Source organism: Tenrec ecaudatus, chromosome 13, assembly GCF_050624435.1.
Source record: "Tenrec ecaudatus isolate mTenEca1 chromosome 13, mTenEca1.hap1, whole genome shotgun sequence".
NCBI lineage: Eukaryota > Metazoa > Chordata > Mammalia > Afrosoricida > Tenrecidae > Tenrec > Tenrec ecaudatus.
In genome coordinates this window covers 14,406,246-14,550,424 of record NC_134542.1, presented here as the reverse complement: position 1 = coordinate 14,550,424, position 144,179 = coordinate 14,406,246, and the positions used below count along the sequence as shown (strand labels likewise).

General features: G+C 46.1%; 2 protein-coding genes across 3 annotated transcripts in view; both read right to left on the bottom strand.

Moving 5' to 3' along the window:
- The window catches only part of AP1S3 (adaptor related protein complex 1 subunit sigma 3), an 80,598-nt gene extending 36,465 nt beyond the window's left edge, over nt 1–44,133 (bottom strand). Inside the window, exon 1 of the mRNA XM_075529434.1 lies at nt 44,022–44,133. Coding sequence (XP_075385549.1) covers nt 44,022–44,024 — 3 coding nt within the window. The 5' untranslated portion in view covers nt 44,025–44,133. The remainder of the gene's footprint in view (nt 1–44,021) is intronic.
- A 44,352-nt stretch (nt 44,134–88,485) lies between these two features.
- Nucleotides 88,486–143,332, bottom strand: WDFY1 (WD repeat and FYVE domain containing 1). 2 transcript variants are annotated; one of them, XM_075529739.1, is made up of 12 exons: nt 143,105–143,332; nt 124,376–124,443; nt 118,591–118,664; nt 114,321–114,375; nt 110,807–110,957; nt 109,174–109,286; nt 106,827–106,953; nt 102,183–102,288; nt 98,167–98,268; nt 95,747–95,877; nt 92,643–92,751; nt 88,486–91,716 (listed from the first exon to the last, which is right to left on the bottom strand). In XM_075529739.1, exons 1-12 carry the CDS (start codon nt 143,239–143,241, stop codon nt 91,657–91,659), a joined length of 1,233 nt encoding a protein of 410 aa, XP_075385854.1. In that variant the 5' UTR covers nt 143,242–143,332; the 3' UTR covers nt 88,486–91,656. The 2 variants fall into 2 exon arrangements, with proteins under 2 accessions (XP_075385854.1, XP_075385856.1); XM_075529741.1 differs by lacking the exon at nt 143,105–143,332 and adding an exon at nt 136,704–136,862.
- Between the last annotated feature and the right edge of the window lie 847 nt (nt 143,333–144,179).

Sequence of the window (144,179 nt, the reverse complement as noted above, 5' to 3'; positions counted from 1 at the left end):
GTTTGTTGTTGTTTTGTTGTATATTGTTGCTTGGTTTTGCTCTGTCTTGTTTTGTGCATGTTATTATCTCTGCAGGGCTGTCTAAATAAGACAGGCTGGATGAACAATCTGGAGGAGAAAACAACAGGATGGACAGTTCTGGGGGGACATGGGAAAGAGGGAGGTGGGGAGAAAGGGAGTGGTGTTAACAAACCCAGGGACAAGGGAACAACAAGTGATCCAAATCAGTGGTGAGGAGGGTATGGAAGGCCTGGTAGGGCGTGACCAAGGGTAATGTAACTGAGAAGAATTACTAAAACCCTAATGAAGACTAAGCATGATAGTGGGACAAGAGGAAAGTCAAAGGAAATAGAGGAAACAGCTAGGAGGCAAAGGGTATTTATAGATGTCTAAATAAAAGCATGCACATATGTAAATATATTTATATATGAGGATGGAGAAATAGATCTATGTGCATATATGCATAGGTTTAGTATTAAGGTAGCAGATGGACATTGGGCCTCCACCCAAGTACTCCCTCAATGCAAGAATACTTTGTTCTATTAAACTGGCATTGTATGATGCTCACCTTCCCGACACAATCGCTGAAGACAAAGCGGGTGAATAAGTAAATGTGGTGAAGAAAGCTGATGGTGCTCGGCTATCAAAAGATGTAGTGTCTGGGGTCTTAAAGGCTCGAAGGTAAACAAGTGGCCATTTAGCTCAGAAGTAACAAAGCCTACATGGAAGAAGCACTCCAGCCTGCGTGATCATGAGGTGCCGAAGAGATAAGTTATCAGACATCAAAGAACAAAAAATCATATCACTGTGTGCTCACCTCCCTGATACGATCGCTGAAGACAAATGGGTACATAAGCAAAAGTGGCAAAGAAAGCTGATGGTGCCCAGCTATCAAAAGATATAGCATCTGAGGTCTTAAAGGCTTGAAGGTAAACAAGCGTACATCTAGCTCAGAAGCATCAAAGCCCACATGGAAGAAGCACACTATCCTGTGCGATCACAAGGTGTCGAAGGAATCAGATATCAGGCACCATCAGAACAAAAAGTCATATCATTGTGAATGAAGTGGGGAGTGCGGAATGGAGACCCAAAGCCCATTTGTAGGTCACTGGACACCCCCTTACGGAAGAGTCTCGGGGAGGAGACAAGCCAGTCAGGGCGTGATGTTGCAATGATGAAACATACAACTTTCCTCTAGTTCTTGCATGCTTTTGCCCCCCACCCCATAACCCCACCCCAGTATCAGGATCCCAATTCTACCTTACAGATCTGGCTAGACCAGAGGATGTACACTGGTACAGATAGGAATGGGAAACACAGGTAATCAGGGCGAATGATCCCTTCAAGACCAGTGGTGATACTGGGAGGGTGGGTTGGTAAGGGGGAACTGATTACAAGGATCTACCTATAACCTCCTCCCTGGGCGGACAGACAACAGAAAAGTGGGTGAAGAGAGACGTGGGGACAGAGCAAGATATGACAAAATAATAATTTATAAATTATCAAAAGTTCATGAGGGAGGGGGGAACGGGGAGGGAGGAGAATAAATGAGGAGCTGATGCCAGGGGCTTAAGTGGAGAGCAAATGTTTTGAGAATGATGAGGGCAATAAATGTACAAATGTGCTTTACACAATTGATGTATGTATGGGATTGAGATAAGAGTTGTATGAGCCCCTAATAAAATGATTTTTTTAAAAAACAGAAAACGTTCTAGCAAAGTGTACAATAATTAACATTTAATGTAACCTTTTTTACACCCAGATGGCCATGACCACCATCAATCAAAGGAACACTTCCATCTCTCCCTCAAAATGTCCTCAGGCCTCTGTGTGCCCCCTCTCCTCCTCCCGCTGCTGCCCTCCAGCAACCAATAGCTACCCTCAATTCCTTTGCATTTTCCCGCCTTTCGCTGCACTTAAACAAGACAGTGTGGATGGGCATGTGTCTGTGTTCATTCAACATAATTCAACATAGTTATTGTGAGATTTATTTACGCTGTTGTGAATACTGATCTCTAATACCCTTTTATTGTTAAATACTGTTTCATTGTATGAACATCTCCATTTATTTGTTGATAGATATGTGAGTTACTTATAAGCCTAGACTATTACTTTAAAAGCTATTGAGACACTTTGGTAATAAAAAACAACATGATGGACTGTATTACCCACATCCTGGTCTCAAGTGTTTAATTTAAAAGATAAGGGGTAAATCCTTTTGTGTATTTCCCCAACAGTTCAGCACACGTTGGGCTGCTAACAGCAGTTCAGCAGTTCAAAACCTCCAAGCTGCTCCACCAGGGAAATCGAAGCTTTCTCCTCCCGTCAATATCCACAGCATCAGAATCCCACGGGGCCCTTCTACTCTGTCGCGCAGGGTTGATGAGCGTTGGAATCGACTTTACCCGCTGTGAGCTATCACTTAGTTTTGATAGTTTTGTTTCCCAACCGCACGAGTTGATGGAAAGAAGCCCTGGTTGAGTAGCGGTTCCACGTGAGCGGCCAACCACAAGGTCAACAACTGGAAACCAACAGCTGCTCCAAGGGAGAAAGATGAGGCTTCCTACTCCCCTACGAGTCGGTCTTGGAAACCCCCGGGGGCTCTTCTGCTCTCCTGCAGGGTCATTTTGAGTTGGAATCAAGTCGATGGCAGTGGAGTTGGGGGTTGAGTTCACGGGTTCATGACAAGTGACTAGTATACCTCCGCACGCGCCTAGATGGAGCAGTCCTTTTAAAACTGTCGTGAATACAGAGCTGGCGAGACACTGGCCATCTCAATGCTTTTCACATGCACAATTCAGTAGCCTTCGTATGTTTACATGTATGTCCTGGTTGTACTTTAAGACATACAGGGTTCCCCCAGAATTTGAATGTTCCTAGTATAATATTTAAGGAGAAGGGAATGATTGAAGTATGGACTGGTTCTGTGTGAACCCTTCATGATTTACCGTATTTACTCATGTAAATGCCGAGTTTTCAGCACATTTTTAATGCAGTTTTTGTGGTAAAATTAGGTGCCTCGGCTGATTTTCGAGTCGGCTTATACTCGAGTATATACAGTTGCAGGATCTCCCGTGTTAGTCTGGTTTGACTAGAGAAACAAATCCAGGACATTCACATATGTGTATATATATGTGTGTGTGTGTATATATATATATATGTGTGTGTGTGTGTGTGTGTGTGTGTGTGTGTGTGTGTGTGTGTATGAAAGAGCTTTATATGAAAGAGTAATTGTATATTTAAAAAAATCCCTTAAGGAACCCTGGTGGCATAGTGGTTATATGTTGGGCTGCTAACTGCAAAAACATCCCAGCCCAGTCCAGAACAATTCCTTAAGTCTGTTATTAGCTGATCTGTCCAATATCAGCCTGTAAATTCCCCTTCAGACTAAGGCAACACATGCAATGACGCAGAACACAGGAAGATCACAGCCAGTGGGCAGAAAGTCTTGTGGATCCAGTGGTGGTAGAATCATGTCAGCTCTGGTGTGGATCTGGATGGAGCTCCTCCAATCCAGGGCTCTTTCTCTATCAGTGTAGCTCCATGTGGCTTGTCAACCGAAATGTCTCACAGGGAGCGTGTATCTGGCCTTCAGTGAGCTATTTAGCTCCTTAGTGCCTCCAAAGAAGCTCATCAATCTGTGACCTGGCTGACATGCTAAACTCCATTCCTTCACTCTTAATAGTCTCAAGTTGACACAAGAGTATAAATACCACACTCCCCCTCAGCCTCCACCTTTAGAGTGAAGGAGTCTCCGGTTCTTGACATCTGCCCACACACTCTGGGTTTCTCCCTGACCAGGCCTCCATCCCTTCCATGCCATAGCAAGGACTCAGGAAGAATGGACAGACTGTTAAGTGGTGAGAAATGACAACCAGCCCTAGTATTACTATTTGGATAGAGAATTGTCTTGGGTTTCCTGTGAGGGTTAGTGGATGCTACTATTATCTTGAGGTGGCCTTTCTAATATAAACTCACTGCCAGTGGAGTCAATGCTGACTCATAGCAGCCCTACAGGGCAAGGCTGAACCTCCCTGTGTTAGTTTTTGAGACTGTAACTTTTTACAGGAGTAGAAAGCCTTGTTTTTGGCTTCCGGGGAGTGGCTGGTGTTCCGAACTACTGACCACCACCAGGGCTCCTTGGCCTTCTTAATAGAGCTCTGGGTTTTAGTTGGCATCATAAACTTACAAATGGGACCACTTTTCTCCAGGTGCAACAAGCTTGACTAGCACTTTTTCTATTTCTGAGATCTGACAGCTTGTTCTGCCTGGCTTAACCATCCATGAGTCAGTAGTAAGAGCACAGCAAACCAAGAGATGCAGTCCCCATGTTCTTTCTGCCAGATCAGTTATAAAAATGTTACACACGACTGGTTCTGGCACTTATTTCCAGGCTCCACCTGTAGTACTCTTATCTGGATTCCTTTATGCTTCGCTTCTAGGAAAGCCAACAAGCCATCCTCCCGAGGCTGCTACTCCTCAGAAGGCCCCTGTCAGAAGGACTTCAAAAGGTGGAGGTGTGTCTTTATGGTCCCAATGGTTAAGTGAACGGTTAGAAGTTCAAGTCCACCAAGAGGCACCAGGAAAGAATGTATTTTCAAAAGATCACCTAGTGAAGCAGAGAGTCAGACCGAGATTTGTGCACCAACATTCATGGCAGCCTAAATGTCCACCAGCAGATGAATGCATAAGCAAAATGCAGTGCATGCACCTGACGGAATACTATTCTGCCACGTAGGAGAAACGAAGTCTTCATACCTGTTCAGTAAGAATAGAGCTAGAAGACATTCTGCCGAGTGAAATAAGTCAGTCACAAAAGGGCATACGGTATATGACCGCAGATATATAGAAGGGGCAAGAAGCGGCAAGAGTATACATACCAGTTTATTGGTGGAGACCAAAATGGGAGGGAGGGGGAGCAGTTGGGCTATTGCTTACAGATAAATTCTGGTTTATAGTGATGGGAAAACCACATCAAGGGGAGGATTGCACAATTAATGGCTGCTGTCCATGGTTATATATTTGGAAGAAGTAGAATTGGGCAAAGTTCTCTGAGGGCTATACGTACAACAGTGATTTTAATGAAAACAAGAGTAGCTGCTGAGGCTTTTTATATGCAACCAAAAAGCTCATGGGATTTGGTTCCTCGCTTTAGGGATCAGGGCATGGGTTTTATGAACACCCATGGTTTGTCCTTCTGTTCGACCTCTGAGGTCCTTGTGTAGTGCCTATGGCTTTAAGAGCTTGCAGACAGCCGCATAAGACACAACAACCAGTCTCTATTTGCCCGTAAGAATAAAGAGAGCTAAAACATAGAAGACAGAGAAGGTGCAGCAAGCTGTCTCCATGACAACTGCTCTGTTTGCCATGAGACCAGAACTTGATGGCACCCTGTGAACCTGACCGATGAAAAAAGTCTACAGAAAAATATCCTGGTCACAAAGGGGAAAAGACAAAGTAGGATTTCAAATTCTCATGGACTCCAGACTTTCTGGAGTGAGCCATGCAGGCCAAGTAAATTCCTGAAAGTATAGTTCTGAAATTGCTTTTAAATTTTATGTCAAAAAATATTATCTTGAAACCAAACAACAGCTCACTACGTAATGTCTGCCTCGGCTATCGTGAGCGCCGTCAATGTATCTGGACTGGGGCGTGCTCTTTCAGGATTCATCCAATGATTTAACCACACAAATCCTGAAGTGGTTGAAATCTAAAACATTGTTTCTAGCAATCCATTGTACAGATGTTCTTCACCAACACCATACTTCAAATACATCAATTCTCCCAACCACCTTTTTATCCCCAAAGAAGCCTGAAATCTGGGTGATGAGGTGAACTCTCAGGATTTAAAAAAAAAAAAAAAAAAGGTTTCTGTTCCATTCACAGGAATTCCTATTCATGGCAAACCTATGTATGTCAAAGAATAGCAACGGTTCATCATGCTTTCGGTAGTTTTTTGTTGTTGTTTTTTTAAAATTCATCCTTCTAGACCTTTCTTCCAAGGCTGAGAGTCAAACCTCCACTTTTCGGCTAGCAGTCAAGCACATTAACCATTTGCACCCCACCCCCACTCCCACCCCCCAGCAACTCCTTTTAAGTGTTAGCAGTGAATCATTACATCACCAGCACACCCTGAGGGAACGTGGTCACTGAGCTCCATTTGGGCAGGAAGCAGCCTCTGAGACTGCTCAGTCTGTCCCTTTTTGTACTCTTTCTATAGCTTTACTGGGCTCAAGAGATGTCTTTCATATGGTTTCTGAAACTACCCAGGCCCCGTTGACTGGAGAAACTTACTTGAGCATCTTGGCTAATACAGTGTGGTCAAATCTATTCTGAAATTAACATTCCCATCATTTATAAGGAGTTCTGACGGGTTAGGCATTGGGTGGCTAACGGCAAGATTAGTGGTTCAAACTCACCAGCCGCTCCAGAGGAGAAACATGAGGCTGTTGGCTCCCCTAAGTTTTACAGTCTCGGAAGTCCTTTAAAGCACTTCTAATCTGTCCATTGCCATTGCTCTGAAGTAAAATCGACTCCATGGGGTTTGGGTTTATTAACATTTATTCACCTCATTTTATACCTCGAATTTTCTAGGTCGGGCTCATGTTTCCAAGATGAAGAATGAGGAAAGTTAAATGCATAGTTAAAATCCACACGAATCTCATTGTGGGCCTGCTCTGTCAACCTTTTTCCTGAAATAAAAACCTTGAAAAGGGGCCATGCTGGTCCTGGGTTTTAGTGCCTTTCCCAATCCTTGTGCACCATCTGGTGGCTGAAGAGCTGCCTATAAGGAGTGAAATAACATTCCGTGAAGAGAAGCACTTGAATGACTTTGGGGTGGGGGAAGTTGCCAAGAAGAGCTGACTGTGGGGGGACAGTGATTGGGAAAGGGAAGGAGGCAGAAATAAATGTGACAGCTAATTCTCAAATTAGAAGACTAAGTGCTGAGCATTAGCTATTGGTTCATAGTCTTTGTAAACCTTGAGCTTGTCCTACAAAGAAATGGCCTCCTAAACACAGTCTGTGCTCCATGTGCCTGTTATAACACAGTATTATCCACTGCAAAGCGGAGTAAACATCCTCATCTCTTACTGAGAAAATCAGGGCCCACAGGGCTGTGGCTGGGCCTCAGTGGGTCATGTAGGTCTTAGCAGAGCTAAGCTCTCTCCTGGCTCAGTTTGGCAGGGAGCGGGCCATCCTGTGCACTCTGCATCCCGGATCCCCTTTTCTGGTCCCGCAAAGATAAATCTTTGGTTGCTCTAGGTGTTTCCATTTATGGAAGTCATTTTCAACCAGGCAAGTCTCCGGCTAACACTAGAGGTCCACTTATCAAGGCTGACTTAGGCTACACACGTGCCACTCAGGACCTCAACTAAAGCTCCCCCATCCTCCAAGAGGCGGATACAATCATTATCTCATTTCATTGTGGCAAGGAAGCTGGAGCCCAAAAGGTTAGCAACTTGCTTGGAGCCAAACAGCTGAAAGGTTCATTCCACTGCAGGTCTTTGGTTCCAGGCTCCTTTCTCTGAAACCAGGTGAGCTGGTTTAAACACTGATGACCACGTGTGATAAAGTAAACTGTGCTCCATAAGGTTTCCAATAGCTGCCTTTAAAAAAAGTTATAATTGACATATCCCACATTTCAAGAGTTCCGTCGTACTAAGAAGGGTTGCGCCATCATGGCACTATCAACTTTGGAAGGCGTTCTTGCTTCTTGTGCCCACGTATGTTGACTCTCCAGGTCCCCTCAACTCACCTCACCTTCTCAGCCCTGGGTTAATCCTGGTGCTACTTTCATAGATCCACCCACCCTGACTTCCTCATACAGGAAAGCAGACAAAACAAAAAAAAAGAACCCAACAACAATAACCAAATAAAACAGAGGACAATCTCAGTCGAGTAGAAAGCGGGGGATATTTTTAAACCAGCATGAACTCAACATGAGTCCAAAGGAAGATCTAATGATAAGGTGTGCATTCCAGCGTAACTACAGCTGCTAAAATCCACGCTGCAATACTCGTGGTCTGAAATTAGGGCTGTTTACATTCCTGGACTGTGGTCAGTGGCCATTCGCCAGAGACCCAATCCACAATAGGCACCCTGCAAATGGGTGTTGGACTTCCGCTAGCCATAATGCTCCAAGAACAGGGTGTTCACAGTGTAGGCTTTGGCACCAGTCCCTCCTCCAGTTTTGGAGTTTATTCTTCACAGCCTTCAGATCACACGGTCTGGGGTACTTCTTCCATATGGACTTAGCTGACTCTTCACTCTGATGGCTGCTTGTTTTGAGACAAGCTTTATTATTTTTTCTAATTGGCACCAACTGGTTTCTTAACCACGCTCTGCTAGAGCACCCACAGCTTCATTGGTCTCTGCAAGGGCGAGTCCTCAGCAGGACCATGTCACAGGAACTAATTGTGCTTACATTAGGGCTACAATCGAGTGGGATGAGCTGCCTTTTAAAAAATAGATCGCCAGGCCTTTCTTACGTGGCATCTCTGGGTGAGCTTGAATGGTCCACGTGTGGGTTAGCAATTAAACAAGTGAAAATCATCTATGCCACCCCATGACTATGCAACGGTGCCCCCTTGCAGAGAATCACACACAGTGGCACCAATCGGGCTGAACTCTCTTGTGCTTAACGTTAGTGTTCTACTAAACCACCCTTCAAAGCTTTTCCCACGCACAAAGCCAAAGGTTTTGGTGCCAAATATGAAAACAAACAGCGGGGCCCGAAAGACCTATGTTAATAGATATTAAAACAGAAGAAGTAAGCATTCAAGTAGAAATCGGTTATTCTGAATGAAATCTTCTAGGTTGCGATGGGCCCTTGAATCCATTTTGACTCGGAACAGCGCCACGTGACAGCAGAACTGCCTCATAAGGCTTGCTAGACTCGAAACTTCACAAAGTTTAGAACACCAGGTCTAGCTCTCACAGAGTCACTGGGTGCGTTTGAACCAGCAATCTTTGGGTTAGTGGCCATCAGGGCTCCTTCTGAGTCACTATCTTGATACATATACACGGGATGTATATGTGTAGATATCTGCATACAAACACACACCTGGGGACTTCAAAAGTGTGCCTTAGCAATAAGGATGGCAAGACTTCCTCTCACGTACTGTGGATATGTCAACAGAGAGCTGTCCCTGGAGAAGGGACAAGACATCGTGCTTGGGAAAGCGGAGGGGCAGTGAAAAAGGGGAAGGCCCTCAACAAGATGGACTGATGTAGTGGCTGCAACAACAGGCTCCCACTCACCCATTGGGAGGCTGGCATGGGCCTGGGCGGTGTTTCATTCTGTCGCACACGGGGTCTCACTGAGCAGGAACTGACTCACTCGAGGGCCCCTAACAAGGACAACATGACAAAAGGTTGAACGAGTCCCCACATCATGAGGAGTTGCATGAAAGGGTGGCGGCATGAGGAAGGCGGAGAACCACTGCTATAAATAGTACAGAACAACCTTCAGGTGGTAGCTGAAATGACCGCCGGCTGGAAACTCCAAGGCACATGACTATGAAGTCAACTATGAAAACAACCTGCCTGCGAGAAGACATTACCCGGAAACAGCAAAACAACAAACGTGCCTCTAAGTGGCCAGCAAAGACACAGCCACCATGGATTGGGCAAACGCATTGGAAAGTTGTCAGTGGGCTTAGGAAGAACCAAACGGTGTTGGGTCACTTTAAGACATGCTTCTGGACAACTTCCTGAAACTACTTCTGAAGGGTGTGTTTGCTGCCTCTGTGTTGACAGTGCTGTGCTTTGTTATTGTTTGTCACTCTCTTGATTCTGTTAGGGAAATATTCCATCAGATACTCCAGATGTTTAGCCAACACCATTCTGAATTCCTTTAACAAATGCTGGCTAATGCCTCACTGACTTCAAGAAACTGCATTTAACTTCTGCTTCTGAAACAGTGCATCCTAAAAATAGCAGGCATTCCTCCAGGGCTGATCCACAACCTTGTTTGCTTTGAAGTCATTTCCCTGAGAGCTGAGTCATTTCCTTTTTCTCTTTAGGTGGATTCTTTTAACCTGTAACCTTGTAGAGCAAAACCTGCGTGAGTTGGAATTCAATGGGACCCAAGTGTTTTCCAATCTTGTTAGCTGTCCACCTTTTGACAGGGAGCAGCCTCGGATTTACCTGCGGCTCATTTTAGGGGGAAAGTTTTTGCATTTTCCTTCTTCAACAGCGTTCTGCCTTCCCCAGGTTCATCCTGAACTCTTGCAAATAATTTCATCCTGAACTCTTGCAAATAATGATTCTGAGACTAAATTTGAAAACCAGATCCCTCGCTAATTCGGAAGAGATCAGAAAGTTCTATTGCTCGGGGTGGCTGGCCCGGCACTCAAGCAGAATACAAAACATCACAGGAGAACATCTCTCTGTTCTGAATAACATCGTTACCATTTAAAGTTGCTGCAAGTTGCTTTCAAGCCACCAGAGAAAATGGTTGATCTACACCGGAGCTTCCCAAATGAACGTTTGTGCAGAAACCATAAGCCAGGGTAAAGTGTAGGAAAGTGCGGTTGCGGCTTCCTGGGGTCTGCAAAGAAGAAAGAGCATCCAGAAGAAAGGAGTGGCCCACTGTTCGCTTTGCAAAAAAATAGAACTGCCGGCAAGGCTGCAAACTAGGCGAACCGCATACCTCCAGCTTGCCAAATGAGAAAGACACCAGACAGGTTCCAAATGGAACGGGTGATGACATGTGTTCATGACTTAAAGGGACCAAGCCCAAACAGCACCTCCTGGGAACCCTGTCGGTAAGTGCGAAAGGCATGCCATATGTGACATGGAAGGTCACATGCCAGTCCCCAGTGTCAACAAAGAATTCTTCTCTCATTTCACCTGCACGCACAATAGAATTTGAGCCTCCTTCTGATTTGCTGAATATACTAGGATCTTTTTTCCTAAGTTGCTTTTGTACTTTCAGCGAGCATTTTGAATGTATTTACATACCTATAGCTACATGATCGGGAATATAATCTTTCTCTGGGAGAGCTCCAGTAATCTGGGGGTGCTGCTCATGCTTACTTTTGAAAGCCTATGAAGACAATAAAGTCGTAAGAGAGCCGACATTGCAATGTTTACCTCCGGATGGAATGTTCTTATTGTCCCCTGCCTGTTGTTGGCTGCAGTCGGTCGATGTGGCTCACACACAACCAGATGACTGTGAGCAGGAAGTTTTCACTGGCTGATTTTCAATAGGGGAGAGAGTACCAGGTCTTTTTTCCCTAGTCGGTCTTAGTCTGTAAGCTCCATGGGAAACTGTTCTATGTATGACTGGGACGCTTAGAGTGATAAGGTAATACATGTGACCGAGAGGAGACAATCCCTGGGAAAGGATACCATCCTTGTGAGGGAAAAGAGGCAGACCCCCATTCAGTGGCCACAACACTGAGTTCTAGCATGGCAAGTATGAGGGCTGTGCAGGGAGGGGAAGCCTTGCATTCTGCGGCCCAAAGGGTTACTAAGAGGTGCAACTGAAACCATGGCACCAGGCAACAAGGTAATAGAGGTGTCGAAGCTCTCCCAGGGGAGCCAGGCTTTCTGGCATTCTCAGAAGCTAGAGGCCACGGTGTTACTATGACTCTCCCCTCACCTTGTATTCTATGTCCCCAACACAGACTACCCAAGAAAATACGACTTGCTGAAGTTGAATTTGGTTCAAGAAAAGAACCCAGGTTTCATAAGCATTCTCTTAAATTGAAAGTGAATAAATTTTAACATAATAATCTCCCAAATGGCAGTCACCCCAGCACACAAGGGCAAGGTGTCAGATAGATGGGCTACAAGCCAGCATCCTCTCCAATGCCCAGGAAAGTCAGGGTACAGCCAGTGTTACTATTGGCTTCCTTCCCGAGTTTTAAAACCCTGTAAAGAAGGCGACTTGGTGGTGTCGTGGTTACACATTGGGTCAGCAGTTCAAACCCACCAGTGGCTCCATGGGAGAAAAACTGGACTTTCCACTCCCATTACCAGTTATGGTCTTGGAAACCCACAGGGAGTCGCTGAGTCAGCAATGACTCGATGGCAGTGAGTGTGGGGTTGGCTTTTTTTAGTAGTGAGAGACTCCAATGCTACTTGAGGTGTGAGAGGATGTTTGTCAATACATAAGCTACCTGATATGCTGAATTAGGACAGCTATGCCTCAATGATTTTTATATTAGGAATTATGTATATTTTCTGGTTTTATGATGCATCTTTTCATTAAGGCAGACCTAAGCAAGGGCCTGCCCCACCGTGCATCTGTCATATTGTCATGGCTTGTGTGGTCCTGTGATGTTGGAAGCTATGTTGCCAGGATTTCAAATACCAGCAGGACCACCCAAGGTGACAGGTTTCAGCAGAACTTCCAAGATGAACAGGAAGGAAATGAGATCGATGGGAAGAGATGTTGGAGAAGAGCAATATCATCAGCCAAAACTTTCAACAGACTAGGAAGAAAGAATAAGCAGGCCACTTCTGATGGATTTACCATCGGAAACGGTATGAGTAGCAGCAGAATTTTATCACATTTAGTGCCAGAAGATGACCCTCGTCTTGGAAGGCATTCAAAATGTGACTAGGGAAATGGTGACTCTTCAAAGAAGCGTCAACCATAATGACATGGAAGGAGCAAAGCTTTGGGGACCTCATTTGCTGATGGGATGAGTCAAAATGAGAAGAAACCACTACAGGCGTACATTAATAATCAGAACAGGGAATGTACAAAGTATGAATCTAGAAAACTTGGAAATCACCAAACATGACAGTAAATGCATACAGACAGATATCCTAAGCCTTACTACACTAGAATGAACTGGTGTTGGCAGTTTTGAATTAGACAATCATAAGGTTAATCACGATTTGGAATTGCAAATTAAAGAGGAATGGCATCACATTCCTTGTCAAAAGGAACACTCGAGATCTATCTTAAAGTAGAATCCCGTCAGTGACAGAATATCGACACACCTACAAGGAATTCCTAGTATTCAAAGTCATCCAGCAATGACCAAAGATAATCATGACAAAATTGAATTCTGCTAACTTAATATGCAATAGAGAAGCATTAATAATTATTAGTGATTGGAATGTGAAAACTGAGACCAAAGAGGAAGGAAGAATAGTTGGAAAATATGACTTTGATGATAAAAAATATAAAGCTGGAGATCCCATGACAGATCCCAAGACCAAACATTTCTTCATTGCAAATACCCTTTTTTCCCAACAACATTAACCAGATGGAACACACAGTATCAAATGAACTAGGTCCATGGAAAGAGAGACAATGGAGACGCTCAGTGTCATCAGCCAAAATAAGGCCAGGGGCCAACTGTGGAATAGATCACCAGTTGTCCATCTGCAAGTTCAGATTGAAGCCTATGGGGTAAAAAAAAAGACCTGAGTATATCAATTCTGAGACCATCTCAAGAACAGATTTGGTACATTAAACACTAATCTCAGAAGACCTTCTGAGGCGCAGGATAACATCAAGAACATCACACATGAAGGAAGCAAAGGTCATTAAAAAGAGATACAGAAAATAAAAGACCCAAATGGGTGTCAGAAGAGATTCTGAAACTTGTTTCGGAACATAGAAAACCTAAACAAATCGGGGGGAATGGGGAATAAAGGAGCTGAAGGGAAAATTTCAAAGCGAGCTCAAGAAGACAAAGTAGAGTATTCTACTGAAACGTGCAAAGAGCTGGAGTTAGGAAACCAGACAGGACGAACCTGCTCTGCAGATCTCAAGCTGGGAGAACTGAAGGGAAAATTCAATCCCTGGATGACAGCATTGGAGAATTCTATGAACAAATCTTGAACAATGCAGGAAACAGCCAAAGAAATGGAAGGAATACACAGACACTGTCCCAAAAGTCTGGGTTGGCCGCCAACACGTAAAGAGGTGGCGTATGACAAATGCCAGCGGGATTGAAGGAAGGAGTTCAAGCCACACTGATGGCATTAGCAAAAAAGAGGGTTCCAGGGATTGACAGAATGCCTACCAATTAAACTCCTGCCTGTGCAGCCAAGAAGGTAAGTCATTTTCTTTTCTCAGAGAACAGCTGGCATACTCTCAGCGTGCAAGTGTATGTGACGTCAGTGGGGGGTACCTGCCTCTGCAAACAGTATGCTGAAGCAGCAACAGGAGGACACCATGTGTTTGTCTTCCTATTCATGTTTTTAAAAATAGAGTAGCAAAGGAAAAGTCAGCAGTTACCACTGAAAATCATTGCGCTAGAGCTCTGGACCAGTTCTTCCCAGGTGACTCACTGAGAGTGAAGCGAAATGCCCATGCGAGAGAACCTGGAAAATAACCAGAAGAGGAAAACGTGCCCGTTGGTGTCCTACTGGCAATGGAATCCCCCTGGAGACGCAAGGGTAATGTATGCATTGCCAACAACCAAATGTCTTTCCGGGTACGGTCAGAAACAACCCTGCCCTGCTCAAGGGGGATGGCCAACCGTGACACCTGGAATGTGTGTGGCTCTCCACAGTCCCAGCAATAACCTCATGTTCCACACTGGATTCCTGAAAGGGCTCACGGGAGCTCCTCCACGTCTCCCATTCCAAGGCTTTGATCCGTGATGTTGCTCATTCCTCTGGACGCCCTTCACCCAAAATTTAAAATTCCGGGTCTGTTCCAACTTCGCTTGGTTGGCTGAGTGGACCCGTTCCAGCTGGTTCAAGCCCTGGTTTCAGAGAAGAACTGATCCATAGGGTTTTCGTGGAGAAGTAAAACTACTTTCTAGAAGTGAATCAGCAGGTGTTTCCTCTGAAAGGACTCTGGGGTCGATTCCATCTGCCAGTCTTGTGGTGAGCAGCCAAGCATCTGTATCACCTAAGGACTCCATCAGTGTTACGTGTGGTTTGGTTTTGTAATGATATGTCCATACATACCATAGCAAAACAAAACAAAAACCTCTCTTATGTATAACACTGCCAGCCACGAATAATTGCTACAGAGACTTCACATTTCGTTGAATTGCAAGTCAAGAAACCAACGTGTGATTTTCAGCTCGTGGTCAGATCCATCTTCTCCCAACAAACTCAATGCACCTCCTGTCTCCAGGGAGCACAGGTCATCTCCCTAGATGCAGAGTTTGCATTTCCTTAAAATCATTCATTTACAATGGTGCTATAAAATAACCATTCTACTTTTTTGTTTTGAAAAAACAGTCAACAGATTCAAAAGGGGAAACCAAGACTTGAGCTCCTAGAGGCACAATCTGGTGGCACACTGCTTAAGCACTTGGCTGCTGAAAGGTAAACAGTTCAAACCCACCAGTAATTCCAGAGATGATGACTTGGTCATCTCCTCCCATAAACATTTCCATCTACCGTATTTCCCCGAAAGTAAGACATACACAGAAAATAAGACCTACTTAGAGTTATTCCTCTTGTGGAAATATAAGCCATCCCCCCAAAGTAAGACCTCCCCAAACATAAGGCCTCCCCGATAATAAGCCCCCCCGAAGCTACCGTAGCTCTGGACTCTGGACCGTAGTGGTGCGTGCCGCTGCGCAGCTCACTGTTGGCCGCAGCAGGAGCAGACAGGAAGTGAGAGTAAATGTACCACAGATTGTTGTACATGGAAATAATAGTAGTAACAAGAAATTCTTGATATTGTAGGATTCAGTTTGTCTGGTTATGCTGGTTTGTGATGACAACTACTACCGTACCGTGTACAGGTAATAAATTTCGTTTTTTGTTGTTCAACAATAAATGTGAGCCATATTCTTCTTCATGGAAAAATAAAATATCCCCTGAAAATAAGACCTAGCGCATCTTTGGGAGCAAAAATTAATATAAGACACTGTCTTATTTTGGGGGGAAACATGGTATGAAACCCTATAAGGTAATTCTACTCTGTACTATAGGGTCACTTCATGTTAAAACTGATGCCAGAGCACATGTACACACGACAAAGAAACAAACCCACTGCCGCCAGGTTGATTCAGACTCATAGGGGCCCTGTACAGTTTCTGAGACTGTAGTGGTCCAATCTTGACCTGAGGGCTCCAAAACAAATTCCCCTTGTGGTTTTTCTGGGACCCATTCAAGGGCCAGCACAGAATGCATCCACCAGCTACAGAATCCTACAGAGAAGTCATAACTGGCCCATCGCCACTGGCGTCAGGGCCTTGCTGGAATTTTTATAATATTTCTTCTATACACAATGCTGGCAAAGATGTGGCAAAACACTAACATCAAATGCCTTTACCACTTCCCCTGCTTCTTCAAGGCAGGCTCTAAAGTAAGTCAGGTAACCTACCTAGTAACCTACCGTACTGGGCTTTCTACATTTCACTCAGACTCAGTTCTGCAGGGGGTTTTGTTTGGGTTTTGAGACGAGCGAGTAGAGGTGTATAGATTGCTGAGCACATCAAGGACCATGAAGACAGTGTAAGAGTGGGCAACATCTCCCTCTCTTGGCCATAGGATGGTACATGAGACTCACTCCACAGCAACTAACTACTCGGGAAGAAACATACTCATAGACTCTGCTAATGCCATAAAGAATGTCAATGTAACAGACCAGAAAGTTCATAAAATGCCAAAGCTGAGCTTGGTGGGATCTAGTGGACGTGCGCTTCTAGAAGAAAAACTTCAATTCAAGTTGGCATGACTAGAAAGCTACCGAGTCATGGCTACAGCCTGGGGATCCCAACTTCACATCATCTTTTGACCAAAGCTGGGAAAGTGAAAAACTGTACTATGACTAATGACTGCAAGACAGGACAGAGATAAAAGGATGCCTAATCATACTCTAATACACCACCACCACCATGTATTTTCTAAATATACAACTGCCACATGCTCTTTGTTTGCGTCTGGTCCAAAGAAATATAACCCTTTCTTTTCCTGAAACAGTGTATGAAGCAATGTTTACTAGGCCAGATGCTAAGATGGGCTGTCTCACATGTTAAAAATTTTTTAAGATTTACAAAGGAAGACAATATCCAACAAGAGGATGGGGTTGGGGGGCGGGGTACGGGAATTCTGGTAACAGGGCAAGACAATGGGAAGCTCATTGCATCAAAGAGTGCAAAACTGATTGTCTGCTCCATAAACCTTCACCTAGTTCACAATAAAATGTGAAAAGAAAACAAAGAAGAAAATGCTTAATGAATCCTATCTAGCAAAGACCCAATAGCTAGTCATTGTTGGCACTGAAACATAAAGTCTTAGAGGAGTATTTCCTTCATTCACCCTTTATTCTTTTTAAAAGTCCCTTCTCTTTAACATGGATTACAATATGGCTTAATGTTTTTAAGCCTTTCATCTGTATACGACCATATATTGGGGACATTCTGATTGGATCTGGAACTTGGGGGGAGGTCTCGCTGTCTTTGTCTGGGGTCTCAATATGAAACTTGTTTTGTTCAAAGGTGACCTGGAAGAACTGGCATTTCGGACCTGCTCATTCTCCACCTGTGTGGCATTAACCCAGTAAAATAATAGCCTTGGGCACAATAGGGCAGAGTGGCCTAAAAGGTAGGTAAAGTCCTGATTTTGCCAAGAATATGTTCCATGTGGTTATACAAGTCAGCCAGCAACCCAGGGCTGCTGCCCTGAGATGATTCCCAAGGTTTGCTTCCGGCTCTCACAGTCTGGCATGAAAATCTTTCTCACAGACAGTAACTGCTGTGTGTTAGTCGAGTACACTAGAGAAACAAATCCATAGAAACTCATATGTATATAAGAGAGAGTTTTAGATAAAGGGTATAAGTGTACATTAAAAAAGCATCCCAACCCAGTGCTGTCCAAGCCTCTAAGTCCAACATTAGCCCATATGTCTGACACCAATCCACAAAGTCCTCCTCAACCTCACAAGACACACACAATGACGTGACTGCAGGAGAAAAAACAAATAAGTGAGTGTTTAAGCATATGCTTTCTGGCAGAAATCTCCACACAGCTGCTCCAGCACCCAGGACTGCATTGGGGCTGGTCCATGTGGTTTCTCCTCAGAGATGTCTCACAGGAAGTGAGCCTTGCCAGCTGAAGCAGGGAACTGACTAAAGCAGGGTTCCTCAAACTACGGCCCACAGGCCACATGCAGCCCACCGAGGACATTTATCTGGCCTGCCAGGTGTGTTTGCCCCATTTTGTTTTTTACTTCAAAATAAGATATGTGCAGTGTGTGTAGGAATTGGTTCATAGTTTTTTAAAAAAAAAAACTATAGTCTGGCCCTCCAACGGGTCTGAGGGACAGTGAACTGGCCCCCTGTTTAAAAAGTTTGAGAACCCCTTGACTAAAGCAGCTGCACCTTGATCTATAAGAGAGCAAGAGACCCAAGAACTAGCCATTTATCACCAAGCCATTTATCTCTCCGCCCTTCAATTAATCCCACAGGTGTTTATCAGCCAGGTTGGCACAATACACCGCAACTACCTCATGCTGTCTGGTGTTCTTTAAAATAACGCGCTGCGGGGGACAATTCCCGGGTCAGCGGTCATAGAGAATTTTCCTACTCCTTCTCCTAAGTCAAGTACCCCAGAGCGACACAAGTAGCACATCTGCTGGTGAAAGTCTTCCTCCATTCATGAGGATGTGTAAGCCTTTGCTTACCTCCTGCAAGCTGATGACGAGGAAGGTGGGGGAGTCGATTCCCATGCAGGATGATCCCACGTTGGTCAGAGAGACCTGTGCGCCTGGGGTCTCCAGTAGCTGCCCTCTCGAAGCACAGCCCGTGGCCTTTCTTCTGAGGTGCCTTGGCAGGGCTTCCTACCACCTGTTTGGTTGGTAACTCAATACTTCCCCATCTGGGTTTCCCAAGTGCCAGGTCCATCCAGCTCATTGTCATCCGGTCAATTCCAATCCATACTGACTCGGAAAGCAGCGCAGAACTGCCCCATGACGTTTCTGAAGCTGCAAAGCTTTAAGGGAATAACAGCCTCGCCTTTCTCTTTCAGGTGCAAAGTCACACTCAAAACCAAGCTCACGGTCCTGAATTCCAAATCATAGTGACTCTATAGAACCAGGGTAGAACTACCCCATTCGGTTTTCCAAGACTGTAAATTTTGGCAGGAGTAAACAGCCTCACCTGTCGCTCTCCAGTGCACGTGGGGTAATAAATCTGAGTTCCCTTTACTATTAGCCTACAGAAATGACTCTGTTTTTGTTTCGACACTTCTTCATTTTCTCATAGACCAGCACCTTTAAAAAATCAAAGTGATCTGGACGTCCCGCTCCTCTGAGAGGCCTAGTTCTCCTGTGACACCATCTAGAACAGTGGTTCTCAACCTTCCTCATGCCGCGACCCTTTCATACAGTTCCAACCATAAAATTATTTTTGTTGCTACTTCATTACTGTGATGTTGCTACTGTCATGAATCGGGCGACCCTGTGAAAGGGTTGTTTGACCCCCAAAGGGGTCGTGACCCACAGGTTGAGAACCGCTGGTCTAGAAAGACAACGGCATTGAAGAGAACAGTTGCTGAGAAGCCAACGTGTAAATGGCTGGCGTTTATGCCTCTCTGTGTTCTTTGTTTTCTCTGCCATTAATTTTCGGCTTGGCCCTGACTGGCGTACAGCCTGCAGCCGCAGTGCCGAGACCATGCCCTACTGCTGCTTCATAAAAGAGGCCAAAGGACAAAGAGCCTTTCTCCTGCTCTGACATCGCCTGCGTCCAGACCCAGCCAACTGCATGAGGGGGCTTCGAAATGTTCCTGGGAAAATTCCATTATCATTGGAAAGGCTCCTTCACACCATTCCTGGCCATGCTCCAAGACAAAAGTATCACAGACATATGCGTGGGGATAACTTTCTAATCCTAACAAACCTCACTGACAAAATTCTCACTGGTTATGTGAGCGTCTACCACTGGCAAATTGCCTTCAACTTTCACCTATAGAACCTCTTAGGTACACTTCAACCAAGATGACGCATACATTACACTAAAACATAGGACAACAATTCTAAGACTGTGCTGTTCATCTACAGATTGGCGATGACAATAAAAGGCCAATCTTTATATATATCATTTTATTGGGTGCTCTTACAGCTCTGATAACAATCCATACATCAATTGTGTTAAGCACATTTGTACATATGTTGACATCATAATTTTCAAAACATTTTTTCTACGTGAGCCCTTGGTATCATATCCTCTTTTTTCCCTCTTCCTCCACTCCCACCATCGTGAACCCTTGATAAATTATTATAATTTTCATATCTTACACAGTCTGCTGTCTCCCTTCACCCATGTTTCTGTTACTTATCCCTGGTGGGAGGGGTGTGTGTGTTAATAAGTCAATCCTTTCTATTGGTTCCCCCTGTCCCCCGCTTCCCTCTCCCCTACCTTCCCCCGACCCTCATGGTATCGCTACTCCCATTACTGTTCCTGGAGCGTTCATCTGCCCTGGATTCCATGTGTCTAGAGTCCTTATCTATACCAGTGCACATGCTCCAATCTAATTTGTACCGGTGTACATGCTCCAATCTAGTCAGGTTTGTAAGGTAAAACTGGGGCATGATGGTGGGGGTGGGAGTGGCGTGTGGACGAAGCACTAAAAAAATCTAGAGAGATGTTGTGTTTCCTCAGTGCTACACTGCACTTTGGCTGACTCCTCCCTTCCATATGACCCTTCTTTGAGGGGATGTCCAATTGTCTAGAGATGAGCTTTGGGTTTCTACTCTGACCCCCATTGTTTGTGTTAGTATACTTATTTTGGGGTCTTCTGACACCTATATCTGATCCCATGGACACCTCATGATCACACAGGCTGATGAGCTTCTTCCATGTGAGCTTTGTTGCTTCCCTGCTATATGGTCACTCGGTTAACATCAAGCTTTTAAGACTCCAGATGCTGTCTTTTAGTAGCCAGCACCATCAGCTTTCTTCACCACATTTGCTTATGCACCCATTTTGTCTTCAGCAATCGTGTCAGGAAGGTGAGTATCATGGAATGACAGATTATTAGAACAGTGCTCTTGTGTTGAGGGAGGACTTGAGTAGAGGCCCAATGTCAATCTGCTTCCTTAATATTTAACATAGTAATATATGTACAATATCCCTATCATTATATATGAATACATTTACATATAGGCATGCCTACATTTATACCTCTATAAATGCCTTTTTCCCATAGTTCTTTCCTCTATTTCCTTTTACTTTCCTCCTGTCCCACTATCACATTCGACCTTCATTCAGCTCTCAGTAATTGCTCTCGGCTATATTGCCCTTGATCAAACCCCACCAGGCAGTCATGCCCTCTTTGCCATCGATTTGAGATCTCTTTTTGTTACTTTATCCCTGAGTTTATTGACTCCCCCTCCTTTCCCCCCACCACCCCCCTCTCCCCTGCCCCACCCCCAGAACCATCAGTCCTGTTGTTTTCTCCTTGGGATTGTTTATCTTGCCTATCTTATATAAATATACATGGGGGGAGACATTAAAAAGGGGGGGTTATAACTAGGTCCAGATTTGTCTGTGGACCCTTATGTATGTTTTCTGATTGAGTCTGATGCAGTGCCAATCCCTCTAAAAGGATTTGTCTTACTCCTCTAAGATGGAATTCTTTTCAGCTTTAAATTTTTTATTGTGACCCTGTGTTTTCCAAACTGGGAAACATTTTTGAATGATTTTGTTTTTAATCAAAGTAAAAATGCTTATGATCCAAGTAATGGGACACATTTGCCCTGAGGGGGTGGGGGTGGGGGGTCTTGGTTGGTGGGCTTGCAGAAATTCTTCAGATTTATGCAGCTTTACAGGCTCCCAACAGGTAGCAGCACACACTCCAAGTGGGATCAGAACTCCCCATTAACCCTAAGAGATGGAAAATGTGCACAATAGGCCCCAGGTTTTAATCCACATATTGGGATAAAACAGGGTTGGTGAGTGTCCCACCCACAGGCTGTGTATGGCCCATGAAATCATCAATAGCAGCTAGCATCACACACCTCGCCAAACAAGCAGCAGCTCCAACCATCACATTAGGGGTGAGTGAATTAAATGTTTTAGCAGTATGACCCGGGAATGATTTTATACATATCCGAGTGGTTCTTGGCAGGAAAAAAAAAACAACACAAAAAAAAAACATTCCCCACTCCTGCAGTAAATAAATGTTACTCAGTTTTTGACATGGGTTTTAATTTCATTTGATTTATAGGATTTAGAAGGCATGTTAGTGGCACTGTTGGTTAGGCAAACTAAGGTCCAAAAACCAAACCAAGCTCCCTGTCATGGGATCATTGCTGACACTTGATTTATCATACCCCTGTGGATTTCTGAGACTATACCTACTTATGGGGCAGAAAGCCCACTCTTTCTCCCTCCAAGCTGCTGGTGGTTTCGAACTGCAGGTCATGAGGATCACAGCCCAATGCATCACCACTATCCCACCAGGGCTCCCTACCTTAAGGTCAGTGGTTCAAACCTACCAGTCCCTCTGTGAGAGAGACATGAGGCTGTGTGTGTGCTCCCATGCAGACTCGTAGGTTGGCTGGGGATGGGGCTGAGAGGCTTTGTTTCCTAGTGCTGCTTTACACCAACACAACAGCTTTAAAGAGCAGGCATTAATTTTCTCAGCGTTCTGGGGGTTGAAAGTCCAAACTGGGGCACCCTGGGGGCCTTGGTGGTCTCCACACGGCACCGATCTTTAGCTTGTGCATGCTGCGCTTCCTGTGACTCAGAGGGATCATTACGCTCAGGACACACCCTAGGCTGGGAAGGCCTCCTGAATGTCACAGAGAACATCTTATTTCGATGCAGAATTGTATTTGCCAGTGTAAGGATCAGGAGTCCAACCCCCACTGGGTGGGGGCACAATTCACTCCTGAAACAGTAAAACAGCATCGCTGACTTGTAAAGGGAACATGAAGTTTATTTAAACTTATAGGAAAGCCAAAGAAGCATCATTTGCTATGAAGGTAAAAACACGTAGTCATCCGTTTTCCTAGGCGTCAGCCTGACTCTCTGACACTTTCTTTAGGAAGAGGGGTTCAGAGGATCTCATTCTGGAAGATGCCTTCCAGGGTTCTGATGCTGAATGCTGTCCCAGAAATGCACTGGACCGAGTTAATTTCAGACACACTCAAGGAATAACTGTTTGGGGTCTGGTCCACTCCCCAGATAGCCACAAATCTCTCTCCGAAGTTTGTGAGCCATCTTGCAGACACGTAAGGTCAAGCGGACTGACACTAACCTTAAACCAATGATGCTGTCAGACCAATGGAATAAGTGAGCCTGGTAAGAACAATGTACATAATCTGATGTCAATTTGGGACTTGAGAGGATTAGAGTGAAGGGGTGGAGTCTAGTCTGTCAGTCGATCATAGTCAATGAAGCCTCTGTGTGGGCCTGGCCTTCTCCTGAGAATTCTGGGAATGCCTTTATTTTCCTCCTTGTAGGCGAAAGACTTTTTCTCTTTCTGCTCACTCCCTTGGAGACAATGCAGCTGACAAGACACACGGAACTGTACAGTGGGCTGAGCTGGAGAAGCCACGTGGGCCTACCCTTTTGCAACCAGACCTCTGAAGCTGGAGAAGTCACGTAAAGACCCCTGCCAGCGCTAAGATGCTTACAATGCCACTGGCTCCAAAGACTTTCTACCCACTGGCCTGTAATTGCCCTGCATCTGACATCATTGCACATGTTTTGTGAGTCTGCAGAGGACTTTATAGATTGGTAACAGACATGTGGGCTAATATCAGATTTATGGGCTTGGACAGGACTTGGTTAGAATGCTTTCTTAATGTACAATTAACCTTTATATGAAACTCTCTCTTATACAGATGAGTGTCTGTGGATTTGCTTCTCTAGTCTACCCAGACTAACACACAATGAAAGCAGTGGCTTCTCATTTCTGGAGAATTTGAAGTTTTTCTTATTTATCCTACTAAATAACCCAAGCACAAAAGCCATACTTACTCATACACTACTGTGCATTTCCAATGAACACAGCAGACCGGAGGAACTGAACATATTTCAATACATAGGGGACCCTTGAACATAGTTGCCATTTTCCAATGTGAATGAGGTGATGGGTTACAAAGTAGACCATCCATTTGATACATTGTTTCCTGCATACTTTGTTTCAACTCATTGATTGCAACACGGTCTATGTTTAGTCCAGAGTCTGTGTTTCCCTTCCTCCTTTGCTAACCCTCTGGACTTGGTCCTTGGTGAAATGCTGTGCCTGTAACCTTAGCTTGTTTTATCACAGGGGTGGGTTCAGTTCCGGACCTGAAGGGTGACTCAATGCAATAGTTTTGGGGAACCTACATGTCTGACCATGAAGCCTTGTCTCTCTTATGATTTTGAGTTTGAACAACACAGGTCTGACCCACGCTGGCCCAAGTACGTGTGGATTTTTCTTTCCCCCCTGCTGCACTGCAGTGGGAACCCTGGTGGCATAATGGGTTACACGTTGGACTGCTAACTGCAAGGTCAGCAGTTCGAACCCACTAGCCATTTCTTGGGAGAAAGATGAGGCTTTCTTCTCCCACAGAGTCACAGTCTCAGAAAACCACAGGGGCAGTTCCACTCTATCCTACAAAGTCCCTCTGAGTCTGAATCAACTTGACAGATGTGAGTTTTTGAGCTATTTCGATGAGGTCAAATATTGTGAATGTCTACTTCAAATGCCAGCTGCCTCTAATCACCTCTGGCAAGAAACAGCACAGAAGGATGGGGGAAGATAGTATGTGGCCAGTCAGCCACTCTCTCTCTGGTTGTCCAGTTGTCACCGAGTCCACCTGAATATTGCGCAGGTGACCTGCAGAGGATGTTTGGGCTTGGCTATGCCCTCTATGGAGTCTGGACCATCCTAGGCACCTGCCGGAACATTTTTTCAAAGTTGTCATTAGTGTGAAATAGCAAAGATCCAGATGAAGCCATCAGTAAGTGAGGTACCAGCAAATTTTAAAATCTAGAGATCAAACCTGATTTTAACAATGTGCAGCCACCGGATTAAAAAAAAACTAACAATGAAACTATGATTCACTGAACTCATAAATACCATATAGACTCTGGTATAAACCAACCCAAATATCAGCGAACGCACTTTATTTTACCACAAACACTGCATTAACAACTGTGCTGACAGGAAAAGAGGGACCAGACTTCAACCCAGTGTTCCGGGATCAAATGCAGCATGCCAACATGGAGAAGGGAGCAAGTGGAGAGGTCTGAGGGCTCAGCCCCAATCCCACTACATGGACACCTGCGCCTCCCCCCAGAAGAATTTACTTCAGAGGACAGCACTGAAGCTGTAGCTTGGGGAGAGGGACATGTCTGATCAGAGCACAATGGAGTAAATGAAGGGGGAGGAAGAGAGAGTGGAGCACATCCTGGCCCAACAGCCAATGCACAGAGAGGGCCACATGGCCGGACCCACTGTGAGACACGACGTCCCTCACTGACCCATGGACCTACAGGGGACAACACTGGAGACGCAGTGTTGGGATTGACCCGGTCTGACCCCACCACACTGGGGCAAAACACTAAGGGCACATAGAGCAGCAGGGAGAGCAGAGCAGGGAGTGCCCGAGGGAGTGCCAAGGACAGAGTTTGGGACCAGGGCGTGGCGCCCCATTGGACTTGACTGGAGGACACACCTAGAGGTCAACAAACGGACCTTGAACTATTTACAGATTTGTTTGTGTGGGTTTGTTTTTTGTTTTTTTATCACTGGTATTTTATTGTTTTATTTTCTTTAGTAGCATTGTTTTGCTTTGTTGTACTTTTTTTGGGGGGGTGTGCATATTATTATCTCTGCAGGTCTATCTAGATAAGATAGGCTGGATAAACAATCTGGAGGAGAAAACAACGTGTCCAATGATTCCAGGGGCACGTGGGAGAGGGGGAGTTGGGGGAAAGGAAGTAGTGTTAACAAGCCCAGGGACAAGGGAAATACAACAAGTGATCCAAAATTGGTGATGAGGAAGGTGTAAAAGGCCTGGTGGGGCTTGATCAAGGGCAATGTAACCGAGACAAATTACTGAAACCCAAATGAAGGCAGAGCATGATTATGAAAATAGAAAGCAAAAGGAAATAGAGGAAAGAACTAGAAGGCAAAGGACATTTATAGAGGTCTAAAGATAGGCATGTACATATGTAAATATATTTATATGATGATGGGAAGATAAATTTATGTACAAATATTTAGAGATTTAGTACTAAGGTAGCAGATGGACATTGGGCCTCTACTCAAGTACGCCTTCAATGCAAGAACACTTTATTCTATTGAGCTGGCATTCCATGAAGACAAATGGGTGCATAATCAAATGTGGTGAAGAAAGCTGAAGGTGCCTGGCTATCAAAAGACATAGCGTCTGGGGTCTTAAAGGTTTGAAGGTAAACAAGTGGCCATCTAGCTCACAAGCAACAAAGCCCACATGGAAAAAGCACACCAACCTGTGTGATCATGAGGTGTCAAAGGGATCAGTTATCAGGCATCAAAGAACAAAAAAATATCATATCATTGTGAATGAGGGGTGTGTGTGGAGTGGGGACCCAAAGCCCATCTACAGGCACTGGACACCCCCTTATAGAAGGGCCACAGGGAGGAGACGAGCCAGTAGGGTATAGTATAGCAATAATAAAACATACAACTTTCCTCTAGTTCCTAAATGCTTCCTCCCTGCCCACCCCCCCCACCCACCACCACCACCACACTATCATGATCCCAATTCTACCTTACAAATCTAGCTATACCAGAGGATGTACACTGGTACAGATAGGAACTGGAAACACAGGGAATCAAGGACAGATGATCCCTTCAGGACTAGTGGTGAGAGTGGCAATACCTGGAGGATGCAGGGAAGGAGGGGGAGAAAGGGAGAACTGATCACAAGGATCTACATATAACCTCTTCCTTGGGGGACAGACCACAGAAAAGTGGGTGAAGGGAGATGTCAGACAGTGTAAGACATGATAAAATAATAATAATTTATAGATTATCAAGGGTTCATGGGTGGGTGAGGAGGGGGGGATGAGGAGCTGATTCCAAGGGCTCAAGTAGAAAGCAAATGTTTTGAGAATGATGAGGGCAACAAATGTACAAATGTGCTTGACATTAAGGATGTATGTATGAATTCTGGTAAGAGTTGTATGAGCCCCCAATAAAATGATTTTTTTAAAAAGAATGGAATCAGATTTGGGAAATATATTAAGTGTAATGGAGAGTACTTCAAAGATGATAAGGTGGTTTTGTTTAAAAAATTAAATATAGAGCTTTGAGAATAAACATCTGTATGCACACCACCGCTTTCCCTCCCACAACTTTTCTGCCTGTGCGTCTGTCCAAGCATCTCACAGTAGATCACTCTGGTTGCAGGCGTGCAGTGTTTGCTGGGCTGAAATCTTCACAGGAGCAGCTCACCAGGACATTCTTCTATGGACCTGCTGGTGGGATTGAACCACTGACCTTTTGTTTGGTCAAGCGTTTAACCACTGCCTTACCAGGGCCCCTAATATTAGCTATAAAAGAGGGCTGGTAACAGACCGGTAAGAGAGTGTGAAGATGTTCTCTCTTAGGTCCATCTCTCCTCACTTGGCAGTTGGGGACAGGTCTAAGGAAGGTCACAACACCTGGCATAGCTTGATAGAGAGCGTGAATGCTCTTATCTTCCAGCACAGCAATCTCTCCAAGCAATACACCCTTCATCTAACTTTTCTAATGTTTTCGCAAAAGCTGCTCTTAGAATAAACCCCCTTTCTCAAAACCCACATTAAAGTGGTAGGGGTACAGGGGAAAAAAGAAAAGAAATGGTAGAGAATGGGGGAACATGAGGGGACTTCAAAATGTAGGTGGAGAAGTGGAATGAAAAGGTGATCCCCATTTTCCAAGAACTTCTTGAAGCTCCCTCACCCAGTGGGGTGGAGGGAGCTAAGGGCAGAGAGCATTTTGAGAAGACAGAAGAACTCTTCCATGTAGAAACAACATGCAGACACAACCAAGTGCACTTGTAATCTCCCCAACACAGCATCTAGTCTGAGGAGTCTTCGGGCGCGGTGGGTTAGATTGTGGGCAGCTAACCACAAGCACAAACTCAGCAGTTCAAATCCTCCATCCCCTTCAAGAGAGAGATGAGGCTCTGTGCTCCCATACAGACTGACAGTCTCTGAAGGCCTGAATACAACAGCTATGAGTTACAATCGATTACTCAATGGCAGTGGGCTTGGTTATGATTTTGGGGGGATTGGGGGGTAGGGTGGACCTTGTCTGATGAGAAGCCAGTGAAGGGAGTCACCTCCTAATTGAATAAGGCACAAGCTGCTTTTGACTGATTTCTCCAAATGCTTAAAAAACAAAAACAAAAAACCTCCTTCATCAAACCGATCCTGAGTCATAGTGGCCCCTGCACCAGAAGTTCTCTGCTGCCACACAGGTTTCCCGGGCTGTTCTCTCTATAGGCATGGATGGCCAGTTGCTCTTCCATGGAACTACTAGTTGGATTTGAACTGCCAACCTCTAGGTTAAGCAGCCAATGGAAAACCATTTGCACCTCAAAGAACAAAATATCATATCATTGTGAATGGGGGGTAGTGTGGAGTGGAGACCCAAAGCCCATCTGCAGGCAACTGGACATCCCCGTACAGAAGGGTCACAGAGAGGAAAGGAGCAGCCAGTCAGGGTGCAGTGTAGTACTGATGAAACCTACAACTTTCCTCTAGTTCCTAAATGTTTCCTCCTCCCCACTATCATAACCCCAGTTCTACCTTACAAATCTGGCTAGACCAGAGGATGTACACTGGTACAGATAAGAACTGGAAACACAGGGAATCCAGGACAGATAAAGCCCTCTGGAGAAATAATGAGAATGGTGATAACAGGAGGGTCAGGGAAAGGTGGGGTAGAAAGGGGGAACTGATCACAAGGATCTACATATAACCCCCTCCCTGGGGGACAGACAACAGAAAAGTGGGTGAAGGGAGATATCAGACAGTGTAAGACATGGCAAAATAATAATAATTTATAAATTATCAAGGGCTCATGGGGGATGGGAAGGAGGGGAAAATGAGGAGCTGATACCAAGGGCTCAAATGGAAAGACGATGTTTTGAGAATGATGAGGGCAACAGATGTACAAGTGTGCTTAACACAATGGATGGATGCATGGATTTTTATAAGAGTTGTATAAGCCCCCCAATAAAATTATTTTTAAAAGAAAAATAAATTAAATGAAATTAAAATTAAATAAAATAAAAACATATGCAGCATCCGAAGGCCATGGAGAGCTAAAAGAGGAGTTTTTTTGCCTCTCATATTAAAAGGGAAAATAGTTTTTACTCTCGGTCATCACAAAAATCCACCTGTGAGAATCTTGCTCCCCAATAACCCTGGATAGCTGACTTCTTAGTTGAGACTGACAGGAGGGGGTGGGGGAGAGGGGCAGGGTGAATGTGAGAATATCAATGGGGAAGAAGTTCCTGGCCCTGAGCATTCACCAGCATTGGCACTGTCTTAACAAGGCCTGCCTCTCTTTAGTCTTCTCCCTCCTCCGAACAGAGGCAGTCACTGCAGTCTTGAGGGGGAGCTGAAGCTGGCTACCCCTGCTCTGGGCTCAGCCCCAGCCCTCCTCCCCCTCCACAGACTTCCTGTGGCAACCAGATAACCAGAACCACGGAGTCAGTTTCATTAACCACTTTCCTTGTTCTGAGCTTCTCACAGGAGGCCTGATGGTGTCGTGGATGATGAGTTGGGCTATTAACCACAAGGTCCAGCAGTTCAAAACCCCTAGCTGCCTCTGGAGAGAAAGCTGAGGCTTTCTGCTCCCATAAAGATTTCCAGCCTCAAAAATCTACAGGGGCAGTGGGGTCACTATGAGCTGGAGTTAATTGGATAGCAATGCATTTGGAGGTTATTTTTTTTTAAGTTAAGAAGTTTCTTAAGGTGTTTGCATGTATAGATAGATAGATAGATAGATAGATAGATAGATAGATAGATAGATAGATAGATATGGTTTTTAAGGAGCCCTGATGGAACAGTAGGTTATGTGTGGGAGCTGCTAACTGCCAGGTCAGCAGTTCAAACCCACCAGCTGCTCCACAGTCTCACAAACCCACGAGGGAAGTTCTATCCAAGGAATCCGAATCAATTCAATGGCTGGGAGAAAGATGGTTACAGAGTTGAAGTGCACTCAATGGTGGAGGGGTAAGAAGTTTCTTGTGACCACATCTTAAACATACTTGCGGGGTTTTGTTTCCTAAGAACCTTCACCATGGAGAACACAAAATTTAACAAGTGGGCAATATGCTGAAAAGTGAGTTATGTGCCTTTTCTCCATTTCTCATTACCATATATAGTCGAGGATAAGCCAACCCGAACATCAGCCGAGGCACCTAATTTTACGGCAAAAACTGCAGGGAAAAATATGCTAAAAAAACTCGACTTATACATGAGTAGATACGGTAAATCAAACTCATGGTCATTAAGTCGCCCTTGATGTACAGCAGCCCCAGAGGACAAAACAGAACTGTCTCTGGGTTCCTGAGACCTTACATCTTCATGGGAGTGGAGAGCTGTGTCATCTTCCTGAGTAGTGGCTGGTGGTTTAAAACTGCTAAACGTAAGTTGGCTGCCCAACTACAACCACTACACCTACCAGAGCTTCACCGGTTCCCTATTCTCGGTTCATGGTTTCTTGTTTGGTTTTTTTCTTCTTCCTCTAGTTCATAGGCCTCTAGTTGGGCTTTCTTCTGGGCTCTTTTGTTCTTTTCACATCTTCCAGGGAGGGCAAAAAAAAAAAAAGAAAGAAAGGTACTGGAGCTGGAAGTTTCAGGCAACTTTCAGTAAGACTTTGAAGCTAAAGAAAGCATTAATAATTTGGGGCCATACTCATATTTCATAGTGATGCTTATTTGATCTTTCTTAATGTGATCCCCACACATACACACATACACGGGTGGTCAAAAGCAACTTTGATCAAGAAGTATATACTTCATACTTGAAACTCAACATCCTGAATGGTAATGCCCACTGACTAGATATAAGAATTTACATTTTCTTCCTGTGCAGTGCACCAGGGTGGCACTGTTGAATACTCATTAGACTGTTAATCTCAAGGTCGGCAGTTCAAATCCACCAGCTGCTTGGTGAGAGAAAGATGAGGCTTGCTGCTCCTGTGAAAATCCATGGTCTTGGAAGTTCTATGTAGGGTCATGAGGAACTGGAACTGACTCAACGGCAGGGTGTTTTGGGGGGCAACCCAAAGACACTCATTGAAATTCTGTCCCCGGGGCCAATTGTGCCATGACAAAGACACCTGCAGTTACCAAAAAAAGCCATCCGGAGGGAGGAAATAGCGTATCTACCATACTCTTGAAAGCTCACCACCAACTGGAGTTCAGACATCTGTCAGAGACGGATCCCATCTTTGTTCCCTGTCAAGATGGTTGACCCCGACTCACTCACAGCAATTGAATCAATTCTGACTCCCAGTGACCCTGTGGGGTTCCCAGGCTGTATCTTTATGGGAATAGAAAGCCTCACCTTTCTGCCTCGGAGCAACAGGTGAATTCAAACTGCTGCACTTGTGGTTAGCAAGCAGCCTAAGGCATCATCCACTAGCCCACCAGGGCTCCTGCCCAGGTTACGTGCGTGCTCGAGGTATCAAAATCATGACGCCAAATGTGTTTTCTCATTGCGTTTAAAATCGCCGTCGTTGTCTTGATGTCCCAGCAGTCAACTTAAGGCGCAAACCTGGAAACTACAAACGTTTCTGCACAGGTGCCGTCTTTTGGGTCACATTTGCTAAAATAGATGTATGTTGCTATGATCTCTTCTTTCCTCCTTAGCATGTGGCTGTTCACCAAACGGCTGGCCTTTTGGGTCCACCGAGGGGCACCTCACACATCTACTTCGGGAGCACCTGCTATTTGAACCCTATGGAGCCGTGGCTCTTGTGAGTTTGTACCTTCCCTCATCTCCCCAGTACGTGTAACTTGCGATAACATTTTTATCTCATGCATCCAAGTCAATTTCTAGAAGGAAAAGACAAAACCTATGGCTCGTATTGAATTTGTTTCCCCACTGGCCTTCTCGCTCTCTCTCTCTCTCTCTTAAAAACAACCCTTCCTAGCCTTGATGGATTGCTTTCCAGTGAAAGGCTGCAGGCGGAGAGCTTGCATTGGAGCTTCTCTCCCAATCCCAGATCCCAGAGCTGCATGCTGGCCCTGCCCCACCCATCCTTATGGAGTGACCATGAGACCTGGGAGACCAGCAGGGCACCCTTTATGCCCTTGGCCCAGGCATCAGGCTGCTGACTGTCTACATGGGAAAGATGACTCTTCTATGGAATTTTGATGCTTACTATTAATTTTATTCCTCTCTCTCTCTCTCTCTCTCTCTCTCTCTCTCTCTCTCTCTCTCTCTCACTCACTCTCTGGTCACTTTGCCTGCATCATGAAGGGGCCCTGAAGTGGGGGGAAAGGACCGGGATATGGAGTAGACAAAGACTGGGTTGTGGGAGGGCCAGAAGCTATGCAGCAGCATCTCAACCGTGGAGCTTCAGCACTCGGCGATCATCTGAATCTGCTATCAGATCTGGCAGGTCCTTCCTGACTTCCTGAGGAACAGGACTTCTTAATCTGGCTGGGATCTTCAACTGCCAGCTGAGCATGCTGTGAGGCCAACCCCCGCCAATCTGACAAGCACCTCAGTCTTCCATGGATCTTTCCTGCGAATCTGCTGGAAGGTGCTTCACCTCATGACGTGCCCTTTCATGGCGGTGAAAATGATAAGAGCACCATTTTCTCCCTCAGCTGTTCTTTCTCACACAAAAGAAAGGTCTGGTCAGTCTCCCAAGTAACCTGGGGGAGAGGCGGCACTGAACAAACGCACAGGTGCATATGCAGATGAGCTTTAAGAGAACCTCTTCTACATCCTTCCCAGTTCTAGACAAGCCAAAGCCTACAAATTAAGAACAGGCCACAAAGGCCACCCTCACGGCCATCAAGTCAACTGGGCCTCACTCCATTCACTGTCATGGAGTCGATTCCAACTCATAGTGACCCAATGAGACAGGGTAGAACTGGCCCTGTGGATTTCCAAGCCTGAAACTCTTTACAGGAGTAGAAAGTCTCCTCTTTCTGGCCAGCTGGTGGTTTCACATTGGTGACCTTGTGGTAAGCAGTCCAACAAGACATCACCCACTGAGCTACCAGGGCTCCTAAAGGGGTCAGAAATGCCACACAAAAAAAGAAAAAAGAAAACCAAAACACTTTTGCTGGAAAAGTCATGCGTTACTTACCTACCTTTTAAAAGTCCTTTTTTCAAATAAATAAATAATGTCTTTTTTCCTGTCGTTAAAAATGTGGCAGGTACTCTGAACCCAGCCCTTGGGGATCCCCCTGCAGACAAACAACAGGCCAATAAAGTGGACAACATAGCCCTGGTAGCATAATTGATTACCTGTCTGCCTGCTGACTAGGAGGTTGGCAGTTTGAAACCCCGAGCCACACCTCGGGAGAAAGATGAGGCTTTCTACTCCCACAACAAAGGACAGTCTCAGAAACCCACAGAGACAGTCCTACCCTGTCCTATAGGGTTGCTTTGAGTTACAGCCAATTCGGTGACAGTGAGAAGAGAGAACATCAGGAGGAATTTGCCCTGGAGAAGAATCAACCAAGGGAGACACCGAGGGCAGTGTTTGCCTCCAAACACGGTTCAGGAAGAAGGGTGAAGACAGGCTGGGACTCGGGGGAAGAAGAGGGAGAGGAAGAGCGCTGCCACATTGCAAGAACTGAGAGTTATGTTGTGTGTACACATTGCTGAATGGAAAGTGAATTTGCTCTGAGCTTTCCAAACCACAACACGCACACACAGTAATGAAGCTCTTTGAAAATAAATAGGAAACCTCGAGGAGTAGAGAATGATACACAACCCAGTTTGCAGCAGGCTAGGGATGTCAGCCCCAAATCCATTCACCAGGCCCCGCAGGGATGGAGTCTCCATTAGGTTTGCTGGACCATAGACCAGGGATGTGAATGGCCTTGCCCTCAGACTGAGTACAGTGGAAAGTGAATTCAAGAAGATACAGTTAGGACATTTAGCATCGGATCACTTAATTTATGGTTTACCCCATTTGAAATTTGTTCGAGTCTTTATTATTGTCAACTTCTTGGGGTGGGGTGGGGCGAATGAGGTGTTTCCTCTTGTGGGGGGAGGGGAGAATGAGGTGTCTCTGTGTTTTGTTCTTGTTGTGGGGGGAGGGCTGTGTCATTTTCTTTCAACAAAGTCCACCATAGGCAAATCTTCAGAGATTGACAAGATGGGTAGTTTCTTAGGGTTGATGGCAGGGGGGGAGGGGGGGCTGGGAGGAAATGAGGAGCTATGACAAGCATGGAAACCAAGAAAATGCTTAAAAGTCTGGTGACACCATCCCCATACATCCAAACTAGTGGCTGTGTGGTATATGAGTTATATGTCAAAAAAGAAGTATTAAAAAAATTTCTTGTAACTGAGAGGAATTACTGTAACCCAAATGAAAGCTGAGCATGATAGTGGAACAAGAGGAAAGTAAAAGGAAATAAAGGAAAGAACTAGAAGGCAAAGGGCATTTACAGAGGTCTCAGCAAAGGCATATACATATGTAAATATATTTATATATGATGATAGCTAGATCTGTGCACATATATTTATAGGTTTAGTATTAAAATAGCAGATGGACAGTGTGCCTCCACTCAAGTACTCCCTCAATGCAAGAATACTTTGTTCTATTAAACTGGTATTCATGATGCTCACCTTCCCGACATGATCGCTGACGAAAAAGCAGGTGCATAAGCAAATGTGGTGAAGAAAGCTGATGGTGCCCAGCTATCAAAAGATATAGTGTCTGGGGTCTTAAAAGCTTAAAGGTAAACAAGCAGCCATCTAGCTCAGAAGCAACAAAACCCACATGGAAGAAGCACACCAACCTGTGTGATCATGAGGAGGCATCAAAGAACAAAAAAATCATATCATCGTGAATGAGGGGGAGTGTGGGGTGGGGACCCAAAGCTCATCAGTAGGCAACTGGACATATCCTTACGGAGGGTTTGTGGGGAGGAGACGAGCCAGTCAGGGTGCAGTGTAGCAATGATAAAACATACAACTTTCCTCTAGTTCCTAAATGTTTCTTCACACCACCACCACTACCCCTCCCCCTGCCACTATATTATCCCAATTCTACATTACAAATCTGGCTAGACCAGAAGATGTACACTGGTACAGATAGGAACTGGGAATACAGGCTGGATGATGCCTTCAGGATCTGTGGTGAGAAGTGGCAATACTACGAGGGTGGAGGGAGGGTGTGGTCGAGAGGGGGAACCTATTACATGGATCTACATATAACCTCCTCTCTAGGGGATGGACAACAGAAAAGTGGGTGTAGGCCCTGTAGAGAGACATTGGACAGTGTAAGATATGACAAAATAATAATTTATAAATTATCAAGAGTTCATGAGGGAGGAGAGAGCAGGAAGGGAGGGGGGAAAATGAGGAGCTGATGCCAAGGGCTTCCACAGAGAACAAATGTTTTGAGAATGGTGAGGGTAACAAATGTACAAATGTGCTTAATACAATTGATGTATATTTGGATTGTGATAAGAGTTGTATGAGCCCTCAATAAAATGTTTTTTAAAATAATTTTTAAAAATAAAAGTAGAAAAAATAATTTTTAATAAGCGAATCTTTCCCACAGCAGGGACCCCTTCCCAGAAACAATTGCTGTTTCTTGTACATTCTTCTGGAAGTTTTCAGTTAATCTGTGGGCATGTGTTCATATTTTACACAAATGGGGAAACAGTGGTTAGGACCTAAGCAGATAGATTAGACAGTTAAGTGGGGAGGGGGCAGGAAGATAGGGGTAAGCCTGAGACATCCCAGGGCCAGACAGAGCTCATCCTGAGGATGCAGAAGATGTGGGCAATGCATGCAGCAGAAGCACTCCTTGGAAACCACACACTGTGAGGTTTGCAGCCGTGCCCCCAAGCTCTAGAGCTGGCAGGCTGAATGGCCCCCCTCCTCAGGCAGTGAGGGCTGCTGTGGTGGGGTCCTGGGCAGGACACTGCACCCTAGCGTGGCTTCCTGCTCTACATGTCATGGCTGGGCCCCCAACCTTCCTGGCTCAGAAGTTCTACAACTTGCCAAGACTTGACATAAAGACAAAAGGATAAAAGCTCTTTCCGAGTCTGCACTTCGATAGTTGAACTTCCTGAGATTGCCGTTGGGGTTGTTAGGGCTGTGCCATTCTTCCTGCTCACAGCAGCCTTACGCACACCAGAAGGAACCTTGAGCCAGTCCTGTGCCATCCTCGCGATGGTGATGTTTGAGCCCCTGGTAGCCATGGAGTCAATCAATCACATCCTCAGCAGTTTACAGTACAATCCTTCTTGGTGCAATCCACGCAGACTATGTTGAAAGCAGAGAGCGCCTCTCACCACACACAAGAGCATGCCCGTTTGGAGGGAACATCCTGGCAGGATTTGAGTTTCTGCTGCATCTCAGCTTGCACCAATGATTCCTCGCTGTGGTTGTTAGTGGTCCTCAGGGCAGCCTCTCACCCCATCAAGCTAGCCACCAACCTGAAGAGACCACATGGACCAGACAGACACTTGGGATCCACATGGTTTTCACTGGGTGACTTTGTGAAGTCAAATGCCAGGCCTTCCTTCCTAGTTTGTCTGCGTTCCTCTGAAACCTGTTCAGCAGCAAAACACCAGGCAAGCCTCCACGGGCGGACAGGTGATTGATGCCTGGGCTTGCGGTGAACTGGCCAGGAGTCAAAGGTGGCTGCCCACAAACCACAGGACCACACGGCTTCCTACTCTCTTCTTTCTTTTTTTTAAAATTATAATTGATTTCTTTATTTTATTAGATTTATCAGTATACATGGCAACTTTCTCAAATCTCAAAGTTCCCAAAGTATGTAAAATTTAAAGATGAAAAAACTCATTTTCCTTTAATGTCATATTCCTAGAACAATATTAAAAGTCGATTTATAAACAAGAATTATTGATAAGCTAACACACTTTAGAAATCAGAATATTTTAAATTTATTCTTCTATCTTCTTATCAAGTCAGAAACCCCTGCTAGAGAAAAGTCGGGTGTGGGAGGAGAGATTGAGGGGGGTAAGAGGGGGACAATATCTAGGAGTCCATGTAGAAAAGGAATGTTTGGAAACTGATTGTGTGTTGTGCTTGATGTGTGTGATTGAAATATGGAATGATATGATATGCATATTAAATCCCAATGAATCATAATAATAATAAAAATCAGTCAAGCTTTTCTCTTGTCCTTATTCAGCAAGAAACCAGCCTCACCCCATTGAGAAGCTAATGGGCTATCATGTGATTTTCCCCTAGGCAGTGTTCAGAAGGGATTGAGAGCTACTTAAAAAAAAAAAAAGCACTGGCAATACAGTGGTGAAAGGACTCAATTGCTTACCAAAAGGTCAGTAGTTCACACCCACAGCCACTCAGTGGGAAAAAGATGTGGGCTCAAGTTCCATCGACTACTTACTGTCTTGGGGACCCCATAGGCAGTTCGACTCCATCCAATTGAGATGGCACCAGTCAGAACCGATTCACCAGCGGTGGGTTCTGAGTGGCTATCTGCTTTCTTTCTTTAAAAGTCATTGTACTGGGGGCTCATACAGCTCTTACTACAACCCATCCACCCACCCCTTGTGTCCAGCACTTCTGTACAGGGCTGTGTGCTTTCTCAGCCGCACCTCAGTGGGTTGAAGGAAGTGACGCAACTTCTCAGAAAGTTTTCAGACTTGAGAACTTTGACGGAGAGAAACTGATTTTCTAAGAGAAACTGAGTTTCCTCTTAATAGCCGATGGCTTTCGGATTCCCTTTCCACTCTCTAGGGTATCACTTCGCCCCACGGTTAGCAAGAAGTACAACGCCCCTGATCCGAGAGGTGACCAATAATGTCAGGGAACCTCTCCAGGATCTCAGGGACCCTGAGATGCCTCCCCCCCCTTTAGGCTCCCCCTTCAGGCCCATCCTGGCTTCTCGCCTGGGGCTGCAGGTCCTGGACTTGGGTCACCCTGAGCTGGCTTTGCACTCCATGCGGGAGACGGCCGACATCCTGGACCGCTGCAGACACTCCCACTCTGCAAGAGCTTCTTTGAGCAATTCCCCTCTCTGAGTCGCAGCCTCCGCATGGACGGAAGCCTCCTGGGAAGGCTTCCTTTCCACCCCTTTGCCCCTGACAGTTTGCCCCTTTTCAGTTCGCAGCTGACTGACATTGGATTCTGAAAGTGGATTATTCATTCACACACAGCATAAAAAATTGCACTGCTCCAGCCAGGGTGGTAGGCCAGGGAGAGGGTCAGGCCACTTGCCTCTAATATCTAGGTACCTTCTCGGAAGAAAAAGAAGGAAACGGCGAGACCGCGAGAGAAGCAAGAAGGAGCCCGGGTGGAAGAAGTGCCGTGGGGTGACGGGAACTCTGGAGAACTGGTTACACTAACACAAAGTTCCACGGAGCCGCTGGTGCAGGAAGAGGTGGAGACAGGCTCACAACTATGGAGACTATGAAAGGGGGGTTATTTCTTTATCTGTGAATGATCTGCTACATCTCAACCCATAGGGAAGCAAATCCGGGACCAAGAGAAGAAATACAATAATCAAACACACTCACCGGCATTGAGTCCATTCTGACTCATGGCAACTGGACAAGACAGGGAGAACCTGCCCCTGTGGAATTCCGAGACGATAACTCTTTTTTTTTTTAATTGGGGTCTTGTACAACTCTCATCACAATCCATACATATATCCATTGTGTCAGGCACATTTGTACATTCGTTGCCCTCATCATTCTCAAAACATTTGCTTAAGCCCTTAGCACTTAAGCCCTTAGCATCCACTTAAGCCCTTAGCATCAGCTCCTCATTTTCCCCCTCCCTTCCTCCCTACCCCCTCTCCCTCATGAACCCTTGATAATTTAGAAATTATTATTTTTGTCATATCTTACACTGTCCGACGTCTCCCTTCACCCACATTTCCGTTGTCCGTCCCCCCAGGGAGGAGGTTATATGTAGATCCCTATAATCCGTTCCCCCTCTCCAACCCACCCTCCCTCCACCCTCTCGGTATCCCCACTCTCACCACTGGTCCTGAAGGGATCATCCGTCCTTGGAGACTATAACTCTTTACAGGAGAAGAAAGCCTCATCTTTCTCCTAAAGAGCAGCAGGTGATTTCAAACTGCTGACCTTTCCTTTAGCAGCGCAACTCATGACCCACTACATCACAGGGCATTCTGATCAACAGGATAGGCCTGGAAAACAGTCTGCTGTTTCCAGCTATTGTAAAAAAAAAAAAACCCATAAAAACATAAGTTGTCAAGTGTTCCCCAGGAAAATGAGTCGTGGTAACTCAGAAACATCTTGTGGTTAGGTGTCCTCCCGCCAATGTTGACACACATTGGGACAGAACAGAACTGCCTCCAGGGGTCTTTCTAGACTTTAATCTTCATGGGGGAGGAGCGCTGGTGGCACTGTAGGCTAGGTATTGATCAGCTAACTGTAGAATCGATGGTTCAGACTCACCTGTCAATAGGCTGGAGAGAGGAGGCTGTCTGCTGCCTTAAAGGTTCCCAGTCTCGGACAATCTAAGCAGAGTCCCTCCGTCAGAATCCCACTCCCTGGCAGTGGGTGTGGTTCTTCATGTTTATGGGAGCAGATCATTAGACCGTCTTCTAGGGTCTGTGGGGTGGGTTCAAACCGCCAAACTCAGTTCACTGCTGAACCTTCGACCCACAGGTACTGCTGAAGCATCGTGGCAGTCTCTCTGCTGTTGTCTCAAGACTGGATGCTCACGTCCACAGGGGGTGAATGCTCTCAAAACAATGAGCCAGCTGATCCTAAGTCCTGTCCCCAAACTCCCAGACCACCCACTCTAAGCCTAGAAAGCAGCACTCAAGCCTCAGAGGGGGAGACAGACTGGGGTGTTAAAAAGTTGGTAAGAAAACTCCATGACCTTTTCATTCCATTTGTTTCCATGAGCTTTTTGAAGCCCCGCTGGACTTCACCCTCCCACTGGAATATAAACTGCCAACTAGAATATAAACACACTTTCTGAAATTCATTTAAATTTCACATAAGAGGAGTGTTCATGTGCTCAGTGGGAACCCCACACTCACCCTCCACAAGTTTAAATGAATCTTCACTTACGGGTGACTTTTTGCCCCTTTCCTATCTCGATGTAATACATAGGAGGGTCCTTTGCAATCAACAGGAGTTAATTAATAGGTGTTCAGGCTCATGTATTCAGGCTGTGTCAACTTAATGCGAATTCTGATACATAAATGCCTTCAGAGTTCACTCTGGCTGGATTCTTTTGAGAGTCAGATGGCAAATGACACCAAATGACACCAAATGACACCAAAAGAGCTTTGACTTTTTCTTCTTTTTTTTTGCATAAGTCCATCCCGCTTTGCGAGGCACATACACTCGGATTTGTCACACAAGAAGATATTTCAGATTATCTGCCAATTTTTTTGTTACGTTCACTTAAAGGTGCTTGGTTTTTATAAAACAACAACAAAAACAAAAGCACTCACTTAAGATGACCTGTTTTAGCTACCTACAATAAACCCAAAAAGGGTTTAAGTTTTTATGGAAAAAGAGCACAAAGTATTTGTTTTACAGCAGACTTCTAAAGAGACCGCGAGTCACCCCAGCAGCAAGAGGCGAACCTGGCACCAAGCTGCCTCCCTGGGGGACTAGACCATACACACAGCACAGTATTTCTACTTTACCTGGGTTTTATATTGGCCCTACCATTCCAGCTGTTACTATATGTTAGCATTACTGTAGGTCTTACGTGTTATTTCATATGGCTGGGTAGGTGATATGGGGTGCGGGCAGGGTTGAGAAACACTTCGTTGTTTTCCCCAGGACTCGCCACTTGAGTTTCTTTCCTAAGGGAAATTTCTCTATTTTGTTCACAATAATAGGTTTAAAAGTCACCTGAAATGTTTCAGACACCCATGGACTGCCCTTTGCAAAGTGGACGTGCATTTTTATCGTGTTCCCAAAGCCTTTCAAAATTCACCTGAACAGCCAAGGAGCCACATGGCTGAGAATCCAAGGGTCAGAGATTGCTTGCTGTGGGGATGGTTAAGAAGCAACTGTCCTCACTGAAGAACTATGATGTGATATTTCTGTTCCCAAATTGTTACTTGTTGACATCTCTAATAAACCCCATAATCATGTGTAAAAAAAAAATTCACCTGAACTGTCCCACCACCATCTTCTTGGGGTAAGAGGGGCTGGGGAGGAAGTCTAACCAGCCTGTTCCATCAACACTGTCAACTTCTCAATCGCAAGTCCGTATTTAAGTGCATTGGGGTCAGAGTTGTAGGCGCTCCTGAGGCACATGGCTTATGACCCATTTGAAGCATTGCTTTCCAAAGCAGAGATTTCTAATGCAAAGGTGGGACCAAGAAGTACAGTTGAGTCAAACTCCCGCCCAGATACAAACACTGCCCCGACATGCATAAGGTCGGAAATCTCAGCGCCAGAGCAGGGGGATGGCAAGGCAATGATTACGCCCTCTGTGTGAGTCCCAAGTAGCATGCTGTGCCCATGTTTCCAGGTTTCTGGATTGAGGGTTAGCAAGAGTGAGGAACAGAGCAGAGCAAAGATAAGGAGGCCCTAACCAGCCCTCTCACCAAAGATCCCTGAGTTGCTAAGCAAGCAAGTGAGCCATGAGTTCTCTCTGCCACAAGGCAGCAATAAAGAGGACACACGGCAATGACTGAGCAGCTAATGATGGGCAAAGGTGCTCTGTGCTCTCATCACATATGGACCCAGTAACTCCCGTGACCTGCCGCAGCTCCCTGACAGTGATTCTCCAGTGCTCTGCACTCCTGGGTTGGCGTGGCATATGCTGTCTAGTCAATTCTGGCTCCGAGTGAGTCTATAGGGTGGGGGAGAACTTTCTATATGCACGCTGCCACTTGTTTCTCCTCCGGAGCAGCTGGGGGGGGGGCTCAAACCACCAACCTGCTGGTTAGCAGCTGGGAGCTTTAACCACTGCACCACCAGGGGTCCTTTAAAGTCCCTTGAATTCTTCAATGTATCAGGGCCTTTGGCTTATGTAATAGGCACGGATACTTCCAAACTCAAACCAAACACACTGCCATTCGGCCCGTTCCCACTCATAGCGACCCTATAGGACAGGGTGGGCCAGCCCTTGTGGGTTTCCGAGATGAACTCTTTACTGGAGGGAGAGCGGCGGGTGGTTCCCAACTGCAGACCTTGACATTAGTAGCCCAACGCATTACCCTCTGCGCTACCAAGGCTCCTTAAGGCATTAAGATTTTAAATGGACAAAAAAATTAAATCTGTACAAATTCATTTGTAAACCATAAAATACATACCTTTTTAAAAACATCTACACATGAGGGACATTTGAATGAGCACGTTTATCCTGACAGGGGATGGGGTGGGAAGGGACAGTGGCCTGGCCTCATCTATTTTGCAAATCTCTTTACAGTGTAGCTTCACAAAAGGCAGCTGGACTCCCCTCTCGGCTTCTGCACTGAATCGGCTGTGCTATCTCAGGTCAGAGAGCAGCCAAGAAAAGCAAGTGCATCCAGAACGCTGAGATGCGAATAAATGATGAGCGCAGGATGTCTTCCTGCCATTCTGAAACTAGACCGTGGGGAACTTTGAGAACCCGAGCCATCAGAGTAAGGAACAATTCTCATTTCCACCCTACAAAGGTGCAATCCCAGGCACAGAGAACTGCACTAACTGCCCAAGGTCACCCTGCTAGGGCGGGTCAGTGGCAGTAACAAGGAGGAGCCAGTGAGACTGGATGGATTTCCTCTGGCTGCAGCAAGAATCCAATGAAATAACGCACACAAGAGAGCTGGACAGTCTTCTGATTTCTCACGGGTTCTGGTCTCGATAACCTGACTACTCCCCTTCAACCAGGCCCAATGAAAAAGCAAAAGAAACCTTGCACACATTCCTGATCGATTCCATAGTCCAGTTTATTACACTAGCAAGAGAAATTGTAACCTGTAAACTCTGTGGCAGGTGTGGTCTAGGGTTTGGTGCCCACAGGTTGGGAGCAGTCTTCCGGGGACCCAAACTCGGGCCATTCCTCAAGACACTGGATTGCTGGGCAGACCGTCACCTGGTTCCTGAGGAAATCTGAGCACGCCCCAGAGCAGGCCCATTATTTACAACTTCCTTTTTGTAGCACGCTGCCCTTCCAAGGAGTCCTCAAGCCCAGGATGTTGTCAGGGCCAAGCCTCACCGAGGCCAAGGCTTTGATGATCTCCTGTCCAGATGTCCACCCACCCCACCCCCACTCCACTCCCTCTCCTCACCCAAAAGGCCCCCCTGCTCCTGCCTAGCGTGGGCCGGGGAGGAGAGTGCAGGTCATTTCTGTTGCTGGGATTTAGGAAGTGAGTCTTGTCTCGTCTTGTGCTTCCACCTGGACTCCGGTGCACCCCACCTCCATCCCAGCCTCCTACAACCCACCAACCACTAAAGGGGTCTTTTCAAAGTGTAGCATTAGCTGAAGTCCTGCTCCGGCTCCACACCGTGTGGCAATAAAAACCAAGTCCTCTCCCCACTGACAGGGCCCTGGCCCTTCTTCATCTACCCCAGCCTGCCTCTCCGAGACCCTCCGAGCTCCACTCTCTGGCCGCCTGGACCCTGCTGCTCCCTCCAACTGCGTGTCAACTCCTCCGAAAAGTCTTCGCGAAGTCCCCAGCCCACCCCCCTTAATCGGCGACTCGGGGGCACTCCGGACTCTCAGGAGTTTTCTCTGCTTCACTTGGGCTGCGCGTCTCCCGCCCTCCCCTCCTAAGGTGCAGCTCCGGGAGGGCAAAGGTTCCCCGGGGCCGCCGCTGCATCCCAGCGCCTGGCCCCGTGCCTGGCACAGCAGACGCGCCGGGCAACCGTGGGCCCCAAGAATGAATGAAGCCGCCGCGCCCGGGGCCCTCCGAGACCCGGGGGCGTCACCGCACCTGCGGCGATCGGCGATCGGCGCTGGGCTGGCCGCGCCCGCAGGTGCCCCGGCCGGCCCGCCCCCCGCGCCCGCGCCCGTGCCCGCACTCACCATGGTGGCCGGCCGCGCCCGCCGGGGAGCGCGCGAGGGCGAGGGCGAGCGCAGGAGCTGGCGCGGTGGACAGGTGAGCGGCAGCCTCACACCATGGCTGCTTCCCACAATGCCTCGGACGGAAAGTTTGCAGACTCCTCCCCGCCGCTCTCTGCCCTCCCGCTCCTCCCCGTCTTCCTCCTCCTCCTCCTCCTCCTCCTCCTCCTCCTCCTCCTCTGTCTCCTCCTCTTGGTCCTCCTCCTCCCCACTCTCCCAGACCCCTCCCTTCTTTTCCCGGTTTATCACCCTCCCTGCCCCTCCTCTCGGGCCTCCCACTGTCCCCCACTCTCCCTCCTCCCCCACTGCCCTCCCCGCCCCCAGGCCCTGCCCGCCCCGCTCGGCGCCCGGGCAGGTGAGTCGCACCTGTGCCTCCTCCTGTACCGGAGCTTGGCCCGCGCCCGCTCCTGAGGCCCAGAGCAGGTGCGGAGCTGGGAAGCCTGAAGGAGGGGCGCCCGAGGGAACTGCCTTGCTGAGTGGGCCCAGAGGGTGTCTTTTCACCTGTGCGACAGACCTGGCCAAGATCCTTGTCCAAACACTGGAGGCCTTTTTAGCCTAAATCTCCGAGGGAAGGAACCGTGGGCCAAACTGGAACCAGAGACGGTATCTCCCCAACCCTTTTACCTCCCTCCTGGAGCTCCCAACAAAATGTGCACAAGGACAAAGGTCATTAAAACAGGGCCCGTTTTCAGAATGTTCTTTTTTCGAAGACCCCCTAAGGAGGCTTCCTGGCTGGAGTTGAATGTGAGGAGGTGGGATGGACAGGAGCCAGAAACTGCCCCCACACGGCACGCCCCGCCTTTTCCTCCTGCCCCGCACCTGTTGATGGTCTGCACACCCTGCCTTTTCCTCCTGCCGGGCACCTGGTGATGGTCTCGGCCTATGACCAGCAATCACTAAGATAGCAGCCCAGCCTATAGCCACTTAGATCCCTTCTTGTGTCCTGGGCCTGTTTGTTGTCATTTTAACAGTTTCATGGATATGCAAGTCACACAGCATACCATGGTGTCCTTGTTAGATGTCATCCTTCACGTGTCTTTATGAAGGCTGAAAGTGAAATTTGTGAATCAGAACCTGTGGAGAGCGTTCTTATTGGGCTTTAACCGCAAGCAGTGGTCGTGGAGGGTTTTCCTGGAGTGAAAAGCTGCTGGTGCTTGAGCGAAGGGGCTTGTGAAGGAGCAGAGCAGGGGTTCGTGCACCTCACAGTGAGGGGAGATTTGCATCCCCTTGGGGGACAAGGTGGGCTTTTCCTAGGCCTGCCTGTGTTGGGCAGCAGTAACAGCTCATGCTGAGCCCTGATTCCTTTTTAGCCCCAGGAAGTCAAGCCCCAATGAATTGCGAATTGAGAGCCCCTTTGTTTCTAAACTCCCAAATGCTCCCCTGGGGTGGGTCCCCATCCCTCCCACCCCTGCCCCACTTTGAGCCTTTTTGTGGTTAGCTCCCTGTTGAGACCCCCTTGTACCACAGAAGAAAACACTGCCACCCTCACAGCCACTGCTGTTGGCGCCCCTTGTTGCTGCCTCGGTGCCCATCCCTCTCAGAGAGTCTTCCTCTTCCTCGCTGAGCCTCTGCTTTGCCAGGCGAGCTGCCTTCTCCTGGAACTGGCCCCTCCTGATAACCTGTCCAAAGTACATGAGACCGACCGGGTCTCAACCTCCATGTCCCTCTTAGCTTTGTCCCCTCAGGTCTGACTTCAAAGCAATCCTAGGCTTGTTCCACCCACCTTGCTGATCCACAGAAAAACTCCTTGGTTTTCTGCTTTGAGGGATTGGTTACTAGTAACAGTGGGAAAGGGACAGAGAATTGCCAGCGGTGAGCTTTAACTCTAAGGCATCCCAGCACTCTGGCCAGATAGTTGAGTGGGTTAAAGACCCAGAAAGTTCCCTTAGTGAGGGACCATCGGGTTGGGAGGCTCTGATTGGCGAGGGAGAAGAAGGTTGGCTTAATGTCTATAAGCACTCTTTACCGTCTCTCTGGCCTTACTGTGGTGGGGTAGGCCTTGAACTGCACCCTCCATGCTGGTAGTTCGAACCCACCAGTTGATCCTTCAGAGACAAACGAAGCTGTCTGTTCCCTTATAGATTTATGGTCTCAGAAACCCTAAGGAGCAGTTCCTCTATGTCCTATGGGGATGCTGTGAATTGGAATTGACTTTGGGGCAGTGGCTTCGGTTGGGCTTGGTCCCTCCTGAGATGGTCACAGAAGCTCTGGGGCTTCGTCCTGCCAGTACCCTTCCCTGCCCCACTCCACCTCTTCTGCGCACATCACCTTGAGGTTGCCTGACTCAAAGCCAGGAGGCTAGCATAACAGGCTAGCATTTCACATAGGTTACGTTACCTGGATCCCCAAGGCCACCTAAGAAAGAGGGGCTTTATTTGGATGGGGTAAATGGGTCACACCTTGAGAAGTAAGCTAGATTTGATGGTAAATGTTACCTTATGTTTTTATCCACACTGTCCAGGGGTGCACGGCCTCTGTGAGCTTCTGTGGCCCTGTTTAGTAGAGTAGAAAGCTCTGTCTCTCTTCCAAGGAGTTACTAGTGGTTTTGAACTGGTAACTCTGCAGATCACAGCCCAACACATAACCACTTAGATCCCTTTTTATACCCTTGGTTTGTTTTGGTTGTGTGTTTGAATTTTAACAGTTTGATTGATATGTAATCCACACATCATATAATGTTATTGTTGTTGTTGTGTGTTGTGAGACAGTTCCAGCTCCTGTGTGCAACAGAATGAAACACTGCTTGGTCCTGGGCCTTCCTCACAATTGTTCCTATGCATAAGCCCATTGTTGGAACCACGGTGCCAACCCTTCTCACGAAAGGTCTTTCTCATTTTCCCTGCCCCTCTACCAAGCAAGATGTCCTTCTCCAGGGACTGGTCTCTCCCAACATGTACAAAGTATATAAGAGGAAGTCTTGCAATCCTTGCTTCTAAGAAGCCCTTTGGCCAGACTTTTTCCAAGACAGAAGGGATCGTCCTTTTAGCAGTCCATGGTACTTTCAATATTCTTCGCCAGCTCCACAATTTAAATGCATTAATTCTTTGGTCTTCCTTATTCAGTGTCCAACTTTCACATGCATATGAGCCAATCGAAAGTCCCATGGCTTGTGTCAGGTGCGACTTAGTTTAAACATATTAAAAAGAGTTGTGCAATCGTCGCCACAATGAATTTGAGAACATTTTCTTCTTCCTCATACTCATTATTATTAGCTTCCCATTTCCCTTTCACCTCCCGTGCCACAATCCTAAAAAACTGTTCATCTAGTTACTGTCTCTGTAGATTTACTGGAAAATGGGGATTTTTCTCCCCTCCATGTGGAAGAACCTTTCCCAATATATTTGTCAAGAATACCTTCAGAAAATTTGACATCACTAAGTATACCGTATATACTCATGTATAAGCTGAGGGTTCGGCTTATACACGGGTCAGTGTTACCCCAGCGAGGTGTAATATCTCGCGGGTGATTACTGTTCCTCTGCTGTTTATTCAAAGCCCCGCTGACACTGCAGGGCTTTGAATGTGTGTTACTCACATCTAACCAATCAGAGCCGTCCTATGACGTGGATGGCTCCAATTCACAGAAGCACCCGTAGTGATTCACTGACGCTGGCAGCTGAACTGGTAAGGATGTGTCTGTGGCTGCGCTCAGTCTCTCCCCTCTGGTCTCTGTGTTAATTCACATCCTGCATTTCCCACCCTAGCCTTATACTTGAGTCAAGCAGTTTTTCTGGTTTCCCAGGTAACAATTAGGTACCTTGGCTTATACTCAGGTCGGCTTATATTCAAGTATATACGGTAGGTTCATCACTGGTGTGTAAAATACAGGAAAGTATATTCTCTTTAAAATCCACTTATAATTCCATCTCCAATAAACAACTAGTGTCGTGTTTGGTGTGCTTGCCTTCTAAGCTTTATTCTATGATGATAGAAAAGGATTCCTTTTTTATGACAAAATTTAGAATCCTAAGGGAACGCCCCCCCCCCATCCCCTTTAGAATCCTATTATATAGACATAGGCATTCCTGGATGGTGCAGATCCACCCAGAAGTGCCTCGCAAGACAGGCCTGGCAATCTGCTTCAGAAAGCTCACCACCGTGGAAACACTACGGAGCAGCACCACACTGTACTCAGCGGCCTCAATTGGTCCTGGAGAAGCATCTCAAAGAAAAGCAACAACTTCATCTACACTTCAAACAGGTTTAGTATCCTGCCGCTTAAGGTGTTTGTGTGCCTACGTAAACATAAGAAAATTCCATCGTATATATTGCTCTGTGCTGGGTTGATCTTCCCCCCACTGAACATAACTATTGAATAAATATGTACTAAGCATCTGCTCAGTGCCAAGAACTCTACTGGGCCTCCTGCATAGGTAGTACAGTGAAGCAAGGAGGAATGGACTCTCTCGAGGTGAGTGTCCGGGGCAGACACGTCTTGGCAGCTGTTGGGTGCTGTGGGCTCCACTCTCGCTCAGACGGACCCTGTGGAGCAGAGTAGGGTTGTCCCATGGGGTTCCTAAGGCTCTCGGCTTCCCAGGAGCAGGTTTCCAGGCCTTCTTTTCTGAAGAACCACTGTTGGATTTGCTGCCACTTTTCACAAGAGGAGACCAAGACATGGGAAGCCACGTAAGGGGCTACAAGGCCGTGCTTTAAGGGTGCTGCAAAGGATATTATTTGCCGCATGTGGAGAACAGGGGCAGAGGTGGGCCAGGCAGATACTGTTCAGAGGCCTTTATGATGTAGCATTGCAAGCAGGAGACGATATGCTTTAGAGAAGCATGAACGTCATGGGGGGGCGGGGGGAGTGGGAAGGTGTCGCTAACTGCTGCATGTTGTGAAGGAGCCTCGGTGGCTTAGTGCTTATGCATTGGGCTTCTCACCTCAAGGTCAATGGTTCGAAACCACCAGCCACTCCGAGGGAGAAAGAAAAGGCTTTCTACTCCCATAAAGAGTAAGTCTTAGAAACTCACAGAGACAGTACTGCCCTGTCCTATAGGGTCACTGTGAGTCAGAATTGACTTGATGGATGTGAGTTTGCTTTGGGAGCTTGGGTTACATTGTGAGAATTGCCAAAAATAAATGAATAATAAACTCATGATCCTTAAAGGATATACCCTTAAGCAGTTTATAATGTAGCACTAACTACCAAACACTAAACCCCCTTCCTGTTGTGTTGCTTCCAGCTCCTAGCCCCCCCCCCCTCCCCAATGAGACAGAATGAGCTGTCCTATAGAGTTTACAAGGTCTCTATGGGAGCAGACTGTCACATCTTTCTGGGTTTGAACCGCCAACGTCAAAGGTAGCAGGCGAGTGCTTTAGCGACTGGGCAACCAGGGCTCCTCTAGGAAAAGACGCCGAGGTGCTATGTCCCTGTAACTAGGCACTGAGCTCATTTCCAGTTGCTACTTACAAAGCTGCAACAGAAACCTTGAGATGAAATCTGTGCCCAACTTTCTGACCACCTCAGGACCCACTCATAAACTTCTCCCAACTGGTTTAAAGAGGGAATCTTTGTAAGGTCCCCACATACCTGCCAGGAAACATCATGTGGGCTTATACCGGAAGGAGAGCATCGCTGTTTGCCCACAGTCTCACACGTAATGAGCAACCGTAGTGCAGTGGGCTGCAATTCCAATGGCGGCCACTTTGAAACTATCGCAGCTCGGTGGGACAAAACTGGACTTTCTACTCTGGTAACCAGTTAGAGTCCAGAGTGAAGAATGCATTTCCGTATAAAAAGTACCCACTGATTGTGATTGGAGAAAAGCCAGTGAGCACTGGCTGACCTCACTTTAATTTCCAGCCACGGACTTCAATGGGCCTTAGGGCTGACGGATAGCACCCCCTTTGCTGACACCTGATTTGGGCTCCTTAGTTCTACAGTAGAACTCTCCGCAGGGTTTTCTTTAGGCAAGCAGATCACCAGGCCTTTCTTTGGCAGGGCTGCGAGGTGAGTTTGAACCACCAGGCTTTCGATGTCTTGGAGCGCAAACCTAGGAACTTGCCATTTCCTGCAGAACTGGGATGCCACCTGGGCATCATCGGACCAGTGTGCGGCTGCCTTGCTTGTTCTGTGCCTCAATTTAAAGGGCACACTACCTGTGGGACGCCTAACCTGTGGACTGTGTCGCTGTAAGTTGAGGTCCCTTTAAGACCACACAATTGGAATTTTTATCTCTGGAACTGGGGACTGGCAGTTGGTGACCTGGCTGACAGTTGGTGACCTGCCTTGCTGTTTGCTGCCTGTGCTGCGATAGTCTAGCTCTCTCTAAGAGGACTACCTGGCGGCCCTCAAGACTTGAAAGACTGCCAGTTTCTCACAACTCTCTCACAAGAGTGAGTTGCACTGAGCCATTTGTACTGCTTTATAATTTAACTGTTCATTTCTTGTATTATATATCTATCTGTATATAATTTAACAGTTCATTTCTTATGTTATATAGCTATCTTTGTAAATATATATATATACAATTATTAGCAATATGGTTTTGTCTCTCTAGAGAACCTGGTCTAACACAAATACATAGCCTTCTATGACAGAGTACAGCTGCTTCCTAAGGTTTCCACTTTCTGAGATCAAATCCATATGGTGAGCAGACGGTCCCATGTGTCTACCACAGAGCAGCTGGTAATTTGAGCTGTTGGTCTTGTGACAATAGCCTTGTGTGTTGAGGTAGTTAGTTTATTGTGCCAACCTGGCCGATAAACACATGTGGGATTAATTGAAGGGCAGAGGGATAAATGGCTTGGTGAGCCTCACCTTTCTAGTTCTTTGGTCTCTTGCTTTCTGATAGTCAGACCGGGGTGCAGCTGCCTTAGCCACTTCCCTGCTTCGGCTGGCAAGGCTCACTTCCTACAAGACATCCCCAAGGAGAAGCCACATGGACCTACCCCGATGTAGCCCTGGGTGCTGGAGCACCCGTGTGGAGACCCCTGCCAGTGCTGAGATGCTTATACATTCACCGATTTGGCTTTCCTCCTGCAGTGGGCATCATTGCGTGTGTTTTGTGAGATGGAGGAGGACTTTGTGGATTGGTGTCGCACATACGGGTTAATGTTGGACTTGTGGGCTTGGGCAGCACTGGGATGGGATGTTTTCTTGATGTGCACTCACCTTGTATATACATACGAGTTTCTGTGGATTTGCTTCGCTAAAATATCCAGACTAACACATGTAAACTTCTATGGCTCCAGGGATCCTTAAGTTAGAGCCCTGCTTGAAAGCAACTACCTTCTTTTGAAAAGGGGTGTAGGCAGAAGTGGGGAGCCCCAATGCCACACCATAGTCGGAGCCAAACAAATCCTTAAAGAGAGCCAGCAAGTCAGGCAGGGCAGGCTGGCATGGACTGCTGAAAGGACAAATAGATCTCTCTGGGGAGTACAGCCAGCCAGTGCGCTTCTTAGAGGCAAGGATGGCAAGACTCCCTCTTACCGACTTTGGCATCTTGTCAGGGGAGACCAGGCCCTGGAGAAGGACATTATGCTTGGTCAGGTGGAGGGGCAACGAAGAAGAGGACAGCTCTCAAGGAAGTGGATTGACCCTGTGGTTCAGGCATAGGAACAACGGTGAAGATGACACAAGACCAGGCCGTGTGTGGCTCTGTCATTCCAGGCAGTGTGTGGCTGTCATTCAGCATTTGGAACCGGCTCGATGACACCTAACAACAACAGTGGTGGATTGCTCGAGTGGGGGCCTCCCACTTCAGGGAAAGGCCCTGACCCCCACCCACCACCGATCTATCCAGGGTTGGTCATGTCCACTGGCTGCATGGGAGACCCCAGGGGTCCGAGTAGAACTGTGCTCCCCCTGTATTTCCAATGGCTCAGTTAGATGTAGGCACCCCGGGCAGACTGGAAACCCCAATCTTTCAGATAGCAGCCACACCGGGTACTTGAGAGCCATCAGTTGGAATCAATCTGTCATTCTCTCAAGCTCTCACTGCTCCTGAGTCCATCCAGGCTCATGATGAACCCACAGGACAGGGTACAACTGCCCCTCTGGGTTTCCTAGATGGTAACTCTTGGCGGGAGTAGAAAGCCCCATCTTTCCTCGGAAGAGTGGCTGTTGGTTTTGAATTGCTGACCTTGTGTTGAGCAGCCCAGTGCATACCCACTGTGCCACCAGGACTCCTGGCATTCTCTGGAGACTACAGATTGACTCAGTAAATATAGCTACATACGAAGGAGATTCAAAAAGCTCGTGGAAAAATTCCATTATCTTTGAATTCCATTTTTCCTTGAACTTTCTGAAGGGCCCCTCACACCTGTCACAAGAGTGTGCTGGTTGCTCTCTCCCCACACCCAACAGCTCATCCTGACCTACTGAAGGACCTGTGCAGACATAGCAGACTCCTGAGACGGTGGCACTATTCAAGAATGAGCCCACTCTCTCTACATTCACCTTTGTCTCGCTCGTTGAACTTGACCAGTATCTTTATCCAGATGGTCTGCCGACCCAAGCAATACTCTTCACAGGTGGTTTTAGCGCACTTTGACGTCCAGATTGTCTTTGGAAAAGAAAAAAGTGCATGTTCAAAGGCAAAGAGCTGAGTCTCCGGTGGAGCTCCCAAGCCCTCTCTGCTGACTATTGAATTCTTCCTGATCATCTTGGATCCGAGTTGTCAGGAAGTAAGCGCGGTCTGTCTTTCCACAGGGAGCTGAGTCAGAAAGGTAACCTGGTCAAAGACTAACTAAGCTGGAGGTCAGTGGCCGGGAGGAGCTCCTGGGCTCCTCATCTTGCTAGTCTTGGCCAACGTTGCTGTACAAAGAGCTACTCCAACAAAGTGTCCTGCTGGGTATCACTGCCTCACCAGGAAGCAAAGACAACACGCAGTTCATGCACACCTTGGCTATGGCTGCCAGCTGCAGGCACAGTTCAAAAGGCAGAGTAATGGGTGCTGAGTAAACTGGGGGGCATTTGAGGTGCCCCAAACACGTTCCCATGTAGGAGTCAGGCTTCACTTTGCTCCTGCAGATCCTGTTTCCGGACACGTGTGCTCAACTTTAAATTAGAGTCACTCAGGCTCTAAGGTCAGTCATGTAAGCCTTGGTTTAAAAGGACGGCGCCCAATTGATGTATGTATATGTATGTATTGTGATAAGAGTTGTATGAGCCCCTAATAAAAAGTTAAAAAAAAAAAGGACGGCACCATTCCTGAATGCTTCCCCATACCCCTCTTTTATCTAGATTTTTGCTACCATGTCCTAATAATCCACATACACTTCGCTCTTTCTTTTTTAAAACATAAATCATTTTATTGGGGGCTCGTACAACTCTTATCACAATCCATACATCCATCCGTTGTGTCAAGCACATTTGTACATTTGTTGCCATCATCATTCTCAAAACATTTTTAAGCTTGAGTTCTTGGTATCAGCTCCTTATTATTCCCCTCCCTCCCTCACCCTTAATAATTTAGAAATTATTATTATATTTCCATGTCTTACACTGTCTGACTTCTCCCTTTACCCACTTTTCTATTGTCCATCCCCCAGGGAGAAGGTTATATGAAGATCACTGTGACCAGTTCCCCTTTTCTCCCCTCATCTTCTCCTTCCCCTCCTGGTATCTCTACTCTCATTATTGGTCCTGAGGGGTTCTGTCCTGGATTCCCTGTGTTTCCATCTTTGATCTGTACCAGTATGCATCCTCTGGTCTAGCCTGATTTGTCAGGTAGAATTGGGATCATAATAGTGGGGGAGAGGAAGCATTTAAGAACTAGAGGCAAGTTGTATGTTTCATCGGTGCTGTGCTTTACCCTGACTGGCTCATCTTCTCCCCTCAACCGTTCTGTAAGGAGATCTCCAGTTGCCTACAGATGGGCTTTGGGTCTCCATTCTGAGCTCCCCCTCATTCACAATGATATGATTTTTGGTTCTTTGATGACTGATACCTGATCCTATCAACACCTCATGATCACAAAGGCTGGTGTGCTTCTTCTATGTGAGCTTTGTTGCTACTCAGTTAGATGGCCACTTGTTTATTTTCAAGCTTTAAGACTCCAGATGCTATATCTTTTGATTGCTGGGCACCATCAGCTTTCTTCACCACATTTGCTTATGCACCAACTTTTTCTTCAGTGATTGTGTCGGGAAGGTGAGCATCATGGAATGCCAGTTTAATAGAGTAGAGGCCCAATGTCCATCTGCTACCTTAGTACTAAACCACTACACATATGCACATAGATCTAGTTCCCCATTGCCATATATAAATATATTTATATATATGTACATTCCTGTATTTAGACCTCTATAAATGCCCTTTGCCTCCTAGTTCTTTCCTCTATTTCCTTTTACTTTCCTCTTGTCCCACTATCATGTTTAGCCTTCATTTGGGTTTCAGAAATTCCTCTCAGTTACATTGCCCTTGATCAAACCCTACCAGGCATCCTACACCCTCCTCGCCATCAATTTTGGATCACTTGTTGTTCCCTTGTCCCTGGATTTGTTAACACCCACTTCCTTTATCCCCCTCCCCCTGTTCCCCAGGAACCATCAGTCCTGTTGTTTTTTCCTCCAGACTGTTTATCCTGCCTATCTTATCTAGATAGACTTGTAGAGATAATAATATGCTCAAAAAACAAGACAGAGTAAACCAAAGCAACACAAGAAAAGAAAACAACAACAAATAATGACAAAAATAAAAAATAAAAGTCTATAAATAGTTCCAGGTATGTTTATTGACCTTTAGGAGTGTTTTCCAGTCGTCTGATGGGGTTCCACGCCCTGGCCCCAAAGTCAATGTTTGGCTTTCCCTGGTAACTCCATTGCTCTGTTCCCCTCACTGTTCTGTTACACACCCTTAGTGTTTTGCCTCAGTGTGGTTTGATCAGATGGAGCACAATTACTACACTGTCTCCAGTGTTGTCCACTGTAGGGCTATGGGTCAGTGAGGGATGTCAAGTCTCATAGTGGGGCTGGCCCTGTGGTCCTCTCTGTGCATTGGCTGCTCTGAGTAGGAATGTCGTCCTCAGGGCTTGGTGGGCCAGGATGTGTTCCACTCCCTTCTCCCCCCTCTTCATTTGCTCTTGTGTGTTCTGATCAGACATATCCCTCTCCCTGAGTTGTAGCTTTAATGCTGTCCTTTGAAGTGAATTCTTCTGCAGGCAGGTCTGGTGGGGGGAGAGGGGGGCGGGGAAGTAGTCCACGTAGTTGGGATTGGGGCTGGCCCCTCAGACTTCTCTATTGGTTCCCTGCGTCATGCCGGTATGTTGTATTCACATCTTAGAGCACCGGGTTAAAATGATTAGTAATAATAATAAATTTTGAAATTAAACTTAAAAAAAAAAACCCACTGAGCAGTTCTACCAGATCCTGAAGGGTCACTATGAGCTAGAATCAACCCAACAGCATCTTAACAGCGTGGGGCAGTGACGTACATGATTTACCTCAACTACTAACCTAACGGAGAGAAAGATGTGCAGTCTCAAACCCACAGGGCCATTTCTGTCCTGAATCAACTCAAAAGTGGTGGGTTACTAACCAGTCGCCACCCCTTCCACCTCCGAGCAACATCACCAAAAAGGCCTGACAATCCACTTCCATGTAGATGAAGCAAACCCAAACCAAACTCACTGCTGTGGAGTCAATGCTGACTTGTGGAGACCCGATAAGACTGCGTAGATGTTCGCCCTGTGAGCTTCCTCCCGAGACTGTAACTTTCTGAGAGTAGAAAGTTCTGTCTTTCTAAGGAGTGGCTGGTGATTTTGAACTGCTGACCTTGCAGCTAGCAGCATAAGGCATAATCACTGTGCATCAGAGCTCCATAAAGACTAGAATCAAGAAAAATACATGTGTATCTTGGGCAAGGAACTGAGCCTCAGGTCAGGGACTCAAAGCTTCAGGCAGGAGACAGAGAGGGAGGTAAAGAGCAATCAGAATCAGCTAGCCTTCAAGTGCGTGGGGCAGAGAGCTGATTGAGAAGTAGCCCCTGCCGTGAGAGAGCCTTGAGTAGCTTGGCTTCGTGCACCCCGAGGAGTGCTGAGTTGACTGGGCTCTCGGGGGGAGAGGAGTGTTGTGTGGAAACACGTGGGCTCTGCAGACACTGGTCCAAGTTTGGGGCAAGATACTGAACCTCACTGTGCCTCCCTTATTAAAGACAGAGGTGATCATTCTTAATGATCCTGGGAGGATTAGTCAGAACTCCTAAATTACAGCTATGATTATGAACACCCAAACCAAACCCGCTGCCATCAAGTCAATGCTAACTCCTAGCGACCCCTTGTGGGTTTCTGTGGCTGGAATTGTTTCCAGGAGTAGAAAGCCCTGTCTTTCTCCTGTGGAGCTCCTGGTGCTTTATAACTGCCGACCACATGGATCCCAGCCCAACTCGTAACCGCTACACCACCAGGGCTCCTTCACTATTATTAAAAGTAAGTATTTATTAGTATTGATCATTAATATTTACCATAAGTTAGTATTGCAGGAAGAAGAGGAGATTTACCGCCTTAGAAACCACAGGGATCTACATATAACCTCCTCCCTGGGGACCGGACAACAGAAAAGTGGGTGAAGGGAGACGTCAGACAGTGTAAGACATGACAAAATAATGATTTATAAATCATCAAGGGTTCATGAGGGAGGGGGAGCAGGGAGGGAGGGAAGAAATGAGGAGCTGATGCCAGGTGCTTAAGTGGAGAGCAAACGTTTTGAGAATGATGAGGGCAATGAATGTACAAATGTGCTTTACACAATTGATGTATGTATGAATTGTGATGAGTTGTATGTGCTTTACACAATTGTATGGATTGTGATAAGAGTTGTATGAGCCCCCAATAAAGTGATTAAAAAAATACAGAGCTAAACCACACAAAAAAAGAAACCCCAGAGGCGAGTCTACTCTGTGCTCCATGATCCTGAGGAGTGGGAATTGACGTGATGGCAGGGCCTTTCGTCCGTTCATTCATTTTTAAATGAATTAGTATTAACTTCACAACAATACTGCCTTGTATACTCACAGGCCTAAATGTCTTTCTCAAGGCATGTGGTAATGTGCCTTTTTAAAAATCATTTTATTAGGGGCTCATACAACTCTTATCACAATACATACATACATCAATCGTGTCAAGCACATCTGTACATTCACTGCCTTCATCATTCTCAAAACATTTGCTCTCCACTTAAGCCCCTGGCATCAGTTCCTCATTTTTCCCCTCCCTCCCTGCTCCCGTCTCGCTCACAAACCCTTGATAATTTATAAATTATTATTTTGTCATATCTTTCCCTGTCTGATGCCTCCCTTCACCCACTTTTCTGTTGTCCATCCCCCAGGTAGAAGGTTATATGTAGATCCTTGTAATCGGTTCCCCCTTTCCAACCCACCCTCTTTCTACCCTCCCAGTATCGCTCTCACCACTGGTCCTGAAGGGATCATCTGCCCTGGGTTTCCTTCCTGTGTTTCCAGTTCCTATCTGTACCAGTGTACATGCTCTGGTCTAGCCAGATTTGTAAAGTAGAATTGGGATTGTGATAGTGGGAGAGGAGGAAGCATTTAGGAATTAGAGGAAAGTTGTATGTTTCATTGTTGCTACATCGCACCCTGACTGGCTCGTTAAAATGTTCCTGATCTTTAACCATAAGAGAAATGCAAATTAAAACAACAATGAGATACCACCTAACACCCTCAAAAATAGCCAAATTCAAAAAATCAGAAAGCAACAAGTGTTAGAGGGGCTGTGGGGAGACAGGAACTCTCATCCACTGCTGGTGGGCCTGTAAGTATGTACAGCCACTATGGAAATCAATCTGGTGATACCTAAAACAGATGGAAATTGAGTTACCATATGACCCAGCAATCCCCCTACTGGGCATATACCCAGAAGAAGCAAGAAACAAACCAAGACCAGACATCTGTGCTCCAATGTTCATTGCGGCACAGTTCACAATTGCAAGGAGTTGGAAACAACCCAAATTTCCATCAACTGATGAGTGGATTAAAAAGCTGTGGTATATACATACAATGGGGTACTACGTGTCCCTAAAATGCAGTGATGAATGTATGACACACATCACTGCAAGGGAAGAACTGGAGGAAATCCTGGTAAGCGAAGTAAGCCAAGCACAAAAGGACAAGTACAACATGAGTCTGCTGAGGTAAGCTTTAAAAATTAAAATGCAAAAGGGGCACAGGGTATTGTGCCTTCTAAGAGCAGAAGAAATGGCGGACACGGGCGATGCCTGGGGCTTCATGGCCCCCCTAGCTGGATTCCAACAGTGCAAGCCACACGCAAAACTGGACACTAAGTAGACTAACAGTCGGCACGCACACGCAGAATTGGGGCCACCTGATGGTTCCAGGTTCTTCGTGGGCATTACGGTCAGTTGCCTTCAAGTTCATTGTGACTCATGCTGATTCCCTGTGTTTCGGAATTGTCTCAATGCATGTGAGTGACCTTTCAGCAGCAGATTGGCAGGTCTGTCTTCCTGGGCTCTCGTCCTGTCCACTACCATTGAGTGATGCCCACTCGCAGTGCCCCTCCAGGACAGGGTAGAACTGCCCCTGTGGGTTTCCCAGACTGAAATCCAAAGCCTCACCGTTGTCCCACAAAGCAGGTGGTGGGCTCAAACTGCAGACGTTGTGATTAGCAGCTCAGTGCTTAGGGCTCTTGGGCTCCTTTGTTGTTGTTGTCGTCGTCGAACTGCCCCTGTGAGTTTCTGACACTGTGACTCTTTCTGGCAGCAGAGAGTCCCATCTTTCTCCTGAGCGGTGGCTGGTGGATTTCAAGTGACCGCAGTCCAACATGTCCGCACTCTGCTACCAGGGTCCCCTTACAAGATTACAGTTGATAGTGTCCTGGGCGTGGGGGGTGAGGGGGTGAGGGGTGGGACAGCAACACAAAGTTGTCATAGTGTGGGAAAACAAGTTTTTACTCAGCGTGTGAGTTGGCATGGACGCGATAGTAGTGAGATGCATGAGCTGACATGTCATCAAAGCCATGTCTGACTGGTCAGAATATTGCTGGATTCACAGTTTATTTATAGAGCTGGTGGTGGTCTGGTTCTTTCAACAGATGAGCTAAAGATGCACAGTAAGTTCAGTAAAGATCTTTGAAAAAGTTCTTGGCATATGGAGTCAGAAGGAGGGGTCTTTTATTGTTCTACTGGGCCGGAACTGGGGAGAACAAAGACAGCTCTCTTGCATTTACATTTCCTAGCCTTAAGGCCCTAAAGTTAAGGGGTACACAGGGGCCACAGTGGGTTTGGGGAGGGAGCACTGGTGTTGTGGTTTTGAGTTGGGCTGCTAACCCCATGGTGAGAAGCCAAAGCACCAGCCACCGCTCAGGAGCAAGACTTTCGACTCCCATGACCGGCAACCCACTGGGCGGTGCTACTCCACACTATGGGGCCACTCTGGGTCTGCGGTGAGTTTGGTTTGTTCATTTGCGTCTTGAGGAAGTCTACCTTCCTTATTCTGTGTGTGTGTTACTGTTCTTTTGTCTGTCTCTCCCGAAGCAACCTGCTCCTCCCTGTCTTCCTTCCTGGCTACTGCCCCTCCCTGTACTTTGTGACTTCACCTTGGAGGTTTGGTGGTCAGAGGGAATGTGGGGTGCTCCGAATGGCGTGGGAAGTCCTTCAGGGCTCAGGGTGAAACCAGGACTGGGGTGCCTTTGCTTTGAAGCCCTAATAGATAATAGGGACTGACTGTGCGTCTTATCTTTACAACAAACCCTCTACCCTTTTAACCCTGCCTTCTTAAGATGTGGGGGAAACAGTTGTCAGGAAATTACTGAGCAGTGTAAGTTTTCATAATGGTCCCTCCTCCCTTTTCTTAATCCCCACCCTCCCTGTTGTTCTTTTTTCCTTCACACACCTTAAACAGCATTCCCTTCTTCTTCCTGGCGTTCTCCTATACTGACGCAGGTTTTGAAGTACTGGGATTGTTGGGGGTGGCCTGCATTCTTCACACTGTTTTATCACTGAGGCTCAGGGTGGGTAAACAATGAATTATAACCATCTCACTAATTAAATGCAGAGCTCCCAGTCAAAGCAGGGTCACCTAGCACCAAAGACCATTATCTTTGTTCTACTATTATCTTGATCTCTTTGTTGTTTCTACTAGTGACCCTGGAATTAGCCCTGACTTCAGGTGACCCCTCCTAGAACTCTCTCCCTGGGTCCCCGCACCATCTTCACAACTGTCTAAATCCGCAAAGACCATGGAGGCACCTCATGTGCATGCGGAGTGCCTTGTAACCTCCGGGCTCATCTTCCAGACTCTATGGGACCATATTGTGCGATCCACAAGGTTCTTTCACTGGCTAATCCCCAGGCCTTCCTTCCTAGTCTGGAAGCTCTGCTGAAAGCTATCCATCATGGGAGACCCTGCTGGTACTTGAAACATGGGTGGCAGGTCCTTCAGCATCATAAAAACACGCAAGCCCCCTCGGTGCGACATGGTGACAGATGGCGGTGGAGCCAGACCTCCTGAGCTTTTGCATGTCCTTGTCCCTTTCGTCCCAGCCTCATTTGCCATGCCCATCTTCATCAGACCTGGCAGGGTTTGAGGGCAGCAATCTGAAGAGGCTCCCAAGCCTTGCACGCAGTGCCCAGCAGTCTAAGCACGGTGCCTTCCCAGCCCCTCCACTGCTCTGGTCTCCTCTGTTGGAAGAGAGAGATCACACACCACTGGGACACCAAGAGAAGTCTGAGTCCTTTTCACCAGAAAGGGGAGGGGGGGGGGGGGTTAAACCTTAGTGGGGACAGAATCACGGCAGGGAATCTAGCAGGTCTATTCAAAAGGGTGTGTGTGGGGAGGTAGCTGCAAGCTCAAACTCTAGGACAAAGGTTCACAAATGTATTTGGCCTACCTCCCCCCTTTCAGAAAAAACAACTACGTTTCTTAGTGCACTGCCCACCCCCACCCCCACCCCAATGAAAAGCTTTTGTACTGGAGCCCATTATCCAGGATAAAGTATAGGTATCTGCTTTTACAGCCCTCCCCACCCCCCACGTCCTCAGCAGAGCATTCCAGTGCCCCAGGAGCCAGAATGGCCCACTCTGGGAAACACTGCTCTAGGATAAGGCTTTGGCTTAGTTCTAGTCTCACCACACACAAGCTAGGCAGCCTTTCAGCTCTTTCCGAATCTGCCTGTGCCTCCACCTCTTCATCTGTAAATGGAGATGATGATAGTACCCCACTCACAGTTTCATAATGAGAATTAACTATGATAACAATACCTGAAAGGTGTTTGGCCTACAGCCTGGTACATAGTCAGCATTTGATAAAAGTAGCTGGTTTTCGTATTGATACCAACATTTATGAACCATGGTTTTAGGGAGAGGCCCCCCTGCAGAATCAATAGAAAGAGTCTAGCTCCCGGGCTCCCTGTCTGCACCAGGCAATGCCATCCTGCAGGCCCTGAAGGCAGATGTCCCTCATTCAGTTCAGACCCAAACACCAATTACCTGGTTTTGCACTTCCTTCTCTGATGAAAAGAGAATCCCCGAGGGCTGCCTAGGTATAGAACCTCAGATTCAGGCAGAGGACACGCCTCACTTTTAACAACAATAACAACAACAACAAAATGGTTAAAGAACGCACAGACTCTCAAGATGCCTAGAGATGCTGTCCTTATCCACAAGTGTCACATCCACTTCGTGATTTATTTCCTTATTAATTATTATTAAGCACAGTTCAATGATTCCGTATGAAGTAGATACTAAATCACACTGCTAAGGAGCCCTGTGACATAGTAAGCTAAGTGTTGGGCTCCTAAGTGCAAGGTCAACAGTTTGAATCCACCAGCTGTTATCTTGGAAACCCATAGGGCCAGTTCTACCCTGTCCTAGAGTCACTATGGATCAGAATAGACTAGATGGAGGTCAATTTGGTTTGGATGTTTTGGAGGTGGCTCGGGAAGCTTTGTTGGTTAAGTGGTGAACTGGAACCCAGAAGGTTGGTGCTTCAAACCTACCAGTCACTCTGAGAGAATGGGCTCAATAGCAGTTGGCTTGAGTTTGGATAGGCAAAGGAAAAGAATCCTGGTCACGTGCTCAACTGCTAACCCAGAGGTCGGTAGTTTGAATACCACAGCCGCTCTACAGTGGAAAGATGTTGCAGTCTGCTCCCGTAAAGATTTTTAAAATTTAGCTTAGTATTGACAGTTTCGAAGACATGAACATTATACATCTTACATTCCAATAGTTCAGGTGCCTTCATGGGAGTTGTGCGACCCTCACCACAATGGAACCCAGGACCTGCCTTCTTCCATGTTCTCACTGTGGTCAGCTCCCCATCTCCTGCCAGCTTCCGTTGCCAGGTCCCTTTGAATCTACTGATCCAGCTGTCTAGAGGTTTACCTAATCTGGGTTTCACATACAGAAAACCACACAAAATCAAGACAGAATGCAAGCCAATGGCCCCACAACAGTGACACGATGAAACAAAGGAAAACCTTGATTGATAACAAAGAAGAATTTATTAACAACCGGAGCAATTATGCATTGGTTCAAGAGGGTGATCGATGACAAGGTGTCACATTTTGACCTAACTCAAATGATGGCAATCCACCCCGAAAAGTGGTCTGCCTGGTAACAAGGCCTTTCCCATCTGTGGTCCAAAGCCAGAGGGGACTCATCAGAGGCTGAATTTGGATCAGGGAACTTGCCAATGAGTTTTGGACTTTCAATGTCATCCAAAGTCTTCTGCAAACCGGTGTTCATAAGTTAAGCTCCAATACTACTCATTTTTCTGGGTTTGGTTTCTTATTATTTACAGTTCCTGATCAAACATGACAGCGTGCTTCTTCCATGTAGATGTAGCTGACACCCTATTTAGCTGGCTACTTAAGACAAACCTTTAAGGCTCTAGACGTTATTCTTTCTGATAGCCGGGCACCATCTACTTTCTTTACCACACTTTGCTACAGCACCCGTATCTGCAGTGATCACGTCATAAGTAGGTATGAAGAAGAGCCATGTCATAAAAACTAGTTCTTAGATTAGGTCTAAGATTGAATGTGAGCATATAATCCATTAGCATAGCTATAGTTTATACATGCCCTTGGTTTACTTTAAAGGCAGAATTACTGTTTTATTGAAGGACATTGTGATTATCCCCATGGGGCATCTCATAGTTTTTTCTTTGTTTTATTAGTTCTATTGATATTACTATTAATTTAGGCACTGGTATAGAATTTAGAACACTGTTAAGATGAAGACAGTATACATGCATAGGACAGTTTTTTAGATCCAAGTACATGGATTGTTGATTTGTACAGATTAGCAATTGAGGTGGCTGGACACTGTTTACACTTACAATGAGGGTTGGAGATGGGGGAAGCGTTCATTGCTGCTCTTTCACAAAGACAAGGCTGGCACTGTACATGTATGGTAGCGTGGAGTTGTCACTTGTTGGGCACCCTCAAGGCTCTCATCTTGAAACGACTGGGATAGTAGTCGTCTGCTTCTTCTCCCAGTGGGGCATGTGATCCTTAGGACGATGGAGGTATTTCAGCTTCCTTAAAGTGCTAGTAATGCGCTTATGATAAAGTCCAGTTCACTTAGTGGGAGTTCCCAATCAAATCCTTCTGGTGTGGTCTATGAGGGATGTTGTGTACTGCCAAAGGACAGCGTCTAAAGTCCTGGTTGTCTATAGTACACGGCCCGGGTCATCAAGGGTTGAATACAAACCAGATCAACGTGTTCAGTTAGGCACATATGATACCAGGCTTCGTCACACTTCGGTGGTCTATATACTTAATGTTGAATGTTTTTCGGAGTTGCATGCTGCCCTGCCCGATGCATCCATCAACAGAAGTGTAGTCATCTTTTCCAGGACAGACATACCCATCACCCCATCGCCTCCTGACTAAGGTTTCCAGTAGGGTTCACTCATCACTCTTGTAGGTGTGACTGTTAATTTGGGGGATGACCATAGAGTAAGGATATGTGGCAAGAACTGACTGGTTTCTGTCCGTATCATTTCATAAAGATGTCTCACTGTTGAAGCCCAGCGGGGCACATCGACTCTGTCCTATAGGACTCAGAATCAATCAACTCCGCAGCAAAGGGGGAGGTGGTATAAATGGCTAGCCCTCAACCACTAACCTACTGCATTGGGGAACAGCTCGCCCTGGTTCTGGGAAGACTGCAGTCAAGAACGCCCCAGGGAGCAATTCTGCTCTGTGACACAGGGCATGCCACAAGTCCTGGAGAGCAAGTGTGCTGGTTTCATAACACTGTCTTGTGGGAGATGCGTAGCCCCGGGTGAAAGAAAGATGGAATCCTGCCCTAGGGGAGTTTCTAATCTACTGGGATGGCCAACAATAAACCAGATACAAATAAAAACAGTGCAGATAATCCTCTCCTTAAGACATATTTGAGTTATGATATATCACACTTAATGACTACTCTTTTTTGGGGGGTACATATGACTAGTAAAATGTCCAACATATAATGTTATACCATGTCGTTTTCCAATGTTATTGTTCTCAGATCTTCACCGTAAGATGCTACGTTTCAGACACTGCCTTATACATTTAGTTTTCTAAACTAAACCAGTTGCCTGAAAATACAGAATCAAAGGTGATCACTTGGCTAAAGTCGAGAGGCAGACGTGGGAAGTGGTGACATGTTCCTGTGAAAATTATAAAAAAAGAAGAGAAGAAGGAGGAGGAGGAGGAAGATGAAAGGACCCTACAGACAACACTCACTAATTTTTGGACTAAAAATGCTATCTTCCCAGGGAAAATCTAGATGATCTAGGACCTTCCATGAGTTGTTACCAAACTGACAAAATATCAATATTATCCAGCTCCGATTCATTGTCAGGTAAATTTTAAGAATATATATATATTATATATATACATATTAGAATACATCTGCAAGTTTATGTGTAATGTTTTCAGTCTTGTAAAAGAAATTAAAATCATGTTTATAGATACTGGTAATAAAAGACAACAATAATAAAACCTGAGGGAAAAAATGGTCAACACACATCCACAAAGTCACTGTTGAAAGGAAATCTCACCATTCGAATAACCAGAAGTGCTCTGAGGAGCAGATGGAAGGAAGGTTTGACCAGATACAATTGGGAGCAAGGAGGATCTTAGAAACAGGGATCCAGGCAGGCCTTATAATAAACAGTTGAAACCTTATTACCAGAATAACCCCTTTTTCTGCTTTCTTTACAAAGTGGCCCCTGACATTTCATTTCAGCCAGTAACCTTCAACTTAACTCCGAGTCATTGTGACCTGGTGTGTCAACTCCAACAGCTGCCGATGGCTGATTTTTTGGAAGTAGATCACTAAGCCTGTCTTCTAAAGTATCCCTAGGAGGATTTGAACCTCCAACCTTTCAGTCAGCAGTTCATCACACTAACCATTTGTACTACCCACAGTCTCCAAATCTCACTACTTCCCTTGATTAGAGAATCCACAAACAGAACCCTTAGTCTGTACTTCTTCCCCAGCCCCCACTTCCCTGTAGATCCTTGTTCCACCCATCACTGACCTTGGCTGAGGGCTATTCAATTACCCAAGTCTCCCAACGCTGCACAGGAAATCACTTTCCTTGGAATGTGGTCCTTGGGAGTGTCTTTCCATCATTTCCATTACTCCTATTTGGAAGTCATTAACATTTGCTTAGTTAGTTCTCTGGCATCAAGCCTATAAATCCAGGCTAAGGACCTGAGAGTTTGGGAGTTCTGATAAACTGGAGTTCCCAGAACAGTGAGCAAACATTTCTAAGCCCCTCCTGTGTCTTAGAAACTAAATCCTCACCGTGTTAGTTCTGGTGTAGCTTGACATTCTAGAAAGAGCTAGGAACCAAAACATGGCAGTGGGGACCCCCTGTGTTCATTCTGAGTAACAGCGACCAATAAGGACCTTGCTATCTAATGAAACTGGGCATTCAGTGGGAAAATGCTCTTTATATATCAAGGACTGTTTTTTTTAGGATCCCTGGGGCATAGTGGGTCACGTGTTAGGCTGCCAACTGCAAGGCGAGCAGTTCAAAACCACCAGCTGATCCAGGGAGAAAGATGAGGCTTTCTACTCCCATAAAGGGTTACAGCCTGGAAACCCCACGGCAACAGTTCTATCTGTCCTGTGGGATGAGGGTGAGTCAGAACCAACTCAATGGCAGAGAATTTGATTGTCTTTTTTTTTTTTTTCAAATGTAGCACTTTAGGAGAAAATGTGCATATCAGATGTAGTTTTCCATTCAGTAGTTCCTATGCAAATTGTTCTATGACATTGTAATCCCCACAATCCATCAGGGCTCTTCCCATGTCCATTCTACTGTTTTCCCTGATGCTTCTGCTCCCTCGTCTTTGTTTTTGGGGTAAATGCTGGGTTTTTGGACCGGTCGAGGTGATTGTCTTAAGGAGCACATCCCTCACAGGTATCATTGTTTACTGAGAGGCTTCGCTGCCACGGTAGAAGGGCGACTTTGAGCAATAGTCTGGGAGGTTCCTCTAGTCCAGTGGTTCCCATCCTTCCTAATGCCGTGATCCTTTAACACAATTCCTCATGTGGTGACCCCCCCCAACCATAAAATTATTTTCGTTGTTACTTCATAACTGTCATTTTGCTACTGTTATAAATCAGGCAACCCCGGCGAAAGGTTCATTCCACCCCCCAAAGGGGTCATGACCCATAGGTTGAGAACCACTGCTCTAGGCTCTATCAGATCAGTACTTTTGGTCCTTTATGAATTCGAGTTTTGTTTTATACCTCCCCCCATTCCCACCAGGATCTTCTATTGTTGGCGATGGTAGCTGGCACCATCTCATCTAATATTCTGGTCTCAGGCGAGAGGAGGCTTAGGTTCCTATGGACCATTAGTCCTTGGGCCGAATGCTTCCTTGAGACTTTGGTTTTCTTCACTCGCCTTTGTTCCTGGCTGGAAGAAGCCAATGGTTGTATCTTAGATAGATGCTCACAGGATTTTAAGACGTCCAGATGTTACTCCCCAAACTGCACTCTGCCCTTTAGCCTTGAAGCCTGGTATCCCAGTCTGACACGTGTATGATTATGTCTAAGAAGTTTCTATCGCTGTACACACTAAATGCTTTATTCTATCTATGAATATAAGTGCATTACATACAAATACCTGGTAAAAAAAACATGCACCCCCATACCTTATATTCATGAGGGTGTAATTCTGTGTGATTCCCACACCTAGTTAGCATAGGTATTCACGTAGGTACCCACTCACAAATTATTTGTTTTATTACTGAGTGAATCTGCTGCACGAGACGTCTTGAAAGTGTTGAAGAGCAAGGATGGCACGTTGTGCTGAGTGGCGTGCTGCCTTCTACTGTAGCATGTGCGGCCTTTCCCTTCCCAGAATGAAGAAGGTCTGCTACCTCGCTAGTGACCTCTCGCCTCCCCCTCTAGGATCTAGCAAAGAAGGTTTCTTTTCATATGTAAATCTATCCTTCATTGTTCTGCTAGCGCTCTTCTCTCATCCAATATTTATACTTTTGTGATTGGCTTACTTCATGTAGCATAATGTCCCCCAGTTACATTCATGCAGTGAGATGTTTTGTGAATTCATCATTTCCTTTTTTATTGTACAGTATTCCAATACAGATATATGTACCATAATTTATCAATTCATCCATTGATGGGCACTTACTTAGGTTGTTTCTATCTTTTTGTTATTGTGAATACTATTACAATGAACATAGTATGCATATGTCCATCTGCATCCTGGCTCTTAATTCTGTAGGATATAAAACTAGGAGTGGGATTGCTAGATCATATGGTATTTCTAGTCACGGCTTTTAAAAGATGTTCCTTACTATTTTCCATAGCAGTTACAGGAATGGGGCCATGATGGGAGAATGCATGTTTTAGTAGACAGAGGAGCCTACAAGATTGGGCCAGGGGCCTTCTAAGGGCAGTCCAGGTAGGATTCATGTCTGTACAGTGTTCTGTGCAGTGATCTCCATCAAGCACAAACTCAGGCAAGCTCTGAGAGGAGACTGCCCTTCCCTGGGCTTATCAGGTTGGTAGAGATAATGCTTTTTCCATTGCACTCTGTCTGAGGGCAAGATTAATCATATCTCTGGATAATGTTCAGAAGGGATTCGATGGAGGCTTTATCCAGGAAGGGACTCTGAAGATGGCTTTTGGGCTTTCACTGTTATCCATATCCTTCTACATACCAGACCTTCAGAATTTAAGCTTTAATATAATTCCCTCCTCTGATCATGGATTTCATGATTTGCAATCCTTGGATCATATAGGCTGATGTGCTTCTTAGCTGACATTTTGCTGAGACAGCTGATTGTTTTAAGACAAGCTTTTAGGAATCAGTCCTATTCTTAAGAACTTGGGAATATAGAGGGTGGGAGAATCCCCACCCACCCCAGCTATATATTTAAATTTTTTCACACAAAAAATTTATCACGTTCAAAGATTTCTCCATTACACTTAATACAGTTGTCAAATCTGCAATTCCATTCTTAGAAACTCATTTGTTTGGATGGCTGACAGCACCTCCCTCATTTTATACTTCACCTCTTCTACTTCATCAAATTGCTGTCCTTTCTGTCCCTCTTCATTCACGGAAACAAAAAGAAGTCACACAGAGCAAGGTCAGGTGAATAAGGTGTGTAGGGCGAGAGAGGCATGCTGGTTTGTTTGGGCTTTCTTTTTTTGCGTGAACAGGTGAATTGTCCCGGTGGCAAAACAAGTCCCGTCTGCCAAAAATCAGGCCTTTTTTGTCACACACCGTTTTTGCGATCTTTTCAGAACCTTTACATTGAACAGTTGCTTAATTAATAGTCTGACCTAGTGGAACGAACTACAAGTCGACATTTTCATGTGTTCAGGAAGTTGACGGACATCCAGAATGAGGTTTGTCATCAAACAACATTTCACCTTATTTGAAACAAGAAAATCACGCATACACTTGATTTTTTCCCATAGTACTTTTCTGGTAAGCTGTGTTCAACATCACAACAATTTCTGTGGCATTTTTCATAGCCAACACTGTTCTCTTAAATCAGCCATCACAAGAAATGAGGTTTGAACAAAACTGCTTTCATGACAAAATTCACTGTGACCAGAGAGAATCTTGCCAGGGGATGTCACTGGTTACACTAACTCAGAGCGAGTTGCTCAACACTCACCTAGCAGGGGGGAAATTGGTACTACTACAAAGCTCTGTTCCGCCCAGCACAATCCCGGATTTTTTGGGTACCCCCATATTTGGTGACTACCTTTCCAAAAGCGACTTAATAAATCAGGAAGTTCACTTAAACTCTATGGAGCTAGGAAATCAAATCACATATTGCTGTAGGCAAATCTGCTGTACAAGACCTCTTTCAAGTGTTAAAGACCAAGGAAGTTATTTTGAAGACCAAAGTGCACCTGACTCAAGCCAAGATATATTCAATGCATGTGAAAATTGTATAGTGAATAAGGAAGACCAATGAATGAACAACTGATGCATTTGAATTATGGTATTGTCAAAGAATTCTGAAAATATCATGGTCCGCCAAATATTGAAAATATCCTGGACTGCCATACACAAATCTGGCTTGGAAAGAGGACAACCAGCATGTTCTAGAGAAGTGAAGATGGCCAGACTTCCTCTTGGGTGCTTTGGACAGATTATCAGAGGAGATCAGCCCTGAAAAGGGTCATCATAATTGAGGAGTGGGTGATAAAGGAAGACTGTTAAGCAGATGGATTGACACATGCCTGAGACAATGGGATCCAAGAAAGCAACAGTTGTAAGAAAGGCACCGGACTGGGCAGCGTTTCATTCTATTGTGCATAGTCCATGAGTAGACTCAACACCAACTAATAACAAAAGGTAAGACCTCAGTTCCTCCTTAAAACTGCCTTCTCTTCCTCTTTATCCACCACTTCCTCCTCTTGCCTTCTTCCTTCTCCTTCTTCCTTCTCCTCTTTCCCTTCCACCCCAGCCTTTGCCTTTAAGCCCCCTCCAACTTGAAATACCATGGGCTGCTATATGGAAAGGACCACGTACTGCTAAAAGGGACAAACAAATCTGTCTCGGAAGAAGTACAGCCAGAGTGCTCCTTAGAGGCAAGGATGGTGAGACTTCATCTGACATACTGTGAACATATTTCCAGGCGAGACAAGTCCCTGGAGAAGGACGTCGTGCTGTTAAGTGGAGGGGCAGGGAAAAAGGAAGACCCACGAGTCGATGGATTGACACAGGGGCTGCAACAATGGCCATGAGGGTGCTGCAGGTCCGTGCAGTGTTTCCTTCTCTTGTGCCTGGGTCACTGTGGGTCAGGACCAACGCGATGGCCCCTAACGACACACACACACAGGGCCTCACGCAAAAGCAGCAAGATCTCCGTGTGCAGCAGGGGAAGCAGCAACAGCATCATGGAACAAGGTGTCTCGTCGTGTACATAGACAGATTGTTACTCACATGTACACAGATTATTACTCACGTGTACACAGATTGTTACTCACGTGTACACAGACATTGTTATTCACATGTAACACAAATTGTTACTGACATGTACACAGACTGTTACTGACATGTACACAGACTGTTACTCACATGTACACAGATTGTTACTCAGATGTACACAGATTGTTTCTTACATGTACACAGATTGTTACGTGTATACAGATTGTTACGAGTACACAGACATTGTTATTCACATGTACACTGATTGTTTCTCACATGTACACAGATTATTACTCACGTGTACACAGATTGTTACTCACGTGTACACAGACATTGTTATTCACATTTAACACAAATTGTTATTCACATGTACACAGACTGTTACTGACATGTACACAGACTGTTACTCACATGTACACAGATTGTTACTCACATGTACACAGATTGTTTCTTACATGTACACAGATTGTTACTCACGTGTACACAGATTGTTACAAGTACACAGACATTGTTATTCACATGTACACTGATTGTTTCTCACATGTACACAGACTGTTACTCACATGTACACAGATTGTTACTCACGTGTACACAGACAGATTGTTGTTCACATGTACACAAATTGTTATTCACATGTACACAGATTGTTACTCACATGTACACAGATTGTTACTCACGTGTACACAGACTGTTACATGTACACAGACACATTATTACTCACCTGTACACAGGCTGTTATTCACATGTACACAGATTATTACTCACCTGTACACAGACAGATTGCTTCTCACATGAGTACAACTTTAAATCATATAAGGTGGCTAAGTGACACCAACTGGTCACACTCAACTACTAAACTACAGGTGGTCGGTTTGAACCCCATAGGGTTCCATAGAAGTACGTCTTTGTGAGCAGCTTCCCTTAAGCTTATAGCCAAGAAAAAGGTAAAATCATACGCTGGCTGCAAATGTTTATTGAATAGGGAGGTTAGTTAAGCTCTAATACGGATTTTTAGATAGACTTCTTAAATCAAGCAGAGAAATAATACAAGTGCAAAGAGGAATCTTTCCGTATACAGACTAGTGAGGGCCTTACGTGTCAAAGCAACTTCAGCTCTTCTTGTGAAGTATAAACATTGGATGGAAACATGAAATACAACAAGAAAATAAAATATATTTTGTGGAATTGCTTCCCCTGTGGCCCCTACCATTCCACCCCTCCGCCAGAACCCTAGTGGCATAGTATTTACCAGTTGGGCTGCTAACCACAAGGTCAGGACTTCAAAACTACCAGTCACTCTATGGGAGCAAGATGAGGCTTTCTATTCCCATAAAGAGTTGCATTCTCAAAAATCCACAGGGACAGTTCTACCTTGCCTTATAGAGTCCCTATGAGCTGGAATCGACTTGATGGCAGGGAGTTGAGTTTGGTGCCCCAGCATCCCAGCACATAATAGGCTATTCTTTGAAGGCAGCCAGCCATTTGCAAGTTCACTTTGGAAAGGAATATTCTCATTATTAAAAGTTTGAGGGAATCAAGATGAGACAGGTTACACATTTCACAGACACTGCTTGTGTGTGTGTGGGGAGGGGGGAGCACTGTATGTTTTATAAACTGAAGGTCCGAGGCAACCTTGAGTTGAGCACGTCTTACCGGCGCCGGTTTCCCGAGAGGAGCCCTTGTGGTTTAGTAGGTTGTGAGTGGACGGCTCACTGCAGGGTCAGCAGTTTGAAACCATCACCCACTGTGTGCGAGAAAGACGAGGCCTTCCCCTGCCAGAAAGATTGTGATCCTGGAGATCCACATGGCTCCTTTGGCCTGAGGGTGAGTGTGAGCCACAAACGAATGGACGGCAGGGAGTTCCACTGCAGCCGTACAGTGAGCTCCATGCACTTGCACGGAGACCCGTGGGTCTTTCAGCCGAATTGGTGATGTAGGCATTCGTTTCCCATTAGTCCCTGTGGAAGCTTTCCCCTACAATTTCAGAAAGGGGATTTAAAAACAAAAACCCTGAGACTTAAACCACAAGTCTTAAAAGCCAAGGAGCGCTGATGTCAGCAACAGCATTTTGGAAGCTGAGAACGCAGCTGGTGAGGACTCTCGGACTTGGCTGACCAGAGAAAGCTGACACTGAAGCTGGCGGAGAGAGAGGGCCGAAAGCTAACCCCATTTGCCTTACGGAGCCTGGACAGGGGGCACCCCAAGGGGGATAGAGACTAGCACGGCTGACCTTGAGTCTGAGGAGCCCTCTCCATCCCCGCACCTCCCCAATCCCCCAACCCCCTGGAGACGTGAGCTTGCTTAGCAGGCAACCCAGGAGGAGGATTCTGGACTGACAGCCCCAGGAGCTCTGTGGGTGAGGTGGGGGCCTGGGGGATGAAGGGAGAGACAGTAGGAGCACAAGCACGCGAGAAATGGAAAGTCACTGAGATTTGAATGTCGTGGAAGGTGACCCCTCTCCAGTTTCTTTACCAGGTGTGCCCTCCTCAGGCGCTCAGTGACCTTAGATGGAACCAAACTACAGGCTGCCCAGGCAACTTCTTAGGCTTTATTCTTAAATATGAGGCAATAACTAAGCACACGCACACACACACACACACACACAATCTCTAACATAAAGAAGAGACGGAAAGAAAAGCTGGAAGAGGGACGGATGGAAAAAGCAGGGTAAATACAGCAGGAGAATGGTTATTAATTTCAGTGGAAAGATAAAAGGATTTTGCATTTATTGAATCAAAACAAAATGCTTTTAAAAAATGAAATGAGTCCTTGGGAATTAGAAATCTGAAGTGAAATATTCAACATAAAAGTTGGGAGATACAATTAAGAGAACCTTTCAGAGAGTGACAAAAAAAATCCATGGGAAATAGGAGAGAAAAGACAAAAGTACTAAAAGATCAATCCAAGACGGCTTACATCTGAACACTAGACTCTCGAGAAAGAAAGAACAGAAAATTAATAGAATCTCCAGAAAATTAAAAACAGACAAAACAACAAGATAGTGACTGGGAGCCAAGTTTAAAGGAGATAACTCAGGAGATTTTTCTAGGAATGAAGTATATCTTTAGCTTTTAGGAGACCATTGAGTGTCTGACAGAATGAAGGAAGACCCACCTTAAGGCACATCATATGGAAATTTGAGAATATAGAAGAAAAGAAAAGTTCTTTCAGAGAAGAAAAATAAAGTTCTTCTACAAACAGTTAGGAATTGAATGCAATTATTACATTAAAGCCCAGAATACTATGCAGAAATACTGTCAGCAATTAAAGGTATATATATTCAGTTCGACTATCTTTGAAGTATTAGGATAAAATAAAGTCATTTTGAGGTGTTTTAAGTAGGAAACTACCCTTTGCCTCTTCAATAGCCATTTCACCACTTTCAAATAGGACCCCAAGAAGCCAAATGTTCAAAGTATTTTATTTTGTATTAACATTCAAGTTTTTACATGCTAAATTAGATTTATTTGTAGAGGCTAACGTCATTGATAATCCAAACACTAATGCTTCTTTCTATCTAATAGTTACAGTTTTCTTAGAAAGTTTCTGGCCAAACTCCTCCTTTGCCTAAGGAACCCTGGTGGTGCTGTCAAGTAAGCATTTGCTAATTGTAAAGTTGGCGGTTCAAACCCACAAGCTGCTCCTTTGGAAAAATATGAGGTTTTCTGTATAAAAATTTACTCTTCCAAACCCAGTGTCACTGAGTAAGAATTGACTTGTTAGCAGTAGGTTTGCTTTTCTTCTATTTATTAATGTTCTTGTAGTTAATTTTAGGCTTTCCAGTTTACACGTCTACCTACTCCTCACCCCTACTCCCATCAGCTTCATGATCATTTACGTTTCATTTTTCACTTCTTTTTTTTGGGGGGGTGGGGGGCAGTATAATACAGTTACAGGTTGAAAATAAGTAAAATGACTTGCCAGACAGTTAAAGCTCTTTCTGGATATATGCATCAATTCAAAATAAAAATAACATTATAAATGATAAAACGGACTTTCATAAATGGGTCAGAGTGACTGAAAATCGCTTCTTTCGTCATTCGGGGTTTTTAGCATTCTATGTCAAGGGAAGAAGTGCAGACTTTGCTTCCTAATACCTTTGTTGTTGTTTTTCCTAATAGCATTGTTTAGTCGCCTTTTGCTTTTGATACAAGCTCACATCAAAAGTTGTTGGGACTTCTGAGTCATACAGTATGATGTGGCACCTCTTGCCTTTTGCTCATACTGGATATTCCTGACTACATTAGGATTGTTAAAAGGTGTAAGTGTAACTTAAGCTCATCAGCCTTTAACCATCAAGCCTGTGGCTTCAAACAATTAATCAAACAACATCAGAACTTCAGAATTCTCCTGAAATTGTCGTCTCCCTTCTACGCCAGCGAACTTACAGCCATTGAGTCAATGCCGAATTATCGCGACTCTGCAGGCACTGGGTAAGACTGACTAGCGGCCCCTGTGAGTTTCCGAGACTAATTCTTAAAGGGAGTAGAAAGCCATCCTTCTCCCGCAAAGCGCCTGGTGGCTTCGAAGAGTTGACTTCGAGGATCTCAGTTGAATGTGTAACCACACGCCACCAAGGCTCACTTACCCCCTGGAAAACTCAGCTAGACCAAAGTGGAGGTCGCAGCACTTAGGTTTCATTCCAATGGGCAAGGCCTTCGCTGTCTTCAGTCAAGATGTTTTGTCTTACCTACTCCCAGAAAACCCCGCTGCTCCAACCTGTCTTCCGTGGGGCGGTGCTGGTGGTTCTGCCTGGCTGAGCCGCAGCCCTCTTGGAACCCAGTGGCTCACAGATCCCGCAGTAGGACCCATTCGCCAGCTACAGGCTGTGAGCGCTCCCACCTGGGCCTGGCCCAAAGTTCAGGAGAGGGAGCGCTCCTCTGAGCGTGAGGAAGTCAAGCTCACCGCCAAAGGCCATTCCAGTCCAGTCCTTACTTTTTGTTGCGTGGGTGAAAACGCTCTGATTTCCAGGAAGGGAGAGCCTCCTAGCCTTCTTGCAGGTCGAGCTAGACACGTGACTCAGCTCTGCTCAGGAAGCCGAGAGCAGAACTCACTTTGGCTTTTGTAAGAAGTGTCTTCTCTCTGGAAAGAACACTCGGGCATATGAAGAAGGAGCCTTTTGTGCCAATCGATTTTCTTTTGCACTGAAATCCCAGGGTGAGGACATGATGCTGGGCACCTAGACAAAATAAAACAAAATCCACCTGCTGGGGACAAGGACAGAAAGAGCCTGGGTCCCCGATTGCACAGCTGAGCTGCTGCATGGCTGGCCTTGAGGTTTCCTGAAATGTAAGAAAAAATGCATCGCTACGTAAGTCACCAGTCGTGATGAATGCAGTCATCTGCAACTAGAACTATTCCTAACTGCGACACCAAGATTACAAACACAGTCACCGTGCATTCCCTCTTAAAGGCGACGGTCTACTCAAAGGAGGAGGGAAACAGAGACGGAGAAGTAAGATAGAGGAATTCACTGGGTATGTGAAGGGAGAAGCTTAGAGAACAAGCAATTCAGAATAGAACCGCGGAACAGGGTCCCGGCAAAGACGGCATCGCATGATTACACGACAGGCTTTAATGCATTGAGAGACGTCTTAAACTCCCATCGCAGAGTTTGGGAATGGATATGCCATCAGTTCGCCAGCATTCTCAGCATGCTGATGTGCCATGAATGGGTTACAGTTAATGGTGAAATATTGATCCCCTTATCCTCACCAAACCTGGGGGCTAATTGGAGTGGCACGGCCAGTTTCCTTTGGTTATAAATGTATGGTCGGATCAATGCCAGTCTGGCTTCTAGCAGCAAGTGACCTCGAATCTCCCACACACACCTACGGAGCTGACCAGAGCTGCCTATGTAACCTGTCAGCAGCTTTGCAAGTTATTTTCTTTCTTTTACTCACGGTCCGTTTTGTTCACGGCCCATTTGGCTCAGTGCCCGCTTTGTTCTTGCCCACCATTCTGCACCCGGCACGAATATACCCAGAACCAGGAAGACATCTTACATTCCAGAAACCCGGACATACCTGTCCATATATAAGCATCACCCCTGTAGCCTGCAGTGCGTCTCCTCCGGCCCAGACACTGTGGACCGTGGGACTTCGCCCAGGCTGGGTCTTTCTCCCCAATAAAGCCTGTTTGCTCTAATTCGACTGATTTGGTCTCTGGCACCTCTCGACTTCCTTCTAATAAATAGTCGCTTTCTCTTTTCTTTTTTTTAGTTTCTAAGTATATATTTCTTTTCAAGGGCATAGAATTTGTTGTTGTTATTAGATGACATAGAGTCAGCTCTAGCTCTTAACGACCTTATATACAACAAAACAAGACACTGCCTGGTCCTGGGCCATCCTCCCAAATGTTCTTATGTTTGAGCCCATTGTTGCAGCTACTGTGTCACTCCATCTCACCTTGGGGCTTCCTCTTTTACTCCGCTCTTCCTCTTGACCAAGCAGGTTGTCTTTTTTCAGGGACTGGTATCTCCTGATAACATGCCCCAAGTATGTGAGATGAAGTCTCACCATTCTTGCTTCCAAGGAGCATCTGGGCTGTACTTCCAGGGAAGATCTTTTTGCTCTTTTGGCAGTGCCTGGTACTTTTTATATTCTTTGCCAGCGCCATATTTCAAATGCATGGATTCTTCTTCAGTCTTCCCTATTCAATGTCCAGCTTTCACATGCAGATGAGGCAGTTGAAAACATCATCTTAAATACTTCAAAGAGGTCTTGGGATGCAGGCTTACCTAATGCACTGCATCATTTGATCTTTGACTACTACTTCCATGAGCAATGATTTGGACAAATTCAATCTTTTCTCCATTTATCATGATGGTACCTATTGGCCCAGTTGTGAGAATTTTTTTCTTTAAGTCACAATCCATATTGAATGCTTCAGTCTTTGATCCTCATCATTATGTGCTTCAAATCCTCCTCTTTTTTAATTAAATACTTTTATTGGGGGCTTTTACATCTCATCACAATCCATACATCCATTGTGTCAAGCACATATGCTGCCATCATCATTTTCAAAGCATTTTTCTTTCCACTTGAGCCTTTGATATCAGCTCATTACGCCCCTCCGTCCCCCACCCTCCCTCCCTCATGAACCCTTGATAAGTTATAGACTATTATTTTCATATCTTACATTGTCCTCTATCACCTTTCACCCACTTTCCCATTGTTCGTCCCCCTGGGAGGGGGTTATATGTTGATCCTTGTGATTGAATCCCCTTTTCTCCCCCCACCTTCCCCTAATCCTCATTAAATAACCTCTTACATTTGTTACAATATTCCCTACAAATACCACTATTTGCAGATACACTGATTGATGAAAGTGGAAGAAGAAACAGAAGAAAACACAAACAAAAAAAGGCGATTATAGTCCCAGGAAAACCACAAGTACAAGGAAGACAGTGCAGGCAAATGACAACAACATAGGCTCAGTCATGTAAATACTCATTCTTGATTTATCTTTATAGTTTTATGAAAAACAGGAGAAAGAAGCCAAGAAAGCTCTCTTCACTCACCAAACCTTTACCCATTTTCACACACCCTATATTGACAAGTTGACAAGTAATTCCACCATTCTTCCTGCTTCTCTTAAATAACCCTTACAAGTACTGATACGACTCCAAAGTAAACCAATTGAACTAGTCTTTTCCACCGATCATCTTCACATTCTACTCAGCACTTCCCACTAGAACCGCACTATGGCATTATCTCTAATTAAGTGACACTTCTCAGGAAGATGGATGGTTTTCCTCTGAAGTCCTATAGAAAATTTAAAAGACCCTGGACTTTGGTATTAAGGCCCACATAAACCATCAGCAATCCTGGGACACCACAGTTTCAGCTAGCCATTTCTCTACTCCATTCCGTTATAGTGGAATGTAGCCTTCACGAAGATGGGGGTTCATCTGTTTTGATCATTGCTGTGTTTAAGTGTTTTGTTTAAACAAGTCTCAGCACTTATCAATGTGAAGAAGATATTTGAATGAATCAGTAATGTGTAAACATTTACCCTCTTTGATACTCTAGCTCTTCCATGTCAAACCTTTTAAATTGACTTGTTGAAATTACCAATTGGCTCTATGGATTGACTCAACTTTCCTTCGTTTCACAAAAAAAAAAAAAATGCCCAGACATATTCTTGAACAAACTTTCCATTGAATTGACTCCTAATAATGCCCCTGCTGACAGACAGCCGGGCTGGGTTCAGGGTGGTGGCGGTGTTGGATCAGCGAGGTTCTAAGTCTTATCCAAGCACCCACACTTTCCTTGCGGTATTTAATCTCTAAGCACAACGTGAAAACAATCAGATACAATCTCATGGTATTTTATTTCATAAGATGTAACGACCCCGTGTCCTGCTGTGACTTGGTTTTGAGACTTGGGCAGTAAGTGTAAATAAAACCAGTATTCCGCCCCTAATTGGTGCCTTCTGCGCATTCATTAGGCTTCAGACAGTTTAAAGAGGGAGATTAAAGAGCAATCGAAATGATTATAGAAACAACTTTGCAACTAGGAAAATATTTTCTACATGTGCAATTGCGTTTTCAACATAATTAGACACTTAATTGTGTACTATCTTGATTTAATACATTTTAACACATGCGCTCACGCATGCAGATAGAAGGCTTTAAAAGCTGCTTTGTCTATCGGAGCCCTGGTGGCAAGGGGGTGCCGTCGTGGGCTCTGCTAGCCCCAATGCTGGGGACCCCCAGGTGTTCCTCGGGAGCTTTCTAGTCCCGTAGAGTCTCAAAAACCCCCAGGGATAGTGCTGCCCTGTCCTGTCGGTCGCCAGGAGTCATGATTGACTCGATGGTAGTGAATTTTGGTTTGTTTGGTTTTTTGGTCTACCATTTTTTTGAAACTCGAAAGCTGAAAGATCTATGAAAGTTTCATCCCATGCTCTTCCTAACGTTTTACTAAATTATTCAACTAAGCCTCATCTGCTTCATAGTCAATATTTAAACCTTCCTAAAAAAGTGTAATATAAGAACTAAATATACTCATATTCTATATATCCTCAGATACTTGGATAACATAATCTATTCAATTTTTAAATGATAATTAAATGTGTAGATTTGAATTGAGTACTGTGTGTATATATATATGTATGTAATTTTCATGCATCCCCTTTCATAAGTTATTGTTGAAATGTAACAGGAAAGTCTTTCAATCCCCCATTGCAGTGGTCACTAATTTTCTCATTTCATGAAGACGCTTTCTGAGTGGGGGAAATACAATGTTTTTAAAGAAGCCACATATCCAAATGAAGGAAGCACGGTGTGTTGAGGATGAAGCTGATACTTTATGTGGAGAAAGATGAAGCTGTCTGCTTTGCTAGAGGTTTAAATGTTCAAAACCCCAAAGGGGTAAGTTCTACTCTGTCCTGTAGGGTTGAAATCAAGCCAATGGCAGTAGGTTTGGTGTTGGCTTTATGAAACACCTGTGGTGAAGTGAAGCAATAAGGTTCTTCGATCCTAAGGTGACCAGATTTTAACATTGGTAAAGCAGGACACCACTGACCAGGGGTGGGGGTGGGGGGTTCTTGATTAAAATTTTGGTCTATATGGAGCAACAAAATTTTTCATAGAACACAAAAATAGTATTGTAATACATTTTTTAAATTTCAACATAAGTACAAATATAATACATTAAAAATTATGTATAGTATTATTTTATTCTTTGGCATATTTCTCATTTGAGTGAATTTTTAGGAGATCGCTGTCATTGTTTAAAAGGTCATGAAATTTTTCACAAGAATTTGTTAAATTATGTTTCACACATAAAATGGCTTTCAACATCTCAACACTTCATTGTGATTTTTCTGATGTCCACACTTTATTTACTGTAGGAAAAAACGTGTTCAGTCACAGCATTAGTTCCTGGTAAGGACAACGCGTATTCCACAATTTTTAGTGCATTATTGTATGGAACATGGTTTGTTTCAAAATGATGAAATATTTCTAACCATTTGCTCTCTATTGTGATTTTTGCTGATGCCCAAGATTGAACCTTTTCCTAATCAATATATATTTTTAATAACGATACCTCATTAAAAAGATCATTTTTGGAAATATTTCTATATGGGAAAATTTGAGTAATATGACCGAATGATTTTTGCACATCATTCCAATTAAGTTCTTGTTTTAATGTAACCCGATGAAAATGTTCAATATCATTGTAATGTACCGTCCACTCTTCTAAATAATCTATGTAGTTACTATAGAACTTTTTAACGTGATTCATGTTATCTGCACGAATTATTGCACCTCTTCTTCTAACTGGCTTATATTATTATGGATAGTTAACGGAAGAAAATTATTTTCTAACTGCTCTTGACACTGAAATTTTAAATTATTAACTTCATTTGCTACTTCGATTACAGAAATTTTGTCACCTTCAGTAAGTTTTATAGCATTTTGAAAAAGAGCTGCTTAATTGTTTACAAACTCTAGCCAAAATTTGAAGATTTGTTTTCAAAAAACTCTTCTAAAATTCTAGGACATTTATCCTGTGATAGAAAGTAGGATTTCAAAGGATCGTATATTTTCAAAATTCTTTCAACAGCTGGCAAAAGAGCTAACCAGTGCGTTTTACCGTATCCAAGTATTTTCTGATATTCGACTTCCGCAGTTTCACAAAATTCTTTAAGCATTTCAACGCGCACTGTGTATATATAGAAATAAGAATATGTTTTAATAACAATATTTTCCACATCTACGGGCAACAAGTCAGCAACTGTTTGAGTGACGTTATGTATTATGTATATCCCTTCCCGTTCTCCCACCTTTCCCTAGCTTGCCGTGCATTCTTTCCAAAATTCGGGACTTTTTTAAAACGCCGCGGGACGCAGGACAAATTGTTAAAAATTGGGTCTATTCTGCCAAAAGCGGGATGTCTGGTCACCTTATTCTATCCACAACTCAAGGAGCCTTGGTGGTGTTGTGGTTAGACTTGGTCTACCACTACCCACTCTGTAGGGTATGCAAAGTAACAGTGAAGTACAAAGAGATGGACAAAGGAAACTGACAGGGCAAGGAAGAGCAGAAACAGAAATAGTTGTTTATTATAGGAAGTCATGCCCTGCAGCAGGGGAGGGCCTTTAGAGGGCGGTGAAGAATGTCTTCCGGCATGGGCATGCATGGCAATTAGCATATGGGGTCTGGCCATTTCGAGGATTGTTCTGCGGCTTCTTGACTTCTCGCTGCTTCCTTTGAACCCAAAGCATCTGATCTGCTCCTTGATACTGGTTATCTTATCTGGCGCCGTCTGGTTTGCTTTCCGTCTTGTGGGGGTGCTCAGCCCTTGCTGTCCCGCTGGCATCCAGACAGGGCAGTGACAAGGCTTTCTACTCCTGTAATGAATTCATCTTGGAAACCCACAGGGGCAGTTCTACTGTCCTATCAGGTTACTACCCTGTTCCCCCCAAATAAGAGTGACTTTTTTTTTAAGACAGTGTCTTATATTAATTTTTGCCCCTAAAGATGTGCTGGGTCTTACTTTCAGGGGATGTCTTTTTTTCCATGAAGAATACGGTACACATTTATTGTTTTATTAAGAGACCTGGCACTTCCTGTCCGCTCTGCCAAGTGAGCTGCACAGCAGTGCCCGCCGCTACAGTCCAGCGTCCAGAGTTACGGTAGCTTCAGGGGGCCTTATTTTGGGGCAGGCCTTATTTTCAGGGGTATGCTTTATATTTCAGCAAGAGGCAAAACTGTAAGTAGGTCTTATTTTGGAGGGGATGTCTTACTTTCGGGGAAACAGGGCATGAGTCAGAATCCACTGAATGGCAGTGAATTGTATGTTTGGGTGTGTAATCTGCATCTCTGTAACTCCCACCAAATGAGTGTGCAAATAGGATATGAGGGACCCTAATAGAAGGGCTTGATCAGTTTTAGTTGCTATTTCCCACTCCTGCCGACCTCCCCAGTCTGTCAGAGAGCCGCTTCAGAAGAGGAATTTCCACGATTATCACAGAAGAGGCGCAGGTGGGCACAGTTGAAATCCCTGCCTGAAATGGTCGAGCAGAAGAGGACATGTCAGCCCGAGACTAGAGGCAAAGGCAAGGAAATCATGAAATGGAGCAGACAGGCAACTCTGAAACTTTGAGAATCTGAGACAGAGCAGTAAGTGGGCTTCCTGCCCCACAGAACAAGGCAGAGACCAACGTACCATGAGGCTGAGCGGCTGAGGACAAGAGACTTGGCTGCTGGTGGATGCTGTGGTCTGAAGACCACCTCCTCAATGATTTCTGATCCTGGCTTGTGACAACTTGTTAATTTCCTAATGAACTCCCCTACTTGTGACTATTATGTGCCAGGTTTTCTTGTGGCCATGGCAATAGATTCTTAAGAGGAACGGTCAGTATCCGAATGAAGAGGAGGGCGGAGGCATGTCTGCCCTCTGCATTGTGGCAGTTGGCCTTGCACTGGGGTGATGTATTCCTCCACTTCCTTGTGTAGCTAAAAAGATGTCAGGTGTCTCCTCTGTGACATTTTCATAGCTGCTAACTAATTGCAAGGTTGGTGGTCAGAACTGCCCAAGCCTGTCTGTTCCCATAAAGATGGAAAGATTTGGAAATCTCGAGGCAGTGTCTTTCTGCCTTCCAGGGTGGCTGTGAGTCAGAATCAACTCAATGGGCTCTATAAAAATGTGCTTGTTTGCCATTATGTTATCAACATGTAGTATCACAGTGACTTAATAAGAAAATGATACCTGGAATTCTGAAGCATTCAAGTCACGTGGGGCTGTTTGATTTTCACAATAAGGTATAGGAGTTGTTGACGACTTCTCAGGGCGTTAGGAAGTGAAAATTCCTGGTAGGAGGGCCTGTGGCAGGAAAAGTCAGGAGGTTTCTGTCTGAGATGAGTGCTCCCCAAGTTCTAATTCATTAACTTAATGTGGGCACTCCCCTTCACTCCTTGCTGAAATATATACCTACTTCAGAAAAACTGAAATTTACTTTATAGAACTTTTAAGAGTTTTAAAATAGCTGCAATTAACAAAGTATTGTAAAACATGGATTAAGAATCATTCTCTGTAGATCTATGAGATGAATGCTTGGTTTATAATAAGCTTGGCATGGTGACTATCACACCAAAAATGCCACTCTTGATTCTGGGAAAAAAACCAAAAACGAATGAATAGAGCTCCAATGTCTCATTTGAGTTAAAACACCATCAAATCCCAAACCAACCTCACTGCCATTGAGCCGATGCCAACTGGGCAGAACTGCCCCTGTGGGTTTCCCAGACTGTGCCACACAGGGGTGAGGGGCATGTAGGATCATGTCCAAGTTAGTCTTCCCTGGGTTATGATGTAAAGGAGAGCCTGTTGCTTTATCTTCCTCTAAAATGCCAAATTGGAGGTATAGCATTTAAAAAAATCATTTTCTTAGGGGCTCATACAACTCTTATTACAATCCATACATACATCAATTGTGTAAAGCACTCAATCATTGCCTTCATCATTCTCAAAACATTTGCTCTCCACCTAAGCCCCTGGCATCCACTCATTTTTTCTCTCCCCACTCCCTCATGAACTCTTGATAATTTATAATTATTTTTATCATATCTTGCACCATCTGATGTCTCCCTTCACTTTTCTGTTGCCCATTCCCCAGGGAAGTTATATGTAGATCCTTATAATCGGTCCCCCCCTTTCCAACCCACCCTCCCAGTATCGCCACTCACACCACTGGTCCTGAAGGGATCATCGCCTTGGATTCCCAGTTCCTATCTGTGTCAGTGTACATCCTCTGGACTAGCCAGATTTGTAAGGTCAAATTGGGATCATGATAGTGGGTGCGTGGGGAGCATTTAGGAACTAGAGAAAGTTGTATGTTTCATCGTTGCTACGTTGCACCCTGACTGGCTCGTCTCTTCCCTGAGATCCTTCTGTAAGGGGATGTCCAGTGGCCTACAAATGGGCTTTTGGACTCCACTACGCACCCCCCTCCCCATTCACAATGATATTTTTTGTTCTTTGTTGCCTGATACCTCATCCCTTTGACACCTCGTGATGGCACAGACTGGTGTGCTTCTTCCTTGTGGGCTTTGTTGCTTCTGAGCTAGATGGCCGCTTGTTTACGGTCTAGCAGTTCTCCAAAGATGAAAGCCAATGTGGGCTACTGGAAAAGTGAGTGTGGATTTGAGATCAGGTAGAGTTTGGATTTTCATGTTTCTACTTTGACCTGGCAAGTTGTCTCAGACTGCATTTCCTTATGAAAAGATTGACTTGAAAAAGGTGATCTCAGAATGTTTATCACCTTTCATGAAGGATCCTGTATATCACCATACAAATCAAGCTTCCCAAGGGTGGTCAGTGCAGTAGAAAGATAAACAGAAATATCCAAGATGTAGTGCATAGCCTAGCCAGTCTTTGAAACTTCTGCACAATTGAGTGAAGCTGCAAATAAACTGTGACCACTGCAGGGGCTGGACAGCCACTCATATAAGTGGAACCTGTGCCTCGGCGCTCAGTTTAGCAGTGATGTAATTCCGTAATTCATTCGTTCTGTAATGGGGTACAATCACCCATCGTTTTGTCATCTGATGTCATTAGCCTCCATTTTATGATCTGCCTTGATGTCTGCCGGTATGGTCCCATTGGGCAGTGAGTTGTTGATGATACTACTGATGTCAGATTAGGATGGGGGTCAACCTTGAGTCACAGACTTACCAGAAGGTGTAATTCAAGTCCCGTCCCTTACCCTTCACCCTCTTGTAAGCTTTGCTCAAGGGGCCTCTCTTTGAGCGGATGGTCTGCCTCAAGGATCTACAAACGTTCTGCTAGTTTCCTCTCGATCTGGACGCTGTGTCCAGCTCTTCAGCCTCTGGCCTGCGGTCTGTTGGCCCCTGAACCACGTGACTCAGACATCTCCATGTCTGCAGTGAAACGGCTGAACCACGGATTTGGCCTTACCGACCTCCGCAGGCACATGAGCCATAGTTTTGACAGTTCATTAGTTTGTAAGTCATTGCAGTGAATTAGGACCAAAGGTGAGGGGTGGGGAAGGAGGAATAAGGAGGGGGGAGGTAGTTGATGTTAGAGGTAGTGATGGAGTGGGGCAGCAGTTTGGAAACACTGGTTATTTGTCCACCTTCAACCTCCACGCATAGAAACAAGCTACATGCTAATCCTTTGAGAAGAATTTATTTGTGTACAGGAATTCAGGGACTAACAAGTGATGGATGAGAAGAAAGCTGCCATCTAGCACTTAAAGGTTATCCGCCTGAGAACGTTTTTGACACCTGGGTGGTAAGCTAAAACAAGGCGGCCAGCAAACAAGAGTCTTTTTATTTCCAGCTGATTCCAGGTCCCGTGGGATGAAGCTCTCAGGTTGTTGGATGATGTCGAGTCCGGCCAGCCGTTTCTTCCTCTGCATCCTTGCGCTCTGAGCAGTCTCCCCAGGGTGCTGTGACTGTTGAACAGACCTCTCTGCAGCTATCTGGAAGGGGTACTGGTGGCACAGCAGTTAGATGCTTGCATAGTAAGAAAAAAGGTTGGTGGGTCAAACTCCCCCAGGTTTACTTAGGAGAAACCTGGTCCCATACAGATGTAACCCGAGAAATCCTATGGAACCATTCTACTGTGTTACTTGGGGTCACTGAGAGTCAAAATCAACTTCATGGCACTTGGGTGGCTTGACAAGTATGATTCCAGTTGTAAATTAATAAAATTGGAACTCTTTAAGACACTAGATACACCTGTTTATTGTCAATGGAAAAGAACCAATTCAATCAAGCATCGGCAAGATTGTGAGAATGTGATCATTAAGAATCATAAGCTTACAATATGCATGTTCGTTGAACTAGCAACTCCCACTTCTAAGAGTTGTCCTAAAAAATGAAAATAGAAAAGTGGGCAGAGGTGAACCTGGTAGCATATTCAGCAGTGTTCTTCAATAGTGAGAAATTATGAATCAAGAAATCTAGCACCTCCTTTCAACATGCTGCTCTGTGTCCCATTGAGCCGATTCCAGCTCACAGGGAAGGGCCCCACAGGGCCGAGCAGAACTCCCCGTTGGGGTTTCCTAGACTGTGATCTTGATGGGACATCTCCAGGTCTTTTTCTCCCAACCGCCACCGGGTCCATTCAGACTCATGACATCTCTAGAGTTTCCAAGACGACCCACCTTCAGGGTGGCAGATTGCCTCTTTTCTCCACAGAGCAGCTGCCTATCAGTCCACCGCTTACCCCACAGCGCCACCAAAGGGTGAGAAGTGCAATCTCAGCACGTGGCTGGGAGAGGAACACTGGAGCCCCGTGCCCACGGCCACTGCCACTCACCAGCAAGTCAAGAGCACAGCATGCACCTCCGTGTTTTTGATACAGGCAAGTTACCTGCGTTGGATCAAGGCCAGGGTGGGAGAGGGGGTGGGTATGGGGCCCATTAAAAACACGTATCATGAGTGTTATATGAGAAGGCTTTATAAATTTTATGGAAAAATGGAACTGAAAAACAATGGAATTTTCCCACCAACTTTTTGAAAAGTTTTCTCATGTACATGCACCCATTAAAAACACTGGAAAAACATACAGCACAGATTGGCCGGTGTTTTCTTAGGATGATTACATTGGAGGATTTTAAAAATCTTCACTATTTTTTGTGCCTTTTAATTATTCTTTTCTATTATAATAAACAGGAGCCTTGGTTGGCATAGTGATTACCCCGTGGGCGGCTAACTGCAAAGTCAGTGGTTCCAAACCACTAGCCGCTCAGTGGGAGAGAGGTGGAGCTTTCTGTACCCATGAAGAGTTACTTAGTCTGGGAAACTAAGAGGGGCAGGGCTCTACCTTGTCCTATAGGATCGATGCGTCAGCACTGACTCCATGGCTATGTTTATTTATTATAACAAGAATATATAAATGGTAAGTGTAGCAGCTGGAAAGCATCAGCAGCTCTCTGGGCGAGAGAGGTTTTCGACTCCTGTAAACCCACAGGGGCAGCTCTCCTCCATCCTACATTCACTGTGAGCTTGAATTGACCCAATGGCAGCTGGCTGGGTTTTTATTGTAATAAACAAGGCGCTCGATCGGCACTGGGTAAGTAGGGCTGCAAATCCCACGTAAGGCGGTCCAGAGCCACCAGCCATTCTGAGGGAGATGAAGCTGTCTTCTCCCCTAACTTGGCAAGGCCCCCAAACCCCAATACAGCATTGTTCTGAGTCGATATGGACTTGTCGGCAATGGGTTTGTTCTTTTGGTTTTACTACAATGCACATTTTTTTTAAATCAGAAAACAAAGGCTTGTCTGTTTTGAGAAACACACATTAAGCTTCCATTTTAGTTCCCAAAGTAACTGCTTACCAGTTTAGCTGAGGTCTTAGTTCCTTGGGGCCTGAGTCACCTTGTGCTCAATCACAAACCGACTGGTTGAAGCCAAGGGCCGACACTGCATGCAGGTGCTGGCTGCACACCGAATGCCCAGGGCGATGCTGTGCCAGCAGGGCCTCACCAGCTCCCCGAGATCATCCCCATCTCCTGCTTATGGGCTGAAGTATGTCCCCCTTCCCCCCCCCCCCAAGAGTTATGTTGAAGTCCTACGTCTTGTACCTGTGAGTGGCCCAGTATGGAAATAGGGATTTATCCCTTAGTCGGTCTGTCTCTGGAGGAGTGTGGGTCCTAAGCCTAATCATTTCTAAGTATTGTCTTATAACGAGACAAGAGATGCAAACACACACACACAGAAGACCAAAGCCATGTGAAGATCCCATCAGTAGGGAAGGCCCTGATTTGAACTTTAAGGCTCCTGGCTGTGAGGAAATACACTCGTCTTCTTGATAACCGTCCACTGTGGGACCTCTGACGCCCCCTTTCACAAAACGTGCACTGCACGCTGGCACACAAAGGCAGGGGATGATGAGACCCTGACTCTGGAAGCTTTCACTTGTTCGGACCTTGGTTTCCTCATTTGAGAAACAGGAAAACTGACAGCTTGCAGAACCGTTTCCAGGATTGAGTGGCAGAGAATGTTGGTGGAGCATCCAGGCCAAAGGGCTGGGAAACACAAATTAGCAGCTCTGTCTGCCCTCTGCCCGGATCAAGCAAACAAGAGTGAAATGAAGCAATAGGATAACAAGCAAGGGACATTTTATTGTCTGCATATTCTCAACAACAAAAAATCTCACAAAAACAGAACCCACAAACGGGGGGAAGACCAGTGTTCTCTAGGGTCTCTGGGAGACATAGGGCACATATTATATAGAAACACAGCTAGTACAAGAACAAAGTGTACTAATTGCTTCCCCAGTCGAAAAAGGCTAGAGAGAAAAAAATGCTTCAAATTGTATTCTAATATAAATTTGTTGCACAGATAAATTTCAACGTACTCAAAAAGTTACTGTGTAGTAATTGCAGAAAACAGATAGGCAATCAATATTCTGCTCACATTTAACACGTAAGCAATAGACACTTGAATAAATACAGTAGGTATTCCTTATTTGTTAAACCTCACATTTTTCGTGAGCAAGTGGTTTATCATGAACAGTAAATGGGTTCATAACAGTTTAGGAGATACCAGATCCAGTAACGGAAGGAGAAAGTACTGCAATGAAACATGATTTAGAAAGTATCGCCTCGGTATGTGTCACGAGAGTATTGATTCTTCAATAGTTTCCACATATAGATAAGAAACAAACAAGCTGAATTATTGAGCGGAAGACGACACAGGACATAACCTAGAGCCACAGTTTCTGTTTCTCTCTTGACCGGAGGGCAGAATTTGGGCACAGTGGATAAGGGCTCCAACGTACGGAATCATTTCTTCCTACCCAATGCCACAGGGCTGCGTCTACCACTTGCAATGATTGATGAACAGAAAATTTTAAAAATATGTTTACCAAGAGCAACGGGCATTTCCTTACCACACACCTAACTAGATCTCAGTATACGGATCTTCTCCAACAGCCTATATTTCATAATCCCTCTTTATATAAGTGTGTTTGGGTAATGGAAAGACAAGCTGTTCTGTTGTAGCTTCCTTCTTTAAGTGACCCAGTTAAGAAGAATGCATTGTAAATAAAGCAATAACTGTTCATCTTATTTTCCCACGTGGTGAAATTCAGACAATAATTTTTGCCTACTAAAAAAAAAGGATCTCATTTCCCATCTACTGCGTGATAGAAGCAAGACAAGAGAGTCCAGTGGGGTTAAAACCAACTTCACGAGGGGCGAGAACCCTCTAGCCCAACCTTCTCCTTTTCCAGGGTTCCCTTCTCAGAGTCTCCCTGAAACAGAACTTCTTCCATGACTGGATGAGGGCCTTCTGAAAAAAATCCCATTCTCTGTGAATGCCACTTTCCCACGGGCTTTTGGAAGCCCCCTCCCGTTCATTAACATCTTAGGTTAAACAAACCTCGCGTCCTCAGTGGAGAATTGGTGTCTTTTGTTTTCCCATACAAATTTTTTAGTTGAAAAAATGAAAAGCCATGGAACATTATCCACAACTCTAATATCTGCCTGTTTGGGCCAGAAATTAAAACTGCAAAAGCCTCAATAGTACAAAGAGGGCCACGAAACCCACCCGGTCCAGAGTGTAAGAGAAAATCGAGGCCACGGCTCAGCGTTCTCCAACAGGGCACAGGCTCCACCGCGATCTCTTCTCCTCTGAACAATGTCCAGGACAGCCTGGACCTGTGTCTCAGCTGAACTGTGAGCCAAGCTCAAATTCACACGTGAAGTTCAGCAGTCAGCATGGTGAATTGACTGTTAGGTCGCTCAGTGTTTCTGTGAGACTGTGTGTTCAACCTTGGAAGAGCTTTTGAAGGTAAAAACACTTCCCTTGGGAAAGCTAAAAACAAAAAAACAACAAAACCGTGAAGCGCAACTTTCAAACCTTCATCTCACTCCTGAGCCAACTTTTCACGCAGCTTCACACAAGAACACGACGGCTTGTCCTCCTCCCTCCTTGCTACTCGCACTGTGTCCTGTGGCCACCAGGCCATCTTCCTGGAAGTGCTTCTCTTGCATGCTGCCGGGTAAGGGCTACTGTGTGGTCTCCACCTGAGCCCCCCAGTGAAGCAGTGAGCTCCTGCAACATACACAGTGCAACTCAGAAAAACACTGTTGCTGTTTCCAAATCTGCCCTCCAAGCAGGCTCTCTCTACTCCTGCACTCAGCACCTGCGCACACTGCTGTCAGAGCACAAGCGAACGCTCACTATGAAATCACAGGTGCCCCTTTTGCTGCCTCCGGCCCACCTCGGTACTAAGTGGCCCAAGGCTTTCAAAAACGCCATTTGAGGAAAAGAAAAGAAAGCAAGCCGTTTATACAGCAAACGTTACAAGTCATTATGGTTGTGATTTATGGGTTGGCAATTATTGTGCAAGACCTGGTTAAGGGTAGAGCTCAGGCCCCCGGTTTCCTTGTGTGATATCACTCGGTGCCACTGGGAGAAGGGACCGCCTGGGTCTGTTGGGAGCGGCAGGACTGCGCTGTTCCACAGAGCAGGCTGATCCCTTCCCATGGCAATCACGCTGGTAACTGGGGTCTCCACTGCTCGTTACCAACTGTGGCGAGAAAAGGTCGGGCCGCTTGTGGGATCCCCATTATTAACAGCACCATAAAAAAAAGTTTTGTCCTCCGAGCGCATATGGGGAAACAGCAGGCTGTGGACTGCCTTGGCCGGGATAGAAACTTCCCAACTTAAGAACAACTACAGAGACTTTCCCGTGGCAGAGTGGCCAGGAAGAAGAATAACTGAAGCGAGGCAAATGCTAAGTGCAGACTATTTGTAAGGAGTTTATCGGTAACTGTCCAGACCACGCCCATCCTGCTGGCAGAGGGGGAGAGAGCTCTGGTCTCCTCAACTCCTGCTGCAAGCCCTCCAGAGAGAGAGGGCAAGGCTTCCTCCCCCAACCAAGCGACCAACAGCCTGGGAAAAGCCACCCGGTCTGAGCAGAAGTGTGACTGCACTTGAGACTACTTCGAGAACCTTCTAGACCACTGCCTTTGTGTTCAGATTTCTGTTCCTACATGATCCTCTCAGAACACGGGACCGCAGCGTTCACGAGGGCATTCTGTGGCAGAATTACATTCCTCAGCCAACCACCACACTGAGCTTTCTGACGCCAGTCCCCCAAGTGCTCAGCAACATGTTTTTACAGGTTTTGTTTGTTTTTCATTGGGAAAATGTTGATTTCCTTTTAAAGTGGCTACTGCCCTTTCACGTGACAGTGATCGTGGGGAGGATTTCACTTGGTGAGGGGTGCTTTCCCGAGGGTGTGTGACTCGTCCATCTCCAGGATCAGTGTGGGGAAAAACCAGTTGCCAGACTGCAGCCAACCACCGGCGTCATGTCCCAGATCTACGAGAGAAATCAGAACCATGGAGAAGATGCACACCCTCAAAGATGTCATCTCGTGGTCAAAGTCAACTTGGAAAAACAAATGGTTGCTAAACCCCAAAAGATGCCAACAGGCCTGATGCACTCAGCTCCTCTATTCACTAGAGAATCTCCCAAGGACTTACATGCCATTGGCACAGCGGTGCACTACCACGCGAAAAATGCCTCCGCTACGCACGGCATGAAAAGTAAGAATTATTTTAACACCTAGAAATGACATCATAGTCTTGTGCTATAAACTATGTTGTTGTTGCTAAATCTTTCTGGGGACACAAAATATGTTAGTTTCACAACTCAAGACTGGTACTAACACAAATACTGAAGAGGAGACCTCAAAAACCTGCTGGAAAAGGGGGTTAAGGACGGTGGCATTTCCCAGGAACTTTCTGAAGCTCCCTTCTACTTTCAATGTGTGCATGGAATTAGTTACCTAGGGATTAATGAAAAACAAAATAATGCATAGTTATTCCTTACAATGAGGAAGGCTTCTGCCCGGGACGAACTTCAGGAAGGTCAGACTGTGAGCCAAGGCTGGTTGGTTAGGCAGAAGCCCTGTGGTGCGCTCCTGTGCGCGCGCGTGTGTGTGTGTGTGTGGGGGGATGGGGCGCGGAGAAGGAACCTACAAGCCGGCAGCTTGCCAGCCCCATCTGGTGACAATGACGTGGTAAAGGAAGTCCCCTGGGATTGACCTCCACCAGGGGAGTGGAAAGTACCACGAATGCAGTTTGCTTGCAGACTTTGAACTGGCAATGGGCGGTTGACCAGAAGGGAGGGCAAGTCTGCCCCCCAGAGAGGGTGAGGACAACACAAACGCCTGAATCCCCTTCACAGGAGGACTGCGGAGCAATCTAAGCAGAGATGCTACGACGGCAAGTTGGCCAGGTTACCTTTACAACTCGGTCGGTCCCACAGGTCACCATCAGTCCCCGAGCAACGTCCATAGACATGTGGGAAATGTTATGTTTTCCTTCATGAAAGGTTGCCAACGGAGTCCGACTAGTAAAGAGAAAAGAGATCACTCAGAACTCACGGTGACGGGACCTGCTGCTGTCAGGTGCTGTCCAGTCCCCTTTGACTCCCAGCGACCCAACAGGACGAGCCAGGTTTTCAAGGCTGTTACCTTTATGGGGCAGTGGGGAGCCAGGCCTTTCTCCCGTGGGGTGGAGCTATGGGGGGGAGGGGAGTGTCAGCCACAAAACCTTCTGTTTGGTTAGCAGGCGTGTGATTCCCGAACTGCTCCCACAATCCCCGCTACAGAATAACTTTTCCTCTCAGCATGAAAGAAATACAACTTACAGAAAATTTGTTAAAAGTCTGCTCTAAGGAATAGGACTACAGGTTTTTGGTTTCCACCTCTTCCCCCCCCACCCCTGCTCAACTTAACTTCCTCAGTCCGACACGTGTCATTCATGACAGCGCCTGCGACCCTCCCTCCTGAGTGGGCCCTCCCCTGCCAACACGGGCTTCCCAGCCAATATTCTGAGTGGCTGTTCAATGTGATCCCGTGTAAGCAGTCCCTGACAGAGCATCGAGCTCAAGGCAGACTTTTTCCCCATTGGTTAAATGACTCTGCTTGGTTTTAAGATGACGCTAGGGGACACGTTGGGTTCAGGGTTAGAGGTATACTTGGGCAATCGCTCCAGGGCTTCACCCACCCTCCGCGGTGCCAGACAGACGAGAGCCCATGGGAAGCTGACTCTGGTTCTGCCTTTAGCCCCTTTCATCAGATTCTTTGATCAAAATTTTCAGAAGTGGTAGTAACTTCAGGTTTGAAAACGGAATCCTTAAGCAAAGGCTGACAGAGGCGTGATCGGTTGTAAGACTGTTCTATACAAGTTTTTTAATCACCCCAAAAAACTGATTGTCATTTTCCCCGAGGACAGACTGCCATGTATACTCCTACACAAAAGAGCAACAACATTAACTAGAAGACCCTCAACGCAGGAGACCACTAGGCCTGGGCAAAACATCGATGAGCTGCCACCAGGATCCCCTAGTGCCCCGGATCGTTCACGGAGCAGGACTCTGCCCTGGGAGCCTGACAGGCCTCACCTCTGCCGCGAGTCACTTACCAACGCACGTGAACACACAGGCACTTCCCCTGTGGACCGCCAGGAGGCTTGCCAGCCATCACTTGAAAAGCTTGTTCACTTAACACTAAGCAGCAAATTTTCAACACAGAATCAAAACCGATAAGAGGAAGAAGCCATTTCTTTAAGAAATGGATAATTTGTTAAATGTCTTAGAAAAACTCAACATCCATACCAATAATGTGAATCAGGATCCATATCTCACACCACACACAAAGACCAGCACAAAATGGATCTAAACCTACGTGTTAAAACTAAAACTATAAAGTTCCTGGAAGATAACATAGGGTGACAGCTTGGAGGCCTGACTTTGAGAATAGCCCATCAAAGATTACTAGGATACATGAGTGACAGGTGATCAAATAGATAACTGAGACTTCTTAAAAATTAACTATTTGGCCCACAAAGCCTTCATGAAGAGATTCTCACTCAGAGCAGCCAGTCCACAGAGAGGACCACATGGCCGGCCCCACTATGAGACACGACGTCCCTCACTGACCCTTAGCCCTACAAGGGACAACACTGGAGACCCAGTATGGGAATTCCGCCCAATCTGATCCCACCACACCAAGGCAAAACACTAAGGGGGTGCAACAGAACAGTGAGGGAAACAGAGCAACAAAGTCCCCAGGGAATACCAAAAGTAGGCTGTGGGGCCAGGGCTTGGCGCCCCATCGGACCTGACTGGCCAACAAACAGTCCTTGAACTAACTGCAAGCTTTTCTTTCTTGTGTTTCATTTTTTTAATTTGTCAGTGGTTTGTTGTTGTTTTGTTGTATATTGTTGCTTAATTTTGCTCTGTCTTGTTTTTGTGCAAGTTATTATCTCCGCATGTCTGTCTAAATAGGATAGGCTGGATGAACAATCTGGAGGAGAAAACATGGGACCGACAGTTCTGGGGAGACAATGGGAGAAGGGGAGGTGGGGGGAAAGGTAGTGGTGTTAACAAACTCAGGGAGAAGGGAACAACAAGTGATCCAAATCGGTGGTGAAGAGGGTGTAGGAAGCCTGGCAGGGCATCACCAAGTGTTAACACCCAGGGGGTGGGGACCTGGGAGGGAGGCAGAAAAATGAGGAGCTGATGCCAGGGGCTTACGTAAAGAGCAAATGTTTTGAGAATGATGAGGGCAATGAATGTACAACTGTGCTTTACACAATTGATGTATGTGTGGATTGTGATAGGAGTTGTATGTGCCTCTAATAAAATGATTTTAAAAAATTAAATATTTAATGGTCATCAAGTCTCTTTACCAAAGAGATAAAAAGAGCCCGTAGGCAGAGGAAAATCATTGGCAATGGCATATCTAATAACGGCTTAATTTCTAAAATAGATAGTAAATGCCAATGGTTCAACAGAAAGACGAACAATTTAACTTAAAAATGGGCAAAGGTCTACAATTTCTTCAAACCAAGGCCACCAGATGAGCGAGCCGGTGCCTCGAGAGCTACCGATCCTGACTGTTCTGACCAACGACACAACACACGGCTGCAGAAAGAAGGGAGAAAAGCGTCACGCAAAATTCAAATGCCTTCAGACAGGTGTTTCCTACACATGGATCGTTCTCCGAGCAGAGAACGGGAACTCGGATGTGCGCGAAAGGAGAACACTGTCTCCTGTTTTCCTAGCAGGCGAACGAAGACGGGCCCCTGGGTACGGCCATCAGACGGCCAGCTAAGCCACTGCCATCGGTTTGCAGGTGGAGCTCCCCGCGGACAGAGCAGGGCGGCTCTGAGGGGCGTCCTCCCCAGTGCTCAGGAGGCACCAGGCAGCGTGAGAGAAAGTCGCCCCAGAACTCGCTCCTAAGTGACCCTGTCAGGGCAGTCCTTGGCTTTAGAAGGCGTTTACGAAGTTCACACGAGACTAATGTGGGGGTGGGAAAGCCGAGATCTGTGACACTCACTCTTCGTCTCTGATGGAGTCATAGCAGGAGTCGCACACGCGGACCAGGAACTCGAAGCCCATGACGGGGTAGCTGGAGCGCTTGCTGCTGCACTTCCCGCACACGGCCTGCCCGCATTTCCTGCAGTGGTGCTGCCGGGGACCCAGGGAGGAAAGGAGCGCTTTACCCTTTGCTTTGGGGCTCCCCTTAGAGCTGGGGAGTCAGAGGAGGTAAGGTTCGCCTTGAATTGAAATCATTACAACCCAATGTATCAATGAAATCTCCAAAGATACGCAATTTTGACGATTCTTGTAGATATTCATACAACCCTACCTTATCGGTCACAGACTGTTTTTTATTCAGTCATATTATTTGTTTCGATCAATGCCACTGGATCCATTACCAGCTGCCGTAGAGCTGGCCCCAACCTATGGTGACCGGCTGTGTGTTAGAGAATTGTGCTCTGTAGTGCTTTTAATGACTGATTAGTTGAGAAGGAAACCACCAGGCCTTTCTTCTGAGGCACCCTAGGGTAGAAATGAACCCCTTGTCTTTTCAGAGAGCTGCTGAGCACGTTACCAACCAGCACTACTCAGGGACCCCAGATGTCTGCAAGCAACAAGGTGAACGTCAAGTTCATTGAGGAACTGGATTGGAGATCTCAGAAAGAGAAAAAAAGGTTGCAAAAAAGTTTTTTTGAAAGAAAATCTGAAATGTATTGTATATACTCATGTATAAGCCAAGTTTTTCAGCCCATTTTTAATGCAATTTTGGTGGTAAAATTAGGTGCCTCGGTTGATATTTGGGTTGGCTTATACTCGAGTATATACGATAATTTGTCCTCATGAAGACATTTAAAAAATACATTCTTGTTTTACTACTTCTTTCCATTTGCAAAGCAGTTTTGAAAATAAGCGTCTCCAACATTCCCATACAATCCAATTGTGGTTGCGGAGTTTTGACATATAGTTTGCCTTTAAAAGACATGTTTTTGCTTTTAAAAGATTCGGGGCCTGCACCTCTCCACTCTCTTCTATTGGCGGCTCACACTCGAGAGTCTGCCTTCGTGTTTCTGCTAGAAAGTGGGGTGCTTCCCCAGTCAAGCACGAGGCGCTCGGACCACTCAGCCTGCACGGCGAGAACGTGGCTCATGACCGAGTCAGCGGCAACGTCAGAGCAGAACATTAGGAGCGCTAACCTGACGACTGCTGCCGAGTCTCGTCTGAGACCTAACTGCAGAGCAGCCTTGTTAAGTCAAACTAAAGTAAGTGTATGAACTCAAACACACGGCTCTCCCATGAAATCAGCATTGCTTTCACTGCCCAGCACAAAACTTGCTCACTTGCTGAGTGGCCCCCTTCGCGGCTGCTGTAGAACTTGGTTACCTCCGGGCCAAGTGCGTCTCGGAAGACGGGCTCTCTGAGCATGCTCCTCTCCTTTCAGGAAGACTCCCATTCGTCACCAGTGCCTTCAGGTCAGAGTAGAGCTGGGCTCCACAAGGCTTTCAAGGGCCAGTTTCTCAGAAGTGGACTACCAGGCCTTTCTTCTGAGGCCCCTCTGGGGGGACTCGAACCTGCAACCTTGCAGTTATCAGCCGAGTCTAACAGTTTACACCACCCAGGGCCAAATTCTTAGGGCCAGAGCCCTCTGCGCAGGCTTCAATCGCCACTTAACTTTCTAACTGCCGCTGTCAGCATGAGGGTGACAAAGATGAGGGAGGCCTCCTCCACTCAAAAGTTCGCTGAATAACCTTTACCTTGAACAAAACACCCCCAATCACTAGCGGCTTTTCTAGAGGAAGCGAATCCAAGAGGATTCACTTGTATCCAAAAAGGTGAACAGCAGCGAGCCGCTACAGAGCAGTGTGTGGCGCCAAGAACCAGGCGCAGCTTCTAACCACCAGCTGCCACAGCGCTGACCTGGCACAACGCTGTATGCTTGAGTCGCTTTCGGTTGCAGGTGTTACTCGGCATGATTCGGTGGTGGGTTATTTGGGGGGCCTGGGAACACTCTTCTCGGTAAGTTGCTTCCTTGCTTTATATGATTTGGGCTTAGAAAAGGAACTCGCATAGGAACGCTGCATTTTCCACAGCAGGGGAACTTGCGATTGCCTGCCCTACTTATCCTAATTCTGTGCTTGGCTAGCACGGCCCAGCGACTTGAACAGAGACAAGCCCTGCAGAAAGGGCTACTTCTCTCGCCGCAAACAGGCGCTCTGCTGTCCTGGGCACCCCCGCTTCTCCAGTGCAGGGGAGCAAAGGAACCACCTGGCAACCACCTGACTGGGAAGGCCTGGCTGGCTCGTGGTCAGCCTCCTGAAGGCAGCAATAGGAACTGACGGGATTTGCAGGAACAAAGTGATGGAGAAAGATCAAAAAGGTTAATTAGACAACAAGACGAAGCCAGCGACAACCTGCAATGGCGCCCTATGGGCAGCTTACCTGTCTCAACCCCAGAGTTTTTGTGTCCCACATCTGCTTTATGTTCCAGAAAAAGGGCTGCTCGCATTTCTGACAAGAATCACTTTCCAACCACTGAGGAGCCTGTGGGAGGAGAAAGTCCAAGCCATTACCAGCGCTGCCCCTTCCTAGCGGGTGGGCCCAGGAATGAATGCCGAGACCCCGCTAGAGTTTGCCCTTCCTGTTAAAGCCTCCCTATTTTACAGCTGGAGGCTCTCGCCAATGGTACGTTTAGTCTCTTTTGTGTCGCCCACATCCTTTCAGCAGTGCTCACAGGGCTCCTCAGTAGCTAACCTATAGATCACAGGGTCTCATGTTTCACTGTGAACTCTGACGAACTTCCTGTGTACCTGCTTTTTTATGTCGGGTGTTTGAAATATAATTCCTAAAAGGCCATTTCCTGCAGAATCTGCTGAACTGTCGCCTAGGAAGGCATTCAAGTCACCTGTTACCAACAGGAAGGTCTGGAGAAGAAAAGCTCAGGCCGAGTTCTTCCAGGTGTGCTCCAGGCCAAGCACACTCCCTGCAGACCAGCGGGTTCTCGAAGGCAGCCTGGTCTCAGTCATCTTTGCACAGCCAGGCACTAATGGAATAGGGACTTCATATATTTTTGTTGAAACAGATGACTTAAAGTCTCAAAATGAGTGTATTTAGAATTGAACAAAGATTTTCCTAGGCAAAAAAATTATAAATGCTCCAGTACAAGATGAACCTATTAAAACGTCTATTTGCCTTCGAACATCACCTAGACGCTCAGGGCAATGAAAAGAGAAGAGGCCATTTCCTGTAACTCAAACCAAATGAAGATTGAGAAATAAGAAGTAACTTTTATGCAAATCCAGTAAGAGGTGATGGTGGAGGACCCCAGGATCTCTCAGTTCCGCTCAGCTCAGAGAAGAAGGCGGTGAAGACGATGAACTTCAGAGAGGTTCTGCAGGGAATTCTGTCAGGTACAGAGAGGATGGACACTCCCAAGTCCTTACCACGTTTCCTAACACTGGTAATACTTCTGGCTTTGCTAGTTCTTACTTGAGACAAATCACCAGTTATTTTTGGTTTATGACAGCCATTGGTAAGGATAGACTTGGGGGGGGGGGAGGCAGGGGTGCGGGTGGCACTAACAAAATGAAGCCAACTGAAAGAGGAAGAGAGAGTCTTGAAATAGCTGGGGCAATGTTGGGAAAGAGGAGAAAGGGAGAGAGGATGACTGATCACCTTCCAGCCCACAAACGCCTGAAGCAGAGAGAGGTAGGAAAGGGTTGTCCATGAGGGGGTTCAGAGAGCGTGCCGTGGACACTCTGACTTTGGACACACAGGCCACCAGCTTCAGGTTGACTCTGACTCACCACAACCCAAGTGCCAGATTGGGATTGGGCACTAGGGGTGTTTCCAAGGCTGATTTCTTGGAAGCAGAGTGCCAGACCTTTCTTCCGAACCACCTCTGAATGGACTCAAACCTCTAACCTCTTGGTGAGCAGCTGAATGTGTTCGTTGTTTGCATAGGAACTTAGAACCTTGACTACCAGCCTCTAAAACTGTGAGGCAATACTGTAAGCCAGATACTTCTTGGTATTTCATTAGGGCAGCCCAAGAAGCTAACGCATGGGTGTTGCTAAAGGTTCCAGTTAGTCCGTGAAACTCAGACTCACAAATAATTCAAGGCCACATTCAGCAAGCGTATGTGCAGATTCATGGTAATGTCACGTGGTGGCTTGCTGCAGCCCACTGAGGGCATCATGGGATGTCACTGAACAGAGGGCCTATAACAAGGCAGTCTTTACAAACTGCATGATGCACATTTACTGAAGCCCCTGGGCTCAGTGGCCACCTTATAGGTCGGAGCTCACTAGTATTTCTGAGGGTAAGCTAAGAGTCATTTGCATTCCCCGGGTCCTGTAAAAGCTTCTGCAGCATCATAAGCAAACCAACCAACTGCCACCAAGTCCAATCCAAACCACAAAGACCCTATAGAGAGGCTAGAGTTGCCTCTTTGGATTCTCAAAGCTGTAAATCTTTACAAGAGAAGAAAGCCTCATCTTTCTCCCTCAAACGGCTGATTATGACCCACTATGGTACCTCTAGACATATCCTAGCTGGCATCTTTGTTTTGTGGTTGAGAATGTACACAGCCGAATGGCCCCGATGTGGCAGTTTCCGTGGGCAGCTCGGTGACACTGATGATAGTCTTCAAGTGGGGAAACCATTTTCACCTTTCTTTTGTGAGTCGTTCCTCTCCCATTAATGCAAACTCACGACCTGCTAAGGGTCCCCTCTAATCTGCTGTCCCTTTACTGACCTCCTTTGTAATGCCTGGATGGAGAGGAATTCTTTAACGGGGCTCTTCTAACCATAGTCTCTAACTGTCACCAAATCACCTTCTCCTGCGTGGGTCTGGTAAGGAGGTGGGGGAAGATAGTGATAGACTTCACCTGTGAGTGGTTGTAATACAATTCCCTGGCATGCCGTCTTGCTGTGTATAAAATGAACCTTCTGAGTAGCAGGAGGAAGGGATCTCATTACCAGTCAGAGCCAGGAGTGGAACTCTGGACCCCAGGTTCCTGACAGTGACCTCCTGGGTCTAGAAGAGAGCTGTACCATCAGCGGAGCGGCAGCAGAACCAGGATCGAGAGCATGGAACAGAGTGATGGACTCCCCACCCCACAGAACAGGTACAGCTGAGTGCTTTTGTACATGAGACTGGCTTGTGGAGAGGGGTGCCTCTAGGCACTTAATGGGGAAGCAGAGCTTGCTGACTCGTGGACGTGAACTGTGTGCCTTCGAGCTGAGGCTCACTGGAGTGGAGTGCCTCTGGGCACTTAATTCAGGGAGCTGTGTTTGCTGGTCCCCAGTGCTGGAGCTGAATGGATGAATGCCTTTGGGTTGAGGCTTACAGTAGAGTGCTATGCCCTTTGTGGTATTTATTAGCAGACCTGGAAGAACTCTGTAATGTGACGGTGAACAACTGTATCCTGAGTGAGTCTCACTTGCATTACAAGCTGTCGACTTCCTTAATAACCACTTTCATCATGAATATTGTCTGTGAATTCTACAAAGCCCCCGCAACAGGCATTCGAACATAGAGGTAAACTAGGGCATGCAAATTAAGATGCCAAAATGTTGAAGGCAGACATTCTTTATTAGTTAAGCTCTTGTTTGAGGTTCAGAAGACTTCGGGGGATCTTTGTGGTGTACGAGGCCCCATTTCTTTAGCTTTCTCCATCACAGGTTGTAGATGCCATTAGGAACAATGGCTAACAGGCCTGTGGGCAGAGGCGAGGAAGTACATCCTGCCTGGAAATCATGACAACAGCTAGAAAAAGCCCCAAGAACGTACATAATCTTGGAGCCAGAAGTTTATTTTTGGAAGGTTACTGAAATAAAAGATCTGGGCAACTGTACGATAAGATCTAGAAGGCTCACTGCAGCATTGCTTAAATGAGTGAAAACCAGAAGAAGTTCTAAAACTACAGTGTCTGTCTAAAAGGAGGATAGCTCTTCAAAGTCATCCTAGTCAACCATCTTACTTCACAGGAGAAAAAATGAAGACTCAGAAATGACGGCCCCTAGCTAACCAATGTCTCCCAGCCAAGTTAGCGGTGCAACCAGGGTGAGAAGGCCACATGGCTGTGAGTCAGCTAGCTTTTAAGACACTACAGCTGCTGTGGAGGCAGACAGAGGAGCAGGGCCCAACGGACGCCCAGAAAAGCAGAGGCAGAGAGAGCTGTGTCTGTGTAGGGCCTCATGGAAACCACAACCACGCTCCCAAGGGTCATGTCAGTGTGCTAGTCGGAGCTGAAACTCCCCGTGGACGTTCAGTCTGGCCATCAGGACTCTCCCCGGTGCAAAGTCTCATGCGGAGCGCATGCAGTGGAGAATGGCAGCAGGACCCCCCCGACAGTAACCAAGAAGAGAAGTGAGAGGTGGGCGTTCATGCAGCGGAACCCCCGAATGCAGCCCCTCAGGAATCTCTCCGCAAGGCCCGGAGCTGCTCCCCTTACCTCTTCTCTGCTCACATCCATGTTCCACACGGTGATGCCGCCATCCGAGGAGCAGGAAACCAGCTGCCGTGTGAGCTGGAGATAGCACAGCGCCTGCACCCTGTCACTGCCGAGGAGACACGGGGAAGTTACTTTTCTAGGCGAGGACCACCCCTCAGTTAGAATCCATAATTGGCACTGCTTCACTGACTCTATTTGGTGTGGTCAGATCAGCTCTAGTATAAACAACATGGCATTCTCCATGTGGTGACACAGCCTAGTCAGTTCTATAAAACAAACACCACTTATTTTCAAATCAGCTGTTCAGAACTAAAGGCCAGAGAGGAGTCGAATCATCACAATTTCTTTACAAGGGACTCAGGATGTACCTGTCGGTTCAGAAACGAGAGTGATCTCAGGAGCTGACATTCCCTTGCTGGAACACAATTCACGTGACTACAGAGATTATTGGTATGTACACACGCGCGCGCGCTACTTTCCAACTTGGTTCTGCATGTCAGGCTGTTGGTCTATCTGTTCTTAGCTACTTTCCAACTTGATTCTGCTTACAGAACAGCTGGAGCCCATCAAAGAAAGAAAAGAATGTTGCTGGAGTCAAGGTCAGGAGGTCAGGGCCTGAGATTAGCATCATAGCTCTGTGAATGGAGCTCCCCCAAACTAGAACGTACTCCCTCCCAACGAACCACCGCAGAGAGTTCGGAAAAGCAAGTTTGGCATCCACTCCAAGAAGGGCTTACATCCCAGTGTCACATTACACATGACTGTCCAAGGTCAAAGTCCTCCCCAGCCTCTGATCCACACCCACTTGCAGGAGCCACTTCAATGGCATGGCTTACACACAGAGAAAGGGGAGGGATGTGACTAAGGAGGTTTGACTACCAAGCACGAGACACTCAAGGACAGTATAGAGTGTCCTGAGCCCTATCGAATCACTATCTTAAGAGATGGGGTTTTTGGGGGGGGGGAAATCATATCATTATGAATGAGGGGAACATGATGTGATGGGGATCCAATGCCCATCTGTAGACAGCTGGACATCCCTTGCAGAGGGGTAGTGGGGAGGAGATGAGTCACTCAGGGTTCAGTGTAGCAATAATGAAACTCACAACCCTCCTCTCCAACGATCATGATCCCAATTCTACCTTGCAAACCTGGTTAGACCAGAGGATGCACAGTGGTACAGATGGGATCTGGACACACAGGGAATCTAGGACAGATGAACCCCTCAGCACCAAGGGTGAGAGTGGCGATACCGGGAGGGAAGTGGGGATAGAAAGGGGGAACCGATCTCAGGGATCTACATATAACCTCCTCTCTGGGGGATGGGCAACAGGAAAGTGGGTAAAGGGCGACGCTGGGCAGTGTAAGATAAGATAAAATAATAATTTATAAATTATTCAGGGTTCATGAGGGAGGGGGGAGCGGGGAAGAAGGGGGAGGAAAAAAGGAAAATGAACTGATTCCAGGAACCCAAGAGGAAGGCAAATTTTGAGAATGATGAGGGCAATGAATGTATAAGTGTTATTTACTCAATTGATGCATGTATGGATTGTGGTAAGAGTTGCATGAGTCTCAATAAAAGAAAGATGGGGTTTTGGGAAAAAAAACAGTTACATAGTCAGGGATTGGACCCTATCTCACTGAAGACATCTAGAAAAGCATTTTCTTTTCTTTTTTTTTTTGTCACTTTTAAAAGTATTCTGTTTATTTTTTAGGGCTGACTGCTTTTATATGTGGTGTTGGTCTGGAGATTGTTTATAAGAGGCGTCACAGGTGATGGGATTTTCTTTTTTTTTTTTTTTCTTCTTTTACATTTTATTAGGGACTCATACAACTCTTACCACAATCCATACATATACATACATCAATTGTATAAAGCACATCCATACATTCCCTGCCCCAATCATTCTCAAGGCATTTGCTCTCCACTTAAGCCCCTTGCATCAGGTCCTCTTTTTTTTCCCCTCCTCCCTCCCCATTCCCCCCTCCCTCATATGCCCTTGGTAATTTATACATCGTTGTTTTGTCATATCTTGCTCTATCCGGAGTCTCCCTTCCCCCCTTCTCTGCTGTCCCTCTCCCAGGGAAGAGGTCACATGTGGATCCTTGTAATCAGTTCCCCCTTTCCAACCCACTCACCCTCCACTCTCCCAGCATCGTCCCTCGCACCCTTGGTTAGAAAAGCATTTTCTTATGCATTGTTTACTTTAAAAACCACATCCATACCTTCTGAAACAAAACAAACTGAACCTAATGCCACCGAGTTAATTTCGACGCATTTAGGATTTCTTTGTGTGTAAATCTGTATGGGAGAAGACGGCCTCACCTTTCTCCCTCAGAACAGCTAGTGGGTTTGAAGTGCTGATCTCCTGGTGAGCAAAGTATTTTAATTAGAGTCTATGATTAACAATACTAAAAGCAACAACAAAGACTACATGTGGGGAACTGCTCTAAGCCCCTAGGCAGATAAACAAACTCCCAGCTATCACACTGATTTCCAACTGGTGTAGACAAATTTATCTAATCCTCACAGTGGCCCTGAGAGATAGATCCTATCATCACTCCCGTTCTATAGATGACAAGACAGAGGTAAAAGGAGGAACTAAGTACCATGTCGCCGGCCATGCGGGTCAGGAAAGCTGAATTCTGAACCAAGCCAGTCAGGCTGTGTTGACTTCAATCAGAAGATACAGCCAGTCACTACAGCTCTTTATTCTCACCACATCACTCCGTTCATATGCTACTGACACACACACGTTTCAAACACCACCTTGTTTGAAAGGGGCCCCGCTAGTCAACATGGAAGACAGACAATGAACACGATCCACGGCTCTGGGTTTGCGTTATCCTTCAACAGCCAGAGTCAGTACAGTGGCTGAGCTCGTTCACAATACCCTTGAATGAAAGTTGTGATTTAAGCAGACTACTGTTTAAATTTATACTCAACGAACACACGGCATTACAATAAATCATAAAGAAAGTAAAAACAGATCACCACCACCACCACCACCCCACCGACAGGAAGCTGCTCCTGAGTCACAGAGACTTCGGAGACTTCGAAGCTCTGCCCTGGGGCTCCTAGCCTGTGCCCTTTACAGAAACAGACCGGCACGGCTTTCCCCCAGAATGGCTGGGTGCCTCTGAAAACCCAACCTTTCAGGTTATCAGCTGAGCACTTAACCACTGCGCTATCAGAGGCCCCTTGAAAAAAGAAAACTGACAGATCAGCGTAAAAAGAGCACATGCCCTGAGCAACCTCCACAGGACGCTTCCTACGGCACGCCTAACGTGCCACCGAGCCAGCCACGCCGCAGCACGTTCTATGGAGTGGGCGACCCTCCTCAGACTCCAGATACTGCACGGCCTGCCTGCTGCTTGACTGTCAGAAACAGTTGTCAGTGGGGCAGGCCCAGCACCCTGCGCTTGTTAACTTGATTCTCTACTCCGTGTCACACGCACACACAGCGCCAAGGGCTTATATCCCAAACTACACTTTAGTCCTGCGAGCAGAGAATCATGCCCGCTCAGTACGGACACTGCACTTCAGAGAGCCCGTCTGGCTCTGCCAACGCACACGGCGATCCAAAGAACCTACAGAGAATGGGAGCTGGGCTTTGGGGCACGCTCAGTCACTCAGCCTGACTACGACTCAGCACTTCCTCAGTGGCAGGTGACCGACGAGATGTGAAGGTGACACAGCTGGAGGGGTGTGGAATGCACTCTCAGCTGCACAACATCAGCATTTTATTTTTTTTTTAATTTTAACAATTTATTAGGGGCTCATACAATTCTTCATTCTCCAACTCGTTATTTTTTTTACAAAAAAGCAAACTACAACGAACAGGTGGACATTTGCAATCGACTGTGATGCTGCACTCTCAGCGACCGGGGTCTGTGGGGCGGGCTACTCCAGGGTCACCGGCTCGGACCTTTCCCAAGCAGACTGCCAGGCCTGTCTCGCAGAGCCTTTGGGTGGGTCAAACCCCCAGCTGTGCAGCTGGCAGTCAGTCCAGCATCTCACTGGTGCACATTTTGATAGTAGGGGACACAATAACTTTGAGCTCCGTCAGCAGCAAACATTAAAAAAAATTATACTCAATTGTATTTTAGAATTCATCAATAAAAGCAGGTGGAAATGTGCTTAAACACAAACCCCAATAACATACTAAGAAACACAGACAAAAAGGTAGCTGTGCCCAAACTGACTGACCAGCTGACCCCACAGCATCACCACACAATGGGTCACACTGTCGCAGAGTTCAGGACCAGGTCGGGAAGGTGGTTTGCTCTGCCCATCTTACAGTCCAGAGGGGACTCTGTCTACACTGAAGACCACTTCTAGAAGAGGGAGATGAGCTCCTCAGAAACAACACGGAGTTTGAAAAGTCTGTGCATGCTTTTGGATGTTTTGATGTGCTGAAACAAAGCGATGAGGAGCAATCCCTAAGTGTCCTTTCAGGGGTGACGATCAAATTTGGGAGAAGTCTGAACAGTAGTAAAGAATCTGCAGTCAGCATGGATGACAGATAACCTGCCTTTATAACACAAGCAAGTTCTCCACTTCATTCATACATTACAGTATCACAACATTAATGTTTCCCTTCTCCCTCAAGCTGGGTCCCCCCACACCTCAGAGTCACTCACTGGTGGCCCTGAAGCAGAAGCGTCCGGCCTTTCCTTCCTCCGATGTCCCACATGATAATGCTGTTGTCAGATGCTCCTGAGAAGAGTAACCGCTGAACAGGGTCCCACCACAGGCAGGCCACACTACCTACGGGGTTTCAGAGAGAGAGAGAGAGAGAGAGAGAGAGAGAGAGATGTCGGGTGCCGTCAGGTCGATTCTGACGCGCAGCAACTCTAGAAGACAGAGCATACCTGCCTGTGAGGGATTCCCTCGCTGAAAACTTTACAGGAGCAGGCCACTAGGTCTTTTCTCTCGCCGACTGGAATGGTGGGTTTTAACTACTGACTTCTCAAGCAGCAGCCCACAGCTTACCCACTGTACCATAAGGACATTAAAAAACCCAAATCACCAAACCTACTGCCATCAAGTTGATATGAACGTTTCTGAGACTATAAATCGTGACAAGATCAGAAAGCCTCATCTTTCATCTTTGGAGCAGCTGATGTGTTTGAACTACCAGCCTTGCAGTGAGTGGTTCAAAGTTTACTCAGCTACACTGCAATGGCTCCTTATCAGGACATCAGGACGTACAAGCCAGGCAGTGAGTCTTCCTGGTGGAAAAGGCCACTCATCATTTTATTATGAGTCGCAGTGAAGACAGCACAGCCGTGACAAAAAAATGGTAAGACTGAAACTTTCATATATATATATATATATATATGGAAGATTAGAAAAAAATAGTCAAATTAAAAAGGAAAGTCATCTGGTAAAGTTTATTGTGGCTACTTCAAACCAAATAAAAAAATCTCAATTCTCCCACAGCTCTATGACTGCAGAGAGTTTATCTCAAGCTGTCTACTAAAATTAAACTAAGTGTCTCAAAAGAAAACACCTGTATGTGAATCACACAATTATATCAGAGGGCAGGTTTTAAAAAATCTAAACCTTATAGATCACCTCCTACACTGGACAATGTATCAAGTCTGATGCCCTTGGGGAAATCTCTCTTGGTGGATTACTTCCTTTGTCCACAGATGGCTGCAGCCTGGAAAAATATCACTCAACTTAAAAAGCTGAATGAGTCACACAAGTCAATATTTATGGTGGATATACAGAAAACTGCTGTAGATATAATCAGAAGAAAAATATCAGAAACTAGTTTCTCATGCAAACTTTCCAAAAAGAAATACTGCATAGAAAAGGAGCCCTCGTGGTGCTGGTAACCACAAGCTTGAAGGTTCCAATCCACCAGCTGATTCTTGGGAGAGAGATGAGGCTGTCTGCTTCTAAGAAGATTTACAACCTCAGAAACACAGACAGGGTCACCATGCGCCAGAATCAGCTTGGTAGCACTAGGTTGGTTTGGGTTTGACATTATGAAAACTGGTTGGAGGTGCCTATAAATGCAGGAAACCGGATCCTGTGTAATCCCGGGTCTCACACTACACTTCAGCCGGAGGCCCAGGAGCATATTAACACAAGCTTTCAGTATGAACTCTGCAGTCACCAGACCCATCCTGCCCCAAGCAACCCCGAGAATATGCACAAGCCAGAGGGTCATAAGACCATTAGTCGGAAATGCAAAGTGGCTTCTTTAGGGGCTGTGCTTTCTGGTACACATCCTAACTGAAGTGGCTGTCTCCACCGCCCACCCCCACGTGATATAATCTATCTCGCCTAACCAGAGTAGCCAGGAAGCACAGAGTACCTTTAACATGGCCACACCTAAAGTATTATTGTGTCGTGTAGATCCATCAAGAGTTTGTTCTTTAACCAATCAGTTCTCAATCTAAGCCACATGGTGTCCAAGTTTCTAACTTGGGGCACACAACAGAATCTGACTGCGTGCTTTCTCTACAAATTGTATTACAGTAGCATCTGCCAACATGTACTCATGATACGGCTGCTCATGATGAGTCACCCAGTGCAGCTAATGGCATTTCAAAGGCCTACCAGGGCAGAGCCAACTTGAAGCACAGAAGAGGAACGCATTCCGCCCCAGTGAGTCTTGCCCTCAGTCCCTGGTATGTTTCCCAAGGGGAGCCTCTAGCAGCCCATTTTCTCCAGGGGGATACATCTACCGATTTCCTTACTGACACTGAAACTGCCTTATGGAAAAAATAGCAACAGTAGTTCTTCCAAATATCTTGCCATTTACAACAAATTGTGTAAAAATCTTCCCCAAACAGTAATTTACTTTAAAAATAATGGATATAACTCGAAACCCTACTTTCTACTCTGAGATCTAAATCCTAGTCAAGTTTAAATCTGATGGGTCATAGAGTTGATCTTTTTGGACGCCAGGGGGAGGGGTGAGTTGGGTACACAGACTGGGTGGGACAAGACCTGAGTGATTACACCACCTACCTTCATGTCCTTTGAGGGTTGTAATAACTGAACACGTGCTCTGATCAAGCTTCAGCAGGGTGATCTGTCCAGAGTAATCCCCAACAAAAGCATACTGAGTATCAAAATCATATCTGAGGAGAAGCAGTCAAGGAGATATAAACACAGCTCATCTCAAAACCCTTCCATAAGAGAGTCTCCGGCCCCCATTTATCAAAGTCAAAAACAGAAAAGGTACAATTAGAGAATACGCACAAACCTGAAATAAGAACAAAAAAGGGGCAGAGCCAAGTGAAAATCATGCAAAATGTTAAGATGGAAGAAAAAAGTGCAAAAAGATTTCATTTGCTCAACAAGACTTCACCAAGGAGCGTGACCGTAGCAAGATCCTAGAACCCGGTCGTGAAAAAGAAGAGGGTGTGGAGAAAACAGACACGAGAGCAGCCGTCGGGTCAATGAAGTCTGAAGAAGTGAGCACAGCAAGAAAGAGCTGGAACAAGTGTCTGCTTACGAACTCTGGAAACGATGCAAAACGGAAAGCAGATCGAGGACTCGAACACCACTCTCTCTCTTAGAACGCATGATCCAGCTTAACAGAGGACGGCGGCTATCGTGGCTGGGGATAGTTTTTAAAAAGCCCCAAAGTCAGATATCTCTAGTAGCAGTAAATTTATATTATACAAAAATTAACTATTGGTAACAATTCATTACTTTCTCAGTCTGTTTGGAGACACACACACACACATACACACACACACACACACACACACACGGAAATCATTAGTTTCTATAATTTTAAAACAACTATTTCAACTCCAAAACAGATCAAAAGGAATCCCTTGGGCCAGGTCAGGACTATACATTTAAGTCTGTGCAATTTTCTCTGTGTTAAACACACACACACACAAGTCTGACATGCAGCAGGTACAAGAGGAGGGGACATTAAAAAACTCGAGGGAGAAGTTCATTATTATCTCTTCATTCCGCGCCTTCACAAACTTTTAGAAGTCTCCTGGTACCTAGGCATTTTTCAATTGCTAACTTTAAGTATCTTGTGCTATTTGTTCATTTAGAGCCAAGATTTTTGATAACAACTTTCAAGGCCAGACATCTAACTCCGAGAAGCTACATGCTGACAGTCTGGACCCTAATGCCACTGAGCTGTACCAGTGAGCTGTACCCTTCAAGGAGGCTCACTTGTGGCCCATTTGGGTAGCCGAGGACGACCAACCCTTATTATACGGTTTACCTCCTTGCAGGTTCTGCAGGTTCGCGATCATTACAGGATCAATTTCTTCCTTTCCTTCCTACATGCAGCACAAGCCTTCCCAGTGAAATGCACGGAAATGAGGGTTAAGGGTTTGCACAAATGAGACTTGGGGTTCCACATCTGTGCATTAAAATGTAGAGCCCCTCCCAGAGGAAGAACACCAATTCGTTCTGTGCTGCTTTTCTATAAACCAATTTTATAATGCACAACAGCGGATATGCAAAGTCTTGGGTAGCATCGGAAACGGGTAGGAACCATCCTGTCTTGGAGAGCCAATCAACAAAGGATGGATTCAGACTCAAGGTTGAGAGAAGGGGACGGGGAACAGGGGGGTGCAGGGGAGTTGGGAAAGGTCACGCCCGCGCTAGAGAGGGAGGAGGATACTGTAAACATGAGGCCCAGGAGGTGAAGAAGTGCCTCCCCAGCATGCTCCCGCTCCGGGTGCACATCCAGCTGACACACTTGTCGTGGCCCGTGCTGATCACCCACTCCGCGGCCACGCTGAAGATGATGGCAGACACCCGGTTCTGATGAGCTGAAGGGACAGAAAGGGAGAGCCTGCACGCTTCAGTCTCTGCAGAATGCTACTGTCCACAGGCTGAGTTTCTCAAGCCGGCCTAAACCGGGCCAGGGCTGTGATCCTGCTGCTCTGTGGACACAGACCCAGTAACCTGCCTGACACGGGGCGGGCCTGGGCATGGGAGGCAGTTAGACACTAGAAATCATTAGATAGCAATGTCCCAGAGAAAGGGGAAAGTGGATTTTTTCACTGTGCTCAAGAGAACAAAGTTACATGTTTCCAGAGCACGTACTGTTTCTGGGACAACCCCTGTATGTGTAAGATGTTAATGCTCATAAAGAAGGCAAAAGGTTGGAAGTTGCTCTAAAATAAGAGCTGCGAATGAGGGCATTATTTATTGTCTCTTAGCTACATTCTGGAACATGTACAGTTTTAGGTTGATTATAAGCTACACGACAGCAGCAATCTGTCTCTACGTCTGGTGCGGCTTCCACAGCGTCTGGGATAGGACTGGGATGCAGTAGGCGCCTAATAGATTCCTAGTCAGAGGCCAGAATGTAGCTAAGAGACAATAAATGGCACAGGCTTCTGAAGGATGGTGAGTCTTTGCCCCGAAGCCCGTGAGCGTGGCAGCTTCACCGTGATTAGCGAGTAACAGATCAATGCTCACAGCAGACCGTGGCATGTAAAGGCGATCTACTTGCTGTTAATCTCGGACTCCAGTTAGCCAAGTCTCAGACAACAAAAACTTCTGCTGAGATTGGGCTCGGAGACATTACTGGCGTCTTTTCAGCTGAGGTATTATTCCCAGTTTGCACAAATACTTCCACTTGCAAGTATGATCCTTTTTCAGATAAGAAAACCGAGAGGCCAACAGGTTATTATATGTCTGAAGTCTCATAAGCACTAAGTTCATTGGGTTTGTGTGGTTCCCGGCAAACACGTCCCACACACCCTCAGTTGTAAAGCTCAGGCCAGAAGAGGAAGTTGGCACCCTTTGTGGCAAAAACATCGAATAGTTATTACCCTTCCTTGCAAAGACCTGTTGTAATGTCTTTTACTTTTTTCTCTTTCTTTAACGGTTCTAATTATATCCTCTCTGCTGTATTGGTTTTTAGAGTCCTTTTATGAAATCAGGTAAAATCCAGTGAAATGTTAAACACCATCACATGGAAAACAAAACAAAAGGACAATCTTTGTATTGGTGTCCCCGATATTTTTTAAAATGTCAATAGTCAACAAAATGCAAAGGGCAGAAATCATGGCAAAAATTCTAGTCTGATAACTTATAAAACTTCTTGAAAAACCATATACAGATTAAAAATATAACTAAGCATGTAAATACGACACAACTTAATAACAGATAGAATGATTTTAGTAAGAAGTCTGCTTTTTGATAAAACCCTGCTCATCGACTGAACTACTGAATTATATGATATGTGGGTTATTTGCTAATAAGCTGTTTACATATATTTAAAAAAACCTTCTTATCAAGCATATAAGAGATGTCTTTAATTTCCCAAGCATCTACTCACTCCACAATCTTGATTATTTTAAGCACAAGCTAGGAAATGTCATCTGACAAATCAACGTGGTTGCTTTTTCACTGTCATTTTCCATTTTAAAAGGCCGCTCAGAGGCTAGTTCTGCTTGTACATAATTCAATAAAGCAAGACTGGAAAATGTCACCTTCATAAAAAAGCTGACGTGACCAATGCAAGAGACTCCAAGTGAGGAAGTTCTCATGACTGTATCACTTTTATTCTGGTTTCTATTTGGAACGGGCAAGCAACTAGCTAGGGAAAGCCAATTTGGCCTTGAATTTCTATCTATAAATAGCTCTGTCATATAATTAGGACACATTTCACAAAGATGATCAGACGTTTACTACTACCCACAAGCATAAAATCACAATTCTAGAAAGTCAGGGTGAATGAAATGAGACCAGATTTCCCTCCAAAGTGTGCGGGAGTCAGTGAACGGCAGCCCACTGGTTCTGCAGCTCCCGTCTAGTCACCGCCACAGGCCCGTCTTTGTCAAGTGTAAAATACCACAATGTACAAGGTGAAGCAAAAACTGTGGCAAAACTCCCAGGCACTAGTCATGCCATTGGAAAACTATATGGAAAACAACTCACGAGGACTAAAAAACTTTATAATATTTACTTAGTTACTCAATTTTCAAGAATTTGCTTTAGGGAAGGAATTAGGTACAAACTGAAGCATTTGAGTTAACAAAGAGATACGCACATGAACAGCATAGAGTGTGCTAGTAAAAAGCGAAGTAGTGCTAATGGCTTGTCTTCAAACCAGCAGCCATCTAAGTGAGGCAACCACTAAGTCCACATGGAAGAGGCACAGCAGACTGTGTGACCCCAGGACTGTAAACAATATAATCCAAATCTGCAAGGACTGGAGCTGAGCTTACATGGTGGACACCTGACTTGCAGAAGGCTGTGGATGACAGCAGATGTCCCGCATCCACCTCCAGGGTCCACATATCGATTCGGTTTCCAATAGGTCCCTTCAGGGATGTGACGGCCGTGTTATCAGATATCAGAAAAAGAGCCCTGTTAGGCCGATTACGGCAGATAGACTTAGGTTACAATGTAATATCCAATCATTTGATCTACCTTTTGGCCCATTTACAAATGGTTTTAGCTTAATAAAGATGAAGGGGACATGCATGTGAACAGCCTGTGGTCATGCGGAGTACACTGGAAAGTGGGTTACGGCAGATATCGTTAAGTTAAAGTTAACACCTTATCATTTGATCTTTCTTTGACCTGAAGTTTTTCTAGTTTTTAATATTTTCTGGTTCTTTTCGACTGACGCTTTCCTCTATTTCACTAGTTATTGCTGTTAGATTTTCTGTTTCTTCGTATGTTTGGGCATATGAAACCCAGGACGGGTGAACCTGTAGACAGGAAGTAACTGGATACCATGCCTGAGGGTGCAGCATGGGAGGCTGGGGGAAATGGAAAGCTAATGATGGGTACAAGAAGGAAATGCTCTGAAGCTGATTTGTGGAAATGACTGTACAACTCTTCTGGAGTTGAACTACTGAATGTATGCTATTTGAATAATGTGCCAATAAAACGGGTTCAAAAAAACAGAACTAGTGCATTGGCTCAATAATACGAAAGCGTCTAAGTTACATCCGATGCATGCATACAATGGGATAAATACAAAACTTAAATGTTAATGAGCAGTAAGAGAATGGCAGATAATGCTAAAGAGCTAATGACTTCTCACAAGACTGGACAGACAAAACTAAAAAGCTAACATGCAACCTAATTTTGCTCATAAGAGACTGTTCCCGTGTTGTGTGTGTGTGTGTCTATGTATACATGTACAGGAGTATCTCTATTATCATTACCTGGGTAGGTCTTGATAAAATTCATCTTATTAAAATCTTCAGAAACATGGAATTCCTAAAAATAAACATATGCAATTAGAAAATATTACATTCTAAAAGAATAAAAAGATTATCATTTGAAAGCTATGTAGTTATCCACAACTAGCTATCACAAGACGTGGGATACGTAATTAGCTATAAAAGTGACATGAATCGTCTCCGTCATCAAATTGGTGTTAGGTTCTGTTTTCCGGGGACCAGACTGACTAAGGAAAGTGTCACTAACCTCCACAAGTGACCTCTGTGTATGTCCTCTCTCTCTAAGGACAAAGGAGGTTTTTATGCTTTATTCTTTAAATTTTGCTCTTTTAGCTACACAAAGAATTGCTTGTTATATAAGAATTAATCGATGCAGCACATATTAACTGAATAAAGAAAAACCAAAACACGATCATCTTAATATTCCCTCACTATAGGGCAGAGTAGAAATGCCCCTGTAAGTTTCTGAGACTGCAACTCTTTACAGGAGTAGAAAGCCTCATCTTCCACCCTTGGAGCAGCTGGTGGTTTCAAACTGCTGACCTTATGGCCCAATGTGTGACCCACTAAGCCACCAGGGCTTCCAATCATCTCAATAAATTCAGTTGACAAACTCCAACATGTTTTCATGATAAAAGTCTACAACAAACTACGAATCAAAGGATTCGAAAGAAATTTCCTCAACCCGAAAAAAGACAGTCACAGAATACTCATATTCAATGTGAAAAGACTGAAGCTTCCTGCAAAGGTCAGTTATAAACAAGGCAATAAAATGAAGTAAAAGATATTTAAATAAGAAATAGAGAAATTAAACCACCTATATTTGTAAATAACATGATCTGCACATAGAAAATCACACAGACTACACATAAACATACAGCTCAAAACTAGTAGAGCCCAGTAAATATATTCAACAGGTTGAAAGATGTAAGGTGTACAAAAATCAGTTGTATTTCTATGTATTAGCAATGAAGAATCTCTAAACAGAAAAGTTATCAATTATACTTAGAAGAGAGAAAACGTGTCCTTAAGGGAAAATGTAACCAAAAGATGAAAGACTTGTAAAACAAAAAAGTAGAGAGCCTTGTTGAAAAGAAGAGATGGAAATAAATGGAAAGCTACCCTGAATTCATGGATAGGAAGACTTAATATTGTTAAGATGACACTACAGGTTGTCCTTGACTTAAGACATAGCTGAGCTATGAGGAGCCCCACTGATAGCCATCTACTGTGTGTGTGTGTGTGTGTGTATCTAGGGGGACTTTAGGGGGCATACATTTCATTACTGTACATACTACACACAACATTGCATGGTATAATTTACTGATGTAATCATTACTAGATGTTCAGTATTATAATGAACTGTTCAAAAAAATGCCATGTATTGCTTCTTAGCTGTTTAGCTAAGGTCAAGTGTAAAACAATGCCAGGAGGCAGGCGATGGGGCGGTCTGCAATGAAATCCATGTCAGTGCCTGAGTTACAGTGAGTAGCTGTAAAGGACACAAGGTTGGGGGGAAGATGAGGAAGGCTCTAGCCAAGGGCCTAAAGGTGCATATCCTTAGGGCCTCGGACCATGGAAAGTCAGTGAAAGAGCTCAGGAGGAAGGGCTGTCTTCAACTTTTCTGACAATCATTACAAAGAAGAAAAGGATTCTGGAGGCAGTTAAAGAAATGACTGGTACAAAAATCAACCTTTTTTTCCCTTTTAATCATTTTATTGGGGGCTCCTACAATTCTTATCACAATCCACATATACATCCATCGTGTCAAGATCATATGTACATTTGTTGCCATTATCATTCTCAAAACATTTGCCTTCTACTTGAGCCCTTAATATTTGCTGCACATTTTCCCCTCTCCCTACTACCTCGTGAACCCTTCATCATTCATATATTATTTTGTCATATATTACACTGTCTGACATCTCCCCCTGCCCTCTCCTCTGCTGTCCCTCCCACAGGGATGAGGCTATGTGTACATTCCTGTAATCAATTCCCCCTTTCTACCCCACATTCTCTCCACCCTCCAGGCATCGCTGCCCTCATCACTGGTTCTGGAGTTGTTGTCTGTCCTGGATTCCGTGTTTCCAGTTCTATCTGTACCAATGTACATCCTCTGGTCTAGCCAGATTTGCAAGGTAGTATTGGGATCATGATAGTGGGGGGAAGGAAGTATTTAAGAACTAGAGGAAAGTTATATGTTTCATCGTTGCTACCCTGCACCCTGCCCGGTTCATCTCTTCCCCACAATCCCTCAGCAAGAAGTGTCCGGTTGGCTACCATTGGGCTTTGAGTCTCCACTCTGCACTCACCCATCTTTTCAATGATATAATTTTATGTTCCTTGATGTACAGCTATGACAATAAAAAGGGAAAACAATTACCCATAGAATAAATTAATTAAAAGAAAACAAATTTTAAAAAGAAAAACCTGTAAATAGATCAAGGTCTGATTTTTGATCTCTAGTCATGTCCTTCAGTCAGGTCCCATGGGGTACCATGCCCTGGCCCCAGAGTCTGTCCTTTGTACTCCCTCAGGGGGCTCCCTGCTGTGCTCCCGCGGTTGCTGTGTCGCACACTTTTAGTGCGTTGCCTCAGTGTCACAGGGTCAGTCTGGGCCCTGAGTCTCCAGTGTTGTCCCCCTTAGGGCCCTGGGCCATCAACCATTTTAACAAAGAAAAGGCAAAGGCCAAGCCAGGAGATGGAGAAGCTGTCGCTTGGGTTAGAGCAGAATCAGAAGAGGAGTCAGATGCACTTATTTAGGATTCAAATGAAGGCACAAGCCTGTGCGACAACCTGGGGGAGCATCAAGGAGAAAGTCTGCACCCAGGGCTGTTCCATGTCTGTCAGGCACAGAGTCGGCACACGCTTGTGCGCGCTCACTGGAGTGGAGAATGTGCCAGTGTTGAGCTGCTGAAACATGCAAAGAGGGGCTGGACAAGGTAGTACAAGATGAAGCAGGTCTGGACCAGAATTTAAAACATGGCCAAAAAGGGGCTAGTTTGGGGAAAGTTTGTCAGAATGGACCGACAGTCACAAAGAGAAGTTGATGACAGGTTTCAAGACACCTGAAAGCAGAGCCATGAAGCTGCTTAAAGACAATGCTGCTGGACTTCAATGAAAATCTTTTCTGAGTTACTGTTGAGAAACACACACACACACACACACACACCATTTAACTGCAGTGACAAAAATAAGCTGTGGGTCTCCTCAAAGTGTGACTCCAAGGCTCCCTCCCAGCATTTGATCGGGATGATGTGATGAAAGAGATTGGGGGCGGGGGGGTGTCTGTCCATGTGGCAAGGACTTGCATGCTGAACTTAGGCATCGCTGACGGGGAACAGCTCACGGACCACAAAGCAAGGAGATGGACAGACAGGAAATAGTGGATGTTGAAGAGGGAAGAAACGCTGCAGACGGCAGAAACAATGAGAAAGAGGAAAAGAGAAAAGCTGCCTTCCCCCCACGCCCCCAAAATGAGAGGATTAGCTGATGTTTTTTCCAAATTAAATGTGTGGCTTCTGTCGCTTGGGAACACAGGCTCAAATCCTGATACCACGAACTAGATGAAGACAAGAAAAGGATCATCGAGACCACTCATTGATTTTCTGACTAGAAACGCTATCTTCAATCCCAGTGAAAAACCAGATCATCCAGAACCTTCCAAAAATTGGAGTTATTATGGCAAATGGCAAAATAACAAATATTCGTCCAATTCTTCTTCACCGTTGGGAGTAAATTTTTATGATTTGTGTATTTTTTTATGTATACGTGTATTGAAATATATCTGTAAGTTTCTAAGTAACTTTTCCAACCCCAAAGACAAATAGATTGAATTTTTCAGTATTAATAAAAAGTAATAATGAAACCAAAAGTAATCCCATCGAAAGTCGAGGACTACCTACACCTTGCGAAATGATCTACAGCGACACCACGGAATCCCTGTGAAAAGTCCCACTGCCCTTTTTGAAGAAATAAATAATTTTGGCATTCATATTGAGTGTTGAAGGCTGTGCTTTGTGAGCTAGCCTGAGCACCAAACTTTCAATCACAACAGCACACTGAGCTCCATGGAAGCTGTTTAAAATGAATTCATCTCTAGGGCTAATAATCATTGATGAATTCATCATAGTTTTATGACAGTCAACACACAGAGAGCACTTGCTGTTAAGTTTATTTAAACTGTCCCCGAGGGGTGAGCATGGAGAGGTCAACAGAAAGAATATAATGAATACATCTTGCAAGTTACCTACCATCACGGCTCCATTATCCTGGCCCACAAATATGCGTCTACTATCATGATGGTAAGCCATAGCAGAGCAAGGAGCTGCCAGAAAGACAAAGACACATTAAGAACAAAGCTAAGCATTTAAAAAGATTTTTTTCAAAGCTAAGCATTTTAAGTCATCGTCCCAAGTACATTATACAAAAGAGCTGTACAGCTATTTAAAATAGTTTTTCAAAGAGGTGCAATGGTGTGTGTGTGTGTGTGTGTGTGTGTGTGTGAGAGAGAGAGAGAGAGAGGCAGAATTATGGTATAAATTTTAAATGTCATTAAAGTTCTGTTGTATAGGGGAATCATGCTAATTTTGAAAACCTTCTAAGTTATTTTTATAATTTTGGATGAAGTAAGCCATCTTGAGGCTTTATCTGACTGAAATGCCTACTTTTTGCCTGGAGAAGTGGGAAACAAGGCACTTAAACCGGGATTATCTGCTACCTGCATGCTCAGGAGCTCATCCTGCTTTTGCTACTGTTCTTCATCCACGGAAAGAATAGCTGGGGTCCCTGGAAGGAGGGGGTCCCTGAAAAGGCTGCCCAATCTATAGCATTACATAAGCAAGGGAGGTAGGCAGCAAGACCACTAAGAAATTACATGTTCTCCCAATGGTCACATACCAGTCCCTATTGTAATACCACACAACCTTCTTCCTTGTTCAACCTACAGATCTAGACATTGTGGGCAGGTGAATGATTTCCAGAAAGGAGAAAGGCTAAATCATCCCCTTCCAATAAAAATTCAGAGCTGAGATCGTGTAGAAAATGGGTCATTTGGGAGAAACTGTGTGTGGGTGCACTTTAACCTAATGATTATTTTAGTTGACTATGAAAGAACCCCAACCTTAAACAACAACAAAAAAACCCCACTTGAATGTATTTTAAAAGAAAATGTCCACTAAGAGAATAAACTTGTAAATGAAGTTAGCATTTGAAAATAGCTCAATTTAACACGATCTGTACTGGGCTGATATTCGCCATCAAAAGAAGGAAGTACCACTACAATATTGGATCATACCCAAACGCAGCAGCATAATTGGAAGGGAGGGAGATTATGGCAGTTGGATTCAAAGGTATGCACACAAAGTAGTGATCTACAAACAGAGCCATCAGAATTAAATACTCACCATATACTAGTGGTTGAAATTACAAAGAATGGTTGTATATATAATCGGAGTGCTCTTTAATAGACGTGCCTGCAAATTACTTATGACAAACCAAACCAGTTCCAAAAATTCATTCCCACTGTTTCTGTTTGGTCTTCAAATGGTACTAAATGTTTAATGACATATATGTCTGTGTATACATATATCTACTCCTTGTGTTTAAAAATGGTAATGTACTGAAGAATTTCATAAGGCTACATTAAAAAAGGAGAAAGAGGTGTGCCTAGTTTTTTGTTTTGTACATAAAAATGTCCTAATTTTTTCCTAGATGGAACACTTCTTGTGAGATAAGCAATACAAGGAGGTGCTCCCCTCCCCCCCGCCCCCACACAAAAAAAGGCAAAAACCTTTGAGCCTTTGTAGTATGCCGTTTTCCTGCTAGGTGATCACCAAGCAACTTGCTCTCTGTTAGTGCACCCAGTGACATTGCCTGGGAAGGTTCTCTTTGGTCACAGTGAATTGAATCATAAAAGCAGTTTCGCTCAAACATTGTATTTTTGATGGCCGATTTAAGAACAGCAGCGCGCTGCTGTGAAATTTTGTTTCCTGCTTGGAAAAAATGCTGCAGAAACTGCTGTGATATTGAACACAGCTTATAAAAACAGCGCTATGGAAAAACTAAAGTGTACGGGTGGTTTTCTAGTTTCAAAAAAGGTGAAATATCAAAGGATGACAAATCTTATTCTGGACATCTGTCAACTTCCCAAAATGGGAGAAAATGTTGACTTGCACTGCATTTTGAGTTCATTCCACCAGGTCAGACTAGTTAATCATGCTTTCTATTTAGAGGTTCTGAAAAGATTTCATAACAGTGTGCAACAAAAAAAGGCCTGATTTGTGGCAAAGGGGGGACTGGTTTTGCCACCACGACAATGCACCTGCTTACACAGCCATCTCAGTGTGCCAGTTTTTGACAAAAAAAACCCAGCATGCCTCTCTTGCCCCACGCACTTGACTCACCTGACCTCGCTCCCTGTGATCTCTTTTTTGTTTCTGTGAATGAAGAGGGACATGAATGGACAACGATTTGATGACACAGAAGAGGTAAAGGAAAAACAAGGGAGGCGCTGTCAATCATCTAAACAGATGAGTTTGAAAAATGTTTCCAAGAATGGAATTGCAGGTTTGACAAATGTATTTAGTATAAAGGACAGTACTTTGAAGGTGATAAGGTTTTTTGTTTAAAAAAAAAATCAAAATACATAGCTTTGAAAAGAGAATTCCATTTTTGGGGGGGGGGGTACCCCTTGTATAAATTTTAAAAGAAGAAAGGTTTTGGATGCTCAGGTACTTTTATAAACAAGCAAATACTCTCTTTTATAAAAGTCGTCTTAATAAGCATCACCACAATCCAATACTGCAACTGAAAACTCCAGTAAACTGTGACAGGGACTTCCTTTCGTGCCAGTGTTCAGGACTGCCCCGGCAATGACAGTCAAGCGGTGGTCACAGAGACTGCCTGCTCTTCTAAGCCGACACACTTGCCTGTCCAGCCTGGGGATTCACCCCGAACTGTAGAGGGAGGAGAGTCTGGGGTCGGAGACTGCTGACAACTGGAATTTCAACCACAAGCAACCGACTTAACTACTCCGGCCTCAGTTTCCCCATCAATAAAGCGCTGACAATGTCATCGGCCTCATAGAGCTGCTGTGGTCATTTTATAGTGATTTTCTTATGACAAGAACGTCTTTTTCTCCCACGAGCTATGCTCTGAAACACGTTTGTACTCTGTGGAGCAACACTACAGTCAGGTTCACCTACTGCGTGCCGGGTCATGGGCACTGAGCGGAAACTGGAAGACAGCTTGAGAACAGCGGTTCTCAACCTGCCTGATGGCGCGACCCCTTCATACAGTGCTTCATGTTGTGGGGACCCCCAGCCATCAAATTATGTTCATTGCTACTTCATAACTGTAATTTTGCTACTGTGATGAATCGGGCGACCCCCGTGAAAGGGTCGTTCAACCCCTAAAGGGGTCGCGGCCCACAGGTTGAGAACCGCTGCTCTAGAACGTCCTCAGTTGGGTCATCTACAGACAGTTCCACAACCAACATGGGCTTTTGCCTCTCAGGCTTTGCGTGTAGTCTGAAATGCGGCAGTCCTCGTAACTAACAGACAAGCAGGCGATGCTCGTCGCTCGGTCAGGGCTGCCTTGCAGTTTTCGGGCACACAGCTCCGGGTGGAGGCAACGAAGCCGCACCGATAGTGGCAGGCTGACCACGTGTCAGTGAGCACGCAGGCGTCAGCCCCACACAGCACAGGTATGGTACTATGACTCGCAGACACTCCCTGCTGAAATGCACTCACTTGCCCAGGAGAGGACAGCGTACTAGCCAAGGGTAGCATGGGATGGGAACAGGGAACGAGCCGGGGCCAAGGGCCCAAGACCTAAACGTCAGGAGAACAGGAGACACACACGCAGAGGCAGCATACGCTTAAAGGTCTGTGTTTCCGTTGCTAGGGTGTTGGTGTCCTAGGAGAATTTTTCATTTCAAAGCTACACTAAAGACTTTTGGGAAATGCATGCCTAAGTGGCACTTGAGATTAAACACAGGACAAAATCCATCTGTTTCTCACAGCCTCGCTTTCTTCTGTTCTTGTCATGACAGCAACCCCACGTGACAGAGCCAAACGGCCCCACCAGGGTTTCTAGGCTGGCAGTCTTTATTGGAAGCAGGGCATACGCTCTTTCTCCCATGGAATAGCTGGTTTGAACCGCCAACCTTCTGGTTAGGAGCTGAGCACTAAACTGTTGTGCCACTAGGACTGCTGCTCTCTCTCCCGGTGAGCATGAGCTTCCAGGATGAGAGCTCCTGGAGATTAAGCATGGGCACAGGATGCAGTGCAGAGGGAGGGCGCGGGATCACACCAATAGCATCAGCAAGCATGCCCACATTGACAGAACATTCCCCCGCGCCAGTGGGGCTCTGCGCGTCGCTGCCACGTCCAACCATCAGAACCACCGGAGAGGAGGGGTCACGAGCCCAGCAGTCATATTTTCCCCTCAGTCAGTGACGGGCGGGCTTGGAGGCACAGGGTCTCCCACTGCCCCAGCCTGGCTCCAAAACGTCAGTAAACGCACCAAATGGAACCCAAAGGCCCCTCTGCTCGGCCACTGCTACTTTCCCCCCAGACTGAGAAAGCACGGGGGGTGGCCTGCAGACACGGGATAACAAGGAAGAGTGACACTCGGGACAATAAACTGTGATTAGGTTTTCAGATCATCCTTCTAACCCTTTTTTGTAAAGTTTTATGGCTACTTTTGTAATAATCAACTCGATGACAGTGGGTGGGTTTGTAATAGTTACCTTTATACAGCAATATTCCTAAAAGCCAATTTCACTCTCTTGAATAACTATTAAGCCAAAGGAAAGGCAGTTGCCTAAGTGCCCCATGGGAGGAGGAACGGAAGACAATCTGAATGGCAGGTCATGGCTGTGACCTTGATCTCTGGGTCCCAGCATTGCCGTGGGATATAAAACGAGAAAAGGAGAAAACGCCAGCCCCGGGGAGGTGCTGGGAAGAAGGGAGCAAGCGGAGACTGAGGAACGTGCTGCATAACAGGATGCGCGGAGGTTACAGCAAGCTCCACGGTGTCTGGAGCTCCTAGGAAGCCTGCTCGAGTGGCGTCAATGGCGTCTGAACTTGCGCCAAGAGCGCCACTTCGGAGCCATTTCTAAGGAGCTGCAGTCGCGAGCCTCTCTCTCTCTCTCTCCCTGGCAGGGGGCTACTCTAACACTAGACTAACACCGCTCAGTGCGGAAAGCCTCTCATCAGGCACCTGAACCCCAAGAAGGGTGCCTGCTGTGGAAGCAGTCTGGGAGAGCCGGATCAACCCCAGCGAGGGCTAGGTATATCCAGGCGTCCAAAGCTGAGGGTGGGAGGGGGCCCAGGGCACGGGTGGGGTTTAAGGCCAAAGGGGAGATGTGTGAGGGAAGAGTGGTGAGCGATGTGCCGAATTGTGTGCAAAGAATCGGAGTTGGCACGTCTGCCCAACCAATTTTATGTCATCCAGGCAGTCTGTACCCAACCCGGGCGCTGTTTCAAAATGCAAAGCACCAGTTTTAGTTTGTAGATTTAACTTTAGAACTTATTTGGGGGCTGAGAAAATCCACTGAACGGGTTGTACCTTGGACCAAACATCCCTATAGCGCGCGAACGGAGAGCTGCAGAAGCTCCTGGATGGGTTAGGCTAGTTTAGAGGATGTGAGTGCACAGTGCACGTTAGGGCCAAGTTAGCAACCACTAAGAATGAAGTTGTTAAAAAATCCCAAGTCGCATACAATGGCCAAATAATTGGCTATATCAAACCGAGACCAAAGCAAACCAGGAGGAGCCCCGAACAAGATGTCTTTCTTCTCTTCCCACTGCCCTCCTGCTTCCGTTTGCAGAGGCCACTTCAGTTAGGACAGTGTGACCCAACTTCCTGGGCAAAGCCAAGGGGTTTCCTGCGATGCACCACAGCCTGTGAGAGGATTGGGCAACCAAGAAACTCATCTTGAAACCAAGGCCGATCTTCACCAGGCACGGTGGCACTGAAATGAAGGACGACATGGAAGATATTCTTCTCCAGGGGAACGGGTCACCTACTTACATGCCATGGTGTGGTAAATGCTGGGCCAGTACTGACCACTGTCTCTCTTCAGCCATACTCGGATGGTTCTGTGGAAAAAGGAGAGGAGGTGTCACCGGTCATTTTGTTTCCTCTGTAGGCCAAGAAAGCTACTCATTGTCATTAGTAGTTTGCTTCAAATACTATTTCCCACGTGACTCTATAATCAACAGGACATGATCTTCAAAAATAGCACATGCACCACTCTGGCTAGTAAAGGCAAGATGAGAAGAAACCCATTTGAAACTCGCCCAGCCCTCTCATGAAGGTGTTGGAATACCAACTAGCCCAACCTCAGCTACTAACATGTCAAATTCATTCACCCCTACACGTGTGTTATACACTCAGTAGGACAGCAGCCCAGTAGTGCTCCTCTTAGGGATGCACGCCAGACACAATATAAGGAAGTTCGTTACGACGCTAGTTTCATAGCAAGAGTGAGTCGTATAAATAGTTCAGACGACTTGATGACCGTATATGGTATATTATGCAGCAACGGCGTAAGCACGTGGAAAACGCTCATCACATAACGATAAGCAAAGAAACGGAAAGTAACCCGCTTCTCTTGGCAAACACAAGTTGGGTGCACTTGGTACCTGAACTGAGTCAAGGGAGCAACGTTGTGGATGGAAATGGAAAGAAAACGCTCCTGAGACCTGGCAGGAAGAGCAATGGGGACGGGAAGCAGAGTCTGCTCCGCTTCTCATTCACTGATAATGCTTGGTCTTCACAGCCCCGGGAGGAAATCATTCCACGCCATGTTTCCGGGCCTCCGCTTTCATCAGAATGCAGAGGGAGAGGAGGAAATCCTGTCGGACTGGGGTCATCGCAAATGACTACAAGAGCCCGCGTTTCCTGCTCTGCCTTATCAGCTCAGAGAGACCATGAGGGGCACAGCGGCTCCCCCCTCCCTCACAACGTCTCCTGTAAGCTGCAGGCCTTCCCTCTCTAACCCCCAAGGTGCCCCCAGCCTCCCTCCCGGTGCCCACTGGGCCTGTGGGTGACACTCAGAGCTCGCTTACTGGCCCCAGGGGACTGGCACCATCTTGTCACTATTTCGAACAGCAGCATGGATCTCGGCACACAGTAGGTGCTGAGTAAAGCGTTACAACCTTAAACTCAAGAACATGAAAACTCCTGCATGATGCGCACGGTGAAGGAATCATTTGGAAAATGGACGGCAGGGATGGAATATAATTACGGTCACGGAATCATGCCACTCTGTGGGAGCTTCAAAAAATTCATGGAAAAATGCATTACTTTTGCATTCCATTTTTCATGAGCATTTTTGAAGTCCACCCATAGGTTCCCTCATTTTTAAAGTGTAAGATAAGTAGAACTAGTTCCAGGGGATAGAAATCATGAGAGAGGTTGCCTCTGGAGCAGGAGGAGAGCAGACTGGTAAGGCTGCGAGGCAACTTTCCAGAGACAGGGTACAGTGCTGTGGGCACACACATTTCTCAGACTTAGGCAGCTAGCTATTGTTGCTGGGTGCCATGGCGTCTGTTCGGACTCATATAACACCCCCCGCCCCGCCCACAGACCCATACCATGTCAGGGACTGCGCCATCCTCCCATCTTTCCTGCGTGTGAGCCCATCATGGCTGCCTTCTTGAAGGCCTTCCTTTTCCCACTGACCGTCAACCTTCTACTTCATTTTATATGACGTCCTTCCCTAGGCACTGTCCCTCCTGCTCACACAGCCCGAGTACTTGAGATAACACATGGCTGTCCGAGATTCTAAGGAGCATCCTGGCTGTCCTTCCAGGACTGATTGTTCATTCCACCCGTGCCCACTGCCATCGAGGTGGCTCTACCGTGAGGGTTTCTGAGACTGTAAATCTTTCTGGGAACAGACAGCCTCGTCTTTCTCCCATTTACACATCCTGCATGTGATCAGACCGGAAAGAAGCAAAAATAAAGACTAGATCAGAGACCCCCGTGGCACAGTGCACTCGACAGTGACTAACTGGGAAGTCGGTGGTGAGAACCTACAAGGCACTGTGAGGGAGCAAGAGGGCGTCATCTGCTTCCAGGAAGACCTGCTGTCGACGCTGCTGCTGGTAGAGGCTGTGGAGTCACTTCCGACCCCAGCGCCCTGTGCACAAAGGAACGAAACGCTGCTCGGTCCTGTGTCATCCTCACGACTAACTGTAAATCCACAAAGACTTCCGGCCCCCGAAACCCTGTGCAGCAGTTCTCTGTTCTCTGAGGGCACCCTGGGTCGGGAGTCGCTCCCCAGCAGTGATTTTTAAAAAGACTAGCTGCTTGCCTTCACTCATCCTAACAAAACAAAGGAGACGAGCAGGCAGCCACGGGGACTGGAATGGAGTTGTGTCTGCGAACTGGACCAAAGCCAGTCACTGTGGGCCAGGGGCAGCGTGGCACACAGCACGCCCCGCCAGTGTGGGAATCCATCCCTTCGCTCTGCAAACCATACGCTTCTCCTTCCTCTCCTTTGGCTCCCATCTCCCACTGCTCAGATTAAAGCGATAATAAATTCAGGGTCGAACACAACAGCGCTCCCAAGAACTTGTGAATTAGACAGAGTTGCACAATCTGTTAGTCATATACGCTGCTTGGTATTACGTTCAAACATTTCTCATGGTTAAGACTCCAGAACACCACACGCACTGCCTTCGAGTCCATGCGAACTCACGGCGACCCTCTACGACAGGGCAGCAGCGTCCACGTGAGTTTCTGAGACAGTCGCTGTTGATGGGAGTAGAAAGCCTCACCTCTTTCCCCCACGGAGGGGCTGGTGGCTTCAAACTGTCAACCTTCCTTTGGCAGCCCAACGTGTAACCCAACACGCCACCGGGCTCCTTCTTCAGAAACCCAAACACCCAATCCACTGCCATGGAGTTGATTCTGACTCATGGCGACCCTCTACAGGGTTGTAGGCTATCAATCTTTATGGGAGCAAAGAACCTCCTCTTTCTCTCTGAGTGGTTGGGGCATTCGTACTGCTAACCTGGCAGTGAACAGACCTACACGTACCCGGCAACACCAATAGGCTATAAACACCGACTGACGTGGGCTGCTTGTCATAAAAAAAAACACCAAATTCCAGACAGAAACAACTACAACGGCAAATAAGACCCTACTATTCAGTTCAGGAGTCCTGGTGGCACTATCAGGTAATCTTGGGCCTCCTAACCACAATTTTCAAACGCGCCAGCTGCTCTGAGGGGAAAAGCGGCGATTCCCTGATTCCATAAAGCTTTACAGCCTCTGAAACCCTGCAAAGGGTCTCTCTGAGTCAGAACCCACTCACTGGAAGCAGGGTTTGAGATTCAGTAAGCTGGAAGCAAACACAGTAATACAGCTAGTGACATTTTACAGAAGCAGCTAGTGAACATTCCAGGATGACAGTAATAAACATTGAGCTCAGACGCAACAAAGCCCACATGGAAGAAGAAGCACACCAGCCTGTGTGATCACAAAGTGTTGAAGGGATCGGGTACCAGGCAGCAAAGAACAAAAATCTTATCATTGTGTGCTCACCTTCCCGATACGATTGCTAAAGACAAATGGGTACATAAACAAATGTGAAGAAAGCTGATGATGCCCAGCTATCAAAACATACAGCATCTGGGGTCTTAAAGACTTGAAGGTAAACAAGCGGCCAGCTAGCTCAGAAGCAACAAAGCCCACATGGAAGAAGCACACCAGCCTGTGCGATCAAGAGGTGTCAAGGGATCAAGTATCAGGCATCAAAGAACAAAAAATCAAATCATTGTGAATGAGGGGGAGTGCAGAATGGGGATCCAAGACCCATCTGTAGGTGACTGGACATCCCCTTACAGAAGGGTTGCAGGGAGGAGAGAGCCAGTCAGGGTGCAGTGTAGCAACAATGAAACATACAACTTTCCTCTAGTTCCTAAATGCTTCCTCTCCGCCCCCACTATCATGATCCCAATTCTACCTTACAAATCTGGCTAGACTAGAGGATGAACACTGGTACAGATGATGAACACTGGTACAGATAGGAACTGGAAACACAGGGAATCCAGGATAGATGATCCCTTCAGGACCAATGCTGAGAGTCATGATACTGGGAGGGTTGGTTGGAAAGGGGGAACTGATTACAAGGATCTACATATAATACAACCTCATCCCAGGGACGGACAACAGAAAAGTGGGTGAAGGGGGACGTCAGACAGTGTAAGATATGACAAAATAATAATAATCAATAAATTATCAAGGGTTGAGGGAGGGGGGAGAGGGGAAATGAGGAGCTGATATCAAGGACTCAAGTAGAAAGAAAATGTTTGAGGATGATGGCAACAAATGTACAAATGTGCTTGACACAATGGATGGAGGTATGGATTGTGATAAGAGTTGTACGAGCCCCCAATAAGATGATATATAAATAAATAAATCAAAGCGCTCTAACCCTCTCAGGAGCAGTAGTGGTAAAGTGGTATCATGAGGATAGGGGGATGGCCGGGAAAGGGGGAAGGGGGAAAAGTAGAGAACCCATCGCAAGGTTGGATATAACGCTCCCCCTTGAATGAGACAAACAACAGCAATGTGGGTGAAGGGAGACCATGGACAGTGTAAGACACAAAGTAATAATAACAATACATAACTGATGAAGGATTCACGGGAGTGGAAGGATTGGGGAGGGCGTGGATAAGAGGAGGAATTTATGCTAAGGGCTGGAGTAGAAAGAAACTGCCTTGGAAATGATGGACTACTATGCTTGATACAATTGATGTACGATGTATGGAATGTTATAAGAGCTATAAGAGCCCCCAATAAAATGATTAAACCCAAAACAAACATCGAATGACTAGTGTTGAGATCAGATGGCTCCACTTTTACACAAACGACGATGTTGTCTGCTTGAGCTGCGTGTCGGATCGGCTTTCTCCACTGACAGAAAACAGCTGAGGTTGTCCTTAAATATTTTGACAACTTTGCACCCACTCACCTAAACCCAGTTTATGTTTGTCTTTCTGTTTATTCTACCCATTTTTCACACAGATGGGTTTAAAATTTTTATTTTTAATTCTGAGGCTATGTCAATCTGAAAGAAAAAATATTTCCTTACAATCAAAACCTTGGAAATATGTTCCTTCTTGGTCAGTGTGAGACATGAAAGAATAATAATAATTTACAAATGATCAAGGGTTCATGGGGGAGGGGAGGGAAGGAGGGGGAAAATGAGGAGCTGATACCAAGGGCTCAAGTATAAAGGAAATGTTTTAAAACTGACGAGGGCAACAAACGTACAAATGTGCTTGACACAATGGCTGGAAGTATGGGTTGTGATAACAGCTGTATGAGGCCCCAATAAAATGATTTTTAAAAACATAAATAAATAAAATGTTCCTTCTTTGCAAAACTCTTTTAAGTTATTTCAAAACAACAATCTGCGATTTTTCCAAAAGGTACATCAAAAGGAAAGGCGTTGCTTCTTTCTGAGCCTGCTCCAATGCTCTTCACTTGCCTGCGCTACGATCCCTGCGGCTGACTTCAAAACCGCCGTGTCCCCTGCCCCCCACGCCTCCGCCAAGCCCCTCCACACCTCTGCCTTCCTACCGAGCAGTGACTCACATATATTGTGACAGTGCCCACGGGCACAACAGGAAATGCATTTCTATGTAAAACTATATTATTTTACAAGCACAATAAAAAATATAGCTACAAAAATTCATTAAAAAAAAACTCCCAACAACTCTTGGCCTCCGCCAAGCCCCTCCATACCTCTGCCTTCCTACCGAGCAGTGACTCACATACATTGTGACAGTGCCCACGGGCACAACAGGAAATGCATTTCCATGTAAAACTATATTACTTTACAAGCACAATAAAAAATATCGCTACAAAAATTCATTAAAAAAAACTCCCAACAAAACCTCATGGCAATTGAGTTAGTCAATTCTGACTCATTTACCTTTGTATATACTGAGAGGCATTGTACACACACCACCATCACCTTTTTATCATTTTTCAGGAGGGTAGGTGTAGTGGAGTTAAATTTCTTAATAACGGTTCTTCTGTCCATGTCTCTGTCATCCCCACTAAATGACCAGGTACCACTATGCAAACAGGGCATGGTGAACACCAATTGAGGGGACTGGTGTGTTTTAGCTGCCATTCTCCTGGCTTCAAGGATGAGCCCTCTTGGCAAGGAGAGAGAAATGCTATGACTTTGGAAGAAGCGTCCCAGGCTTGTACTTTTGAGATCTCTGAGTGGCAGAGGCACCAGGGTCCATGGGACAGAACAGAGAAGCAGTGTGAGGACTGAGACTGCGAGGCAGACGCCCAGGGGACCATGTGGCTGAGAGGCTGAGGATGATAGAGACTTGGCTGCTGGCTGAAAGGTGCACTGTGGACAATGACCGTCTCATGGTTTAGTAAGCCTGGTTTGTGGTAACCTGTCACTGCCCCTAATGTGAGCCCTGAGGGGTAGTGGTGAGGCATTGGGCTAACCACAGGCCAGCAGTTTGAAACCACTCCCATCAAGAGCTGTAGTCTTGGGAACACACAGGGCCAGAACTGGCTCAAAGGCTGTGGGTTTGTTCTTATTTTTTAGGTAACTCCTTGAATAAACCGCCTTCCTTTGTAAATATTGTCGGGAAGTCCTGTGTAGCCACTGCAGTGAGTGATCTGACCCAGTGTAGGAGCAGAGTGCCATGGGAGGGATGGCTGGCGTCAGACAGGTAAAGGACAGAGTCCGGACACATGTCTGCCCCACCCCACATGGCAATAAGGACGCCTGAGGAGGTCATATATGGGCACCATGCTGCTTTTACAGTAGCCAATCTATTAATTTTCTGAATAAGTAGCATGCCAAAATTGGGCAGTACGAGATTTTAACTATTTCATAGTAATATGTTTTTTAAAATGTATTGTGTATAGGGATAGATAATCAATGAATAACTCAAAAACAGTAACGAAATGCCATGAATAGGGCACCCTCATTAACTTCTGTAGTTATTGCATCTTAGAACTGATGACTCTGGTGAGAATTTTACTCTCAAGAATGAGAAGCACTCACCCAGCCCCACCCCATATGGTCACAATAGCAAGAATAATAAACAATGACAACAATGATAAATTCTGACTACAGAATTACAGACTTGGCTTTGATTCTGAAGAAATTACTTATAGAAAAATAATCTTTATATAAAAAGTTCAAAAAAGCATTATTCAAAGGAGTATAAACTGGGGGGAGATGTCGAATACTGAAAGGGGTCACTGATACATTGAATCAATAGCTTCTAACAAACCAAAACCCAACGCGCTGCCTCTGAGTTGGTTCCAACTCTTAGTGACCCTGCAGGACAGGGCAGACCTGCTCCGCTGGCTGTAGGACACTGTGATTCTTTACCGGAGCTGCAAACCTTATCCTGTTCCCTCAGAGGGACTGGCAGTTTCAAACAACTGACCTTGCAGTTAGTAGGCCAAGGCACAACCACTATGCCAGGCTCTTTGTCTAGTCATTAAAAATGGGGATAAAGGCCACAAAACAGTGAAAATACTCCTTATGAAATATTAAGTTGTAAAGTTACATAAAAATGCATAACGACACTATATCAATCTGAGCCAGGTGGGAGTGAAGGCAGGCAGATATTGAGGAAAAGAACACACCTGGGAGGCAAACCGACTTGGGCCTTGGTGGGGACGCCATAGAGAACATGTGGGGTGCTGGGAATGGGGAGAACAGCAGGGTCAGCCGACTTCCCCAACAGTAATCACGCAGAGCAAGCCAGCAATGGACCCCAAGGCACGTCAGGATGTACTTTGTCCAATATTCAAGCACAGCTTTCTGAAATCCAAAATGTAAAAATGTCCCACTCGCTAACAAGTGTGTTTCGTCGTCACCGCGGAGGCAATGAGTCTGAGTGGTGAGACGGGAGGGGCGTCTTTTGCACTGTGTAACCAGATGTGCTAGAATCAGAGGCTATTTGCAGGGGAGGGGGCTTTAATAAGGTAAACCCTGAGAGGCTTTGGCTGAGCCCCAATGAGACCACACCCTCTGAATTCTATGCTGCCCACCTGCATGCCATGGGTTGGGCTTGTTCTCCCGCAAGATGGATCTAGTAGCGGACAGACTCAGTACATCGGCCGAGGTAGTGCACAGGTGTGAGGTAGGTTCGGTACAGACCTGGGCATACATTCTCAACAGTCTCACCAGGCTAGACAGAGCAGGGAGGAGACACAGAAGAAAGAAGCCTCGGGCAGATCCTTTAAAGGTGCAGTTGGAGAGAAGACACTTCTAAAGTCCCAGGCTCAAAACAGTGCCTCTTCCTAAGCATGGGCCATCCTGCTTAGTGGCCTGCAAGTTCAGTGTTAAACTGCAGTGCACAGCCAACAGTCCCCTCGGTGACTGATGTCTGTGATAGTTACATAATCTGGTGTCAATTTGGGATTTAAGAGGATTAAGAGTGAAGGGGCAGAGTCATATTTCAATCTGTGTAGGAATGACCTTAAAATTCCAGTAACTTCAGTATTTCTCTCTCTCTCTCCCTTAGAGGCACTCTAATGACAAGACACATGGCACTATGCTGATAGACCCCGTGTCCTGGGAACTGGAGGAGCCACGTGGAGAGCCCTGCCAGCACTGAGATGCTTCTACCGTCATTGGATCCACAAGACTTTGCACCCACTGGCCTGTGATGGTCCTGCATTCAGCATCATTGTATGTGTTTCATGAGTCTGAAGGGGACTTTCTAGACTGGTGTCAGACTTATGGGCTAATATCGGACTTCTAGTCTACTGGGAGTAACACAACGTCACATCCTGTGAGGTGGCTAAGTTGACAGACACCCTTCGGTTGTATACTTAGGAAGGCAGAAGCGAGTAGAGAAAGTCCTAAAAACATAACTGCTCCCTTGTTTTGTCCAATTTCATTTATCACTTATGAAAATTTAGCTTCGTCTTACTAAGGTAAATAATTCCAAGCAAAATAAAACAAAACCTAAACTCATTGCCATCAAGTCCATTCTGCCTCATAGCAACCCTACTGGATAGCGCTGAACTGCCCCTTGGGGTTTCCAAGGCTATGGATCTTCATGGGAGCAGAGAGCTCAGCTGGTGGGTTCAAACCACTGTCCTTGTGGTTAGTAGTCCAATGTGTAACTCACCGGGGCGCCACCGGGCCTTCCATTCCAGGCAAAGCAGGCTTATTTGGGAGGGGATGTGTCTAACACTTTAAAAGGGGGGTGGGGGCATTCTGTGGTTTATTCTCTCAAGCAGTATCTCCTAAGCAATCAGGAAGCAGAAAGCATTAAACTGCCTTTCTAGCCCCTAGCCCCCACATAAAACCAGAGTACAGAAAGCCTAAGTCTAACTCTGAAACGCTCGCTTATCCCACGGGTTAGACTTCGTTGAATCACACCACCACAGGAAACCAAAGTACTTGTGATACCCGAAACGCAAAATGTGCCCAAGGGGCACTCCATTAGGAGGTGCCGTCTATTTTCCCACCTCTCAAATACAAAGCTGCTTGTGACTTGCTTCCATCCACATAACGCCAAAGTAGGGGGTGCCAGTTCTGAGAACAGGCCTCCGGAGACCTGGCCTGTTTCCCCTCCCACTTGGAAACTTGCCTGTGCTTTATAAACAAGTCTGGGCTAGCCTACTGGCAAACGGAGAAGAGGTCAGTTGTCCTAACCGGCCGGCAGCTAAGCTAAATCCAAACCACACCAAACCAAATCAGCGGCCACCAATTCACCTCTGACTCTGCGTGACCTCACGTCTGTCAGCGAAAAAGCAGCGCTGCTTTGGGTTTTCAATGGCTGTTTTTTTCAGAAGGAGCGCGGCAGGCTTTCTCCGGACGCAAATGAATGAACTCAAACTACCAACTTTTTGGTTAGCCCGCAACATTTCGTGAATTAATGTTAAGAATACTTGATGGTGGTGTGGTGGGTGGGGGATTGGGCAAGGATTTCAAGAGAAGCGATTTGTTTCACTGGATGAGGAGTCAGTCAAGACACAAACTAGGGGACAGGACTCTAATGAGAGAGAACAGCACACCAGTAACTAGTCTATCTGCGTTACTACTGGGAATCAAAACTTCCCAGCAGCACTGAATTCCCAATGCAACATTACTCCCGGTAGGCGGTGCTGCTGATGTAAGGCAAAGCAAAGACGCTTCAAGGGGCGATGAGAAAGAAAGAAATAGGGGGAAAGCCAGACAGGTGATAGCATCTTTCATAATTCATTTTATTGGGGGCTCTTAAAGCTCTTTAAACAATCCAATCATTGCGAATGTTTCTCCCTTTTCCCCACCTTTACCCTACGCTCATGGTATCACTACTCCCATTACTGTTCTGTCCTGGATTCTGTGTGTTGAGAGCTCTTATCTGCACCAGTGTGTATGCTCTGGTCTAGGTGGATTTGCAAGGTAGAACTGGGATCACAATTGTGTGGGGGAGGAAGCATTAAAGAACTAGAGGAATGTTGTGTGTTTTGTTGGTGCTACATTGCACCCTGGCTGACACATCCCTTCCTTGTGACCCTTCTGTGAGGGAATGTCCAATTGTCTAAAGATGTGCTTTGGGTTTCTACTCCACCCCCTTGTTGGCATCAATGTTTGTTTGTTTTGGGTTTTCTGACACCTGATACTTGATCCCATCAACATCTCATGATCTTCCATGTGGGCTTTGTTGCGTCCATGCTAGATGTCGCTTGTTTCACTTCAAGCCTTTTAAGACCCCAGATGCTATTATCTTTTAATAGCCAGACACCAGCAGCTTTCTTCACCACATTTGCTTATTCACCTGCTTTGTCTTCAGAGATCATGTCAGGAAAGTGAGCATCACAGAATGCCAGGTTATTAGAACAAAGCGTTCTTGTGTTGAGGGAGCACTTGAGTAGGGCCCAATGTTTGTCTGCTACCTTGATACTTAACATATAAATATATGTACACAGACCTATATTTCTATCATTATATATGACTATATTTATAATATACATGCCTTTATTTATACCTCTAGATATCTTTGGCCTCCTAGTTCTTTCCTGTATTTCATTTTATTTTTCTCCTGTCCCACTATCATGTTAAACCTTCATTCAGCTCGCAGTAATTCCTCTCACCAGATATCCTACACCCTCCTCGCCATCGATTTTAGATCTCTTGTTGTTCCCCTGTCCCTGGGTTTGTTGGCTCCCTCTTCCCTCCCCCTTGCTTCAGCCGGCCCACCCCACCCCTGCCCCCAACCATCAGTCCCATTGTTTTCTCTTCAGGACTGTTTATGTTGCTTATCTTATATAGCTAGACATGAAAAAAGGGGAGAGACCTATAAATAATTCCAGGTCTGTCTGCTGACCCTTATGTATGTTTTCCGATCCAGTCTGATGAGGTGCCAAGCCCTGCCTCTGCAGACAGGTGACATTTAACCTAAAATATCCCTGACAATGGTTGGCTGTTGGCCTTATAGACACCTCTCCTGAATAAAGTAACATACAGTCACAAAGAAAAATAACAGGTAGACATTCTAGCCAGGCATCTGATTCTAGATTCTGTGTTCCTATGCTGCAACAAACAAACAAACAACCCCAAAGCAGTAACACTGAAGCAGGGCTCTAACAAGAGAGGAATAGGGCCACTCCCGCTTCCTGTCTTCCCACTTTTTAAAAAATTATAAATTATTTTATTGGAGGCTTTTATAACAATCCACACATCAATTGTATCAAGCACATTTGTCCGTATGTTGCCATCAGCCTTCCCCCTTCTTAAGCTTACTCTATAAAAGCACATCTAAGTCAACTTTTAGTCACTGTGTGACAGTTACTAGAAACAGTACCCTGGTGTTTTGCAAAGGAAAATCTCACCAGCGATTCCAGGTTTATCTCTAAGTATGAACAACAAACCCACTGACACTGAGTTGACTCTGACTCACAGTAACCCTATATAGCAGAGAAGAATTGCTCCTTAGGGTTTCCGAAATTGCGAATCTCTGCAGGAGCGGCCAGCCTGATCCTGCTCCCTGGAACAGCTGGTGAGTTTGAATCACTGGCCTTGTGGTTAGCAGCCTGACCCATGACCCACCCTGCCATCAGGGCCTGTTTGCCAAAGTTTAACACTTAACACTTGATGATTATTTCCCTGGGAGCATCCTGTAAATACACAAACTTTCAAAAGCTGTTTTTTCTGTTCTGTTTCCCAAATTATGTGCAACATCTTTAAACAGTTTACCCCCTGTGAGATGTCAATATAAGAACTACCGTAGGCCCAACAGCACTGAGCTCCCGGTGGACCTCTGTCTCCATCGCTGGGCCCCCGAAACAATAGGTCAGTCACTCTTATCTTCAAAATCTAATTTTTTAAAAATGAAGACTGAAGACTTACAGCCTTAACTGATCCAGGGGGCCTTACACTGAAGTTTTCATGTTTAAAAAGCAGTGACCTTCAACCGATTGTCTCAGTCTTTGGTGCAGGCCCAAGAAGTTCACCAAGCAAGCCTTTCTGGAGGGCCGGTTCCTCCGCTCCCCACACTTCAGTCTATTTTAAAGCCGAGCCTCACTTTCCACACCCCAGACTAGACACATGTCGGCTGAAACTTACATTCTTCAAATTCTGAAACTTAGTGCTGTTTTGCTCCTCGACAACTTCCTGGATTAAAAGGCAATCCTACTTTACTGATGGAATATTTTAAAGGAACATCATGATTTTCGCTTATGCTGTGCCTGCTCAAGTCTTCTAGTTCCAAAGTTCTGGCAGCTTACAAGTTAAAAATAAGAATGTAGGGGGAAATTTTTAAAAAGAATGTAGGTTTAGCAAAGAATAAATGACTCGAAGGATTGACAATTCCGATGACATACAAATTACAATGTAAAAAGGGTGCACCACCATTCTCTGGCCACAGCACAGCGACCCCTGAAGGTTTAGACTCCAAGCTCACTGTCTAAGCCAGTAGTGACCAGTGACCCGGCTTGGATGGAATTATACTTTGACCTCCGTACTGGTTCGATATTGTTTGGGCGGGGGCGGTCATGTTGACCTCTGTTACCTGTAGTTTGGTGTTAATGAGAACACAGGTCAATGACTCCAGGCAAGCGTATCCCAGAAGGCAACAAAATGAAGACAAACTATAAACTGTACTCTCCCTCCGCGGGAAGGGAAGAATCACCCTTGTTCACGTGCAGTCAAACGCACCATCCTCCCTGCACAGCTCAGAGACACTCTGTGACCCCGTAGGGCAGAACAGAGCTGCCCTTCAGGTTTCTGAGTCTGCAAATGTGTACAGGGACAGCTGGTGGGGCTGAACTGCTGACCTTGTGGTTAGCAGCCCGAAGTGCCCTTTCCAGACCTCAGCATCACCTGGAAAGTCACCAGAAGGAGGAAGAAAACAAAACACGACACCACAAAACAACATCTCTCAGGATCACCATAGACTTAGCTAATGAGAAACTCCCGGGCTGGGCCCTGCTTTAACAAGCCCTCCGGTCACTGCACCTGCACACCCAGTCTGAGCGCCACTGCTCCAGAGACCAGATAAACAAGCACAGGCAGCCCAGAGCAGGGTGTGTCAGGCACACAGGATGTCGGGGGGCCACCTCATCCTTGGCTGTGGGGGTGGTCCTGTGCATTGCAGGATGCTCAATGCCACCCTCTACCCACCAAAGACGCCAGAAGTGACAACCCAAAATGACATCAAACACTGCCCCATGTCCCCTGGGGCAAAGTCACCCAGGACAAAGCTGGCATCTTGGGCAGTTCCTCGCAATAGTTCCTCCTGGCATCTTGGGCAGTTCCTGGCATCTTGGGCAGTTCCTCTTGGGGAGTCCTGATGTGTTTAGTGTTGCACAATGACTCGCCTTCGGTCGGATCCTTTAAATGTTCGAGGCTCCTTTCTGAGCAGTAAAGCAGAAATGGTATGGAGCAGGGAGAGCCGATTTTTCAGACCTTGGAAACCAGTGGAAAGGAAGGGAAGAAAACGGAGTCGTGGCTGCTGGAGGGCCAATCACTGGTCGATACGGCCTGGACTTGGTTCCCCCAAATGTGCACAGAGATGAGGTACACAAGGGAAAGAACTCGAGCCTCGGAGTCAGAGCTGGGTTCTAAATCTCCTTCTATGCCTTTCCTGCCACATGACCTGGAGCCTTCTGAGCTTCCGTTTCCTGAATGATCCTAACACAATGTCTGTACCAGGGGTTAGCAAACTTTTAAGCCAGAAGAGCCAATCTTGTCCCTCACAACAGCTTACAAATTATTCGAGAGCCCTAATTGTATTTTATAAACAGAAGAAATCACCATGATCTGAATATCCTTTCACAAATTCCAATTTTATTTCAGAGCCACCTGTTATGTACCAAGAAGAACTGCAGTTTGCCCATCCTTGGTCTACACCACACATTTCTGGACTCTCCTGGTGGGCCTGACACGGCAAGTGAACACACTGCTATTTCTGCAGAAAGACAGCGCCGTGCTGCACATCTGCTGACCCACTGCCATTGAGCCCATCCCGACTCCTCTCAAAAACCCAGCTCCCTGCCATCGAGCCGATTCTGACTCAGGTCTGTACCGGAGCAGACACCAGCCCCCAGTGACACCAGGGCCCCTAGGAATGATGCATTGGGTCATCCGTCCCGATCAATGAGATCTCAGGCCCAAGGAACAGGAAAGAGAAAAGAGGTTTGACTTGTGGAACGTACTGAATTATAGAAATGCTGATAAGGGAAGATGGTCCCTAGCTACCTTTTGGGAGACTATGGATTGGATTTCCGTAGCATACTTATGGGCTAATGAAAAAATCAAACCTGTTGCCATTGAGTCAGTTCCAACTCATGGCCGCCCTATAAGGTTTCCATGGTTGTGCATCTTATGAATGCTGACTGTACCATCTTTCTCCCAGGGAGCACTGACTGGGTTCGAACTGGCAGCCTTTAATAAATAGCCCACCACTGAACCCGCTAAGCTTCAAGGGCTCGTTACTGGTAGAGGTGAAAGCAAACAAGAAGGGGCTCCTAGAAGTGGGGCCCGGTCCAGGAGAGCAGGGTCAGACAGAACAAATCCAGTCCAACTCACAGTGACCCTATAGGAAAGGGCAGAACTACGCCTTTGGGTTTCCAAGGCTGTAATCTTTCTCCTGTGGAGTGGCTGGTGGTTTTGCACTGCCAACCTTCCGTAAGTGACCACTGTCGCCAGTGACTGAGGATGTCTTCATTGGTTCTTGCTGAGCTTCGAGTCTGTGAGGAGATGCCCTGGGCATTCTGCAGGCACAGCATAGCCTAGAGGCGGACGGAGCCCAGTCAAGGGAAGCAACCTCACCTACCACAAGATCAGACTGTTAGGGTCCATGGGTCTGCATTGGCTGGTTTGGGGGAAGTGGATCCAGAGCTTAGCGACGGTTATTTCTAAAGCACAAACTGTGATCAGGACAGCGGTTTTGTTTCCACTCTGAGGTTTCCTCACTGCCTGCAGAATAAAGACCGACTTCCGACCAGTGGCACATAAGTTTGGCCCTTCCAGCACCCCATTCCTTTCTCCTGCCACGCCGCCCACACACCTAGGGCTTCACTCACTCCCCATCCGTATGTTCCGCCACCCTTTCCCTCTGCCTGGCACTGGAATGTCCATCCTTCCTTCCTTCCTACTGACCACTCCTCCATCCACCAAGAGCAGCTCCCGTGACCTCTGGCCTGGACTCAGAGCCACCACAAGGGCCTCCTCTTCTAGGCTGTCCTGCACAGTGCCCGGGCCATCTCTTCACGGCACCGCCTGCGCTCTCTTGTGGAAAAAGCAGTTCCGCGTGAGCTATCTTTCTAGCCCACGGATGTAGGACAAGGTCCAGCAAAGGGCAGGTGGCCAATAAATGTTTCTTGGATGAAGAACAGCAGTGAGTGTTCTGTTCCTCAGATACGTGGTTTCACGGCGTCAGAGACCATAAAAACCAGGACTCAGATGTTACACGGGGGGGGGGGGCAAGTACTGTGGCTTTGACTCTTGGGTCTCCTGGGCCAGAAACTCCATACGTAAGGGAAGGAAGGAGGGGGAGAGAGGAAGGGTGCCATGCTTACTTATGACAATGTAAAAGCAAACCCCCACCACCCAAAGCCCCCAAATCACAGCCTTGTATATTCACTCAATCTCACACAATGTGGCACCTCCTAAAAAACTATGCTAGGTTCCACGCACCCAACACATACACCAGAAACCCAAAGCAAGCCCAGTACTCTGCCCAAGGAGGCGCCAGGGCACTGCCGGGACTGTGGTGTCCAGGGAAGAAATGTGCTCATCATGCTCCTCCACAACATCCCAGCTCCAGAGCAGCTAAGTAATCACTTTCCCTACAGTGCTTATCAGCACTGCTTCCAGCAACTGACCTCAAACGCATAAGACATGAATAAAGAATTCAAGGTAAAAGACCGGCTATTGTTCTTCAAGTGTTGCTTGCACCTGTCCTGGCCAGAATCCCTCTCCCAAGTCCTTCCTGTTTAGACACACACACACACCCTACACACACCCTCACTCACCTAGCTGTCTGAGTTTAGCTTACACATACACAGGCAGGTAGCGGCTGCTGCAGGCTCACAAGACACTCACAATCTAGTTGGGGGAAAGGCATCAAAAAGTAAACACGAAATATCACAAAGAACCTGGGGTTTTCGTTTTTACCTTCCTATTCAGGGTTGACTGGCTTCAAAGTCACTTATTTCAGAATATAGGATTGCAACACAGAGGATGTACTCAGTGTCAATGCATTGTGCTGGGGGAACCCACTGAATTGGCGTGTGATCGGCTGTGCATATTCTCAACAACATAATGAATTATAAGGATACATACATATCACATCTAAGAGGCCAAAAGGCTGAAGTAGGCCTGCAGCTTCCAGAGGAAAGCGCTGCCTTTCAGCTTCCAGAAAGCCTGTCAAACGTCTGTAGACAGGAGCATTTAAGACCATGAATTGCACCAAAGTAGAGTTCTGCTCAATAGATGTCAGTCATTTCCTACAGCAGTAAGGTCGCTTAAATGAGAAACTTTTGGGGTTTAAAGCCTAGTTTTAAAATAGCAACAATACTGCTCCAATCCAGTCACACTGTCCTGGGGAGACTAGAGCGCAGAGCACAGGGTGGGAAGTGCCCGGTTGCATTTCTAGCCTCACCCGTGTCTCTGATTCAGAGTAGCCAGCTTCACTTCATGGGCCTCAGTCCCTCCTGAATAAACTGAGACTGCTGGGAGAGATCCAGTATTTCCTAAAGTTTGATGGGCACTCAAAATTGTCAGATGTTTTTGGGTGCAAGCGAGTAAGGCATTTCATTTTAAGAGTTGTTTATGGCAAGTGATACTGGGTGGTTTTTTAAAAATAAATCATTTTATTGGGGACTCGTACAATTCTTATCACAATCCATGTATCCATCCATTGTGTCAAGCACATTTGTACATTTGTTGCCATCATCATTCTCAAAACATTTTCTTTCTATTTGAGTCCTTGGTATCAGCTCATTTTCCCCTCCCTCCCTCACAAACCCTCGATAATTTATAATTTTTTTTTCTATGTCTTATACTGTCCGATGTCTCCCTTCACCCACTTTCCTATTGTCCATCCCCCAGGGAGGGGGGTTATATGTAGATCATTGTGATCAGTTCCTCCTTTCTCCCACCACCTTCCTTCCCCTTCCCCTCCCGGAATCTCTACTCTCATTATTGGTCCTGAGGGGTTTATCTGTCCTGGATTCCCTGTGTTTCCAGCTCTGTTCTGTACCAGTGTACATGCTCTGGTCTAGCTGGGTTTGTAAGGTAGAATTGGGTTAATGTGGAGAAAGTTTAGGTGGGTCTACCAGCTATGGCAAGATAGTTGGTCCAAGGGCCCAGCATTGGAGGAAGAAAAGATGTAAACCCCAGAGCAAGAGAAAAGGAGAAGAAACTGCATAGAAACCCCTGGAATCAAGGGCAAAGAATAGAATGCTTCCAAGTAAGGAGGGAATTCCTGGTAGGAGGGAGGCCTAAAATTGGAACTGACAGAGTGGCGGAGGGGCGGGGGTGTAACCTCACATACCCAGGTGCCAAGGGGCGTCCTGAAGGCCTATGTGTTAAGAACCTGGCTTGGGGCAAATCTCACAGAGAACATCAGGGTGTAGAGTGCAGTGTGGTGGTGGTGGTGGGTTTGTGGATACAGGGTCAAAAAGGGTTGAGGTCCCCTGATACATGAGGGAGTGGGGCGGAGGCATGGGAGGGGAGGGGGGCTCTCAGGCTGGAGGGTTAAGGAGAAAAGTGATTCAGGCCAAAGGAGGAGGGGCTGGGTCCCAGGGTAGAGAGGTGCCTGTGGGATCTTCCACTGATTGGAGGGCAGGGGTCTCAGGCTTTTGGGGCAAGACGGACTGGGGTCCCTAACTATATGTGGGCAGAGGGGCTTCAGTCAGAGCTGGGGGGGCCCGCGAGGGCGGGGCACCCCGGTATGAGGAGTGTGGGGGAGAGGCGGGCAGAAACGGTGCAGAGGGGGAGGATTTAGCCTGAGGGGCCCGTGGAAGGGGTCCCGAGCTAAAGGGGCGCCGAGGGTTGGGGTCCCAGACTGAAGGGCCGAGATGCAGGCGGGGGCGGTAGTTGAGGAAGGGCCGGAAGCGGGGTCCCGGGCTGGGGGTCTCCCAGGAGGGGGTGGGAGCTGAGGACCCCGCTTATCTCCCCAGGGCCGGGGGGATCCCTGGGCGGGGGGGACGGGCCGCCGGTCCCGCAGCCCTGCCCAGCGGCCGCCCGCCCGGAGCGCGGGCCGCCCGCGTCGCGCCAGGCCCCGCACACGACTCGCCCGCTACCTGTCCTCGCTGGCCGTGATCACGCCGTCCTCCTTGGGGATGAGCAGCGCGGCCGTGACGCTGTCCTGGTGGCCCTCGATCTTGCTCAGCAGCACGGGACGGCTGCTCTGCGGCCTCGAGTGGATCTCGGCCGCCATGTTCGCGCGGCACCGGCGGCGGCGGCGGCTTCCCGCGGGCGCGCGCAGGCGTAGGCGCGGGCGCGCGCGCGGACAGCCCGTCAGCCGACTGCCCGGCGGGCGGGGACGCGCCCTTTCCCGACGGCTCCGGAGCCACGTGGGCGCCGCCGCCGGAAACTCCCGAGCGCGGCCGCCGTCCACTCGGGTTGCCGGGACGCCAAGCGCCCGAACGCGCCCAGGCGGGGGAGGAGGCTCAAGGGCGTGCCACGCCAAGGCCACGCCCACTGGCTCGGCCCTACGGGGCAGGGGAGGAGGCTCAAGGGCGTGCCACGCCAAGGCCACGCCCACTGGCTCGGCCTTACGGGGCAGGGGAGGAGGCTCAAGGGCGTGCCACGCCACGGCCCCGCCCACTGGCTCGGCCTTACGGGGCAGGGGAGGAGGCTCAAGGGCGTGCCACGCCAAGGCCACGCCCACTGGCTCGGCCCTACGGGGCGGGGGAGGAGGCTCAAGGGCGTGCCACGCCACGGCCCCGCCCACTGGCTCGGCCTTACGGGGCAGGGGAGGCACTAGCCCCCAGACCAGGGTTCCCAGGGCTTAATGCGAACGTTTACCGCGGGAAAATGCAGGACTTTCTACCCCGGTAAAGAGTGACAGCTCCGGAAAGCCAAGGGACGCTTCTCCCTGCCCCTGGGGCCGCTGTGAGTCAGAATCCGCTAGAAGGCGTGAGTTCGGTTTGGTTTGGAACATATTCCAAGAAGCCACTGTTGAGAAGACGCATTCTGGTTTTTAAAATATTTAAAAATTATATTTGGTTTGGAACATGTGCCAAGAAGCCACTGTTGAACAACAACAACAACAAAAAGAAGCCACTGTTGAGAAGAGGCATTCTGATTTTAAAATATTTTAAAATTATATTTGTGTGTGTATATATATATATATATATCTTAGAGCCTTTGACC

Coding starts and splice junctions, on each gene's coding strand:
- WDFY1 (XM_075529739.1), bottom strand. CDS start 143,241: ATGGCGGCCGAGATCCACTCGAGGCCGCAGAGCAGCCGTCCCGTGCTG. Junction 114,376..118,590: donor AGGATAATGGAGCCGTGATG/GTAGGTAACTTG, acceptor GTTTATTTTTAG/GAATTCCATGTTTCTGAAGA. Junction 102,289..106,826: donor CTTCTGCTTCAGGGCCACCA/GTGAGTGACTCT, acceptor TCTCCTCGGCAG/TGACAGGGTGCAGGCGCTGT.